The sequence below is a fragment of the Apus apus genome, chromosome 2 (assembly GCF_020740795.1).
Source record: "Apus apus isolate bApuApu2 chromosome 2, bApuApu2.pri.cur, whole genome shotgun sequence".
NCBI lineage: Eukaryota > Metazoa > Chordata > Aves > Apodiformes > Apodidae > Apus > Apus apus.
Window position 1 is genome coordinate 144,863,772 of NC_067283.1, and position 128,552 is coordinate 144,992,323.

The window sequence follows — 128,552 nt, forward strand, 5'->3', positions numbered from 1 at the left end:
CTGAGGGTCATCTGTGTCCTCTGCTGTGAATCTCTGAGGAGTAAGGACCCATGTATTTTAAGTTGCCATCACAAATAATGGACTCTAAGCTTGAAATCCATGATTGACTGCGCATGTCACATTTCATGCCAGTAAAAATATAAGCTCCAGCTTGGAAGGGTGAGCACACTTTTGGCTTCCCTGCCATTTGTATTTCAGTTTGCAGGCACCGCTTCTTTCACTGCATGTTGCTATTTTTCTCTTGAGAAAATTTCCAGAGCTCCCTGTGACTGGAGAAGAAACAGACTCTATTTACTGACATTTGTTCCAAGTTATAATGAGCAGAAAGACAACCCTTGTAGGCTCTAGAATTTCTCAGCTAGAAGCCTTCAGGGCTTCAGCCAGCACGCCCAAGCCCAAACACTGCCTTCTTTTTAAAAAGTTTGAATTATCCATTAAATATCACCATGTCCTGAAGAACGTCCATAGGACCTCTGCTTTCCTCTTTGGTCAAGGCTTGAGCTGGTGCCCTGTTAAACTCTGGGAGTCTTCTCCTTAGGATGCCACAGCTGTGTGTGCATTGCTTGCACAAGCATGGGTTAGTTCATGCCATGGTGAGGGGGAATTTGGTATCCCATTAATGGCTAATTCAGGTGCACGCTCCACTGCAAGGGAATCCCAGGGCTGGAATGTGGCCTGAAGCATACAGAGTCACCATGGACACAGCCTGAGTCATGAGGAGCCTTTCCATGCTTTTGCACAGGATGAACCCCAGGTTGACACCCTGGGGAGGAATCAGCCTCTCCCATCGTTTTCTGACCTGTGAACCTCAGTGCATGGCAGGGTTGTCTCCTCCAGCAGCTCATCTTTTTGCAGGTCTCAGAGGGCTGCCATCCTGCCAGGCAGCAGTGGACGACAGCCACGCACACCCCTGACCCTCTGGGATGCCTTCCCATGTCCCACTTGCCAACAGACCTCATGCCACAGGCAAAGTTTTCTTGACAGGAGCCATATTCTGCAGTGCTCAGGCTGTCTCTAAGACTAAGAACCCTACTCGGGGAACAGATAAACAGAACAATGTTTGAGCCTCTGGTACTCTTTAATGTCATTTTCAGGGAAATATATGTGTCATAACAACATAACACAGGCATAGTTCCCTTGCTTTCGATCTGCCTGGTGCCAGGGCCCACGTCATTTCAGCATCAAAACAGATCCAGCAAGTTTGTGGTAACTTTGCTCTCTCAAGAGCTGCCCCCTTGGTTTGTAGTTGTCCCATGTCTTCCAGCAGACTTCCTCACCCTTGTCAGGGGATGTCACGTACTCTTATGGTTAACGTCTAATTTTCACTGGAGGCCCTTGGGAATTGGGCCCTTATCTCCAAATACCGTGCACATCAAAACGGTTTAATCAACCCTATTAATTCCAGGGCTTGCTGCTGATCTGGATACCATATAGCACTTTCCCAGCACTAAAGATTTGTAGCCAAGTTTCACATTGGAGCAGCCTCCATGCAGTTTGGGCTCTGCTCCTCAGGGTTGGACACGTTCTCCTGCAGTCCCTCAGCTCTCACAGGGAGGTGTGTCAGGGCTGTGCTTTAAGTCTCAGATTGGTTTTGGCTGATTTGCCAGACCAAGAACATCTCATCAGCTTGAAATTTGGATTTGAGTGTCCTTGGTGTCACTTCCCGGTGCTCTGGGCAGTCACTACCACCTCCAAATGTGGGAGCAGGGTACCTACCAGGCACATCTGCACAGTTGTTTGGCCTGAGAAAGTTTCTGAGAGCAGAGAGAAACCTCGGTGACACACCAAAGCCAAAACAAAACTCAGGGGATGTCATTACAGCTGTGGCACTGGGGAGCCTGAGAAGGGGACATGCCTTTTCCCTTTTCCCAGCATACCTGCTTTAGGGAGGGGTGGTGGAACATGGTTTATTCATCAGAAGGCACAGCCTAACAAAGAGACAAACTTCAGAGGAGTCGACATGGGATGATTAGCTGTAGTAGGATGGTTTATAGACATCTTCTTCACCAGATGAAGAAGTGGACCAGATTCTGCCACCTTTTCCCACCTCCAGCAGTATTTTACCCCATGGCTCATCTTCAGCCTAAAGCCAAATGTCTCCAACAGCTGTGGGGAGGCCTCATGTTTAAAGCAGCCACGAGGCACCCACCTAATGTCTCAGGGCTGCTCGAGACGTGCTGCCCCTGGCTTTTCTCGGAAGGGTTCTTACGACATGAAAGGAGGGCAGGCAAACAAAGAGCCCCAGGGGCAGAAGTGACAAGCGGCAGCTGGAGCTGGCGGGTGACTTGCTGAGCGACAGAGCAGTTGGGCTCCTCGCTACGCTGCTACTATTTTGGAAACTTCAATAAACAGAAGAGGCCCGATCAATCTCTCAGTGCTCCAGCACAAACCCTGAGCAGCCTGAGACACCAGTTTCTCCATACGCACTCTACTTCATTTGCACCTCAGGCAAACTCATCAGAAATAGCCACTGAAAACATTATTAGCAGTCCACTAATTAGCAGGTCTCAACTCCTTTTGCTGGTGCAAGCTTGCATCGGGGAATTCATGCTCATTTGTGCCACGGAGAATATGACTGTTTAACTTCTGTGTGGGAGCTTTCAAGCAGCTGGAAAAAAAGTATGGATGTTTATATTTTTAAAAAGGGATTGTTTTTGCTGCTGTCAATTATTAATGGCTCTCAGGTCAGGCTAAGGAACAATGCCAGGGATAAATTACCCTGTATGCTATTCATACACGCTCTCCCCAATTGTTTCCTTCTCAACTGGAGGATTCACCTCACAGTGAACTCCTTGGCGTTTGGAAAAAAGGGACTGACAAAGCCATGAACTTGGAGTGCCCGTTTATTTATGCATCAACATCTTTCCTACTTTGTCAGGTGTGTTTAATCAAAAAGAAGCAGGAAATGCATTATAATTATAAACATATTACTGCACAAGAAAAAGGCTGCCGTTGGAAAGAATTGCATTGTTTGATAAACGGTTACAGTGAAAAAGCACAGGCCTAACCTACAAAGCTCTTTGCAAAGATCAAAGCAAAGCTGCCTGCCACCACGGGCTGCCTGTGCAGCAGGATCCAGCTCTGGGTTTGTAGCAAGGAAAGCAGAAGAAAGTGAAAAAGAAAATGCAGACTCTTACATTTTATTTTTTTTTTTTTAGCCTGAAACATTTCCCCTGGTATAAAAATGACTCAAACATTAAATATTTTCTCTTAAAATTAATAGAATTAGTGATGAACCCAGCTGAGAACACAATAATTAGGGCCTAGTCCAAAATCCCTTGCTGAAGCCCATGGAGACACATTGTCTCCAATGGGATCTGGCTCTGAATCCTGGTGAGCCAAAATCAAAGATGGAGTTACAGCATAACCCGGGGAGATCCTGGATCTCCTGCAGTCTTTCCATATGACTGTGCCCAAACTTGCAAGCATTTCTTAATCCCATGCACAGCTGAACCCGAATCAATAATCTGCTCCTGCTGCTGCTGTGAAAAGCAAAAGTCCTTCAGGGCTGTGAGACCAGAGCGCAGTAGGTAAGACACAGAAGGGGTTTATTGCCCTTCTCAGCACTGTGAGGCTGAGACACGGCCCTGCACTTAGCTAAAAAAAGCCCACAACAGACAAACTGGAAATTGTCCAGAAGAAAGCAACAAAAATGATCAGAGGTCTAGAAAACATTACTTATGAGGAAAGATTGAAAAGGCTGGGTTTGTTTAGTCTACAGAATTGGAAACATCCTAATAAACTTTAAAGATGTAGAAAATACACTGTATCAAAAAAGGTAATCGATTGTCCTTTGTCTTGGTGGGGATGGCAGAAGGTTCAGCAAAGAAGATTTAGGATAAATAGTATTAAAAGCTGTGAGGTCAATAATGTGCTCAAGTAGATTTCTTAGGGAGGGACTGGAGTGTCTCGTGAGATTTTGAATGTGCCTGCCATGAGGGACTGGGTAACGCCCTGTCCCATGGAGCTGGCTGTTTTCAGCCATGTGGTCCATGGTTTCCATCATCTAGTGACTTTCTCGGGGCACCCAGGAATGAAACCTTGGAGGTGATGTGCCTTCACAGCACTCCCTGGTTTGAAAAAAGTGGCCAGTGCTCAGCCCTTCTGAAAGTTGACCCTCAAATCAATGGCCTTTTCTTAAAACAGTCTTTCCCTTGGTGTCACTGGTTATTAAACAATGAGCAACAAATTCCCATCTCTTCATAGGGCTGTCATTATATTTGTGAAGTACCTTGCTGCTATCCCATGGAAGATCTAAAAGAGTGCTCAATATTAGGATGCTGAGACCTCTGGAAAAGCATGTGTTGACTCAGAAGGTGTTCCAGGTAGCAGTGGCCTTGCAGTCCCTGCTTCGTAAAGTCCCCTCCTTGACACTGAGAAAGAGGTACCTTGGCCAACCTTTGCTAGCAGTTCTTTCACCCATATTACCACTGGGTACGACAATTGCAAAGCATTTGGGATGGGACTAAGTATTCCTCTAGGTGGGCCAAGTGGTGGCCACCACCTGTTTAGAAAGGCAGCATCCCTTCTCCCCACAGCATCAGCCCTGGGGCTGCATATCCCTGCTTTGCAGCTGATTGTGCTTCTGCTTCCCTGTGACTGAGCTGCTCTGCCAGCCCTTGCCTGGCTCAGTAAGACTATCCTCTGGTTCCAACCCTTTTTGCAAAGGGCCCCAAAAGCTTTGGTCAGAGCTTGCATCAAAACCAATTGACCACAACACAAAAGTCTATTAGAAACCAGGCTTTGTGTTTACTGCCCAGCAAACCCAAATTCCTTGAATTACGGGCATGAGGAGTTTGTGAAGAGAGGGAGTGCAGGGCTGCAGCCAGAGCAGAGCTGGCCACAGCCCTTGCATCTCCAAGGACTTGGGGGTGACGTGAAGGTCCCCTGAGGGCCAGGGGAGGGATGCTGTGCTGAATGCTGCTGCAACTGTGCCTCTCCTCTGCACTCCCCATTCCTTGCCCAGCTACATCTGTGCAAGGTACTATTTGGTCTCCACATGAATGCTGAGAAAATGATTAGTTATATGAGACAGGAATTAAAAATCTGTTTGCTTCCAAGCATAAAGCAATGACTGTGGCAACGGTTTGCAAACATGGGGTTATGGCCCCAAGTCAGCTTTTTTTCCCTTGGTTCTGGGTACAGTCACGAGCCTGTCAGGAATCCGTGTCAGCTAAAATGCGTGGCAGCAGTTGGCGTCTCCTGGAGTTTTGGAGCTGAGTGGGGTCACAACAGGAAGGAGTTTGGGAAGGCGGCACTGCAGGGTTAGGAATAAACATCTCCCCAGGGCAGACTTTCCATAATTGGCCATGACAAGTCTTTCTCCAGAGAGCTGGAGCTGGCCTGTGAGGAAGCAGAATGAATCACTGCTCTGGTCCAATTTGGCAAGTGCGGTGATTTAGCCCTGCTTTGTACGAGGAGGAGATGATGAGATAGACTGGAAGACAGAGGAGAAATGTAGCCAAAGCTTCTGAGCTGGGAGATGAGTTTGGGTTCCCACTCATTTTTTGCAGGTTTACTCAGATCCTTAGAAGGAAACCCTGGCAAAAACCACTGGTACAAAAACAATTCCCTTTATCAACAATGCAGAGGGAACAATGGGGACTCCTGAACACAAAGCTCATACAAAAAATAATAAAGATTTTATTTTGTATTGTTAAAACAGCAGTTAATACACAATTCTTTCTTCCAGCCCCCCATTTAATTAACTATTTCTGTTACCCTTCTGCTCCCAGATACAGATTTATGGGTGGAAATAATAGAATCAAAGAATGATAGAATCATCAAGGTTAGAGAAGACCTTCCTGTTCAAATCCAACCATCCTACAACCCCTAACCACTAAACCATCTCCTGAAACACCACAACTACCTCTTTTTTGAGCATCTCCAGGGACGATGACTCCACCACCTCCCTGGGTAGCTTGTTCCAATGCTTCATCACTCTTTCTGTGAAGAAATCTGAACTTCCCCTGGAGCAGCTTGACCCCATTTCTGTTTGTCCTATCACTGGTCACCAAGGAGAAGAGGCCAACACCCACCTCACTACAATCTCCTTTCAGGTAGTTGTAGAGAGCAATGAGGTCTCCCCTCAGCCTCCTCTTCTCCAGGCTGAACAGCCCCAGCTCCTCATAAAACCTGATCTCCAGACCCCTAATCAGCCTCATTGCCCTTCTCTGCACCCTCTCCAGCACCTCAGTGTCCTTCCTGTACTGCGGTGCCCCAAAATGCACACAGTGCTTGAGGTGCAGCCTCACCAAGGCTGAGAAGTGGGGCAGGATCACCTCCCTGGTCCTGCTGGTCACACTATTCCTGATGCAGGCCAGGATGGTGTTGGCCTTCTTGGCCACCTGGGCACACTGCCCATCTTAGGGGTTGGAGCTGTGTCCTGCAATGTGGTGGTCACCATATGGCTGTGCAGCCTTCTGTGAAGAGGATGGTTGAGTGTGGTTTCCTCATGCCACCCTGTATCCTTGGAAAAGTCCTAGTTCCTTTCAAATATGAGGAAAAAGGGATGTTCTTCCTGCCATCCTTTCTCTGGATGATGGTAAGTACTGTATTTAAAGCTCCTTGCTATCTCAGCAATCTTACCAAGCCTGGTGACCTGACAGCAGTTCACAGCCTGTTCAGTATCTGATGATTAGTCCCCTCCCTTTAAAAATAGTGGCAGAACCCCACAAAAATATTGGTGGAGCCAGAGCTGCTTTGCCAAGTGGCAGACTTAGACTTGCTCTTCTTGGAAAGCTGGTTTCCTGTCACTGGCTTTCTCTCCTTGCTCTTTTCCAGTGGTTTGGAGAGAGGAGAAAGGGATTTTTTTTTTTCTTCCTAAATACCTCTTCTCTTTTACATCCCCTTTCCTCCATGTGTCGTCTCTGCTATTCCAGATTTCAGCAATTCCATCAGCCTAATGACTTCCTAACTAACCCCACTGCTGTCCCTGATGCAAAAGGAGAAACAACTTCCCTGCAAAACAATATCCCTTGGAAGATAAGATGCAGATAATTTTTATCTCCATCCCACCTCCAGCTCTTCAGAGAGCAGACAGATGGAACAGAAATCATCCCTGCACTGCAAAAGAGCAGTAGCTTAAAAAAGGCAAACGTGCATCTTGCCACAATGTGAGAGTTCAGATCAAAGCATCAGCCTTTTGCTAAGATTGCTAATTTGATGTTAAGAACATTAACATTCTATTTCTCATGAGATGACTGCCACAGCTAACACTACTGCTGTTGGGCTGGCTACAAGACTTAGGGCTTCCTACTCTAAATGCTCCCACCACTCAAAATGGAAAGCTTGGTCAGCATCAAGCAGCAAAGGCCGTGGCAGGCAGGTTACCCAGATCTTACTTTCCCTGGAGATATTAGCATTCCTATTCACTTTTCATTTTAAAGTCTGTACAAGGTCAAATCCTGCATCAAGTTCTTACCCAGCATCATTTTCCTTTGTCCTGCTGAGACTCTGGGTAAGCCCTCCTGGCTGGACTTAGCAGCAGCTCACGCAGTGTTGGTCAGGTGAACATGGCATGAGCACAAAGCTTGTGACCTTTCTGGCAGAGCTTTCAGGGAATGACTACTGCCACTGGTGCCTTCAAGGTCAGGAGTTTGTGGGACCCCACGAGCATACCCTGTGTACTCTTCGCAGAGCAAGGTGGGTCCTTTCTGAGAAGGAAAACACAAAACGCCCTGGGAAGCACTGAAGGTCGTTTAGAGAAGGTTAGAACAGGGGACACACTGGAGTGTAAGGCACCCATGGTCAAAAAGTTTGTGTGGCAATTTTCCCTTGGGTGTCCACGTGTCAGTCACTGGATCATAGCAGTCCAAGGAATCCAAGTCCTTGATAACATTGTCTGCAGTGAGACACCGTCCTCCTGTGACATACAGCTTGTTCTTGATGACAGTGGCCCCGTGGTGCATTCGTCTGTCCCTCATGTCAGCACATTTAACAAACTTGTTGCCTTTTGTATCATAAGCAATTATTCTCCGGGTGTACCCTAAAAGCAAAGCCAGAGGTGGAACAGACAGATGGGAATTAGAGCTTATGGCCAGCAGAAAGAATGATCATTTATTTCCTGCTAGTCTTCAAGAAAACCTATAATACTGCTACATAATTTGGCAGAATTAAGATATTTAAGCTGGGAAGTGATGGTGTGTTACAAGAATGCCTGTCTGTCTATCTTCCCTTCCTGTTTGTCACCACCCTGTCTCATAGCACCTTGGCAGCCAAGGCTTGATGAGCACCATAAAACACAGCAGATCAGACAAGCAACCTGTCAAACACAGTTGGAGCTTGCAGATTTCTGCAAGTGTCTTCAAACTTCCCAAGTGTTTTCACCTATCAGACTCCTAGAGATTCACTCAGAAATACAGAAAACAGTGGCACATGGGAAGGGAGCAACAAAGCCTTTAGGGGGTTGGAGTTGTAGCTGTCTACTGAATGGAGCTGGGTATTCAACAGTACCGTGCCACTCGTGCTTGCTCCACTCCCAGATCCCTCAGGTCTGTGCTGACCACCATGCCAGTGACCCAGTGGACAGCTCTTTCACTGAGGGGTGATGTAACCTTGCATCTGCTGAGAGGTAAGGTCTGGTACCAGGGCCATTGCCCTGGAGCAGTGGAGGTGTGGAAGCTTCATACCCAGCAGTACCTTTTCCATCTATCCCTGTAGGTAATCAAGAGTGCCCATGGCAAACAAACTGCTTTGGGCCATGTTTTGCAGGCTTGGAAGACACTTTCCCTAACAAAAATCACGGCCTGTCTAGTTTAGGCCAACACACTCCCCTTTGTTGTGATGTGACCATTCATACATTTTCCCTTAAATAATCTAGTCCATGCTTTCTCATGCCAACCCATGGTCAGTGAAGCTGCAGCAAGGACTGCAGAGTGCTAAATTAACATCAAAGTGCCACAGGCAGAGGCTGGTCCTCAGGTTGAAAAAGACATTGAGAAGTTTCCCCTCTTTGAGTGTTTCACACCCCTTTCAGGACATTTCAGTTACCCCTAAGAGGCATCTACAGGACCGATTGTCCTCTCTTAGCTCTGTAGTCCAACCACCCCAAAAAGCTATCCATAGCCTTGTGGTAACCATCCTCTTCACCCTTCCAAGAAGAGCAGTCAGGGAGGGCCAGGCTGTGAGTCAGCAGGGGAGGAGCAGGACCCCCATGACCTTGGCTTCCTCCCTTCTTCTGCAGAGCAATAACTTGCATTGGCTTTTCCCCAGTTTCCCCTCAATGCAGGTCCTACTAGTTGGAATAAGAAGATGCCTTGTTGAGAACTCGTCCCCACTTTTACTTACATGAGACCCTGTGAGAGGGTCTGCTTCTCTCCTTCCCAAGCTCCACATGCTTTTTGAGGGAGAACCCCAAGCAGGAAGGCAGTGAAATCCCACAGAAGCTGGGGAGGGGAAGGCAAGAGGGAGGGTGAAACAGGGTCCTTACCACCTACGATGATAATCTGGTCTCCAATCATGACAGCTGGTGCACAGACATTCTTCACCACTCTGGTCTCCATCCGAAACCATGTATTCCTGGAGACATGGTAAACCTGACAAATAAATAGAGATACAAACGCAGCTGTTTATGTTGCACTTTAACTGGCAATTGTAATTTCAGAGAAACTTATGGTTTTTATTTTGTCCTAATGAATACAATCCTCTGACTTGAACTGCTGGAAGTCTGAGAATTTACCCACTTTTTTTCCCTAATATGTCCCCTTGGAAAGCATTTTAGTTCTTAGCTTGTCTGCTCAGGACATGCTAGCACAGGCAGTAAGGCAGAATGTATCTGCCACATGCAAACTTCTTGGCTCTAAATCTTTGCAAGGCCATTAAATCACTGTAACTCCTGGATAATCCTGTCCCAAAATGACAGCCATTTGCTTTCATTTTCCAGTTATTCTGGGTATTCCTGCCTTAGCCTTAGCAATTTCCTGGGCTAAGAAACCTCAACTTCACCTAGCTCTGCTGGCAGCCACTGTGTTTGCCCAGCTATATTTGTGCTGGTGGCTGGTATGCACTTGGATTGGCAAAAGGACTTGTTGATGGAACTTAGAGTGATGTCTAAGTCATCAATTTATGTGAGAAAAAGAGCTGTTGCCAGATGATGATCATTCAGTCATCTGTATCTGGGCGACACAGACTTTTATGTCACGTCATCCGCTTCTTAATATAGCAAATAGCTCCATGACATCTCCCCACTAACTGATAAATACATTTCCTTCCCCCTGATAATCAAGTAGCTTTATCACCATAAAGCAGTATTGCTCAAGTGCTGGCTGTCATCATGGCCTTTAATGATCCTTCTTAGTTAAAACACCTGAACCAGTGAAAAACACTAATGAGGAAAGTAAGACTACACTATTGCTAAAGCATCTAATCAGATAAGAAAGGATTTAATGTATTTTTTCCTCCTAATAGAGTCGAACTGCTGAAAGCAGGCAGAGAGCCAGCAACATGTGGCAGGAGCCACGTTTTTAACATGGCTGTTTATACAAAATAACTGTCAGTTTAAGTCCTGGCCCTTTGATGAGTGAGAATCTAATTGCTCTAATGATTGCCAATCTCTGCTGTCACTGCAAGTGAGCAGATGCACAGATGAGACCTCAGCTCGGCCGCCCAGAGGAGAGCACGGATCTCGGTGGGATTGGCTACAGGCATGAAGCCAGGCCAGGGTGTCACCTACAGCAGCCTTGGTCCCAGTGCCCACCAGTGGCAGAGCTGACAGAAGCCCAAAGAAGTACCTCAGGACTTGTGCCTGAAAAATTTTCAAAGGGGAAAATGAAAGAGTTGCAATGCTCCTTGCAGACAAGGCTTCCCTGAATCCTTGTGTCATGTCATCCTGCCTTTTGCTGCAACTCACAATGAAGTTTTTTGGGGGGTTGATTGCCTCAGGAGGGTGATGAACTGCTGAATACCTTAGATGAAACTGTCTGTGGCAACAAGCAGGACTGACCATTACCTGGATCAGCCGGACAGGGTTTTGCATAACGTCTTCTCCCCCAAAGAGGTAGACCCTCTGATCTTTGGCAGCAACAGCAGGGTGAAGGACAGCAACAGGCATGTTTGCCATGCTCTCACAGGTGTTGTGGATGCTATCGTATCTTTCAACAGAATTCAGGATTTCATGGTTTTCACCAATTCCACCAAATGATAGAATATAATTTTTATAAGCCAAGCTTCTGTGGGAGTAACGTGGAACTAACATGTGCTCAACCAACCTCCACTGATTGAGTTTGAGGGAGTAAATGTAAATATTATCACTGACGGGGCTTTTCTTATTGCTGACAGGCATCCCACCGACCACATAGATGTTGCTGTGCAAGCTCACTGCAGAGGCTTTGTACAGGCGCACAGGAAGTTTGGCCAGGCTTAGCCATTGGTTTGTCTTGTCATCATAAAGCAAGACATCCCTTGTTGTCTGCTGGCTCTCCTTTCTGCCACCAATGATGATGAGGAACTCTTGGTTGGAGTACCTGCGAGGAACGTGCAGCATGGGCTTGATGTCAGGTGCATTGGTGCTGTACAAGGAAAACATTTGTCTCCAGGCTGACTCAAGGATGCTCCTGCAAGTGGGTGAGGACTGAACAAGGGAGTCACTGGCAATAAAGTGGAAGAGGAAAGTTGGATGGACATACTGAAGCCGGACTTTCTTGAACAACTCTTGGATGTAGACTTGCCTTGTCTGGAGGTCATGCCGGATCCACACCATCAATGTCTCAAAGACCTGCTCTTCCTCCCCACAGAGCTCGTCGTCCCCAAGGTAATCAATGAGCTCCAAGGGACAAAGGTTCTTCAGGTCTTCAGAAGAGGCCACCTCAGGAAAGCATTTCAAAGCCATAGCCTTGGCTTTCTTATTCAGGCTTTGGCAGTTCAAGAGTTTTGCCAGTCTGATCATGCTAAGACAGTTGTCAGGAGTCAGCTTGTCTTGGAGATAGGCAGAGCAGGCCTCAAACAGCTTAGAGTACTGCAGCATGGAGGCTGTCTCCAGCAGGCCCAGGACATTCTCGGTGGATATAAGAATCTCCCCTGTGTAAACGTAAAGGATAATCTGATCCAAAATCTCAGCATCCATGCCCTTCAGGATGACTTTAGGCTGGTGACTCTCTCTGAAGTCATTACAGAACATTGCCTTGAAGTATGGACTGCTGGAGGCCAGCACGTTTCGGTGGCAGGGGATTTCGAAGTCCCCGGAGCAGAGGGTAACATCAGTCAGCATCCCTCTCTGCCGCAGAGCATTCAGCTGCTTCAGCAGTTCAGAGGAGAATTCCTGGTCTGTGAAGAGAAACTCTTCAGTGGATCCCTCCTCCATAGCAAAATAGGAAAGAGATGAATTCTGGACTTGGCAGAAAAAAACCCAACAAATTCTTAGCAGCTTTTATTGAAATATCCAGCTCCAAGGGAACAAATCAGGACTTTGATGTTGCTCAAAATATCCATTCACTGTTATGCACAAAAACGGAACATGGGTTAAGCACAGTGGGAAAATAATAAAGAAGCTAAAAGGTCGCTTAAGACCCTTTAAAATTTTCATAAAGTTATCAGATAGGTTGCAGCTCTGAGGTCAGCACTGCCTACGACCCTGGCAAGAAGCAAAAGCACTGAAGTTATCTCACTGATTTGGGATGAGAGCTGGACGGCTGAAGCAAATGGTTTGTTCATTTTAATCACGCTGAATAAATGCGCTCAGACATTTATTCACTGTTTTAAAGTATTAGCAGTTTAGTAGCTTGCGCCTCTTTCCCCTAGAGTTAGTCACTCCCAAGGAATGCAAATCTGGCAGAGCTGAACTCTGCAGCAGGGGAAACCAAACCCTTGAGACTGGGAATCTGCATTAAAACGCTTATTTATTAACTCTGCTTAGCTGTGGTTTTGTTCGTTGGTTTTTTTTTTTTTTTTTAATGTTAATCAGACACACAATGACTAAATTAAGTGCCAGGCAGAACAATTTGATGAGCATCTATTGTCATGGCTGACTGCTCAACCTGCAGTGAAACAGGAGGGTAGAAATGTTTACCTTCTGTTGTCCTTTCCTGCAAGCACTTACTCTCTGCCGTTTATTCTCTGCTGAGATTTTCCATAGCTAGAGCCTGGAGCAAAAAAAAACACAACAAACAACCCAACACAACCCTATAAACCGACAGGACGTTTCTTTCAGTAGGTAAAGTGATTCATAGAGGGCGATTTCTGGCCGTGTTTGTTCTGAAGTCAGCGTAGCTGCTCCGGGGCGCGGTGGGCAGGGGCATTGTGTACATTCCAGATCTAAGAATAGGCGCAGGCCCGCTCCTATCGCCTGTGACGCTGCCGCCGCCTTTCTGCGATGACCTGCCCAGTACTGAGCATGCCCGAGTGGTGTTTTTCTGGCATATGTTTACATATAATAAATAGACACGGAGAGGAAAGTTCACTTATAAAAGTCCTGGCTGTCCGTTTGGAAACAGCGGCGAGACCCTGTCCTAAAGTGCCTGGGAACTCTAGAAGGCTGCAAACAGCCTGTGAGGCCCGGCGCTGGGTAGTGCCCTCTCACCGTGGTTTCAAGGAGAAAGAGGGAGAGAGAAGGGCTCCCAGGGACCCCGGTGGCATGGACCATGTCTCCACTTTATGGAGAGATCTGAGGAGCGTCTGACCGTTGCAGTCTCGTGGGAGATGCTGATGCACAGGGACCTCTGCTTTCAAGGGAGAACCCAGCTACCTCTGCCAAGCAGAGAGGGAAGGTCACTCTCGGAGCAGCTGCAGTTTATCTTTATGATGCTGCTTGATATTTCATACAGAAAATACCAGGTTGTGGCCTTCTGTGTAAGGACCTCTTTGAAACCCTTAGCAAAGAACTTCTCAAGCCAGTGGCTTGAGGCAGCTCAGAGTTATGGGTGGGACTGGAGCAAGTTACTGAAGTGAGTGCAGCAAGCTGGAAAACAGGGTCCCAGGGAGGCACTTAGCTCCCCAGGGTAGACACCTTGACAGTCTCTAACTGCAGAAGCCTGCACATCAACAAGGTGTCTGAGCTCCTTTTGCAGCCAGTGAGATCTAGTCCATACAACTGGGTCTGCCCATTTACTCAGGTAAGTACCACCTATGTTTGGGCAGGTGGACAGTCCTCCAGGCACTTCTGGGTCTCCAAGGGCGCTCAGGTGCCTCTGTCACAAGTAAGAGTCCATATTTAACACTCCCATGTAGGTATCTGCAATGATGAGCCTATATCCATTCCCTGCATCAGTTGAGCACATTGTGCCAGCAGAGGATCCTCCACAGCCCCAGCTAGCCCCCAGCTGGGGTCTCCAACAGGTTCAGTGTGATGTGTCCCATCTCTGTGCCAATTTTCTGGGTGTTTCAAGAAAAAAAAAGCATTGGTTTCCTGTGCCTGGGTAACTGGATCAGGCCCCTATGCTGAGACTCCTCCCTTTGTTCTGGGATGAGACTGAATCCAAAATGTCATTCCTAAGCATCGTCACCACAGGGAGACACAAGGTTAAAGCAAAACTCGTTCTCATATTTTCAAAGCCAAAGCTCACGGGTGAGTCATGTCTGCCTCTAGTCGCAGTGAGGCAGATGAGCAAAAATCGTTGGGAGCCACAGTGCCCTCATGTCAACTCCCGTGCCGCGCTGGTGGTTGCAGATCTCCATGTGTTCCAGTTCTCCATGTCTTCCTGCCCCCACGTCCCTGGCCCAGCAGACGGCAGGGATGGGGGCAGCCTGTTCCTCTAAAAACAGCAGCTTTGCATCACGGGTCGTGCCGTATGTGACCTTTCCCAGAGACTTTTCAGTGCAGCATAACAGCGTGGTGAAATGCCCAAAGGCGAGAGAAAACCCTGAAGGCCCAGCCCCATGCTGAAGAGAGGGTAGAGTTGGGCTGGCATGGCTTTTTGGGGGCTGTGGCATCTTCCCTTCTTGCACAATCCGTGTGGGTGTGTGCACACGTGTGTGTGAGCAGCCAGGCGAGGTGAGGGAGGGGAAGGGCAGCAGCCACTGGACTTGCCTCCTGCAGATGAATCACTTTGAGGGTAAACATGGCAACGTGCAGCTGCTCCCCTCTCCCCAGCTAAAGAGACGACCCAGAGGATAATGTTGGGGCACTGGGGAAAATGCACCCTCCCCTCCCTACTCCCCACCGTTGCTGCCTCACCAGCTGGCCATGATCTTGCTATAAATATTTAGAGTGGCATTAAAAGCCCAAAAGAGAATTTCTCTCTCCTCGTCCAGAGAACATTAGCTACCCAAACAAAACGCCCTCTCTCTGTATTTCTTGCTCTGTATGTATATGCTCTCGCTGCGGTCTGTTTTGATGATTGATGTAGCTTTATATCTCTGTCCTGGCTCTAACTCTTTGCTGCCTGTTTAGTTCTGCCTCTTCCTGGCAGTGGCTGTGGGTTATTTTTTTAACCCTCAAAGAAACAAACAGTGCAATCTGACTTCACTGATGTCACTGTTTTATGGGGTCGGGGAAGAGTAGGTGGGATGTTCTTCTGCTTCAGATGCTGATAAATGTGGCATTTATTCAGAAGATCCCAGGCTCGAGGGCTTTGCACAGTTATGCAAACTCCTGCTAACCCAGAGTACAGTGTGTGCTGTTTAAAGAGCTTATTGCTCTCGAGGGGGTTGCAGCTCCCTGCTGAGTCCCCACACAGGTCCCTGTCAATTCAGGGCCAAGGCTCCTGAGCCATGAAGGTCCAGCTGCCTGCGCTACAACTCGCTCTTCTTTCTTTCCCAGAGGTTGTGGTTTCAGACACATCTCCAACCAGATGTGCACACCAGTACTGCTTAGTTAGGACTTCCTTTATAAATAAACTAGAAATTATTTTTCTTCGTTCACCCCAGAACGGTACGTCCTGTACGGCCTCCACTGCTGCAGCATGAGCCCTGGTGAGAGGGAAGAGCTGTTTCCTCTGCAGGACAGTGTAGCTTTTCTGAGAAAGTCTGTTCCTGGAGGACTCCTTGAGGCAGGTTTCCTAGGTCGGTGTGCTATTGACCAAACCAGGCCTGAAAGGTCTTCACTGGGAGCACAGATGCTGCATTAACCATGGGGGTGGAAGGCTGCACAGGAGACTGGCTGGTCTGAACACCATTTGCAAATGGAAAAGTGAGCTGTGTGACCCAGCAGCACTGTGGGACATCATGCTGCTGGTCCCCCAAGGCCCTTGAGGGAGGTTGGAGCCATTTGGGGCTGTTAATAACAGGGAACCTCTGCAACTCCTGCTGTGTGAGCTCCATCCATGGCCAGTCTATGGAAAATGGAAATGTCCACCAAGGAATGACCACTTGGCTGCAATCCTCTACACTCACCCTGCTCCTCCTGCTCTCTCTCCTTAAGTGTTTGAGATTGCTCAGTTTCACAATTACGATGGTTGAACCTTTGATCTGACCTAGAGCAGCTCTTATGTTTTCAACTAATGGGATGATGAAATGTCTTATTATCATGCACTAAGCAACAGAGCAGAAAAGAGCTGTAATCTAATCAGCCAGTGGACAGGTGCACAGAGAAGCCTGGTGATGTCAGACAACTCCTAAAACTCACACATTGATCCTATTACAATTCAGGTGAAAATGAACAAATATGGATAACGAAAAATGACTATTCAAGGCAGAGACTTCACTGAGCTTATTCAGTGCTCTGTGTGTTGCCTCAGTGACTACCCACCCTCACAGTTATTAAGAGAGATCACCCCTTTCCCCAAATTTTCATGCTAATTTGCACAGGGGGACAAGAAAAAAAAAATCCTTATTACGGTTTTTATAAAAAGGCGAGAAGGAACAAAACCCAAAATTAAAATTCCGCATTGTAAAACCAGACAATTACAGTTAACCAGTTAATCAGATGTCATGAGTTGGAGAGGATGGGAAGATGGCCCAGGCAGCAGTGGTGGCTGGCTGGGGTGACAGCCTTCAGCCCTGGCTGGGAGAGCAGCCAGCACTGTCCAGGGGTGCTGTGTGCCCTGGCAGTGTGGAGCTTGGTGGGTGAGCCCTGACCAGAGTAAGGTGGGCACCCAACACTATTGTGCTTATTATAAGCTGGAGGGGAGAGAAATACAGGATTAAAAAGGAAGACTATTGTGTTTGGGAATTATGAGCTTTATATATTGCATATTTACACATGCATGTAAATGTATATAAAGAAATTTCTCCATTGAAAGAATGAAAATATGTTTATTTTTTTACATTAAGAATATGTTTATTAATACTAAGAGAGAGCATGGATAGAAGCCTGTCTACCCAACATGTATGTCTGTATCTCACCCAACTGATAACACAAGGAGATCTCGCTCCACATGTGTCTGGGCCAGACCTGGGAAGGAAATGTTTCCCCATACCCAGCAGCTGGTTTTGAATGCATCCTGACACTCCCCACTGAAGCAGCCTCCTTGAGCCCTGTCCATGCTCAGCAGAAGCCAGTGTGGATTCACTATTTTCTTCACTGGATTGGGAAAACAGCCCTTTGATCCTCTACCTCCCCAGTTCACTGAAGGCCACGAAACTTCCCAAGCTAGCAAGTAGCAAAGAAAACATTTAAAAGTAAACAGAATCCAGTGTGAATATGGGGAACTGATGGACAATCATATTACTTCAAGCAACAGAAATACAATGACTACTCCACACAGCACCGCCAGGTGTGGTCTCCTGCTCACAAACTACATAATTCTCCTAGAGTCATGGGAAGATTGGGTTAAGCCCCTGGGAGCTCACCTAGTGCAACCTTCTGCTCACAGCAGGACTAACCTCGGAGTTAGATCAGGTTGCTCGGGGACTTGTCCAATTGGATTTTTGAAATCTTGAAAGATGGAGATTTCATAACCTCTCTGGACAAACTTGTCCCTAGCCACTCTCCTGGTGAAGATTTTTTTCTGTAGCTTTGATAGGAATTTGTTGCAACTTGTGAATGCTGCCTCTTGTCCACAGAGAAGTCTGCTACCTACCTTCTGCTGCTACCAGTTGCCAGACATCTGGTCTTCCTATATTTTCAGTCGAGATGCCCGCACGATCCTTCTCTCTCTTTTCTCTGTAACTTTTGCATTACTCATTTCCTATTCAGCTGCTTAGCAAATGTGATTTGCATGCCCTGTCACCAGAGCTGCCACTCACACTGGTATGATACTTAATTCTGAGCTAAGGCTTAGTTTAAGACTTGATCAAATCTATGTTTGGTTCTGATTTTGTTGGCAAGGTAGCATACTAAATCTGTAGACGTTGGTCTTGAAATCGGGAATTGAATTTTGAACCCCTCACCTAAACTTTTGTTATAGAGGCATAGGGACAAGTTTTACTTTTATAGCACAGGAGACATGGAGCAACTTCCCAAGTGTCCCTGCCACCCCTGTGTGCACTGGGTGCAGATCGAGAGGTATAGCGTGTAATTCAATAATGACTTTGGCCCAGTATGTGTGGGTGTGAAGATGTGTGGGCTCCTGGCTTGGCTTCAGGCCAATCTCTAATTAAAGAGTGAAAGATTAAGATGAAAGCAATCACACTTCCTTCTTTAGTCAGAATGACCTACTAGTGTTAATTAAAACAGTCTTCAGGCAAAAAATAAATTTGGCTGCCAAAGTTACGCGCTTCACATTAAATAAGGACATAGCTGAGTTTAAAGTGTGCTGAGCTTCTAGAGGTTTCACAGAAACCACTCATCTAGCTCTGGGCACTCTTGTTGGAATATTTTGAAAAAAATCCTTTGCCTAAACCAGCTCCTTCATGTGCATTTCAGAGACTGGCTTTCTCTTCAAACTGCATCATTTAAGAATGGGTACCTGCCAGCTTATCTTGGACTGAACAGACAGTGTGACCTCTGGAGGATAAAATATCTCTAGGAACACTGGACACTTAAGTAGATTATTCACCTATCCTTCCTATAGTCTCTGATTACAAGAGCCTCATGGCAACAGCAGCAAGGTAACAGATCCTGCACTGCTCTGCTCTTTCTGGGTCTGAATGTTAAAATGCCTTTGATAAAGGCAAACCTGGAATCAGATGGTTCATTTCAGGTTCAGATCTGCCTCTGTTATTTTTACATTGCTAGAAATGTCACCAAAGGAGGATCAGGCCTGCAAAATGCTGGAACATCCTGTTACACCTGTGTGACACACACATGTAATTGTTCTTAAAAGCCCTTCATCTTTCCTATCTCTCCTTTATTTTTGGCCCATTGTTACAGACTGCAGCTAGATGGCCAGGTCCTATTGCTGTGACACTGATATGAGCAGGGAGAAACAGGGCACTGCTTCAGAAATACTATGTTCAGTGGGACTTAGATGCCACGAGCCATAACACCTCAGAGGATCTGGGTCTGAAAGACCCTTCCCCTTGCAGAGCAGTGCACTCTAAAGGGAGAAAGAGCCTAAAACAGAGCCCATCTTCTTGACCCAGCCTCTCCTCTCTCTTTTCTTACTTGTCAAGCATTGTCATGTTATTTTTCATCTACATCTGCTGTCATATAATTATAGGATTTTAGGGTTATTCAGGGAGGAAGGGACCTCTGGCAGCCTGCAGCCCAACCTCCTGTTCAAAGCAGAGTCAGCCATGAGATCAGACCAGGTTGCTCAGGTCTTTATCCAGTCGGATCTTGGAAGCCTCCAAGGATGGAGACTTTACAGCTCTCCTGAGGCCCACACCTACCTCTGTGGGAACAGCATTTCCCTGCTTGACAGGTACACCTCGTGAAGCCCTGTCTCTTCCCCAGATGTGCTCCTGCACCATGTCCTAGGAGGTGGTGTCAATGGGGACTGAAAGTCCTTATGTCCTTCATGGGATAATTTAGGAGGTGACTATGCTGAGAGAGCAACTCACAGACAGGGAAGTCACTCCAACCTCCTCACTGATAGCAGGATTTTAATCATGGCTTCACTGAAATAATTAATTGACAGCCCTCAGGTTGCTTAAAGAGCTGTAACAACGGGCTGAGAAGAAATTGCTACCCATTTCCTCTTGGCAGGACTGTAACGGCATGATATGGCACCCTTTGAGCTGGGGAAAGAAGAGGAATAATCTGGGTAAACCAGAACGAGAGCAAGGCAGACCATCTACTCAGAAGAAACAATGACAGAAGATTCCTCCACATACGCAAACACAAAGAGGTCAATTTAGATGTAGTTTTTTTAATGTGTCTTTATTGCTTAAGGACATTTGGCGAGATAGCCATAACATAAACCTCACGTCCAGCATTACTTGGCAACACATTTCCCAGCTGGAAAGAAAATAAATTGGATATTTTTTCTTTGTGCTAATGCCACATTTTTTGGATGCTATTTTGGAAACTAATCAAGAGGTGGCTGCTCAGCATGCCTCTTCATTCTTGATGGCTTTTTAGTGCAAAATAGCCAGCAGCAACTTTCTGAAGTCCCCAGAGGTATCAGATCGGACAGCTTCAGCTAACGACTTCTTGTACATTTGCTGGAACTTCTCCTTTATTGCTGGCAGGTCACTCTGAGGAGATACCAAGAGCCTCTTTAGAAGAGCTGGATGTGATTTGTTTAACATGCCCTGCTCCTACCAGGACCCCTGGGGTCTGATCCAAGGTCCACCGCACCCAGTGGGAGGAGGAGAGGAGAAAGCAGGAGGTCTAAAAGCCTTGGAGGACTTTCAGCTTAAAGTTTGGATTGGAGGTAAGCCCATGTCAGATGGTGTGGTGAGGGGACACTAGCTGTGAAGAGGGGTAAGGGCCTGTGTGGAGAGCTGTGCTGGGGTGGCTGGGGGCAACTCTGCCCCTCACTCAGTGCTGCTGTGCAGGCATGACCTCCGTGCTGGAGAAAGTTGCACAGGTTGCTGTGAGCTCCTGAGGCCAGTCCATGTGGCAAGCAGGGAAAGAGGCACTTCTGGGAGTATGGCTAAAAGAGAGTTTTGTTCCATCCACAGAAGTAATTTTCTGGTTACTACAGGGGTGAGAATTAAATGCCTCGTCTCTAGCTTTGCTGTGAAAAGGCACCCATGGCACAGTTCCGGTCTTTATCACTGGGGTTTTAAATGTTATCATTATTGGACTGTGGCTTAACAGTGAGACAACCCTGAAGCCTCATTTCTCACACTGCCAGTCTTTGAGAAATATGCTCTCCTTGTCCCTGTGAATGACTTCTGTGTCAAGACTGAAGCAGTCCTGAGGTTACAACGTCCACAGCTTAAATGGAAGGAAGACTTAAAGACTGTGTTTAAGATTTCAAATGTCTTGTGCAGTTTTGTTCTTTTTCAAATGACAATTATCTCCTTTGGCTCTTTGTTTTTCTTCCCTCCTCCCCACCTGTTTTTCCCAGCTGGAATCAGAGATAATTGGGAACATACATTTATAAGCAATTCTCAATTTAGGAAGTGCTGATTTATCATTGCTTAACTAGGAATTTACTTTTAACATCCCATCAGGGCCAGACTTCCTTGTGGGCTGGTTTTAACCAGGTACAGTTGATTCCACTTGAAATTTCCTGCATGCTTTCTGATTTAGTTCTTTTGAAAACAGAAATAGGTGCAATATCAAAATTAAAGTTGCCTGGGTACAAAAGCAGAGTGTGACCACTGGTGTCATTGGGCTGAAATGGGTTGACTGAGCACATGACCTGCCAGGACTCACTCCATACCCTCCACGTTTGTATTTCTCCCAGAGCTGATGAGAGGCATTGCAGGTTGCAGGGTGTCTTACCTCAGCCCTGGTCACAAGGATGCGAATCAAGGTGTCTTCATCAGTCCCAGCTCCTTTCATCGACTTGTGCAGAAGTGTAGCAAAATAACCTGGGCAGTCTTTGGCACAGCTGACTAGAGAAAACAGTGGGAGACTTCATTATACTTATATTTTTACACTTTGTGATATATCTTTAATGAGAAGGAAATAAATAAGCAAGAAATAAAGGCGACTCCTTAGGGTTTATGCTCAGACAGACATATGACCTGGTAGGGCTCTCATTCTGTGACTGGTCCCTACCCGTATGCAAGGAGAAGGCTTGGAGTCTGCACAGGGATGCATGCACACTCCCACACAGGGAAAGCATGTTACTCTGTGGGGTGATCAGCACTAAGTACTCTGCCATTCCACAGTGAAAATTACACAAATGAGAACAAGCATTTGCCCTTCTGGAGCTCCTATTGTCCATCTGTTCTTGGGATAACTGCTTACTCTGTAGTTCAAGGGAGCAAGATTTGGGAGAGTCCAGGCCCAGATGGATAAAAGCAATGGCAGTAAGTTAATCAGAGCCAGGGCACAGGTTTAAGTACCAGTCACAGTCATTCCAAGTGCTAAATTGCTGTTGAGGACCCTGTACATTTTTGTGGTGGCTGCCTAGGACACTTCCAACGATGCCCAGGCAGCCACTGGAAGTTATCATCAGCCATGTCCTCAGGGAAAGCTTGGAAATGGCCACCGTGTGTTAGAGGGCAAATAATTTAGCTGCATGGAGAGAAGCTGTGTCTACCAAATTCTATTTTTAAAGCCAAGGGGTCCAAATTGCTACTGAAACCTGGCTTTTCTTTTCCGGGCAGATACATCAGCTCAGTTTAGGGCTATCTCAATAGCTGCTGTCAGACTGTACACAGACCCCAAGAACCAATGTGAGATGATGGGAAGAACTAGAAAATAAAGCTTTTGACACTTTTTTTTTTTTTTTTTTTTTTTTTTTTTTTTTTTTACCAAGAGTGAGATAAGCCTTCTCCAGATCTCCAGATGTTTCACTTTTAATGGATTCTTCTATGTCCTTCCCACACACCTACAAGGACAACAAAAAAGAGCCATCAGAGCTGCTGTCTGTACATGTCATTCCACTATCATAAAACCAGCATCAGCTTTAGGATGCAATGGCAAAAGGCCAATTCAGATCCTACAGAGCTTTTCCAAGGGAGCAATTCAAGGGCAAATGAAGTCTTCCTTTGGTGTAAGTTCTCACAGATCCACTGGCACCAAGAGAAGAAGGTCTCTGCAGCCAGGTAAGGCACAACAGTTAAGAGCTGGACAACCTAAATCAAGCAGTCACATGTAACTGAGGGCTTCTAGGACAAAGCAGCTTCTTTTAGACCCCTAGCAAGGACAAACAGTTCAAGCTTTCTCTAACCCCTCTATCAAAGGCTCTGGATGGCTTCCACACAAATAAGATAATTTTTGGAGCTTTACCAGCTCTATGAAGTTTTGTTGCTTATTGTCTGGCTTCCCAGGGAAAATTTACAAGCACTGCAGTTGTTCCCAAGTTTTTGTCTGTAGGAAAGGCGAAAAACAGATTGCCACTTTAAAACCATTTATCTCAACTTGTGTGAATTTCATGATCTTCAAAGGCTTTTACCTCACTCTGTTTTGCCTATCAGGATGGCCCTGCATGGTTCAAGATCATAGTGGACTTTTAGATCAGAGCTAGGAGACCATGCGTACAAGAAGGCAAGGAAACCTTCTGAGGATCTAGGCTTAAGTTCTGGAAACTCCCAGCCTGGTTTAGATCTTACCCTATTTATCTTTCCAGCTGCAGAGAAGGGCTCTAATCTTGGCCCATGTCTACTTCAAGTACAGCCAGGCAGGATGTGGTGGATTGGTTTGGGCAACCTGATCTGGGCTTTAGGAAACAAAAATCCAAGGTAGCTTGGCTACGGGAGCATTTAACTGAACTCCCTGAATTTGGGCCACTGTGAGGGAGAGAGTATCAGTTAGTGACTGGGTTTGCTCTTCTGCCAGCAGCAAACCAAAACTTGGATAAAACTGCAAACATTTTTCCAACGTAAGGGTTCCTTGTAATGCTGACACTGAAATATGGCCTTGACAAGTTTGGTTTTTTTGTTGTTGTTTTTTTTCATCATCAGTGCCTGGGGTTACAGTCTTCTGGTGAACTCAGAGTCATCCTAGGGAAGTTCAGGACTGTGAACCAGAGCCTGGAGAGCGGACCCACTCCCAAGAATAAATGTCTCTTCTGAGCTTCCACCTCACTGCCAGGAGAAGGACCCTGGATCTCCCATTGCTTTGACTGTCACAGGTCATTTCCAGGTAAGAGGTCTCAGTGGAGGTGGGTTCCAGGACCAGGAATGAGTAAAATGTCCCTGGTGGGGAGAAGCACCATTATTCTTAGAGACAGAGGGAAGTGTGGCAAAGTACCTGCACGGGCTGCATGCTCAGTGCAGGCAGAAAGGAAGAGGCTGGAGATGTGCCTCTGCCCAGCCAATATGAGTGTGAGAAGCAGGGGCATCAGGAGGAGAGAGACCTTGTCAGGCTCTGCTTTGGAGAAGGAGAGGAAAAGACTAGAAAAAGCAAACCCCTGCTTCAGGGCAGGGGTTTGTGAAACTGTCCCTTTGCCAGTCCTCCTGCAGGGGTGGGAACATCTGCTGTCGTGTGGCTGTGGGAGGGAAAGAGCATCACAACATTTATTTGGCTGGATGTTGTGTGGATTATGAAGGGGGGATAGGGTCTTCACTGGCAGAAGATACAGATTTTATCCCCTATTTCCATGAGATCAGGATCCAGTTGTATAAAAACATTTTCCAATATTCTTAAAGCATTCAAGAAGTTTTAAAATGGCAAAGAAAGGATTGCCTGCTCTACATGTCATTGTAGGGTCTGCAAACTACATGTCAGGCCCATGAACCCACATTGCAGAAATGAATAACTCACCTTTTCATAAGCTTGAAAAGTAGCTCTCAGCTGACTATAGCTTCTCTTTGCTAAGACTGCATTGAAAGCCAACTCGTCTGTTCCCCAGCGGCCTTCTCCTGCCTTAAGATAGCATGTTATTTTTTTGAAGCACTTGTTCATTCACAGTAGAGACAAGACATCAGCCAGAGCCCCTGATGCACCAAGCTCCGGCCTGTGTCCCCCTTGTTTGCTCTCCTCACACTGTCATTGCCCTCATGCTTGGTGTGGTTAGTCACCCCCGAGGCAGCTCTTGCTGCACAAAGTGGTGCAATCGGGGACTTTTCTGCTCTGGCACTTACTTTATAGAGATCTGTGGCATCTTGCTCAGCGAGTTCTGCATTGACCTGTTGGGTCTCATCTCGGGTTGCCTACAGGAAAGGACATGACAGTAAAAAATAACAGAGGAAATACTGGTTGCATGTAGGAGGGAAGGCTGTCAGCTCGTGGTACTCACAAACGTTTTGGTTATAGTTTTGCTGCCATCTGCTGACAGCTAGTAATGGGGCATGGTGGCACGGGGTGGACAGTTTTGAATAGTCTGTTCAAGCTATAAATATTGGAGCTCTAATTCTGAAGAACCCCTTTTGCTTATTCAAATTACTTCATTATTATATTACATATACTAATTCCATTATTATAAGTAACAGCAAATACTTACTATGATTACATAGGGTATACAGGATAGAGAAAAAGAAATATCTCTATTAGGTCGATGCAAATGAGGAAAGCCCCCAGCCTTACCTGTAGCACAGTGACTAATATCTTCTCTAGATAGCCACTTGTGTCACTTTTAACGTCAGACTCTAGATCCCTATCAAAGACTGTGAGGAAAAAAAACACCAAACTGTGAGGATTCACCCTGTGTCAGAAGGGCTTTAAATGAAGGTGTTTGAAAGACAACACTACTTACGTCGTTTGTATGCCTCCTTTATGTTTACAATCTCCTGGGAAAATAAGCAAACAGGGAAATAAATAAATAAATAAATAAAATGAACAGATAAATAAATAAATAAATAAATAAAAACAAGGGGAAATTATTTATGAAAAAACCCAAACAAATAAATGAGCAAACAAAACCCTAGGTAGTCAGTACCATGCCTGTGTTGCTTGAGGTGTGACAGATGAGGAGGCAGGATGAGAAGCCAAATTCTGACTCCCTGCTCATGCTGGGACTCCCCACAGTGCAGACACTTCTCAAACCCAGCCCAGTTCAGAACAGCATTTTGAGGGATGCCTGACTCCTGCAGGAGTCCCTCTGGTTTCACTTGCCATTAGGCATAAGCTAAAGGGCTTTTTGAAGAGAATTGTGATCCTGTATCTGGCAGGAGCCACCTCAGGATGTCACAGCAGGGTCAAAATTGCCTTTAACAGGCACCTGGAGTTTTCTCTCTCATCAGTGCTGCCTCTGTGCCATCCATGGCACGTATAAGTAGGACCAAGGAGAAACTGACATTTTATTGCTCTTAACTTCTGAAAGACTTTCAGCCCTGGTGTGGCAACCTTACAGCTACAATTACTGACAACAGGCATTTGAGCCATGGAAGATGTTCTGATCCCTCCTCCTCCTCCCAGGGGACGGTCTTGGCGAGCTCTTTGCCCTGGTACCAAAGGAAGGTGAGGGATGATGTCCCAACCTTATTGTTCCTTGTGCAGAGGATCTCGATGAGCAGCGACTCGTCCGTCCCCGCGCCCTTCATCGCCTTGCGAAGCTCTCGGGCCTCGTACTCGCAGGGCAGGTCCAGCAGAGCCAGCACGGTCTTTTCAAAATTCCCACTCAGGTCTCCCTTCAGGACCTCTTCCAAGTCCTGCAGGGACAGTCAGAATGGTTAGGGCAAAAGCTGAGGTGGGATTGGAGGGGTTTTAACATTTATTTTGAGGAATTTCATCGTTACAAAGTTTCTTCTGCACCAAAAAGGCACAAAACCCATAAAGAAGCTTTTAAATACATAGACTTTTTTTTTTCCAAATAAATTCCCTAGACATTTTTATTTCATATTGAATGAAATTATTGTCCCATCTTTGAATACCAGCCCATATCACTCCAGTTTTGATTCTTACTTGCTTAAATCAATGCAAACTAGTGTTTTTAAAAGCTTAACAGGAGACTTTACTCTGAAACACAACACAGAAACTTCCCGCTTTGAAAGAGCTGCAAGAGAAGGGATCAAACTTACCAAACTTCTCTTCCAGTTTTTGGTTAAAATTGACTTATTTGAAAAAGCAACAATTTTCTATAGAATGCTCTGTGCTGAGCAATCAGCATTTTTTCCACCAAAAAAATGTATATGATATGATCTCCATGATATGATCTACTTAATTCAAAATTTAGTAGAGTCTTGAGAGCTCTCTAGTGTACATACACTGAGAAGGATGCCTGCTGATGATTTATGTGAAGCACCATCTGCAATTACCATTTCCTGTCGTACAGGAAGTACTTGACAAGTTCAGACCAACAGATGAGAAGCCCAGCTCTAAAGCTATTGTTCTTAAATATCCTCTTACACAATATAAAGTCAACACTCAATCTAGGAAGTCAGACTGACATGGGTGTTGGAGCAGTTTCAACACCATGAATGTTGCTTCCTCAAGCAGCAGGAGAGTGAAATGGTTGTCTCCTCCCTGAGAGATTCAGGCTGCCCAGGGGAGCCAGAAGGGTTGCTACGTGCTGAGGCAACCAGGATGTCTCCTCCAGAAATCAACAGCCCAGTGAGATTCCTCAGTTTTACAATGTGAATTCTCTTTCATCACTGGAAGAATTCAAGACTACATTATTAAACTCACCAAAAATATAATAATGTGAGATTGAATAGTTCCTCTGAATTTACATCTGGTCTGAGAGGGATTCTGACTTAAAATTTCCCTTTTACAGTAATTCTTTTTCCTGAATGTGCCGAAGATGAACATAAGCTGAAATATTTTTTATTTCAGTTATGAATTCTTTTCTAGCTCTCCCAACTTTGATTAAAATCCTCTGATATGATTAAGGCTGATTTCAGTAAGACTCTGAATCCTAAGATTAGGAATATAATTGGTATTTTAGGAGATAAAATCTGCTGAATCAGAAACTAACATGTTCTCCTTAAATCCTCTAGGTCCTTGATATTTTCAAAAGCAGAGGCCTGTAGGCTATATTTCTAGCAGGAATGTGGTTTGAAGCAGAGAGGCCATTTATTTTTAAATACCTTGTTAAACAGAGCCTTGTACTTCTGTTTTATCTGTTGCCTCTGCTCTGATGTTCGACTTGACAAAACTTCGATAATTTTCTTTTCATCAGTTCCTGAAAAAGAAGTTGTGCACAGGAATTATTTAAACAGGACTCCAGAGGAAAGAAAACATGATCTCTAAAGAGAAAAAAATTGTTAACATATATCCCCACTGGTGCCAACTTCAGGATTTGTAGCATCTAAGATTCCTTTGAGGATCTATTTAACTGTAGTCAGTTACAATAATCAGACCATCAAATAGAAGTCCACCAACTTGGACTGCTCATATTTTATCAGGGAAATTGAGTCATTGGTTTGAGAAAGTCAGACACTACTCCTAAAATCAGGGTTATACCAGTGCCCCTGCACGTTTTTGGTGGCAGTGCTTGTTTGAGTAGTCCCAAGGGTCAGCCATCAGGTCCAATTCATCAAGCATGTGAATGCTTGTGCTGGCACAGGCCAGGATAGGTGAGGATGTGTTTAAATCAGCTGCATTAACCCACAGCCTGAACATACAGCCTGCACAAAATAGGTTGTGATGTGTCCTAAGTGGAGTCAGGAAGAGGAGCGGGAACCAGCTTTCATGGTTTGAGTCTCTGCTGATGCTGTTTTGCTTGGCACCAGCTTAGAACTGAGGCAGGTCCAATTTTAGAGGGAAAAGCACACCTATATGACAATGTGAGGTTAAACTCTTGGTAGGACAGTCCTTTGGGGAAATGGCTTGAGAGGGCTCAGTTCATAGAACAAGAACAGTTCCTAAAATTCAGCACTTAACTGATTCTGAATGTCAGTGCTATACGAGGAAGAAATGCTTAAATACATGTTTACTGTGCAAATGCCTGGAGTGAACTTATTGCTCTCATGTGCCTGCTGCCTGGCTGCTCTTCCTCTGCTGGATATTGTCACCTCCATGGACCTGAAGATCCCATAAATTCTGTGCCTTCCTCATTTACACACAGCCAGCCAGCCACCTTACTTTAACCTACTTTAGAAGATGGTGGGAGCAAATACTTTTTGTTAAAAATAACCAATGCATCTCAAGGAGAATCATCATATACTCCTTCCAGCTGATGGAGCTGCAGTGGGCTCTGATGAGCTTATGGAGGTAGTCATGGTTTTGGTCCTTGAAGGCCTGGGAAAGGACATATAACCATGACCTTAATCTGACTTGACTAGCTGCACCCCATTACATATCAGCCTTGATAACTTGATGTTCCTATTGCAGAGAGCAAATGTCATGTTTATCCCAATCCCCTGGAGCCAAGCAACTATCCAATTCGATCTTACCAGTCTTTGAGGAATAAACTAGCTTCCCATTTATCTTAATCATATAAAACTTCACAGGTGTGCATGTTCTTTGAGTCAATAAGTGACAGAAAGCGTAGAGATTACCTGAAACTGGTTGAAACAGTTATTTTGCCCTAAGTTTAGGTATATGCTCTTTATAAGCTTGAATTGCCCTTTGTGTAAATAACAAGAGCTTTCTTACCTGCTCCTTTGCAGGCACTATGTAATTTCTTGGCATCTCGTTCTGCATCAAAACCATGATGATGGCGTTTATTGGTTGACTAGGAAAACGGAGACACAATAGATGATACATAGCAAAGAATTTTGCATTAGTTTCTCTGAATTACAGCAGTGAGGACTGAGTTCTTGCTTGATCTTTGTTCATACTACCTAAACCATGAAGTTCATGCTGGGCTTGGCTGAAATACAGGATCTAACACTAGGGCTACAAGAATGAATCCACAGTTGTCACCACATCACACATGGTGCTGATCCTGTATAACTTTGTTCTGCCAGTTCAGGCTTATTCAAATAATTTAAAGGTAAGAACTTCATCCTAAGCATCTTTATGCCAGCTCAAATATTTTTTGTTTGTACCACTTGGAACAATAAGCCAATATAAACACCTTATCAGATGCATACAGAACCATGCCCCACCTCTGCAGTACATTTGTAAGTAGCAGGAGTTACAATCCCAATCAGCTGAACAAAAACTGGTCCTACAAATCTTTCTTTTGTTGATGCATTCATGCAAACAAGATAATTGGAAATACATAATGTGAGAAAGCTGTTGGTTTTTTTTGTTGTTGTTGTGTTGTTTTTTTTTTTTAATTTTGGTAAAACAGTAAGTGTAGTTACCTTGAGCAAAATCTACTGGGGATAATAACTCAAAGTCCACAGCTGCAGAAGCACTTTACAGCCTGACATATCCATGCAAACAGAAACCAGCAATATGTTCAACCTCTCCAATACAACAAATCAGATCTTTTCAGTGCCTAAACTCTCAAAGAATACTATCAAATAGGTTATAGGCTCCTAAATCCGGTAGAACTGGATGCACACCTTGTACTTGAGGGTTCTAAATGTTCAAGTGCTTTGGCATTTCCATTCAAATACCAACACATGGAGCAGGCTATTTGCTTTGCAGGGCTGCCAGGCACTGGCACCACCACTGCTAATTAAGGGTTATGATACCCCAGGGCATGGCACTCTGCTCTCCACTAAATTAAGGGTTATGACACCCCTGGGAATGGCAGTCTTCTCTTAAGCTGTTCTGAAAATGCCACCATCCTGCTGAAGAGCAGAAGAGGCTAAATGGCTGATAAACCTCCTTGTCCTTGGGGACAGCACAGGGCAAAGATGATTCCTGAAAGATATTAAGCACAAGAACATTCTGCTTGTGGGATAAAGAGAATTCATCCATATGGCTGTGGGCCATGTACCCAACTGGCTAGAGAGCAAACTGTTTTACTTACAAGTATACATATAGCCAGGAAGTCTGTTTGTTGGTATTCTTCAAAAGTTTCATGTTGTGATCTATTAGCTCTGATGGAAGAGCTACAGCTCTGAATAAGGGAGTCTTCTGTCAAAAGACAAAGGGTATTTTCTGAAGGAGAAAACCCAAATCCAGTCCCTACACTGCTTTAGCAATGTATCTGTGTGACAGACTAAATACCATTTAGGTACCTGGCCTTTCTGATGCAGTTAGCAGCTAGGATACAACTTACTGCTAATGGCAGCTGCTGTGGTGCAGCCATCCCAATGACACTGAGAACTGGTTTTATAGAAATTAATAAGGTACAGTAACAAGGCAGTAACTTCTCTTGGTCTCTACAGCACAAAGTAACACTTCCATTGCCACATCATTATCACAAATATTGCTTGTAAACCTGTGCTGCACATACTCTTACACACATGTTTCTCTAAACCATTCAAATACGGTGGAAGTAGGTGCATATAAGTAATATTTTCTAGTGGGAGATTTTATTTAACAGTCTTCAAATGTCTAAGAAAACGTCAAAAAGGAAAGGAAAAAGCATGAAGTTAGACAACAGATGCACTGATCACTGTCTTTATCCAAAAATAATTACATTCACATTTTTCTATTATGATAGGATGTACGTGCTTCTCCTTTGATGGAATCATGTACAAAAGATACTCTTTGCACAACATGCCTGAAAATTAAGCAGCTCTAATTTCTTCCTTCTTTTCTGATTGCTCCACCCTCATCTTCATTCCTGTGAGAACAAAATTCACCTTCGTTCTTGTAATACAAAAAAAGCCCAAACAAACAAACAAAAAAACCCACACCAAAAAAACCCCCACCAACTAACCAGACTCGGTGGGTCATGAATTTGGAGGAACAGAATAATGGGATCCCACAATACAACAAATGTTTATTCTGGATATACAGCCCCAGGATGCAAATGATGCATGCACAATGGACCTCTTTACTGGACAGTCACACAGGCATGGTGTTGACACAAGTAGTGGTCCAGGTGCTCCTCAGCATGTGGTGGATTCAATGAGCATCATGCAATAGCATTCAGGAGGATGCTCTGCTGCCTGTTCCACTGAGTGTGCCCTACAGACAGCACTATGTGGTGCCAGTACAGTTTTCCCCTCTCCGTAATATCAGGCTTTGCAAAGTGTTTTCAACATTTCAGACAATATTTTAAGATAGGCCTGTCAGTATTGTCAGAGTTACCACTATGCTGGGTAATGTGCTCTTCATTACTTCCTGCATCTGTATCTGGAGCAATCCCAATGGACACTGTAAGCTGCAGAGGCTATCCCTGCTGTGCCACATGGAAAGCAGCTGTTTAAAGGAACAAGGTACACAGAATATTTGAAGAGAGTAAATGATGGTGACATAAAGCTATGATTATTTTGCTTTCTGTGTTAGGCAGCCAGTACTAAAGTTATTCTAGAGTCATAAAGAGTTGTTGAAGTAGCTAAAAAATCAGCAAAAAAGGACAATAATGCTGTTTAACATCTTTGTTGGAGACATGGACAGTGGGATTGAGTGTATCCTCAGCTAGTTTGCTGATGATCCCAAGCTGTGTGGTGTGGTTGACACCCTAGAGGAAAGGGATGCCATGCAGAGGGACCTTGACGGGCTTGAGAGGTGGGCCAGTGCCAACCTCGTGAAGTTCAACAAGGCCAAGTGCAGGGTCCTGTACCTGGGTTGGAGCAACCCCAGGCACAAATACAGGCTGGGGGAAGAATGGCTGGAGAGCAGTCCTGAGGAGAAGGACTTGGGGGTGGTAGTTGATGAGAAGCTCAGCATGAGCCACCAGTGTGTGCTGGAGCCCAGAGAGCCAGTTGTGTCCTGGGCTGCATCAAAAGAAGTGTGGCCAGCTGGGACAGGGAGGGGATTCTGCTCTGCTATTCTGCTCTGGTTGAGACCTCACCTGGAATACTCTGTACAGTTCTGGTGCCCTCAGCACAAGAACAATATAGACCTGTTGGAGAGGGTCCAGAGAAGGGCCACCAAGGTGATCCAAGGCCTGGAGCACCTCTGCTATGAAGACAGGCTGAGAGAGTTGGGGCTGTTCAGTCCAGAGAAGAAAAGGCTCCAGGGAGACCTTATAGCAGCTTCCAGTACTTGAAAGGGGCCTACAGGAAAGCTGGGGAGGGGCTTTTCATCAGAGAAGATAGTGATAGGACAAGGGGTAATGGTTTTAAACTGAGAGAGGGGAGATTTAGGTTAGATATTAGGAAGAAATTCTTCACTCTAAGGGTGGTGAGGAACTGGAATGGGTTGCCCAGGGAGGTTGTTGATGCCCCATCCCTGGAGGTTTTTAAGGCCAGGCTGGATGAGGTTTTGTGCAACCTGGTTTAGTGGTGGAGTTCCCTGCTCATGGCAGGGGGGTTGGAACTTCAAGATCGTTGTGGTCCCCTCCAACTTTAATGATTCTATGATTCTAGGGCACAAAACACAGGGAAAAGTGCTGAAATAACATTGTGGATTTACCAGGATCCATGCATCAACGTTTTGCTTTTCAAAGGAAAAAATAATGCAGAACAGAAGGAAAGACTGTCTAAAAATGATGTTCAGGCCACGTTTGTTTTAAGGCACTAGAGAAATCTATTGTGTCTAAGGCCTCCATCTTCAAATAAATCACTGTAAAACATTAATGATGTGCCTGGGAGATAGCATTCCTATGATATTGTGTGTGATACTAGCATCAGCTGTAGAGACAGGAAGTCTGATACAATGGGTGGGTGATTGTCAAGGCCAATTCTTGAGTCATCTGGAAAGCCCTGATAAAAATTCACTACCTGCTGTGTTCTTGCCTCGATCTTGCCCACTGATACAGCCTTCCCATGCAGGAGGGGGAGAGCTGTTTCAGAACTCTACTGCTTCCTACCCTGTGGATTTTGACAGATGGATTTTCCTGGAAGGGATAAATGGCAAAATAAATTGATGTTTCATACCATTTGTAACTTGTAGGTATTTTTAAAGAAATATGGGCAGAGTCACTTTAATGAAGTTTTTGTTTAAGAGTGAGTTGAAGGAGTCTGAAAATAGGAGTCTGAAATCTCAGGTAGACAGTTTGCATACAAATTTTGCAGCTGAATGCAGGATGTAAGGGAACTTTCACTTGTAATTTGGTCCAGCTCCATCTAATCTGTTATTTCATTTTCTTCTACATTTCTCTCCAATATTTCTATATTAATTAGTGTAACTGGAGTTCTGATGATAAGAAACTCTTTTCCCTTTCAGCCAACTGTATTCATGGCCTGTCTCCACTTGGTTTTCTGCTAACAATGCTCCTCAGCTTAAACTCACTCAAGCATATTTTATACATTGTTTTTCCATGCAATTTTGGCTAGAATTGACACAGATTTAGTTCTGTTAAACTGGATAGTTTGTAATTGATCTCACACTAGCACTTCTACCTTGTTGCAAAGCATATCAAGTAGTTTTTCCTACTGCAAATTATATTTGACTTGAAGGAGTTGTAAGATGAGTTTATAGTTGAAGATTGTCTGCAATCCTTAGGGAAGCATTTAGAGACTGGTCTTTGATATTTCTGCATGCAGAGCCCTTATGGTGCACAAATAAACTAACAAAAAGGTCAGCAAAACCAAGAAAGACATGGAAGGGAGAAATAAGAGCTCTGGTGGATTGAGGACATCAGTAGTTAGAAATGGTGGGACACTGCAATACATTGCAAACATATCTGAAGACAAAATCTATTATCTTCCTTGAGCTAAAGACATTAAGCTTGCAGTAGAGATAAAACACTCCTTGATCAGTAGACAAGAACAAAAGAAACACTATCATGAGTGTGCCAGGTAGCTTTCTGTATTGCAAAAGACACACAAGGTACCCTACCTGAAAACAGCAGATAATACAGCTGAGCAATCTCATCTATTTTTCTACTTCCATCATCTTAAGCAGATGCCATGATCGTGCTTGGGAACAGAGGCTGATAGAGGAATAACATCAAAACATCATAAGGGGTAGCAGCTCAGGATGCTGCTGACAGTGCTCACCCACTGCAGCTTTAATACAGATCGATGCTGATAATGTACATGGGGAAATGCAGATGATGACCCTTACAAGCAAATTACTAGGAAAAGCCAGCAGGGATGTGGCAGCTGAGCAGAGCAGTCGAGATGTGGGTCTAATAGCTATGGGCAGAGCTCTAAAAAGAGCTGGATGTCGAGTGCCTACCCCAGTCTTCATTTTTGCCAGGTCTATATTATGTGCTTTATTTAGTGGATGTCTAATTTCAAGCTTCTCTTTGGTTGCTGTTTTTGTTTTTCTTTGGCTTAACAGAAATAAAAATAAATCTCAAGACAGCAGCACACAGAAGGGGCAGACAGACCCAGCCATGCTCTTGAGTGGGGTCTGGAATAAAATTTAGGGCAATATTCTGTTATCTAAACATAGCTATCTGGTGCTGTTAGAGATGCCCTGGATCAAGCTGCCTGCTGCCTGTCAGAAATGTATGTTCTCCTGGGGGGCCTGCATCTGTCAACCCAGCGTGGGTGTCTCACATACCTGAGAGCATCTCCAGTGGTTACTGGAGGCAGGCAACAGAATCACACCACAGATAATTCACCATTTTTCTTATTCTTCACATATATTTAATTACGTTCACAAAAACACATTGGAGAAAGCTGGGGTTTTAAAATGAATGACATAAGACACTTCCATGTGCAACAATCTGAGTTTTTCCTTTCTACCAAAAAGGTGAGCACCAGAAAACCCTCTGCCTGGTTGCCCACTGATTGACATCTCCTGTCTGGCTGATTTTGGTTCTCCACTGCCTTCTGCAGCTGAAGCAGTTCCTGTGATGGGCACAGGCATCCCTGGTGTCTTTTTAAGAGTTGAGCTCATGCCTCAGTCTTTTGTTCAGGGGATTCCTAAGGCAGTCTCTCCCTTCTCAAGATTTTCAAGAAATGTAACAGGCACCTAAGAATAATTTTGAGACCTACAGCCTGCTGGTAAATTAATCTAAAAATTGTACAGTGGGTTAAAATATTTTTAGCTAGGGTAATAGATACCTGCATACTGCAGTGTCATAAATCCCCTTTCTTTAGGAAGTCAAGCACCAAACAGTCCATAATGTCCCAATGGTGAGCACAGGAATGCCAGAAAAACAGATGAGGCGAAATAATTGAAAACCAATCCCAGATAGGAAATTCTGGAACCTGTTGAGATTTCTCAGTGCTCACCATGCACGGTCAGTGAGTCACCAGTTCAAAGACCTTCAGGGAGCCTAATCTCCAACAAATGAACCAGTTGTCCTCCAGCTCAGCACTGCTAGAGCTGTCAGGACTGGTTTGGGCAGAGCTGATCTTGCTGTAGGCAATGGATAAGTGAGCTGACATCTCAAGGTGCCTTCCAATTCTGTATGATTTTCTGTATTTCTCTTTTGTGTGGAGAGGAAAGTTTATTTTCTCTGTCTACCAAGAAATGTCCCACACCATCTAGCCACCTTGTTATTATCATAAATGACAGAACTGAGGTGTTAATGTCATTAGTTAAACTGTGTCTAAAATAATACGATCACACAAGAGCTTTTGGCAAAATCAGCACCTACATGATTAATTTTTTATCAAGACACATATACTCAAGATTAATTATTTATCCTGGCAGAAGCCATTAATGAGCTTTAATGCAACTGGAACCCAAGGTTAACTAGACTAACAGTACTGGATATGGAAAAAAAAAAAAAGGCACGTTGTCTTAGATCTTGTGGTTTTAGTCTTCTAGTACATTATATATGGTCAAGATTAACATCCTGTTAGCAGAACAAACTCTGAACTCCCACACAAAGGGACAGTCTTAGTGACAAACAACCCCAATCTCATCAGTCATTTTCAAGCATTTCCGTGTGTTAAGAATAAAACACAAGAGCAAACATGGGAACAGGCTGCTGTATTTTGACTCTGATCTGCTTCCAACGACAAACTGAAAACATGACGCTAAGTATGTACTTGATCAATAGTCTTACTTACTGCCACAGACATTTCCAGTCTTAAATTTTTTTTTCAATATTTAATGCTACTTTAGGCCCCTTTGAACTGGAATTCAATTTTTGGATCATAGCAGAAGATATAAGCATAGCAGGAATAGTCAGGGCCTTCTGCTCCATATAAGTTGTATTACTCTTTTATAACATTGTCACCGTGTTTTAAACCTATGTGTTCTTAATAGAAAATATATCTGCTTGCTTCCAGCAGTTAGAAATGCAGCGGAGATTGGAATGAACATCAAGAGAGAGGAGGAAAAGCCATTTCAGTGGTAACATTCAACATGCTTGACACGTGACATACCTCCCTCACCCATGGCAAAGGGCCTGCAGACACGTATCACACATCTCAGAGCTGTGGGTTGGAGAGGTTTCGGAACTGGCAGGCAGAGGATTGCCCCTCTGCCGGGAGCCTCTGGCTTTGCTGTGGGATGTATGAGGGCCCTGGACAAGCTGGCAAAGGGTCCAGGGACCTGTGGCTGCTTTCTGTGGCAACAAGGCTGTAGGATGCCAGCACAGTCCTGTTCCCTGCTGTGTCTGCCAGTCTGGCATGGGGCTGCAAATACTCCTGGGGGATAAAAGGGTGATTTCCTCAGAAAGCTCCAGATCACCAAACAGAAAGGGTAGAAAAGCAGATCAAGCCCATTTCATTTCAGTGTATAGGTACTTCCATGAGAAAAACTTCCACATAACAGAGCTCTTTCATATAGTGGAGAACCAAAAGAAACAAAGAGCCATTATTGGTGGCAAGGTCAGGTCTCATCTAACCAGTAAAGACCTTTCATGGCTGAGGATATCTAGTCATTAGCAGATGGTGGTTTCATCATAGCCTATCATTCTTGCAACAGAGAAAGATCAAAGAATGGTTTGGGTTGGAACGGACCTTAAAGATCATCTAGCTCCAACCCTGCTGCCATGGGCAAGGACACCTCACACCAGATCAGGTTTCCCAAAGCCCCATCCAACCTGGCCTTGAACACTTCCAGGGAGGGGGCATCCACAACTTCCCCGGGCAACCTGTGCCAGTGTCTCACCACACTCACAGTGAAGACTTTATTCCTAATGTCTAACCTAAATCTGCTCTCCTGCAGTTTTAATCCATAACCCATTGTCCTCTCACTGCACACCCTTGTAAAAAGTCCCTCTCCATCTTTCCTGCAGCCCCTTCAGGTACTGGAAGGCCGCTATAAGGTCTCCCCAGAGCCTTCTCTTTTCCAGGCTGAACAGCCCCAACTCTCCCAGCCTGTCTTCATAGGAGAGGTGCTGCAGCCCTTGGATCATCTTCATGGCCCTCCTCTGGACTCTCTCCAAGAGCTTCATGTCCTTCTTATGTTGGGGGCTCCAGAACTGGACACAGTACTGCAGGTGGGGTCTCACAAGAGCCAAGTAAAGGGGGAGAATCACCTCCTTTGACCTGCTGTTGATGCAGCGCAGGACACGGTTGGCTTTCTCAGCTGCAAGCACATGTTGCTGGCTCATGTTGAGCTTCTTGTATACCATCACCCCCATGTCCTTCTCCTTCAGACTGTTTTTGATCCATTCTCCACCCAGCCTATATTTTTGCTTGGGATTGCCCCGACCCAGGTGCAGAACCTTGTGCTTGGCCTTGCTGAACTTCACGGGTGAGGATATCTAGTCGCTAGCAGATGGTGGGTTCACCATCTCCTATCATTCTTGAATCGGAGAAAGATCATAGAATGGCCTGGGTTTGTCTCTTCAAACCCAAATTCTTCACCCTCATAGTAAAGGATTTCCTCCTAATGTCTAATGTAAATCTCCCATCTTCCAGTTTTAAGCCATTATCCCTTGTCCTCTTGCTACATGCCTTTAAAGATGTTCTTCAGCAAGTTCTTCTTCAATGAAATTCAAATTGGGCTCAGTTATTCAGATAGGAATTTACTAGAAATGTAAAGGCTTTCAGCACACAGGTCAGAGTAGATGGGCACCAACATTTAAAAACAAACAGGAGTGAACAGCTGTGGCATGTTGGCTGTGGGGCAGTATCAGCAAGCACCATGGTTTGTGCTATGATAATGAAAAGGTGGGGTTGATAAACACCTTTTTTGTCGTATGGAAATTGGCAAGCACTGCTACCCCAAGGACTACGGGTGTCCTTTTGACCACAAGGTTTCTTCCTCTGCTGTTTTGCAAAGCATACCTGTCATTTTTGTTTGTTTGAGCGATTTTCTCAGTCAACCACAATATATAACTGGAAAATTGCCATCTGCCTCCTTGGCTGCTCGTAGAATGGTGTCGGTGTCTCCAAATGCCACCTGCCATCTGCCAGGCAGGCTGTCACTCCCCCAGATCCTTAACAGCTGTAGAACAGCAACATGCACTGTCAGGCTAACTTGTTGCTGACAGTTCGTTGCCATCAGGAACAAAACAATTTCTAGATAAATTCTATACAGGATAAAACAATAAGTATAAGTTATGTATTATTACTCAATAGCCTTTGCAATGACTCACGGACTCTTTCCAAATGAAGATGTGCAAATAACCTTATTTTCTACATCTGAGACTAAAACTGTAGAGACAACAAGATCCTAACAGAATTAGTCACATTATTACAAACTACATGCTACTATTACAAACAAGTAGCAACGGTGATGCTAATTGCTCTGACAAGTTATTTAAACTGCAACATTAAAATCATCTATCTCCTACAACGTCCCTGCTGTTTCTAAATATCTGTTACTATATAATCTCATAATAGTTTATGGCTAATTTTTTATCCACTCAATTTATTCATGCTTATCCCCATGACAAAGCAGCCATGTGGACCACAAGGGTTTTCCTTCCCTGATAGGCAAATTTTCAGTTGTTAGGGGATGTTTCCCAAGTCTGATTTGGCAAAGGTCACATGAAGAAATTACTGTCTTGCACTGCTCATGGGTGACAGGCCACCCATGGGCTTGTGCCTCTTTGTATAAGATTCCTGAATGACCTCTTTTACAGTGGAGCCATTCAAGCAATCTTTTCCACTCCTGAATTTCTCCTCCTGTGATAGCTGGTTGGATTTCCTTTACATTGATTCTGGCTAGTTCATCAACATAGTTATTCCATTTACTAGCCTCATCTTTTAAATTTGTTTAAATTAGTGAGAAGGTTATCCACCCCACATAAAAGTTAGGGTTCTCTTTAGCAATCTTCACTATTTGCTGCCTTTTCTCCTTATGCCAGACAGGCACCCTGTTAATTTCCCAGTTATTCTGTTCCCAGAAAGTAATCCACTCCACACAGCCCTTGAAGACTGCAAAGGAATCTGTGTAAATGTACAATGAAGAGAAAAAAAAATGTTTGGAGGGGGTGGTTTCATGGCTGAATTTTACATTGTCCGGTTTGAATGTGTCCATACCTTCCTGTGGTTGGTGGGACTTCTTAACACAGATTACATTTAAAATCTGTTAGCTAGCAGGGGACCATGCAGTGGGAATGCCAAAGTTGCAAAATGACAGCTTTTATTTCTAAAGGACTCAATTAATCTTTTAAAAACCAGACAACCTGGAGATGTGCCAGAGCACCTGGCTCTTGGATGGGGCTGGCAGAGGTGGCACAGGGCTAAGAAGGACCTGACTCACTTGGAGTGGCAGCTGAAGCTGAGGCTGGAAAGGATGCTAGAAATCTCCAGAGACACCAAGCCTGTCTTTAGGCACGAGTCATGCCTCACATCACTTCCTTTTAATACCTACCTAAAAAAGGCAAAAAAGGGGGCAAAGCTAGGGGAAATTTGGAATTCCAAGTCTGGAATAATACTCTGTTTTCCTGGGGATGCACTTGTCTACTTTTATTTTATTGACCGTTATGCCTGATTGGAAAATACTTTGTCTGCTGGGGCATTAGGGATAATGGTAACTAAAACAGTCGGAAACTGGCATGTTCTGGCTCTTTTTCAGCTGATATCAAATCTCTGACTTGCCTCTTGATACAGAGATAGCTCAAGGGTTCTTATGTCTTATTAAAATTTTCACACTTGTTACCTCAACTCAGATTTGTGATGAGTTCTGGTAAGTTTACATTGATGGAACTGAAGTAAATTCTTGCACGTGCCAGCATGAAAGCTATCATGGCTTAAGTATACCTACACAGGGCTGAAAGACATGGACACAGTAGGGACAGTTTACAAAAGCATGTAGAGATAGGACAAGTGTAATGGCTTTAAACTGGAAGAGGGGTGATTTAGGTTAGATATTAAGAAGAAATTCTTTAGTGTGAGGGTGGTGAGACACTGGCACAGGTTGCCCAGGGAAGTTGTGGATGCCCCAGCCCTGGAAATGTTCAAGGCCAGGTTGGATGGGGCTTTGGGAAACCTGGTGTAGTGGGAGGTGTCCCTGCCCATGCAGGGGGGGTTGGAGCTAGATGATCTTGAAAGTCCCTTCCAACCCAAACCATTCTGTGATCCTATGACAGTAAAAACAGAACTTGGTAGAATATATTAAAAATGTTGTATACAAAGAAGAGCATTAAGAGTCCAGCTATTTTGGAATTTTGTATATTTTAGTAAGACAGACTTGTTTGACTTGTTCACATCATGCAAAATATAAATGTAACCACCCTTTATACTTTGGCTGGGTAATTTTTTTTGCCACAGATGCATCTTAAATTTTTCATGGGCAGATGCTTGTTAACACCTACCATAGCCACACTCATGGGACAGCCTTAAAAGAAACAGCAAATATCCTGGCTAAAAGGGGACCATGGAAACGAAAATAATCTGCCACAGCTTTTCCCCAGTGTTGGGTGGCTGAATAAGAAGGTATTTCTGTCTTCTGCTGCATGTGGGCTTATGGCCAGGAGCTGAACAAGAACCAACTGTCAGTGAAAACTGGCCTGCGAGAGGAAGCAACAAATAGCAATTGTTGAGCTTTGTGATGAGATAATAAAATCACCCTGTGGTAATACTTGTAGTACAGAAACATTCCTACAAGGATAGAAATGTCCACAGGCAACAGAGGCCCTGCTCATGTTTGTGAGCTTATCCCCAAGAGGACTCCTCAGGCATGTTGTCCAGGTTATACTTCTTGACATTCAAGTTCTCAATCCATCTGGCCCATGACAACCTGCCACTCCCTTCCTACATTATAGAATCCTCCCTGGCAGGAGGTTTGGGCTGCTTCACATTGGGAAGATGAAACTCAAAGGTTTCCCAGAGAATGCCAAACAATGGTTTGAATTGAAAACAAAGAACTTGCCCACTCCCCAGATTAATTCAAGTCACAAACATCACAGAGAACAACCGAATAAAGAGTCTTCTTGGATTCTTGAGAGACAGAGGTTAAAACAGTTACACAATTTCACAAAAGTCAAAATCCATCTAACTTTTCAAACCATCATATCATCGAAGCACTGCTGTTATTCCCAAAGTGTCCCCAAAGCACCTTGCTTACAGAGCAGCTACCCAGATTTTCAGGTGGAGTGATTCTACTTGTGGTAATTTTGAAGACAGCAGAAATAGAGATAAGCTCAATGTAAGACTGCAAACAAAGAAAATAATTAGACACATTAAATCTCTAAAGATGTGCAGTCAAAAACTTTGATTGTAGAAAAAGGGACCAGATCAAGTTCAGAGAGCTAAAAGCATGTGGAAATATGCAGATTTGGAGCTGTAATGTTGCATCAGGTGCAGCTCTTAATTGAGAACTTGGTTTCTAATAAAAAGGTACACTTTAGAGCTGGTTGGAATTTTTTGTTTTCAGTAATATTTCTTTCTTATTTTTTTTTCAAATTAACATGTTCGGGAGATGTTAATTTTGATGAAAGTTCCTTTTTAAAATTAGACATTTTGATATAGCTGAAAAGTTCCATTTTAACATCCATGTAATGGAACCTTTTGTTTGAACAATGCTTAGCTTTCAGTGAGAGCTTTGTTTAATAATGACATTTTTAAAAGTGGTTTTAAAGCCTAAATCCATTTAACCAAATAAAATCCCTCAATTGACACAGATGATTAATTTGGTATTCCTCCCAGCAGAATCTGGGCTATTAAAAAAAAAAAAAGAAATCAGTTCTGAAATTTCAAATCAGACAAAATTTTGGGAAGATGCAATACTCAACAGAATGAAAAAAACCAAACCAATTTTACCCAGCTTCCTAGTGCCAGTCTTAACCATGGAAGAGGAGCTGCCTTTGTGCACTGCAGTGCATCCCAAAGCCACCATAAAGCACAGCAACATGTGCTGCAACACCACGGTGCCCCTTTCACTTTCATCCTTCATAAAAACAGTGCTTACTGGCTCATCTGCTGACAAACTGGTTGTCCCTATGGCTGGTTTCCGAATATCCTCTGTGAGTGTGTAAGACTTGCTCTGGAGGTTTAAAAAACACAATATGTAAGACACTCAGGAACCTATGGTTGCAAAACATGAGATTAGGAGAAAGAACGGACTGCAGCTGAAAAGCTCTGGTAAGAACATAGTATTTTCAGGCTGTTCTCTGATACAGATGCAGGCATTTCTCCAAGATTACCTGTAACTTCCTAGGGACTAATAGAATGATGGACATTCATAGCTGAGTCATGGGCAGAATCCTGGGATTCTCTTCTGACATGGGTTCACACCTCTTTCCATGAAAGCACAACTCTGGTGTACTGCACCTGCACCCAAGTACCTGGTCCAGCACGGAGCTTATACAACTGCTAAACCTGCCTGAGCTGCAGTGCTGCAATCTTTCTTGACATAGATGGACCTCAGCTGGCTAGTTTAAACCTAAATTGAATATGCTTGCTCTATACTGCCTTCAGTGAAGGGTTGTCCAGAGTCAGGACCCTCAGGGTTCATGCCAACCACTCTATGATGTGTGCTTGCGTGGATACACGGGGTTGGGTGGCAGGAACCTTCTTGGCCTTCTCACACAAATGGTTACTGGTTTGTTCTTTCCCCTTATGCAAGCAGCCAGGCCACAAAAGGATGGTGCAGAGATGAGACCATCCACCCTTCCACAGGGAGACAAAAAGCTCCTTCACTTAGTAGCTGGAGCTTTGTGCAAATGCTGTGGGCTCTCTTGCTCAGCCTGGCAAAGAATATGTCTTGGAGAGCTGGTCCAAAAGCAGCAGATGCTCAGCATCTCTCTCGGCCTTGCTGAAGTTGAATTGAAAAATATTAACGCAATAAAATCATGTAAATCTTAGAGAAAACAATGTAACATTAGCCTGTATCAGCAAACAGGCTGTCTTCCATTGATACATACTGTAAGACTGTAGGTTTTCATTTGCTGAGTAAATATTGCCTTTTATTCATTGGTTTTAAAAATTGAGGTGAAACCTCCCAACTTCTTCAGCACAAGCTACTTAAACTTCAGAAGCTCCGATCATTCAGAGCTACCACACAAACTTTTGACAATCAGGTGGTTTAGAGGTTAAATATCTTTATGCAGATTTAGATATTTATTACTGAACAACCAAATGTTAGCTAAAATTGTCTCAGTCAAAACTCATATGGCAATTTGATGTAGTAAATTCTGACACCTGAATTTAAATCAGGTCCTTCTGTGAGCACCACATTTCAAAATTACTCCTGTCTCTTCTATTCAGTGATAAACTCAGTCAAATTTTGAAAGTGTTGGCCTTTGGGACAGGAATTTTATCATACATCTTTGGGGAATTATTTAAGTGTTCAGAATGGTCCCACACAAATTTGCTTAGCTAACTAAAATTAGTTCTTGCATGATATCCTATGCATAATTTATTTTTCTCAAAATTAAAGGGCTGCTCTTTTTAACCAAGCCACAATGAGCATTAAAACACTGTGTGACAGAAATAGCTCCATTACTCATGTACTGCAATTAAGCTATGTTACCAACTACATCCAAGTTTCCCACTCACACTTACATTAGATTTTGATGTTAAATCATAATTTGCAGCTGTATGAATGTCATTTAAAGTGAAAATGGACAAAAGTAAAATTAGGAAATTGTTGCATTCTTGACAATGCAAATTAAGTAACTACTTACATGTGAACTGCCCATTTTTGCAGACCCTGAGTGTAGGAGATGCAACTCTTCTGCTCTTCAGTAGACAAGCATTCAGATAGAATAATCAACTTTTACTAGAGCAGCCAAATCTTACCCAACCCTGGGTTAATCTATAACTCCTGACATTATTTAAATTCTAGTCATTTCAAGGTGGGGTGTATTCATCATTACATGGTGGCTTTATTATCCCTACTATCTAACATCACATCCTGTTTGGTCATGGAACTGGCTGACTTCTCCAAGGAAAATCAGGATTTCACAATATAAACCTGGAGACTGTACATCCTCATTTATGTCATTGTTATCACAATGATTTAAAATATACAGCCATGGTAGTGCCCAACATGAGCTTTCCAGACATTTTAGAAGGAAGGATGCCTCCTCTGAGGAGTTTATCTCGGATCTTATGGGATTTAGAGGCATTTAATATGTCATTGAGGATCCTCAGCTCCTACAAAATACTTCAAACAGCATCTTACTGCTTTTATTTGGTTTACGTGGTGAGGTTTTGGTAGAGGGGGGGATCGCAGGAGTATCCTCTGTGGTAAGAGTTCAGGGATTGCCCCCATGCTGGACAAAGTCACTGCCAGCTGACTCCAAAATGGACCCACTGCAGGACAAAGCTGCAGTGACAGTGACAGTGGTGGTGCCTCTGTGATAACATATTTAAGAAAGGTTAAAAAAATACTGCACAGCTGCTGCGAGAGAGGAATGAGAAAAATGTGAGAGAAACAGCCCTGCAGACACAAGGTCAGTGAGGAAGGAGGGGGAGGAGGTGCTACAGGCACTACAGCTACAGAGATTTCTCTGCAGCCTTTGGAGAACACCATGGGGAAGCAGCTTGTAGCATTCCCCCTGCAACCCACGGAGGACCTCACACTGGAGCAGCTGCATGTGCCCTGAGGGGAGCTGCAGCCCATGGAGAGTCCATGCTGGAGCAGGCTGCTGGCAGGAACAGTGGCCCTGTGGAGAGGAGCCTATGCAGGAGCAGGACCTGTGATCCTGGGTGGGGACCCGTGCTGGAGCAGGGAAAGAATGGGAGGGGACGGAGCAGGAGAGACAAAGTATTATGGACTGACTGCAACTCCTATTCCCCTGTGCTGCTTGGCAGAGGAGGTAGAAAAGTTGGGAATGAAGGGGTGAAGTTAAGCCTGGGAAGAAGGGTGAGGAGAGGAAGGTATTTTTAGTCTTCTCTTTGTTTCTCACTATCCTGCTCTGTTTTTTACTGGTAATAAGTATATTCATTTCCCTAACTGTTTTGCCCATGACAGGAACTGGTGACCAGCCTCCCTATCTTTATTTCAAGCCATCAGGTTTTTTATCTTATTTTCTTCATCTGCCTATTTCAGGAGGGGAGTTATAAAGAGCAGCTTGGTGGGCACCTGGCAGCCATAGAAGATCCTGGTTTGGACCTCAAGTAGGACACTCAGAGAAAAACAAGACAAGAAAACAAGTACACTTGAATTTATAGCAGTTCACAGAATCATAGAATGGTTAAGGTTGGAAGGGACCTTAAAGATCAGGTTCCAACATCCCTGCTATGAGCAGGTCACCTCACACTAGACCAGGCTGCACAAGCCTCATCCAACCTGGCCTTGAACACCTCCAGGGAGGGGGCTTCCACAACCTCCCTGGGCAACCTATTCCAGCACCTTACTACCCTGATGGTGAAGAATTTCCTCCTGAAGTCTAACTTAAATCTTCTCTTTTTCAGTTTAAAACCACTAAGCCTTGTCCTGTCACTGCCCTCTTTGGTGAAAAGCCCCTCCCCAGCTTTCCTGTAGCCCCTTCAGGTACTGGAAGACCAAGATGATCTAAATAAGCAAAAGAAAATCACTGTGTTACCAAAAGCATGGTAAGAAATTCTAGGTTTAAAACGGTTTGATAGTACTTTCCTGCAAAGACCTTGCTATCATTTAAACACACTTAAAACTCAATGATCAGCTTTGATTATGGTGTTCAAACACAAGTGATGTAAAAAGCAAATGTGAGTGTAAAGAGTTTCATCCAGAATTCCATGCTTTGTGGTAACATACTGTCTGAAAGGCATCTTCAAAGCCTTTACTGAGCTGGGAACTACCCACTTCTTTCACAATATTTTTGGGAATAAAGCCATCCCAAATGACACTAAAAGAAATACTACAGTTGGAGAGAATCTTGTCAGGTTGGAGGGCACTCCTCAGCTCTAATGTGGTAATCCTATTGCATCTATTGGTTGTGAGTGAAACATGGCAGCCCAGAAGGTTCAACTCATTAAGGATTTAAAACAGCAGATTGAGTCATATTGTATCGTGCTGTGCATGCAAATGGTCTATCTGAACATGCAAATCAGCAGGAATACCATGTGCTACTCCCACTGATCAATTCAGTTGACTTAGTTTAGGTACTGGGAGTTTAAAAGTTATCATCATGAACAAAACCTAAGGATTGTATGGTACTTCTCAGCTTTGTGACTGAGTCCCTGCAGAAGACCTGAGGACCATACTCCTGTGGATGACACACCCCAGGCAATGAGATAGGGGCATCTCTTGGTATCTAGTGAATGGAGTCTGCCTGCACCTATTTCTTCCTTGTTTTGCCAGCAGGATGGAAGACTGAGGGATGGGTATTATGCCATGGCAAGATCAAGCAAACTGGATGCAGAGGACAAGAAGGCACTAGGGGCTTATCAAAAGGGTGCCTATGAACATTCTCCTCTGAAAGCTGGAGTGGAGAGAATACAAAAAGGTGAAAAGGAAATATTATCCCAGGTAAGAAACATAACTGTTGATTGACAACACTGCTAGTCTGGAGATTACTGCTGGTGACCACCAAGTGAGTTTTTGCTCTACAGGTAACCACAAAATTGGTGAAAGCTGACAGGACTTGACTGAGGCTAAATGGAAGAGACAATTAAAATCTTCATTCTAATGAAGAAAAATAAAAAGGGACCAAAGTGGTAACAAGTAAGAACAAAGTGAGGCTGAGCTTTGTGCTTTTTGCAGAGGATATTTGTGGTAGCAGTGTGCTGGGCAGTGGAGTGGTGCTTTGTTTGTCTGCAAGAAGCAGCAGAACTTTCCCTGGAGAACCTGGATTTCTGTGTGAAAGAGAAACATGGCTTGTGGATTACATCAGAGTCAACAGAATTAATGTCTTCACCAACCATGACTGCAGCATTGGTATGAGCCATGAAACAGCTCTCGCCATGTTAGCAGTGCCTGGGATTCCTGTGCAGCTCTGCTGATCCCTGGTGAACCTGTGGGAGACAGAGAATTTGCAGTAAGTAAAGGCAACCATGAGAATTCAGAACAGTATCTGGAGATTTACCCAGACCAGACAAAAAGAGCAGTGAGTTGACTGGAGACTGATAAGGCTCTATCAGGGACTAGAAGATTTTCAGACAGTTTTATCAAGATATTGACAAACAGGGATAAGCTGGAGGCAGGTCTTAAGGTTTCTAATGTTCACTTTGGAGAGGAATTTAAGGGGTTGAAACCTGGAGTGGAAGTCCTAAATAAACCATTCAGCCCACCAAAAAAAACTCAGCAGGATAAAATGGGATAAATCTGTTAATTGCTGCAGCTGCCTGAAGAGTCGGCTGGAGAAATGGTAACCTGTGCAACATCCTACACATTCATCCCAAGGAACAGAGCTGAGTGGGAATGGATGTGATATCCATAATATCCTAAGGTGGGGAAAAAGAATCAGTGGCCCTCACTGTATTTCACATACACGATTTAAACCAGCGACCTCAACTGAAGGTGCAGGAGTTCAGTGTTTTATCCTTGGCCTTCATTTAGAAAGTGAATTTGAATCACAAATTAGTCTGCAAATGTTCAAGCTCATTAATAAACACAGCACAATTTTGTTGTATAGTACCCTTTCTCATAAAAAATAAAATCCCATTAAAAACCAGTACTAATCACAGTTCTGCTCAGTTATTCTGCCTCTCTGAATGTCTATCCCACATCAACAGTTTCTTTCTAATTGTCTTGGTTTGTCTTCACTTTTGCTAGTGCTGAAAAGCCTCAGGCAGCTGGTGGGAATATAGTGGAATACTACAAACATCACTTATTCAGAGCACCTGAATTTTTACCTTGGGGATTCTTCTATCTGTGTCTTACTGAGAGTGTTCTTCAGGTGCTAGTGATTTACCTCAGAACCATCCAAGAAAAAAACTGCCCTGCCCAATTGAGAGGCGTGACTAATTGCTGATATCAAAAGCAAACAGACAGTACCAGCCAAAGACCCACACCATCTGGTTTATGTGGCAGTTTGCAAAGCAAAAGGGTTTCTTATTAATGTCTTTTCATAGCTTATTTATAAACCATTGTAGGGTGTGACAGAGAAAGGCTGGGATTAAAAGAATTAAGGATGAGGTCAAGTTGGCAGGCTGTGACCCTGTTCCTGGGCTGAATCCTGCCAGTGATATGAGCCTTATCTGAGACTCTGGAGATGGTGTGAACTGCTCATCACCTCTTCAGCTGCAAAGATCTCTGACTGCTGGCACTGTGGGCCAAGGCCACAGGCTGAGACTTTGTGTCTCACAGAACTGGGATCCTGAAGACACCAGTGATGCTGAAGAAGGAGAACAGGGTCTGTAGTTCTCTGGTGACCAATTCAACAGTAACAGAGCACTGAGTTTCTACTGCTCCTGGTCCCTTACCGCTCTGTCTCCACCCCTCCAATGTTATTACCAAGCATGCAGGATAACAGCCTTAAAAAGTAAATAGCATAAGTGATCACGGGCTTCCTTGCTTTGTTTATTCTACTCATATATCCAATCACTCACTAAAATGCTGTGCAGCGTTCAAAATACGGAGTCCTTCCCCATCTGTTGCTGACAAATAATAAGAAGGTGCTTCTGTGTGGAAAGCTGGCACAGCGTTTGGTCCTGGCAACCCTTTAAATGACTCACAAAACCCTAGCTCCTAAGACAAGGTGTGTGTGTGTGTGTGGAGGGGTCATCCTGCTGCCGTTTTACTTGTAGCAGCTTCCTGGATGCGAGTCCCGCCGTGTGCACAGCCCAGGCTGCCGCGGCTGTTCAGCTCGGCAAGGTGGCTGTCCCCGCGCTCTGCAAACCCCGCACGCTCGCCGTAACCCCGGGCCGCGATCTTGCTCATGCCGTGAAGTGCCTGTTTGCTCTGAGCAGCCACCTGGCGTTCACCCAGCTGCGCGGGGAGCTGCGCCGGGCCGCCGGCACCAGCTCCCGACTGGTGCGGGAGCGCGGCGGTGCGGGAGCCCGGCGGTGCGGGAACGCAGCTCCCGCAGGCACCGCCCGTCCCGTCCCGTCCCGTCCCGTCCCGTCCCGTCCCGTCCCGTCCCGTCCCGTCCCGTCCCGTCCCGTCCCGTCCCGTCCCGTCCCGTCCCGTCCCGTCCCGTCCCGTCCCGGGGCGCTGTGCCCGCCCATCGGAACCGACGTGTGCGGGCGCTTCCGGGGCCGAACCGCGGAAGCGGCGGCGGGCGAGGGCAGGGCGGCCCCGGGGCGGGGGTTCCTCCCGGCGGGCGGGCTGCTCCGCCATGAACATCGACGTGGAGTTCCACATCCGACACAACTACCCCTGGGCTCGGCTGCCGGCCAGCGTCAAGCAGGTGCCGGCGGGGGGACGGGCCCCCCGAGCTAGCCGGGTGCCGGCGCGGGGAAGCGGAAAGCGGGAGGGCCGCGGGCGGCGTGCGGGGAGACGAGGGGGGCTCGGCCCTGCCTGGCCGCGGGGAGAGGGGGCTGTGGGCAGGGTGCGGGGGCTGCGTGGGAGGAGGAGGAGGAGGAGGCGTGCGAGGGGTTGCACGGCCCCTGTGGGGAGAGGAGGGATGTGTGTGTGTGTGGGTAGGAGGCGGCGGGAGGGAGGTGTGGGGTGTGTAGGTGAGGAGCGGGGGTGCTCGGGGTGTTCCGGGCTGTCCCTGCGAGCAGAGGGGGCGGCCCCGGGGCGGGTGCAGGATCCGCTGCGGCGGGTTCCCCGGGCGGCCGTGCGGGGTGCGAGCCGAACCGGGTGTCGGTCGTGGGGGGGGTGTTTGCGCAGCCCTGCCTGTCGGCAGCCATGGAGCTGCGGCAGCCAGCGGCTCCCGGAAAAGAAGACCTCATGAAATTTTGATTTGCTGGGTTTGATAGGCCCCTGACAGCAGAGGGGGCGTGTAGTGTCCGGTCAAGATGTGCTTCTCTCCCGAGCCTTAGGATGCTTGAAAGCAGATGCTGAAAAACAATTCCTGCTTTTACACAAAGGAAGCGTGGAGAGGAGGAGTGTTGACTGCAGGTCCTGAGTAACTTGATTCTTTGAGATTTCAGGAGCTGTAAGAGGGGCGTGAATTGTGATTTCTTTTTCCTGTTACACAGCTGTTGGCTGTGTGATTCAGGATAGAAGATGTACCAGTGTTTAATGCATTATTTTCTCCAGTGTAACTTCTGAAATACTGTTTTGTTTGCTTTAGTGTTAGAATATTCCCTAATATTTTTGTACTTTGAACAAATACTTGGATCCTTTGGCTACAGTTAATCAATTGTGGACCCTGTACCTACTTCTACAGTATGTGTTCAAGGATCTTTTTTTTTTTGCTTTTTAAATATAAGCATCATTGAAGGAACCTGAAGAGGGGGAAAAAAACCCAAACAGACTGCTTGTTGCAGATGCAGAGTAGAAGAATAATATGAATAACATTAGGGGATAGTTTTTTTTGAGCAAAGACATTTAAAGCATCAGTTGAAGTTCTCTTTTTATCTTCTTTCATGACTGTCAAGTAATGTCCTGTGCTTAGGCCTTAATCTTGTGACCTAAGATCACTTGATTGCCTTACTTGTGTGAAGCTTCTACAACTTGAGATGTTTCATTGTGTATGTTTTGCTTTATAAGCTTCTTAGGTGCAGCAGTTGAAGCTTCATGTGTCACTTGTCATACTTGATTTGTGCTATACCAGTTCTGGGTCATTCTCCAAGGCTGCAAGATGCCAAGTCCTTGGTAAAATGCTCGTAAAACCTTTGATTTTAGAATTAGATGCTCCCTTTTTTATCAAAATAGTACTAGGAGAAAGAGTAGTTAAATATTATTGCTTAAAGCTGCATCCTGTATAGATGCAATTAAACTTAAATTTGACTAAAGGTGCTTTTGACCTTGTGCAGAGACTGGAGATACTACCACTGTATTGAACTGAGGGACTCCCTGAGTAATAACTGCCTGCCTGTTGTAAGTTGTTTTGCAGTAGTGTAAATAGAAGGGGTTTTGTGCCTGTCAGCTAAAAGGTTTTTATGTTTTTAAGGGTCTTGGAAACTCTCAGAGGGAATATGAAAGGCAGGTCGTGCTCTACAGCATCCGCAATCAGTTACGGTACCGGAATAACTTAGGTGAGTAAAGAAGCTAAGTAACTTCTAGTTGCTTCCTGATTGTACTGTGGGGAAGCTTGTCTTTACTGTAAATCTGCAAGCACTAGTCCTGTTCAAAGGCCCTCTCCTTCCCCAAGATAAGTCTTGATTTTTAAGTCTGTTTGGCAGCTTTTCTAGCAAGGTACTCTTTAAGTACTGCACTGGCAAGTGGAACTAAACTTCTGTAGTTATGGGTAAGTTTTAATAGTTACACCTCCCTTTCCCAAGAAATCAAGACTAGTTAACAGAGGATTTGACTCATAAAAGAAAGCCTGTCACTAGTTGAGATTCAGTGGCCACAACTCACATGAGCTGTTGGCTATGACTTGTTTGCAGAGTTTGAATCTATTTTGTTTTGGCTGCATCTGTTAATCTTTCCAAATTAGATAATAGTTTTATTAATTAAAAGATAATTTTCTACAGCTTTCATGAGTTCTATCTCAACAGGGCACTTTCTGGTCACCTGTAAAATTAATCTGCTCTCTTCTAATGTCATCTTTAAAGGCTCTGAGCATACTTGTATCATATGTAGAAATCCCTGGATGCTGAATGCCCTGCACCACTCCTTTCTTTTGTTTTTAGTTTTCTGATAATTGCCATTTTACTATTTTTAATCCTTTTCTTGTAACAGTTTTTTTTAAAAAATGACTTCATAGAACAGTGTAACTTCTGTTTTCCTCTCCTTGTAGTTAAGCATGTCAAGAAGGACGAGCGTAGATATTATGAGGATCTGTTAAAATACAGTCGAGATCATCTCATGTTGTACCCTTATCACTTGTCTGACATCATGGTAAAAGGGCTGAGAGTAACACCATTTTCGTATTACACGGGCATAATGGAGGTGAGTACAAAGCTATGGTGCGAATGTTGTGTCCTGTCCTAGAGATGTTGGTGATGGCCCCATAATCCACATGTGGAAGTGTCATGGAGCTTGTTCGCTTTGGGGTGGGTTGTGCTGACATGTAAGGGAACAGTATGGAGACTTCCTGGAGAACTGCTTGTACCTGCAGTTATTTTCCCTTCTTCCCCCATAAGCTGTTCAAAAGCTGGACTTGGTCATGTGGAACAGGGGTGGGACTCACTTTGGGGCCAGTCTTGCCCTTTTGGTGTTTGAAGTTGTGGCTCTTCACTTCCAACTGTGAAATAAATAGTTTCTTCTGTTAGATTAACAAAGATAATTCCCATTTTTGAAAAGCAGAACATTTGAGCAGTTATTTTCTTTTTTTGTTCTAAAGGACACTTAAACATATTAGAAGCTCTTTCAAAAGCTTGAAGCAGATAATTTTCTGTGAGAACAAAGATGGTTCTGTTTTCTGTCAGCACTCTGGCAATGTTCTTTTGTTTTCATTGGATATCAGAAGGGCTTTTTTTATTTTGTGTATAGTGATAGTGTTCTGTTATTACTGTTAGAAACTGTGCTGGATTTCTTGTGAAGACAGATACAGGATTTTATCCCTATTATTCTCTCAATGGGCATCCTTTGTAGTAAAGCTTAAACAAGTCTTTTTTTAAAGTATTTAACTTACTGTGTAATGATTAGTCAAGTAATTGGCAAGTTTGATAAAGTAACTGACTTTCATAGATTTTTTTAATTTCACTTTGCTCTTAAAAAGGCAGAATTTTGGATGTGCTTCTCTGAAATTACTACTTAATTGTTTCAAGTAAGTTTTCTTGTCTTTTTAAGGATATAATGAACAGTGAAAAAAGCTATGATTCATTACCCAACTTCACTGCTGCTGACTGTAAGTATTATCTAGTTGTGCTACTGCTTTCAGTGAGTTGGAAATAAGGAACTTCTGAAAACAGTGTTGTGGGGTATCTCTTTGCTTGAACATAAGAGTGTGAATGAAGGTGTAGATGCATTTAAATACTGTTAAAAAGGAGCATGTGCTCTCCATACAGAGTTCTGTCCATATGGTCAGTGCTGGAATTGAGGCTAGTTTGAGTACAAATAGGAATGGTGCAGCTTCTGTCCTTGCCTTTTATTACATTCCTGTTTGCTTGGACTTCTGGATGGAAAGTCTTACTGGATGTTGTGCATCAACAAGCTGAGCTGCTCATCCTTTCCTACTATGTTTTGTGGCATGTATTGGGCAGAAAGTTTTAGGAAGACTCTGAAAGGCTGTTGACACTCCTGTGAATTACTGTGAGTGTGGATTGAGGGGTGATGTACCAGAAAAGAGAGAGAAGAGAATCTGGCATCTTATGACACTTCTGGATGTGCCAGATGTTTTGTCCTGCTTTCTATTAGCCTGTTGTGGGTGTGGGATGGGGAGATTAGGAAGGCAAAAATGTTGAACCAGGTGGAGGAGAACAAAGTAAGAGCAATAGCCTACTGATAAGTCTTACAGAGGAAAATGCAAACTCCTGGCAGAGAGAGGCTGTTAATCAAACCTGCTACTGAGAAGTTATTTATAGCTAAAGACTTCTTCACCTTTGGCATGAATTTATGTACTTCTTTTTAAGGATGGTTTGTAGTCAGTGAAGGAGCAGCCTGCAGCTTTTGAAAGCAGCCCCATGGAGAGGGACCTTGGGGTCATGGTAGACAACAAGTTATCCATGGGATAGCCATGTGCCCTTGTGGCCAAGAAAGCCAGTAGTATCATGGGATGCATTAAGAAGAGTGTCTCCAGCAGGTCAAGGGAGGTTCTTCTCCCCCTCTACTCTGCCCTAGTAAGACCCCATCTGGAGTATTGTGTCCAGTTCTGGGCTCCCCAGTTCAAGAGGGACAGGGCTATAGTGGAAAGAGTCCAAAGGAGGTCTACAAGGATGATTAAGGGACTGGAACATCTGTCACATGAGGACAGGCTAAGAGACCTGGGGCTGTTTAGTCTTGAGAAGAGAAGAATAAGAGGAGACCTTAATCTGAAGGATGGATGTTAAGAATGGGCCAGTCACTTTTCAGTGGTGCCCTGTGAGAGGGGAAGGGGAAATGGCACCAAGTTACAACACAGGAAGTTCCACCTCAACATGAGGAAAAACTTATTTACTGTGAGGGCGATAGAGCCCTGGAACAGGCTGCCCAGAGAGGTTGTGGAGTCTCCTTCTCTGGAGACTTTCAAGACCCGTCTGGATGTGTTCCTGTGTGATCTGCCCCAGGTGTTCCTGCTGCAGCAGGGGTGTTGGACTTGATCTTCAGAGGTCACTTCCAGCTGGAAGTGAAAACAGCTTGAGTTTTTTGTTTGCTTTTTTTTTCCTAAAGAATATGGTCAGTTAACTGTACTAATTTGCCTCTACCTAAGTGTTCTCACTGGGGAAACAGATAAGGAAAAACTTTTTTCCTCAGCATCATGTAGCTTGTCGGGAATCTGATGTTACTCAGGACTATGAGGAGAGGAAGGTCTTCCCTATTTTTTCCTACCCACCCCACCCCCAGCAGTTGTGTTTCTTTAGCAGCAGCTACATGTCATTGACTGCAGTATAATTAAGTTAAGCATTTTTATTAACATTGTATCCTGAAAACTACTGTCAAATTAGAAAGTTGGATGTAAAACAGACAGAATATTAATTAAAACTACTGAGTTTCCAGTATCTGTTCGTAGTTCCTTAATGGTTGAAGGCTAGAGATTATAGAATTAAATTTTGATTCAGTTTTAAGTTTGGAGAATGTCTGGAGAGCAGTCCTGAGGAGAAGGACTTGGGGGTGGTAGTAGATGAGAAGCTCAACACGAGCCACCAGTGTGTGCTGGAGCCCAGAGAGCCAGTTGTGTCCTGGGCTGCATCAAAAGAAGTGTGGCCAGCTGGGACAGGGAGGGGATTCTGCTCTGCTATTCTGCTCTGGTGAGACCCCACCTGGAATACTCTGTACAGTTCTGGTGCCCTCAGCACAAGAACAATATAGACCTCTTGGAGAGGGTCCAGAGAAGGGCCACCAAGATGATCCAAGGCCTGGAGCACCTCTGCTATGAAGATAGGCTGAGAGAGTTGGGGCTGTTCAGCCTGGAGAAGAGAAAGCTCCTTAGAGCAGCTTCCAGTACTTTAAAGGGGCTACAGGAAAGCTGGGGAGGGGCTTTTCATCAGAGAAGATAGTGATAGGACAAGAGGTAATGGTTTTAAAGTGAGAGAGGGGAGATTTAGGTTAGATATTGGGAAGAAATTCTTCACTCTAAGGGTGGTGAGGAACTGTAATGGGTTGCCCAGGGAGGTTGTTGATGCCCCATCCCTGGAGGTTTTTAAGGCCAGGTTGAAAGAGGTTTTGTGCGACCTGGGCTAGTGGTGGGGTTCCCTGCTCATGGCAGAGGGGCTGGAACTTGAAGATCTTTAAGGTCCCTTCCAACCTTAATGATTCTATGATTAACTCAACGATATCTTAATCATCTTTCTTAGAGGTTTTTTTGTGCTTTTCTGCTCTAACTCTTATTTGAGCTTTCTAATCCAGTGCATGGTGCGGGATGCACTAGGAGAAAGAAGAAATATTGAGCAAAATCTGGTACAACTTTAGTTCTGTTAATTTGAACCGTAGTTAATACCTGTTAATGGGAGTGTAGGAAAGAAGAGAGTTGGATTATTCCCTGCTACTCCGTGATTTGAAAGACGGGATATGTTGTTGGTGTTGTTGTTTTTAAGCCTGTACAGAGTAAATGAATGGGGATGGATTCTGGTTTTCACATATGGATCTCTGTTAAATTCAGTTAAAACTGAATTTAGCTCTTAAAACAATCCTTTTATTATGGGAAGAAATAGTAATTAAAATATTACTATGGAAGTAAGTCTGATGCTTTGAAGAATATTTTATATATCTTCAGCTTATACCTATCTTAATAGAAAGAAAATCTTACTTATTTTTCAGGTCTAAGACTTCTTGGTATAGGAAGAAACCAATATATAGATCTAATGAACCAATGTAGGTCTTCAAAAGTAAGTTTGTCTTTAATTTCCTCTCCCTTTCTCCCCACCTGCCCATATTATTGTATAAGAAATGTTAAATGGAATAATTTAATGGATCTGTTTAGTTTAATAGTATGTCTAATTGAATGTGACCTAGTGTATTGCTAATTATATGGTGTTTTCTGAAGGGAATAAAGAGCTTTTTAATTTTAAATCAAAGTATTCTGAAGAAAAAGATAGAGTGCTATGTCTTTTTTTTTTTTTTCTCCAAACATTTATTTCCAGAGTTATATCTACTCTATGACACCAGAAAATTATTATCTCCTGGCCAGTATAAACATGGAACAATGGTTCTCATAGAATTATTCTATGTTTCTATAAGTGCAATTGAGGTCAGAGTTCATTCTGAGGCACTCGTCCAGCTAGGTGTAAATTTTTGTAGTGTGTGTTTTTTTCTGAGACAAGGGTAGTGATTCTGAACAGACATCCTTGCTTGTCAACAGCACACATGGAAAACATTGTAATGACTGTTAGTAAAAGTATGACTTTTATTTGGAACAGTTCTTTTCTTCCTTCAGAAAATGCATAATTGTTCTTGCAGTAGCTTCACAGTGCTCCTTCAGCCAAAAGTGTGTTTACCAAAATATGAAGTTGATAGATTGAACCAGAAAGTAATGGCTATACTGTGGAAGAGAAGCTTTTTAGATTTATAGTAAAACAGTACCCTCCAGTTTTTCTTTCTTGGACTGTACTTTTTTAACATCATGCTTCTTGGGGTACTTTGTCCTTTGAAGTAAAAAAGAAATGCTCCTAAGATGTTTTTCTAAGATTGTTTGACTTCTTTAAAATAGCCCTTTTTTGTACTTTGCTGTGCTCTCTTACTTGCTTGCATTAAAAAATGCCATAAATAGCTTAGATTTGGACTTGTGTTTGAATAGTGTGATTTTTTTAAATTAGTGACACATGCAATAAGGGTTTATGTGAATATTTAGCAATATCAGATGTAAATAATTTTTTCCTTTCCATTTTTATGTGATGGAGAGAAATGTGTTTTTTATTAACAAGCATGTGCTTTTACTAAGGGACAAGGCTAATAGTATTTGTGTGTAACCAGTCTGTGAACAGAATGTATTTAAAGAAGGATGTTTATAAAAATCAGCTTTATATAAAGGTAAATTTCTGTCTGCACCTGTGAAGTGCTCTTTTTTACAATCTCAAATGGACTGTACCACTGCAGAAATTTTTCAGAAGGAAAACTGCTCATGATCTGTTACCCATGAAGCCTGTGGAGATTGCTATAGAAGCTTGGTGGGTTGTGCAGTCTGGCTACATCACTGAGGATGACATCAAGGTAATTTAGTATGGGTTGCATCTCTAATTTTGGCTGAATGCTGATGGTACCTGAAAATGGTGGCTTCCCTTTTGTGTAGGGAAGGGAATATGCAGTGTTGAGGTGGTTTTGTGTCAGCCAGTCTGTGGTAACTAATGTGTGTGTTTGGTAGGGAACAAGCAATAAAATATGCTTTCTCAAATTTCATGGTGAAGCCTTGACAGCTCAGTTTTGACTGAACCTTCACCTGCAGTAAAATTAGAATCAGAATGTCGTGGACTTTATTTTATATATATAGTAATTGTTGCTGCTCTTTGTGTGTATTTTTTTTTTCATTGTTTGCACATGAAAAACTTGTGAGCTGACTTAGAAGAGAATAGACTGTTTCAGTTGGAAGGCACCTACAACAACCATGTAGTCCAACTGCCTCACCATTTCAGGGGAGACCAAGTTATTAATTGGACTGATTAAAATAAGAATGTTATTGAGGTTATTGTCCAAATACCTCTTAGACACTGAAACGCTTGTTGCATCAAACACCTCTCTAGGAAGCTAGTTCCAATGTTTGAGCACCTGGTTCCTAGTGTCCAGTCTAAACCTCTCCTGGCACAGCTTTAAACCATTCCCACATGTCTTGTCACTGATACCAGGGAGAAGAGCTTAGCACCTCCCTCCTTCCTTCCCTTCCTCAGGAAGCTGTAGAAAGCAATGAGGTTGCCCCTCACCCTCCTTTTCTTCAAACTAGACAAACCCAAAGTCCTTTGCTGCTCCCTCTGGACACATTCAAGGACTCTTACATATTTCTTGTATTGTGGAGCCCAGAACTGCACACAGTACTCGAGGTGAGACCTCATCAGCACTGAATACAGCAGGATGATCGCTTTTTGACTGGCTGTTGATGCTGTGTTGATGCCCCCAGGATGGGGTTTGTCCTGCTAGGGCACACAGCTGATCCAGACCAAGCCTGCTGCCCACCAGCACCCCCAGATCCCTTTCTGCAGTGCTGCTTTCCAGCCACTCCTCTCCCAGACTGTGCTAGTGTCTGACATTACTCTGTGCTATGTGCAGAATCCAGCATTTTGGCTTGTTATGTTTTATCCTATTGATGATTGCACAAGACTCTAATCTGTCTAAATTGCTCTGCAAGGCCTCTTGTCCTTCAAGAGGGTCAACAGCACCTCCCAGTTTGATATTATCAACAAACTTGCTAATGGTGCATTTGACTCCTGCCTCCAGGTCCTTGATATGTATCTTGAACAGGACCTGCCCTAGAACTGAACCCTGAGGAGCACTGCAGGTGACCAGCTGCCAGCCAGATGTTGACTTAATTCTACTTCTAGTCTCAGTTTCTTTTTATAGTCAGCTAGTAATTTGATCTGGATTTAATTCCTTCTCTGGAAGACTAATGTGTTGGGTTTTTTTTTGCCTAGATATGTACTACTTCAGAGAAGTCTGCTATTGATAAGATAATTGACTCAGGTCCTCAGCTTGCTGGTTCATTAGACTTCAATGTAGTTCACAGTAAGTGTTTAAAGGATGTTCCTTTTCTATTTATACACCTTGCTCAGTAAATTCTGAGATTAGGAATAAAAGGAGAGTGTAAGATGAAGTGTAAAACAAGATGGAAAATAGAGCTTGTACACACCACAGTCTGAATCTTGTAAATGATTCAGCAGTGAGCCATTGACAGCTGTTGCTCTGTTACTGTTTGATTCAACTAATTCTTAAATTAGAAACTGTCAGTAAAAATTGTAGGGGAGGTAGATGAGGAGAAACAAATAAAAAATGCCAGAGCTGGTAATCCTTGGTGGTAACACTTCACTCCTTGCTTTTCAAAGAAGAGTTTTTGTAATACTGTATTTTGTAATTTTGTGTTGTACTGTGAAAAAGAGGCCTGAATCTAAGAGGCTGTTGTGTTTCTCAGGTCTGCAACTGTTAATAGAAGATGGTGTGTATGTGTCTCCCTGTTTCAGTGTAACAAGTATTAGATATAAACAAATCATATTAGTCAAGGGAGTACAGCGTCACTGACAAACTAATCCTTGAGAGGCTGATCTGTGAATGCTTGGCTTACTACAAGCCATGGAATCTGTGCACTGTATTTTTGTTAAGAAATTGAGGCAGGATTCCACTGCTTGTTACTGAAGCAGAACAAAATTAAAACAAATATGAGGTATGTGAAATTCAAGCTCTGGAGTGGACCTGAAACAGTATAGAACTTAAAAAAATTTTGATTCAGAAAGCACTTAATAATCTTTCTGTATAGATGGCCTGATATTAGAGGAACGTGAGGTACCTTTCTAACTGCTCTACTGCGGGCATTTTATTTAAGATCTGATTGGGATAGTAATTTTACTATCTGTGCCATAGATTTATGCCTACAGACACACTGCAGCTGGTCTGAGCTCTGTTTATGTGGGAAGCATTCTGACAGTTTTGCTTTTACATGTCTCATAACACTCCAGCTGAGGGCTGTTGGTACACTTCCTGCTGTCATGAACATGATGTGGATGGAGTGATATTGGGCAAAGGAACCACTGACAATATATTATCCTTATTTTATACTGTATAATTTAGCTTTATGCTTTACTATCAGTGCTGCTGTTACAACCTCAGACTCTAAAGATAACAAGGCTGGAATGTTTTGCCTTTCCTTAAAAAACTCCCTAGCTTACCTACTCTGCAGAACTCAGTTGAGATGCTTAGTGCTTAAAATGGTCTTATGTGGGGCAAGTGTCTTTTAAAATCTACTATATTATTTTCCTTATTGTATGCAGTGTCCCTCTGTATCTGCTGTAGCTTGCCTGATGCCTTGTGCTGAAGTGTCCTAGAATTTATTTTTGCTATATAAAAAGACTTTCTGTGAACATGTGTGGGAAGGACATGTGAGGACCATCAGAACACTTGTGATTTAGTTTGTAACCTTGCTACAAAGTATGCAAGTTCAGCCTGATCTAGGGCAAAACCAAAATGTAGCTAGCATCCTCAGCTGACAAAACTAATTCAGGATTAAAAAAAACCCTCATCTTGTCAGTACAGTGATGATGTTGAGAACTAAGTTAACATTTAGGGAGGGACACACTGGTCTTTGTCAAATGTAGCTGCTTCAATCTGTCATCATTCTGCAGTGCTCAATTGTCTGGAAAGTACTTGTAGAGCTCCAAGTGTACTGCATCAGACTGCAAATAAAGAGCTCTAGTTTAGAGTGACACATTTAATGTTAGATATAGTTTATTGATCCATGGCATTGCAGAGTACTGTTCACTGTGAAGACTATTAGGAAAACTTCTGATTCTGAGTTGGCTGATGAGGAGGTCTACTTTGTAGTATTAGTTGTCTGGAAAATGCTCTTTTAATAAAATTATGTGCTTTTATTTATGAAGGCTTGTATAACAAAGGATTTATTTACCTTGATGTACCAATATCTGATGACAGCTGTATAGCAGGTAAGTAAATATTTAATGGTATTAGGCTTATGTTTTCTTGGTTTCATTTTCATTATGCTGTAGTTGTCTGCCTTGGAAGCTGCTTGTCTGCATGCATGAGTTTACTTAAACAAAACGTTTGAGATATGTATTTTTTCCTGATTAAATGATTTTAACTCTATTAAAACATTATTTTTATTGTCTATAGGATTTATTTAAACTTGAATTCTTTGGTTATTTTTCTAGATGTATTTAGATAAGAATCATAGAATCACAGAATGGTGGGTGTTGGGAGGGACCTTTGGAGATCATCTAGTCCAGCCCCCCTGCTAAAGCAGGTTCACCTAGAGCAGGTGATCACATCCAGACAGGTTTTGAATGTTTCTAAAGGAGGATACAACCTCTCTGGGCAGCCTGTTCCAGTGCTCTGTTACCCTCAAAGTAAAGAAGTTTTCCCCATGTTCAGATGGATCTTCCTGTGTTCCAGTTTGTGCCAGTTGTTCCTTGTCCTGTCGCTGGGCACCACTGAAAAGAGTCTGGCCCCATAATCTTGAAATCTGCTATTTAGATACTGATAAGCATTGATGAGATCCCCTCTCGGTCTTCTTCAGGCTAAACAGACCCAGGTCTCTCAGCCTTTCCTCCTAAGAGAGATGCTCCAGTACCTTAATCTTTCTTGTGGCCCTCTGCTTGACTCTCTCTAGTAGTTCTTTGTCTGTCTTGAACCAAGGAGCCCAGAACTGGACACAATACTCCAGATATGACCTCAGTAAGGCAGAGGAAAGGGGGAGGATGACCTCCTTGGACTGGCTGGTCATACTCTTTTTACTGCACCCCAGGATGCTGTTGACCTCTTTAGCCAGTGAGATTCTTTCCAAGAGTCCTGACTAAGTACCCTCCCATGTATCTGTAATGAAAAGGAAGAATAGCATAGAGAAACATAGTTGCCTTAACTGAAGGACATGGGTCTTTTACTCCTGTTTTCTAGACAGATGCAACTTTTGATATCTGTTCCATCCTTCACAGTCTTGTACATCGGTTGTAGTCGTGTGTGTCTGGGGACTATGTAGGAGCTTAAACTAGCACAGCATGTGACTGCCCTTTGAACAGCTCATTATGCAGTGCTAGGTCTCGGGGGTTCTGAATTCGGTCTCATCTGCAAAGACATAAATTGTTTGGAGCCTGAAGTAGCTGTCACTGCTGTAGTAGAGATTAGTTAAGAGAAAGACCTCTAAATACAAGAGAGTTACTGCTTAGATAATAGCTTTGGGAGTCTTCTCTGGAGTGTGGGGGTGAGTTGGGTTCTTTGTGTCCCACTCCAGTCAGAGCCATGATTTAATCTGCATCCACATGGCAAAATCATTTAATGGGCTGGATGACTGGAAATTACCTGGAATGGATGAGCTGGAGACTGCAAGGCTCTGATGTGAGGTAGAGTGGCTTTAGTTTTGGTAAGAGAACACATTGACAACCATTACTTTTCATAAGGAGTTGGGAGAATTTTAAATACCAGGTATACTATGTTTTGCTCTTTGTGACTAGGAAATCCTCAAAATTACAGGTGCCATGGAAACCAAATAAGTGTAAATTTATTTTTCTGATTTTTATGCACTTTCAGTTTAATAAAGTTATCAAATTGTAATTTTTAAAGTAATTCTTCTTTTTAGTGCCACCACTTGAAGGTTTTGTGATGAACAGAGTGCAAGGTGATTACTTTGAAACACTCCTGTATAAGATATTTGTTTCAATAGATGAACACACTAATGTGGCAGAGGTAAGTAAAACTTTCCCCATATGAGGAAGTTAGGAAGACTGGAAAGGGTCCAAAGCACACTGCTGAAAATACTTAAGGCAGAGATATGGATCAACAGCAAGTGATTTTAATTAGAGGTGTTGCCAGGCTTAAGATCCAGCCTGTTTCTTTTATCTTGAATGTAACTTTTCTAGTGCTTCAGGCTTGAAGGAATATCTTCAATTCAGTGGAACAATTCCATCAGCTGGAATCAGTTTCTACAGGGGTGACTAATGTAGACTGTGACATGAGCGAGAACAGAAACAGAGTCTGTTTTGCTAGTGTGAAATAAAATAATTTATTTTTCTTTGACAGTGAAAACATGCAGGGTGTTGGCTTAATGTAGGAATGTAACTTTGACATAACCATTTATAATTTTAATGAAAAATGTTTTGATAAGGTCTAGTCTTAAAACCTGGTGAAAAAGCACCTGAAAAATACCCATTAATTATATCCAGGGTTTGTTTTCCTCTTTGTCTTCTGGTATACATGATTAACCTAGAAATTGCACAGTGGAAGATAGCCTCATATTACTTTTGCATGCTTTCAAGAGGGACAATTTTGAGACTTCATCCCCTTTTTTCATCACTTTCAACAAAGTTACTTCTGCCAGTACAGTCTGGGTTTAAAAATAAAGAAAAATGATAAAGATGCAGAAGTCCACAAGTGGTGACTTACACTGCATTGTTAATACCGATTCTTCTTTCTTTCCTTTTTGTTCTAGCTTGCAAACGTCCTAGAGATTGACTTATCTTTAGTTAAGGTATGTGTGTATAATGCATCTGTTGCACTCGATGTGGAAAGTTCACTGCCCTGCGACCTGGTTTCATATAACAGTGTTATTGTGTGTGTGTGTGTTTCCTCAGAATGCCGTGTCCATGTATTGTCGGTTAGGCTTTGCCCATAAAAAAGGCCAAGTAATAAACCTGGATAATCTTCATCCATCGTGGAAGAATGTTCCATCAGTGAACAGACTGAAGTAAGTGTCTCCATTCTTTCACAAGGCTTATTTCCCTCATTGAAGAGAAAGCTAGAACCAAAATCTGATTATAAAGCTATTGGTTGCTTGCTTTGACTTGTGCAACAACAAGTCTCACAGTGTATACAATGACAAGAATGCTCAGTCCTCTTTCTAAACTGGGGATAAGGGGTGATAGTTTAACCTGTAAGTCCAATGTGCTACTTCTGTTGCTATTACTTTGTGCTGGTTTATTGACCCTTAAAAGCCTAGTTGTTCACTTTTGAAGCAGACAAGTGTACATTAGTACATTAGATTTAAACTCCTGAGGCCAGAAGTATCAGCTGTTACTGTGCTAGTACAGAGACAGTGTCTCTTGGCACGGCTGTCAGTGAGTATGTAGTTAAAGTTTGCTTGCTTGCTGTCAGGTACCACTGCAGTTCTGTTATTGATACTCTTACCTATGTCTATATCAAACCCTGGGGAATGTTAATACTAGTCAACAAAGGGTTCTCCAAGTTGGAATGTCATGTTGCACCGATTAAGAATTGTTAGGCATTAAGCCATTTAAAATGAGTGCTGTGCTTGAATTTTTTTAATGCTATTTCAGACTGTGAGAACAAAGTGAATTAGTTTTTTTCCACTGGGTTCTTCTTCAGTGGTGGTGGTTTGGGTTTCCAGATCTCTTTTAAAATCTGGTATTTTCAGCTGCCCAAATGAACTCCTGTGCTGAAGCTAAAGCTGGACTTTGAGGGACATGAAGCTTGACTGCTTTAGGGCTTGGAAGTATTGAAAGGCATGTACTGGGTGTGCCTATGCATGTGCTACTAGCACTGGAAGGCAGAGATAATTCTCTGGTGCTACAGTGACCGATAGATGTGGATTTTAATTCACATTAATAGGAGTACTTTGGACCCTCAAAAGATGCTGCTTTCATGGGACAGTGGGGAAAACAGAAGTCCTATACAGGAAGCTGGGTCATCAGCCACAGATACAGATACCAACAGTCAAGATGATCCAGGTTAGCACTAACAGTAAATTTTAATAAATTAGGAATTACCGATGGTGTTTCTAGACTGCCACAGCCTCTCAAGGGGTCTAGAAACAAGTAAACCACAAATTGTGTGTATCCTTTTTTCATATGGAATATACAGCGGGGGAGGTCATGTCTATTTCTTGGTGAAAAATTCTTCAGCTAAAAAGCTCTTTTCTGAAGGTGGGGCTGATCTGTATCATAGATATAAATTGATCTGAGTTAAGTCAATCAGTGGTATTGTAGTGATAAGGGAATTCTGCTCTCGGTTTGGAAATAATGTTTTTTTTTCTTTTTTGTGTAATAAATTTGACTTAAACTTGATTATTTTAGTTTTAAATAAAACAAATGGGTTTATCTGCTTTCTTTTTGTTCTCTATTAGCTGAAACAGCCAGTGTGAGCAGCCTGAATCTGTCTAGTGGACACACAAAGCGTATTGCCTTCCTCTTTGATTCTACTCTCACTGCTTTTTTAATGATGGGAAATCTTTCACCAGTAAGTCAAAATTGTTCAATGTATTATGCAAGAATGAATACGTAGAGTTTTAAAATACTTTGACTTCAGTGTAATACAGCTGTGATTATGTAAAAAAAATCCTGTATTGTTTGTAATTAAGAAGTGTTTTTACTTAATGAAACTTTCACCTGCCCATTCCATTCAGAACTAAGACAGTTTTGTTTTGTGGTTCCAGAACTTGAAAAGTCATGCAGTCACTATGTTTGAAGTTGGGAAACTGTCAGATGAGAGTCTTGACAGCTTCTTGGTGGAGTTGGAAAAGGTAATCTGTTACATGTTTGACCAAGTGCATTTTCAGCACTGGCAATGTTAAAGGGAAGGGGCCAACCCCTCCTTTTTTCATTGTGTAAAACTGTTTATTTAGCAACACAATGATAAGAGCAAACACCTCATCCTACCAAAGCAAAGTGGTTCAGTTAAAATGATTCATACCAAATTTGTACCTCAACTGACTTTCAGGGGCACAGAAGAGACTGGTGGGCAAAGTGAATTCATGAGCTACGTTTCCCTGAGTCTGTGTGTACACACACCTGCGTTAGGGCTTGTTCAATGAAAATCACTTTCCTTTCAGTAAGGGGTTAATATTTCTCCAAGTCTGCACATCATTTTTCTAGGAAAACCTGACTGTTGTGTGCTGCAAGGTTTACCCCATCTACCTTTTAAAGGTAATTCCAGAAGGACAACTGTAGACTTATGTAGGAGAACTGCTGTTGATTGCTGTATTGTTTTATACCAGTCAGGATGACTGGACTTCTAAATCCTTTTACCGAAAGACTGAGTCGTGGTTCTTCTGATTTATAGATGTTGTCTTGTGTACTTTTTGACTGCTTGATGTGGCCAAAACTCACTTTTCATTTAAAAGTTGCTGCTGCAACCTTTGCATATAAGCTGCAAGCTTGTTCCTCAATTAAAAAGCTTAAAAATGCTAATTTTTTAATCTTCCTTTTTGTATAACTGAGGCTTTTGGGAACAGCCTGCCACTTGCATGCATTTATTTTGTTTCTTGTTCAGGTTCAAAGCACAGGTGAGGGGGAAGCACAGCGGTACTTCGATCATGCGCTTACACTGAGGAACACGATACTGTTTTTGCGGCATAATAAAGACCTAGGGGCACAAGCTGTACAACCTGATCAACCAAATAATGGTACTGTGAACGTCTGAGGACATCCTTCTGAGTTTATTTACTTACCTGCTATGGACTCAACTTTCTGATTAATCTGCTGTTTCAGAAACCAATCCGTATCCTGCATGTTTAACTGTTTTCAAGGCAAAACATCACTTTTCCATCACCCTTTTTCATAACCCTTCAAGCCTGCATTACTGTGTTTGCCTGTTGAATGACAAATTTTGTTGCCAAGGCTTGGACTTCAATCTATTGCTTTAGGTGTTATGATGGCAAGACAAGCTGAATTTGTCTAACAGATGGGTTTCAAATCATGTGCTTCTGTAGGCGATAATATATCATTGTTTATTCAGAGGTGTTCTGTCAAAGAAGCATTTTTCAAGTCATGAAGGGGAGTGTATTCTTCTAGTGGGGTTAGAGTTTGTTGGCTTTTTTGTTTTGTGTTTGGTTTTTTTACTTATTTGTTTGTTTTGTTTTTTTTATTCTTACCCAACTTCCTGAGCACCTTGAATCAGTCAGTTGGTGAGGAGCAAGCTGTAGTTCTGTGTCAGACAACCTTGTATGGCTAGAATTGCTAAAATTATGTACAGATTTAGTAAAATTCATCCCAATAATATGAAACTTAGTTGTGGAAAATACTGTATTCATTGCTAGGCAGGGGAGGATGGAAGATCTTAAGTAATTTTGCATTGTATGTTCCATCTGAAGTAATAATTTAAAAATCTTACATTTTCAACATAGGTTTTCCCTTGGACCTCTTACGATGTGAGAGTTTGCTCGGCTTGGATCCAGCTACCTGCAGCAGAGTTCTCAATAAAAATTATACTCTGCTGGTTTCCATGGCACCACTCACCAATGAAATTCGACCTATTAGCAGCTGTACACCCCAGGTGAAAAAATATTTGAGTTTCCCCTCTTAGTATCTGGAGATATAATATCTTAATATCTTTGTTTTGGATGCATCTGTTAGATGTCCCTTTTAAAGTGACTCAGTTATTGGCACGTAGAGTAGTGTTGCAGTTAATCTAAAAACAAGTGTTTATTGAGGACAAATTTGAAAACTAAATTTATTAAGTTTGTTTAATTTATTAATAATTTACCTGGTCAAGTAGAGTAAGTGACAGATTTTATTATTGAATTTATATTCATAGAAAATAACTTGCTATCCCCTTTCTGTGAAGAGTCCTGGATAAGGTCCTAGTACATCATCGGTAGTAGAGTAATACAATTGAACTCCTGTGATGTAAAACTAGATTTGTATTCCTTTAAAACTGTTGATTCTTAAATGATACCTATAATAGTTGAAATAATAAGTTCTTTCTAATTTCTTGGATAATCTCTCTTCAGCATATTGGACCTGCAATACCAGAAGTCAGTTCGGTTTGGTTCAAACTCTATATTTACCACATCACTGGACATGGACCACCCTCTCTGTTGCTCTCTAAAGGAACACGTCTTCGGAAGCTTCCAGACATTTTTCAGGTAGTATATACATGGATTTATTCTCCTTCCAAATGTTTAGAAGATATGCTGTACACTATTTAGCAGCAACAGTTGAAGTCGGAGGTACTAATTCATTGTTGATGATGTGCCTTTTCTGAAAGCAAGTTTTATGTGTTTTCTTTCTAAGTTCTGAGAAAAGAATGCTACTTATGTTTATCTTTTTGTCCTGGTGTGACTCCAGTGTATTTGATGCCAGTCCTTTCAATTTTATTGTAAAATGTGCCTGGTTTACAAGATGGCTGAGATGATCACTTCCAGTTTGTCCACTGCAGAAATCTGTGATGGAGACTTTGAAGTTCTAGGATGTAATCCTCCCTGCAGTTTAAATGACAGAATAATTTAAGGAAGGTTGCAGTAGGTTGGACAACAGTTATTCCTAGCCCAGTAGCCCATCCCTAACTGTGGCTGGAAGCAGGAGGGATAAACACAAAATGTTTTCAGAGCTTTCCAGCCCTCCCCATGTTCTGGTCTGGAACTTCCTGAGCCGTATGTGACTTCGTGTATATATAGAGATTGTGTTTTACGTTCTTGTCTCTGCAGTGATCTTTTGCTTTCACAGAATCACTTAGGTTGGGAAAGACCTTCAAGATCATAGAGTCCAACCATCAACCCTACTCTACCAAGTCCAGCACTAAGCCGTGACCCCCAGTGCCACATCTAGAGGACTTTCAGACACATCCAGGGATGATGACTCAACCACCTCCCTGGGCAGTCTGTTCCAATGCCTGACAACCCTTTCAGAGAAAAAGTTCTTCTTAATGTCTAGTCTAAACCTCCCCTGGAGCAGTTTGAGGCCATTCCCTCTTGTTTTATCACCAGTTACTTGTGAGAAGAGACCCTTGCCTACCTCTTCGCAACATTCTTTGAGGTAGTTGTAGAGAGTGATGAGGTCTTCCCTCAGCCTCCTTTTTGTCAAGATTTCCCCAAATTCCTTTTAGCCTTGAAGCCCCCTAACTTTTAGCATCCATACAGTGCTTTGGCAAGTAGTCCCACAAAACAGTGCAGGTGATCAACTCATGCCTGAAAAACTTCAGATGTTGCCTTTCTCCCATTCTGTCTCTGAGATGCTAATAAGGACAAGTACCCCAGGTGTTCTCTACTAGGCAAACATAGCTGGAAGTGGCCATGTCAACTTCTACACTTGCCTGAACCAAAAATTGTTCTATCTGTTGACTTTGATTTGAAATGTCACAGACACTTAGCAGTGTTTGGATCTTGCTGCTCACGATGGAATTTGTAAAATAATACTGTTCAAATCTATACTTGCAGAGAGACCTCTACAGTTTTCATATTGTTGTGAATAGATACTTGAGGAGCTAAATGTATTTGAATGGCATGGAGACAATCAGAGAGTTTATTCTTAGGTGTACCTGAATCAGCAGTCATTTCTGGCTCTAGGATTTGCAGATGTATTTTCCATCCCTCAAACCTCTTTCATGTATCCTTTCCAATTTCCAAAAATTATTGATACTTCTAAGTCTTACTTTAGGATAACATAGAATTAAGTAAATCAAGGCTTCTAGGGCAGAAGGCATTTTCTAAGGCCATTGGTGTTGAGCTTGTTTTAGCTCGTCTTTAGCTAAAACTACCACTAAATGTATGGATTGTGAACTTTTATTAGTCAAAAGCATTCAGTTTGGTAGCCTTGAAAGACTTCAATACTGCTTGAATCTCAAAGTGTGCTGGTAGGTCAGGTTTTCTGGTGCTAAATGATTTCATGTGCTGCACTATCACAAACTTAGTGGAATTCTTTTATCTGCATGCATATGTGAATGCTTCTCTCCTGACACAGTTTTGCAATGTCATTTTCTGTGGACGCTGTCAAGACATTTCTGTAAATCTTACAAAGATGCAAGGGAATTAAATCTTAAAAGCTGACCAGGAAATCCTTATTAGTCAGTGTTCTTGTCTTCCTGTCTTTTCCCTTTGGATAGGTATTTTTGGGGGTTGATGTGTGTTTGTTCTCTTTTGTTGGTGTTAGCTTATATTTTGCTTTTAAATTTTTGTGGGGTTGTTTTCATCTCCTGTTTGCTAGCAGGCTGCTGTGCTAGCCATATAGTTCTACAGGAACTGGTGATAGATGTCTCCTGTTCAAAATAGCATTGTAACTTTGAGGTTGGCAAACTTCTTTTTTCAATGATGTCCAGTGATAGGACAAGGGGCAATGGATGCAAACTGAAACAGGGGAGGTTCCATGTGAATATCAGGAAGAACTTCTTTCCTGTGAGAGTGACAGAGCACTGGAACAGGCTGCCCAGAGAGGTTGTGGAGTCTCCTTCACTGGAGACATTCAAAACCTGCCTGGACACGTTCCTGTGTGATGTGCTCTGGGTGATCCTGCTGTGGCAGGGGGGTTGGACTAGATGGTCTTTCAAGGTCCCTTCCATCCTCTAAGATTCTGTGATTCTGGCTTTACCAGGAGTATGAACATGGGTGATCCTTGGTACAAAGTATCACACTGTGGAGTTGCAGTTACCTGTCATAACTTTCTAAGTGTAACAATATGCTAATGTCTAACTCTAGTATTTCACTTTATGTGCTTGGGTAGTCCATTACAACTGTGAATACTTTTAATTTCTCTCTTCTAGGGTTATGATCGCTTATTAATAACATCTTGGGGTCATGACCCAGGAGTAGTTCCTACTTCAAATGTGCTCACAATGTTGAATGATGCTTTGACACATTCTGCTGTTCTAATTCAGGTATGGAGTGCTCTGTGTAAATGATGAGAACATGCAGAATTTTTTTACTTAAGCTGTTATGTGATAAAGTTGAGATTAACAGTGTGGGAGAGCTACACTTTTGCCAAGACCTGAAAATGTGTCTAACATCTGTAGCTAGTGCTGCTGTGATTCAGTGGTGGTGAAGACACTGGTTTTGAACTGAACACATATCATGTATACGTTATGGTATGATGGGTGGATATAATAGAGGTTTGTTAGCTGACAATGAGAGTGGATTTATTAGAGAGTTGGAGATAAAGGGAATTGGAAAGTAAAAGAAAAACCCACAAGCTTCTTACACAGTAGTGGTAGAAGGTAGCTGGGAGTATGAACTGTTTCTCAAGAATTGCACGTTGTTGGAGTGCTTGGTATTCAGCTTTTACAGTAAATTATAGCAAAACATCACAAACAGCAGAAATAGAATGGTTTTGTATACTTGGGAGATGTAAAATATCTTCCTGTTCTGTTTCATAATTTAATCTGAACTCTCTGAATTAATAATTCAAATAAATAGATGTTTAATATTGTAACAAACATAAAAGTACCTGTTTTCAAAGGCTCACTTGTAACAGCCTTGACTGCTCAAAAATGTTCTGAACTTAAGAGAGCAAAATCCATTTTGCTCCAGAAGTGCTCAGTGATTATGAAATCTGTTTATAACTAATAGTTGGAGAGAAAAATTGCTCCTCTTCACTAAAGTTTAACTTCACTTTGTTTTCAGGGGAAGGATGGAGTGTTTTATTTAATTATTTCAACTAAGCAAGAACTTTAACAATCTGCTTATTTGTTTTGTCAGCTTGACTGGTACCCCTTAAAAGGGAGCACAAGTAGGACTAGGCTAAGCTGTTGAATATTTTCTGTTCCTAATTTAATTTCTTGATGTTCAGGGACATGGCATGCATGGAATGGGAGAGACAATGCACATACCCTTCCCATTTGATGAAGCTGAGCAGCAGGGAGGTAACTGACTGTCTTTAATGGAATCTACACCACCATATTTAATTGTGTTGCACATCAACTTGTGCAGTAAGGTTGCAATAATCCTTTTAATACAAATTTCCTGTACTTATGAGTCAAGTTAGATGAGAAAATGGAAAATATGTTTAAATGGTTAACAAATCTGTTCTGAGCTTAAATATATGGTTTTCTCCTTTCTGCCTCCTCTGTCCTAATTAGAATGTGTTTTCTTTTCTCCTAGCACAGATGTAAAGAAGCAGCTTCCACAAACACCACCAAATCTTTCTTTATGCATACTTGATTATTAACTTGCATATTGATTAACTGCATAAATCTTCTGTGTATTCTGTTCAGCGTCTCTTGACTATAAGACAGGTGACAACTGAACAAATTCATCTTGATTAGTAGCACTAGGAAATATTGTGGAGATTTTTTTCCCCAGAAAGAGCTTTGCTAGTAAAATCTCCTGTTCCTTCAAAGTCTGCTTAGCTAACTGATTTTTGAAAGGCAGGAATTAACATATTCTGAAATACTCCTCAATTATTAGGATGCAAACTTTGCGTAGTTGAGGCCATGGCCTTCCCAAGTGAGAGCTGTCATAAATGTATGAATTTCCAGATGTGAAATCTGAAACTATTTAAGCTGCCACTTAGAAAAACCAGGGCCAACTAAAAGTAAAGCTAACTTCTTACTTTGTTTTTTTACTAGGTTCAAAATGTTACTTCTCTATTTGCTGTCTCTGGGAAGTCTGTTTTCTTCCAACTTCATGAAAAATCCTGAAAAGCAGAATCTCTAAGATCTAGCATTAACCACTCAGCGTTGATCACTCCTTGTTAACCTCTAATACTTGAGAATTTCAGATACATGGAACATGTATCTTGTATTGAATTTGCCATAGAAGACTCTGGCATTGAAAGGGCTGGACATAAAATTCCTAGCTGAACCTTGCCATCTCTGCTGTCTATATATGTCTGTCTGTCTTTGAGAGAGATATCATATTCCCTTTACATTTGTCTTTCTCCTTAGCTTTTTACTGTACTATAAAATACCAGTTAGTGCTTGTTGTGGGAAGATAACTTATGTGTTATCACAGATCTACCTTTGTGATAACTGAAATGGGAGCAGTACAAGAGAGAAAAATCCAGATTAAAAAACCACTTTAGAAAAGCCTAGGAATTAACAACATGGCAATGGAGGAGGCTTCTTAAAAAGTAAAGTGTAATATGTATTCTTTTCTACTAGACTTCTCTCGTGTGAACATGGGCATTCACACGGCTTTAAAAATACTGAGGAACAAGGTAGATTTGCAGCATTTTTGTGGCTATGTCACTATGTTGAATCCCTCAAGTCAGCACACGAGCAGAAAACTGAGCGACGCTTCTGATGGAAGAGGTTAGTTACCAATAATTGTCCCTTTTGACTGTGTTCCCTTAATTTCACATACAACCACTTTAGCAAAGGTGAATAGAGGGTTGAATCCATAGAACTGTAGCTCTACAAAATACTGCTCAGCAGAGATAGGAACCCATTTTGAGTGTAAATATATTGGCAGTAGGCTTATGTACTAATTCTTCTTTGTGACTAGCTCAGAAATAATGAATACAGACTAAAAAAATCACTGGACTAGAATAGCCAACAGAAAAAAATAATCAAAATATTAAAAGTAAATTGTGTAATTTTTATATGCCAGAATTTAATCTATCCTAAGTGTGTTGAGGATCCCTAGGTGACTCTTTGGTCCTAAAATGAATCAGGCCTATGCTTCTCCATATCCCTTCCTCCATTTTTATAGCTGTATGGTCTTTATTAAAAACTTGTGTCATATTCCCTATATCAAGTGGTAACTCAACTTATATTCATCTACATGTTTACCTAAGAATTGCTTTGCCTTTAGGAGATGCTGAACTAGCATCAGGTTCTGATGTAAATGGGAGCACAGAATCATTTGAGATGGTAATAGAAGAAACCTCAATGGATTCTGCAGTCAAGCAAAGCCTTGAAGGTAAAAGCATAACAGATGGCTTGTACTAAATGTTTTAAGTCCACTGAGATCTTGTTTTTAAGGATCTAAACACATTGTTTTATTATTGTCTGGAACAAGTGCAATGCTAACTGTTCTTCCTTAAAATTCAGATTTCCTTAAGTCTTTCACCAGTTTATTAGATGAACTGCCTTAAAAGTATGAACTATCCAATGGATCCTGACCTGAGATGCCTGATTTTGGGATCAATATTATTGTGTTGTCTTTTCTTAAAGTCTGTCTCTTGTTTTTCTTTATATAGTACCCACAACAGAACTGGAATGGGTTCCCCTGGAATTATGCTTTGGCATTCCACTCTTCAGCTCTGAGTTGAATCAGAAAGTCTGCAAAAAAATTGCCACTCATGGATTATGTAGAAAAGAGAGGTGGGCTATAATTTATCAGCTACAAGATTAAGAGGTTGTATCTGTTATGTCCAGATCTTCTGCAAAAATGATGCCTACAATTAAATAAGAGCAAAACAGAGCTAAGTCATAGAGTACCTAATTCTAGTGTGAGAGGTAGTTGCTTTTTGGCTCATGGATACCAGCTGTAATGTACAAGCTGGTAGTCCATAGTTGTGGTAAGTTTTTATAGTTTCTGCAAGATGAAATGGAATTCTTTATAGCAATCTGTCTATGAACAGATCAGGAAAAAATATTGTGTGCCTTCCTGCTCATTCCCCTTTCCTAGCCTAGCACAGGCTTTTTTTGCTCCTGCTAACCTTTCTGGGGTGGGGAAGCATACTGATAATGCCTTGATGTAAAACACATTTAGTTCCTGTGGAAATTTACTTTAATATTGGTATCTTATTGGCTAAGTTTAGTAACAGCTTATGATCAAGTGATCTTCTCTTTTTACTGTAGCTTTACTTTATGAAATGTTGCTCTTTCAACAATAGTTTTTTTGTTTGTTTGTTTGGATTTTACATTTTTTGGGATTTTTTTAACAAAAAGTAAGGCTGCTTAAAGGTTTGAACTTAGTAATTGATATGCTTTTAACAGTGTGTCACTAAGTTCCTTCATAAGGCATGTTACCAGACTGTCCGAGATAAAAATGAGGCATGAAGAAGTCCACTGTATTATGTCTTATGTGAACCAGCATTTTTCAATTGCAATAGTTTCACCTGAGTGCAGTGTAAATGGTAGGGACAACAGCATTTAGCTGACTTGACTTGAGCAGATGAGTCGAGTCAAGCACTTCTTCACTGATGAGAATATTATCAAGCTTTCTTTGTGAAAGCCTGTAACTTTGTCACATGTTGTTTGGTACTATTAGAGTTACTTGTGAGCAAGTTACTATGCTGGTAATTCACTAGTAAAAATTTGCACAGCTTTGATATAGCTGCTTCTTTTTTCTTTTTGACAGCCTTCAAAAACTCTTGCATTCCAGTAGAAAGCTGTCACTTCAGGTCCTTAATTTTGTTCATTCATTCCAGGTAAGGAGCAGTAATTCAGATGTAAATAATTCTGTATGGTCTTTCATCTTTTTGCTCTCCAACTTGCTATTCTTGGGTGTATGGTAGCATACATGGTTTGTTCTACTTATTTTTGCTTTAAATGGTGACTGTATTAAGAGCACTGTCAACCTCAGATTCTACAGGTGACAAAAAGTGAGTGACTTCCCTATCCGGTTTGTAGTCTCATTTAATTACAAAACCTGAGATATAAGTATTACATCTTGTGTGTAGTTAGTTTCATTTATTTTTTATGGGACCTGCATAGCAAAATTGTTCTTCATTCCTCCTGTTGTAGCACTGCCTACTTGGCTGGCTACTTGGTTGCTTCTTAGATATGTTAAGTGGATTCACTGCAAATCATGGATATACTAATATTTTGACATTTTATCTGTACCTCCTGTCAAATCTGTCTATTTAGGAAAAAATGAAATGCATTAACACCTTTGTTCATTCTGGTTTTACTTTCATAATGGTTTGGTATTGAATGGATTAAAATAACACATTTCAGAAATACTAAGTGTATTTGCAGGTTAGATTACCCTGTCATAATCTACCTGTTAAATCCTTCATTGTTTGTCTTTGTTTTAAGACACTTTTTTTTCCAATTTGCTTTTAGGAAGGTATTTCAACACTGGATCAGCTCCATGATGCTGGTTCTTCAAGTTCACCTCTGCAGCCTCTTTCTTCAGATATGGGTGTTCCACTTCCTGCCAAGAATCTCATGTTCAAAGAAGGTGTATTATCTGAATGGAACGGATGGTCCCCTTGCTCAGTTTTTTTCAACCACACCTAAAGAGCAGGTCAAAGAGGGATCCTCATGCATTGATCACTAAATGCCTTTCTTCTTTTATGGTTAATTCCTAGTGCCAACCACTAAGAAGTGTACTGCTGCTGCAGCATAACTCGTGTAAAAGTAGTGTTACAAAAATGTGTTGTGTTGCAGTATTGGGGAAGTGCTTAAACCGTCTAGAACTTGTGACTAATTACTGCATATCTTGCTGCAACAGAGAGCATTTTAGCTGTCAGCACAGTTTTTATCTTGAGACAATCTTTCTTTTGTAACTAAACACTTCCTTTCTAGGCTTTCTGATGATTGTTAAATTTCTATCCTGTCACCACAAAATTGCAATAGTAGTTTTCTATGTTCGTTACTCAGACATAAATCCTGTTTAGTTTTGTACTGTATTACTGAGATTCTTTCTGTATAAAGGTAAGAGATTTGGCTCTTCTGAAAACTCAGTGATACCAACTGTTAAAAAAAAAAAGTATCATGGTGATATGGGGCATTAAGAATTGTTGAATTCTGTAGTTCAGCTTAACACTGGGGCCTTGACAAATCAATACAATGGAAAGGGATTTGATGCTTTCAGGAGGTTGAGTTGGTGCAGACTTGAAGGCCTGCTGGTGGCTTAAGGCTGTGGGAGAACTGATGTTGTAATTTCAGTTTAAGGTAGATAACTAGATCTGTCCTGTTGATTAATGTTTGAAAGAACAGAACTCTTGGGTTTTTCATTTGACAGTCATTAGCAAAGGAAGATGACAGCAGATGATGTGTAGGCAGAGATTTCGGAAGTTCATTTCCTTGAACCATTAGTTGCTGATAATGACAAACATTAACAGTCAGCTCTTTAATCTAAAATCATGTTCTGGCTTTATCTGTAGGAGATGATTTTGTGGCATGATTTCACTTTGTTTATATGGGGCATTAACAACTTCCTGCCAGCTTAAAAATGTCTGTCCCATTTAGCACACAAGGAGAATGAGAGATGTAAAATATTAAGACTTTTGACCCAACTGTTTGAAGTATTTTGCCAACTCCCTTCTTTACTGGAACTGCCTTGTTTTAAATGGTCATAATTAAAGATGAGACTTACCTACCCTGTCATTACTACCCTACAATACATAGTGGACCGAGAGGCTGTGGCATAGATTGTGCTGGACAACAGCAAGAAGAAAAATGGCAACATTTGTTTTTTTATCCAGATCTGTGTGGCTGTAAGACTAAAACATGGCAGAAGTTTGTAAAGCACAAACATACTGTGGTAGGATAATGCAGTGGCTTCAGCTACAACTGTGAAAATTCCATTTTTCTTTTTTTCCTCTTTGCTTTATATACATTCCTAAGCTGTACAGGACTTGCACTCTGAGAAAACAATAGGAATCTAGTACTTCAGTTTGCTCAGTGCTGCTTCCTTACATCTATTTTGTTTTTTTTATTTTATCAACAGCAGCTGTACTTAGTATTCTGCATATATTACAGAACTAGATTATCCATATAAAGTTGATAATATACATTACAGTGACTTTTGTACTGGATGTGTATACTCTCCATAGCGTGTTGTTTGTTTTTTTTTTTTTTTTTAAGTTGCCTTATTTACTTCAACAGAAGTTAAAGAGGAATTGGATGTCAATCTGCTAGATATGGCAGAGGAAACGTTTACTGTGGGAATTACGTGGAGATTGAGCCAATATCTAGCACTGTAGAGGAACTAAGCATTAGGCAATGGCTTTCTTTTTCAATACTATAGATGTTACTTCAAGTGCTACATTGAGCTGTAGGGGAGGAGCTAGCTTGGTGTACTGTATTGAATTTTACCATGTACTATAGTGCAAGTTGTATGGAAGTTTGAAAATGGATGAAAATTTCTTGTTCTCGCTGCATTTCTTCAGTGTTACTAAGTGAAGGATGCCCTTTGTTATTAGGTTGTCTAAAGTTTCTAAATAAAAGTAGTCTGTCCAGAGTTTAATATCCATAAATCTTGCAGTTAATGGTGAGAATTACAGATACGTTGCAGTTTTTTAGAACTCAAGGCACTCCGGGTGCTTCAACACTAGGAACTTAAATGTTCAAGTCTGGATATATGAGATTTACTGAGTAGATTGCAACCAAAGAAGTCTATAGAACACCTGAAACTTGACTAGAGCTCCAGTGCTTGGCATGGTCCAGAGGCTTTACTCAAAGTACTTTTTTTTCAAATGTGGGGTAAAAGTAAGATCTCAAAGATCTTCATACCAAAAGATTCTATTTTATATTGTATTGCAAATAAAGACAAATTAAATACATTTATTTTCTTCAGGTAGTTTTCTTGACAGTGGGGAAAAATCACGTGTGACACATTGTAAAGCTGTTTTAAGTTTCTATCTTCGAGACCTTTATTTTGCAGAAGAGAGTTTGGCTCCGTGCTCTGGCGCAACCCAAGTAGTATTCATTCTAGATGGATGCACCTGAAGATGTTCAGGAGCCAACTAGAAAGTGTGCTGTGTTTGTTTTCAGGTTTTTTTTGATCATGACTTACTAGTTCACAGTTCTTTTTTTCTATCCTTGTTATCAAATGTTCCGTTCTCGTTCAGTGTTCAAAGTGGTTTGTATTTTGAAGGTTTTCAAGTATGGCTGTAACCGAATACAGTTGCACTCTTCTGGTGGGACATTGTTAATATTATACATTGAATTGTACAAAGTCTGTGTTCAATTAAATTATTGGCACTTGTAAAAATTGTTTACAAATAAACTGTGGTGTAGGTCAAACCATGTGCAGAATCCTTCACACGCAGTAGTTTTCTTCTTGGGCACAGCTCTAAAATGTCACTCTTGTCACTGTAGTGCTCAAGACTACAAAATGTCATCGAAGTATCTTTTTCCCCTACGCATGCAATTCTACAGAGATGCCATTTTATCAATGGAAACTTCTTGATTTTGCTCTTCTCTCTGCCATATGCTTAACCCCTTAGGAGAAGGGAAAGCACAAAAGGATGATGTATGCTCTGTCTCCTCATCAGCCACAATCTAAACCTGTAGTGTTAAATACTGAGTATTTGGAGGCACTTGTGGTGTCTTGTCTGTTTTCTTTGGCTAAAGACATTTTTGACTGGGAACTTGGAAGAAATGAAACAAAAACTGTAATTTGTTTGTTTTTTAAAGTAATCCAGGTCCGGGATTCATTTTAGCACTTAGCTGCGTCTTGACTGTTACTGCAATAAAAAGAAATACAGACCTAGATGGTGAGAGAAAGCTAATAACTTCCTTCTTGGATTTAAACCTTCCTTTATTCTATGTCAGATGTTCTTGTTTGTATGTAAATATATATATATATATATTCTTTTCCCCACCCCAAGGCCTTTTGTTCCACTTGAACACTCCAAATGCAGGCCTCTAGTGTTGTCATTGTGATAGACCTTAAGGCTCCTTTTGGACCATAGTGTCTGGTTTTAGCACTTGAAGCTAACACTAATCCTCCCATCTCCTGTAACAAACCCAAGTTTTTTGCTGCTTTAAGAAGGCTTTGAGTGACTGATACCAAGATCACTTGCTTAGGAACTACTTGCTACAAGATGCCTTTTGGAAATGGGCCTTCTGGTGAGCTGGGACTGGGCAAACTTTAGGAATTGGGCTGGGCTTGGAGATGTGAAGTAGTTCTGGGACTGCCCTGATGTACTCAGCTCATGGTTCCATCTTGTACACCCAGAGATGAAAGATGTTGCATGATGTGCTCAGGTCATGCAACTTGAATTCCTGCCTTCAGTAACACGGGCTTCAGGGATGCAGGTAAGTCCTTGTATCCTGGATTCTTTTGGGAAGTGATTCTGTCCAGCTTCACAGAAGTGGATCAAAAAGTATCACTGTGTGAACAGGATGAGGCAGGCATTAGCTTAGACAGCTTTAGTGAATACTGATGTTGGATTCCTGCAAATCAGCAGAAACCTATTTTGTTTAATCATTGTTTCTTTACATTATGGGTTTATGTCTTGTATGTCTGACCTCCCCGTCTCCATACTTTGCTTTTCTTCTACCCTCCCAACCACCCAAAAAACCTACTCAAGTTCAAGCAGAACTATGGCAGAACTTCGAAATATGTGCATGGATTGAGGTTTCTGGACACACAAATGTCTTGCCCTGTAGGTGTCAGCACTTCTCTTCTTACTGTCTTGTCTTCCAGCAACAAGCAGTATCAGGAGAAAACAGTGTATTTGTGTTGTGGTTCTTTATTAAAAGTATTCAAGTGGATGTTCTTTGCTAGTCAACACTACTGAAGTAAGGCAGATTTATGTGATTAGCAGGCAGAGCTCTCCTTCCTGCATAGAGGCCTCAGAAAATAGACTGTTAAACTGTTACTTGCAGAATGTCACATCTGTCTATAAAACTAAATAATAGGGCTAAGCCTTTGGCAAATATTGATACAATGAACAACATTCATCAGTTGTAATGAGCTTGTTGATTCCATAAGCATTACTATATATGATAGTGTCTCTTTGGTTAAGCATTAGCTCCTAGTTGGCCAAGTTCTGGCTTTTGGATCAGAGCCAGGAACCTCTGAGAGAAGGATGGGGTGTAAGACTTTGTTATGTGCAACTGGTTGACATCCATGTTTGTTTGTTTGCTGTAAACCCAACAAGGGCAGACTTACTGTAACTCAGGCTTCCTGGAGGACTCAAATCCAGCTCTGGAAAGATGGTTCAGCACCGAGTAATTATGTGGGACTCGAGTGTCTGAGCAAGCTGGGGAATCTTGGTATGAGACACCTTGAAAACAAGAGGAGGAACATATTTTTGGCCTGATTCTTTAGATAAGATTTTTTTTAATAATCATGATTGGAGGAGTGGAAGAGTGAGTTTGAAATGTTGTTTTAATACCTTCATAGAAAATCACCATGGAGCATACTCTTTCTTGGACCTGGCATTCCCTCAAGTGCCTGGCAAGTCTGACAGTGCTAGTATAGCCATTTGATTCAGAAATAAATTGGGATTTGTATGTGGAAGAGAGCTGAAGCTTGGTTTTGTACTCCTCCTTGCGCTGCATTGAGCATGGCTAGCCGTTTGTTTAGGCTGTCTTATTTCTAACCTTGTGAATTACCAGAGGGAACTCTTCCTTGGCACTTACTTCCAAGGCAGTCTGACATAGAATTATTTAGCTGAATTTTCATACAGCAGTTTCCAGAGCATTAATTTATCTGGCTAACAAATCTGATGATGTTGGCTTATATTCTTCAGTGGACCAACATGTCCTGCCCTCTTCTTAGAGAGCTGTTTTTTGCAGCTATGCAGAACATGTCCTGAGGGGACTGAATAGAAGTTGAAGGTTTATCCATGATAACACATGTGATAATGAATCAAAAGGGGGAGAGAAATACTGTGTTTTCATTTCTAGTCTTCAGAGAGGATGCATCTCAAGTCCATTATTAAAAAAGATAGCAGGATGTATAATTGAAGTGCTCTGTGTGTTTGTCTTCAGGCTAGCTGAAGGTGCCGTGGGCTGTGAGTGCAGCAAGATGAAATAAAACAGAGCCAGTTCCTCTGGACAGGAAGGTCTGGAGATTATCTTTTGACTTGAATTAATAATTGAAATAAATGAATTTGTCAATGTTAAGCCTCCAGACAGAGTGGGTGGAGCCAGCAGCTCTTGGGGGTGTTGCTGGGCTTATTTTCAGTGAGGTGAGTTGAGCAAAGCCCTGTCCAAAGCCAGGTCAATCAGCTTGTGCCAAAGGAGACACGTGTGTGAAGCTGCACACTTTGTGTTAACTTGCACTGTAGACCAGCAAAATTAGAACTGGTTGGGAACTTTTTACAAGCAGTCCTGAATAGAAAGTGCTGATTTGATGAAAGGGAACTTCAGGGGCCTGAGATGCCTGCGTGTGTGTTGGACCCTTTTTCCCCTGCAGCAAAGATACCTGCAGGGACTCAATCCCTGCTCTGAACCTTCATTACTCTGAAGTCATATGCTCTTTTTTGCTGTAACTAGTGTAATTCCTATAAAAACCTGCATATTGTGGAAATAAACTCTGTAGCCCACTATTAGACCTGTAAATAATCAGCATACCATGTAGAAGAATTGCTTATAGTCCTTGTTCTAAGTTGGGCAGAACAGCTGCTTCATTTGTCAAGGAAAAAGTCTAGATGCTGCTTCTTTAGGATGCAGAACAAATGATTATATTTTTCATAAACTGATTTTTAACTCCCAGCAATTGGTACCACTATCCTACTGATACTGGGAAAATACCAGTTTATGCCTGGCAGGGTTTTAATAGGATGCAAACAGCAGGCAGGGCTTCTCCAATCCAATAGAGAGCAGTCTTGCATTAAAAAAGAATGAGAGACTAATCTACTGCAGAGAAGTGTTGCTGTGTCTGCTCCTTCTAGGCCAGGAGTGAGACCAGCTACCCAGAAGCACTTGTTTTTAGAAAAATGTACTTTATTTTTTCTGAACAGGCCCTCTCTCCTCCCATCCCTATTCCTAACTGAATCTCCATCTGCAAAGAGTGGATGAGCTTGTTGTAGAGGTGTTAAGTTTCTGACTGCAGGTCCTGGCTTGGCTTCTTACTTTTACTTCATCTTTGCAAGTGCTTTCAGGGCAGAAGTGGCTCCTCACTGTGTGCTGGTGTGGTGCCTGCAGCAGTGGTCCCTAGCTGTCCACCACAGACCCCAGAAAGTACAGGAGTCACAGCCCCACCTGGCTGATTGCCTTTTCTCAAGATGATGAGTTTGTGCTGTTGGAACAGCCCCAGGGGCCATGCTCTGTGTCTGCTTGCTGCACTCAGTGTGCATACGCACCCATGCTGCAAAGACTATCACTTCCTTTGTGCTTAAAAGGAACCCCTAGACCACTTCAGCAGTGCAGCCCAAGCAGATGTCCCTGAAAGCAGTTTCATCCCTGTGTCCTACCCCAGTGGTCCATTCCATGTTAGCAAAACAAAGGTGGATGCCCTGCTGCTCTGGCAGGGGAGTGGGTGTTGGCTGGTTGCTTGCAGACCTAAGCTGATGACACGGTGTGAGAGATTATAGAATCACAGAATAGAATAATAGAATCATCCTGGTTGGAAGGGACCTGGAGGATCATCAAGCCCAACCATAAACTAAATCCCCCCATCATAACCTAATTTACCTGTTCAGTGCTTAAATCATGTCGCTAAGCACTATATGTTTCTTTTAAATACTTCCAGGGATGGTGACTCCACCACCTCCCTGGGCAGCCTGTTTCACTGTCCAACCACCCTTCTGGTAAAGAAATTCTTTCTAATATCCAGTCTAAACCTCCCCTGGTGCAGCTTCAGGCTGTTTCCTCTGGTCCTGTCATTATTCACTTGAGAGAGGAGACCAACTCCCAGCTTCCTACAACCTCCTTTCAGGTAGTTGTAGAGGGCAATGAGGTCTCTCCTCAGGCTCCTCTTCTCCAAGCAAAACAATCCCAGTTCCGTCAGCCTCTCCTCACAGGGCTTATTCTCTTATTTCACCAGCTTGGTAGCTCTCCTCTCCAGCAACTTGACATCCTTCTTGTAGCAAGTTGCCCAGAACTGCACGCAGTACTTGAGGTGTGTTCTCACCAGTGCTGAGTGCAAGGGCACGATCACCTCCCTGCTCCTGCTGGTCACACTATTTCTGATGCAGGCCAGGATGCTGTTGGGCTTCTTGGCCACCTGGGCACACTGCTGGCTCGTGTTAAGTCAGCTGTCAACCAGCACCCTCAGGTCCTTATGTCACTTGTTGACAGGTGTCCCTGGGCTTCAGGTTATGCTTCAGTTTTTTGTGGGCTAGCAGTCAGACATAGGTAACATTTTGTGGGAGAAAGGAAGGAGAGGAATAAATTATTCTAAGTGTGTAGGTCTTTGTAGACCTTAAGAAACAACAACCAAAAAATAGTATTCTGAACAGTTTTCCATTTGCTTGAGTACAGAAGATCTCAGGTGGATTTCATAAAATATTTAGATGATTGATTGAGTTGATTTGTTTAAATGCCATGTGTTCTGTCACTGAGGAAAGCTGCCATGACAGAAGAAAATCTCCCCTTCTGACATCAATTCGTCTGTGCTGAGATCAATTAGCAGTGCTGGTGAGGTGATTCAAGGGAAGGAGTCTGACCCTGGGGTACCTCTGGGCTCTTAGCAGGGCTGTGAAGGAAGAGCAGTAGAAATAGATGGCATCATGAAACTGAGTGGACTCACAGGAATGTTGCTGTTGCTGCTGCATTTCTATGTTGGAGCTGTTGGGCCAGGATTGCTTTAGCAGGTCTATTTTCTGCATTTCCTCTGGCCCTGCTGTCAAACCTGTGACTTGTTCCATGTCACTCTTCCAGCACACAGTGGCTCTTGGGAAAGGGTTTTTCACCACAACAGAGCTGTGCTGTGTCTGCCGAAGCTCCTGCCCTTACCTCACTGGACACATCTGCTTCCCACAGCACCTTCACCTTCCTGGCTGAGAAGGGATGGAGATGAAATGCATCCCAAACTGCTCCTGAACATCTCAAGGTCCTGTTGTCTCAGTTGGCTTCAGAAAAGTGTGTGCAGGGACCCAGGGTTGGGAGGAATAGCTGGGTCAGTGGCAGCTGTGCCCACTGGGTGTTTAAGAACCAGCAGAGGGCTCTGGTAGAGCTGTACTCTCTTTGTATGAGAAAAATAAAGACTGATGTTGGCAGAAGCCTTGCAAGGTGTTAGAGGAGATGGAGGGTTATGAGTGATGAAATAACACAGCAAGCTTGTTGTTTTTTTTTAAGGCCGTGGAATCCTTTTAACTGTGATGTTTTTGTGCCACTGAAATAAATCTTTCCAATCATAATCAGTATAAAGTTTAATTTTTTTACAGCAGGAAATTTGAATGGCATCTTGGGAAGAGGGTAATTACACTTTAAAGCAGAGTCATCATTTGGGAGTAGGGTTATTTTTAAGCTGGGATTAGGTGCCCTCATGAAGGAGTTACACTGGTATACCTGAGGTGCCTTATTACTCTGCTGGAGTATTGGTTGCCCCTTCCTCTGTACTTATATGGTCTTACAGGTTTAATCTATTTCAAGTTTGCTTTGTTCTACATTATGGTCCCCAAGGTCTAAAAATAGGAGCTAGTTTAATAAGCTTCAAACTGTCAGTCAAGCTGTACTTGCACATCGAGGGAAAAATGACAGAAAACCTTTGAGTGCTTCAAAGAAGTCAATAGATTAATCTACCTGTCAAATAAGTGTTTGTTTTTTGGGTTGCTTTTTGTTTGTTTGTTTGTTTTTAAAATTGTCATATATGTGTGATAATGACTAACTATTGTCCTGGGCCAGGCTTAGCTTGACAAAAAACCAACCAAACAAAAAAAAACAACAACAAACAACAAAGGTTTTGCAGAACTGGGCTCCAACCTCCAAACTAGTTTTGAATTTGCAGATAAATGTATTGACAGATGGAACAGCCCTTTTCTGCCTCCTATCCCCTGTTCCTTGGTGAGTTTCTGCCCCGGGGAGCTTTGCAGAGGTTGGACAGAGCAGTTTGGCACAGCAAGCATCACCATGCAGAGACTGGTTCAGCCTGGCTGATTTCAACCTGCTTTAATGGATTATTAAGGAGGTGGCTCCAGCTCCTGAGCTCACCTGGTTTTAAGTCAAAGCAGTGGTGTGGCTGAAATGGTGGCCAGCTTGGGCTTGGTGGCAGTGGCTTCGTGGATGATGCCACCATGGGTGGCTGCTGTGCTAGAGATGTGTTTGGACTTTTTGTTCCTTTTCCTTAATTTTTTTATAGTCTTTTATTTTAAAAAGTGTTTAAAAGAGGAGAGGAGGGGATGGCCTATGACACTGAAGTGCCCCTGGATGTCACTTCCCACTTGGGAATATTTCATGCAGGGCTTTGGCTTTTTGTGGCAGGTCCAATGAGCCAGTTTGCTGTCTTCCCATCTCAGACACCTGACACATGCATACAGCAGTGGGATAAAAAGATTTCCTCTTGGGTTTCATAGAAATCCTAGCAGAAATTGTAAATCCACATTTGGAGAATTGTTCCTATGTCTTTAAAACGTCCACTGTGAGGATATACACCTCTTGTCTCCTTGCCATGATACCATAGCCAGATACCTAATGGTCCCGTGACTCACAGACCAGTCCCAAGAAAGTGTTTTGTTGAATTATCTGGGTCTGTAGAGCAATCACATCCTCAAGTCATTGTACCCTGCAAAATTAGAAAAATTGCATTTGGGAAGCACCATGCACTTCTTTTCTGATGTTTTACTGGCGCTTTGTACGGGGGTGAATTAGCTTCATTTGCTGCCTTACTGGTTTGTAGAACAATGAAAGTGTTATCCCTGGCACAGATTTAGCTTTTTGTGTGGCAGGTGCAGGGGGAGCTCTGGTGCTGCCTTTGGAACTGTCCTGCTTTGGAGCAACTGTGGGAAGTGGTCAAAAGCAAATTTCTTTGCAGCAGATGAGTTTGAAAAAGGTGTGGAAATTGGTGCTGGTTATTTTCAGGAGAGAAGGTGTTATCACCAAAAGTACCATGAAATTTGTTTCAGTCTTTCTAAAGAAGATCTGCCAAGATTGAGGGGGTATAATCCACATGGGTGTAAAAAGGAGAGAATATGACCCTGGACAGCTTGTATGTGTGTGAAGCTTCTCCCTGATGCCCCTGAGACCTTGCAATGATTGGTTTTATTTCAGCAGACTTAGGTGCTTCAGGAACAGGCAATGAATGTCCTTCCCTTGGAGGGACACTTCTGCATGTCGTCAGGGTGTCAGATCTGGCTCTCGGGTGAGAGGCAGAGCTGAGCCCCGTGTCTGTAGCCTGGGGTTAAACTGGCTGGAGGAGCTCAACTTCTGACTTTAACCCTGCTGCTGGTTCCTGCCAGGTCTTTGCAAATTGCTTCTCTGCCTCTTTCCTTGTCTGTGAAGTGCAAATACAAAAACATCACCAGCCTCGCTGCCATCACCTCTGCAAAACCTCTCACAGAGGAGGGAGGTGCTGTTGGAGTGTTGATGGAGGGAGCTCAGCTCAATTAGCTGCCTGCTTGCTTTCCTGGGGCTGCTTCAGCATGGCTGGGTGCTTGGGCCAGCTGTACCGAGCTCCCTTCTGCCAGGGTAAATTTGCAGCAAAACTTGTTGCTTAAATCAGGCTTATCTTAGGGCTTTGTGGTTTCCCCAGCAGGTTCAGGTTCCTTCCTTCAAAGGACTTCAGCCAGGCAGCATGGAGGGAGGCTGGGCTGGAAGGCTCAGCAGCATGCCTGAGCAGCCTGACCAGTCTAGTACACCTGACATGAAGCTCATCAGGGTGGGCTGGGGTGTTAAGGACATCTCCAGCCTGAGGACAACAGGCAGGTGACTGACACGATCTTGCCTCCTGTTGCTTGGCTGCTTTTTTATTGCCTGACTCCAACAAACCATCACAGTCTTGTGGAAGTAACAAACATTGCCTTTTGCAGGTGCTTTCTCATGTTGCCAGCTACAAGCTACACTGCATTTTAATGGGCACTTTCCAGTTATGATTGTGGAAGGTGGTGCAGAGGTCTGGGTGCTTGAGACAGTTCATTGTTGTGTGTCCCTGTTTTGCTAACCATGAGCTACAGTGGCTGAAAGAAAAGAACTGGAGAATGGTTAACTTCAGATATTTAGAAATGGAACAGTTTTGGTGACACTGAAGAGGACAGGTTTATTGGCTGTCCTTGGGATGCCTTCAGTCCTGCAGGTACAGAGCTGCAGGAGGAATCACCTATAGCTGTCTGTGTCTAACCCTGATCTAGATGCTGACATTTTTTTTTAGGTAATGAACACAGTCACCACTATCCCAGTAAGCTTTCTTGTCTCCTTCTCCAAACAGATCGAAGGTTCCATGTAATGATGAATCCATCACGCTAATTACAGGTGTGGGGAAAGCTTAGCCCCGTCTGCCAACAACTCCTCTGCATTGCTGAGGCATGGGTCAGGCTTGGGAAGAGTTTCTTCCTGCTACAGATCTGTATTTAATAACAATAGCAGTTTTAGGCTTTATTATTACAACAGTGCAGGAATCCTCCATTAATCCATATTGTGTTGCTGTCTGTGTGTCACACGTGGGCTTGAGGCTTCGGGGCTCAGCTGCCTATAGATGGGTGATGTGGGGAGTGGGCTCAGGGCTGAGGCTGCAGGCTATTTTTTTGGGGGGTGGGAAAGACTGTTTCAATCTAATGAAAAGAAATGAAGGTGGTCTGAGGTATGGGATGTCTTATTAGTACTTAAAGTTAGAGCTCCTAGCTCAGAAAATTACAATCATGCTGTGTATCCAGGCATTTTGCTGCAGGCTTATCTTTGCCCTGAGTGCAACAGAGGAGAATGTCTGTGGCTCCATGTGCCATTTTATTTGTAAATAAAAATAGGTAGACTACCAGGGACTTTGCTATAAGCAGTATAATAAAATATATAACAAAATGTTTAATAATAATAATAAGCTACTTTCCCCTGAAGGCTGAATTTCCAAGGCATTGTAACAATGTCAGAAAGGTCTTGCAGCACCATGATGTTTGCGTAGTACCTGCAGAGCACAATGTTGATGCTCTAGAAGTAATGGAGACCTCTTGCCCTCGACTTACTTTCAAAGGATTTTCACCAGTCAGTGGGTAACTCTAGGTTTGCTTTATTGACAACTCGGAGTAGGGCCATCACCTCAGTGAGTGGCAAAAGACTCACATTCTTAGGCTGCTATATACTCTCAACGTAACCTTATATAATTGGACTTCTTAAAGGTCTTGGTGTTTCTCCCATGAATTCTCAGTTCCTTAACTCTACTTCAATCTTCAGATGTCCAGATTCAGTTGATCTTTACCCGTGTCTCATTTCAGTTCCTCTTCAGAAGTCACAAACCACTGGTGCATGGGCTTGCTGGGACAGGATCTGGTCACCTCAATCAGTTATCTTCTTCATCAATCACCCTTAAAATTGGCACTTTGGGTTATACTATTAACCTGTGTCTTGATCCTTAACTTTTAACAAATGTCTACTCTAAGTTAATCCCTTATTTCTTATTGATGATTATGTCTTAAGTTTATAGCATAAAACTGGTTTTTCTATTGATTCAGCTGGACTGGTTTTTAAACCAGCCATGGTAAGGGCTATACAAAGGACAATAAAACACAGCTTGCAAGTCTAACATTATTCTACACCACCTGCATTCTATTAATCATAAATACAACATCTTATTTTGTGATTATTAACAGACCTGAAATTCTAAAAAGGGGTTATTTTCCTTTACACTTACCCCTTCCCTGCGTTGCTGGGTTAGGGCTTGAGTCAGCAGGTCAAATGTGTGAGATGCCCCAAGAGGTGTTCCAGCTTTGCACTTCCTCCATACTAGGCTGTATCTAAAAAGCACCAAGCTTTGAAGGAATGAATTTGCTGTAGATTTGCAAACTTGACTGAACATAAAATTGCCCAGAAAACTACCGGAACGTTGTTCTGCATCCTTCTTAGCAGGAATAGCCCCATCTTTGCTGTGAAGAGCTCTACAAAACATTGCCTGCCTCTGCTGAAACTTAGACGTTTCTGGATAATTTTGTCTGAAGCTGGTAGGGAAGTTGTGTATGTATCTGTGTACACAGATGTGCTCCTTTCTTCTGTACCCTCTTTCCTTGCTCTCAAATGAGTCCCCTGTCAAATGCTTCTGGAGAAAATACTGTCAGTCTGGTGAGTCTGTACCTGTCAAATACAGAAAAGCCTCCTACCTTATCACCCTGTCAGAGACCCTCCTAGGGGGAACCACATCAGCCCTTTCTGTCAGATGCTATTAAGAGACAGATTTTAAATATATAAATTCATAGCAAAAATTCGTCTTTGTTCCCCTAGTAAGTTGGTTAAAATTCCTACACTGAAGAGCAGAGAAGAAATCAGGGGTGTTAATGAATAGCTTGAAGCTAATTAAAATAGAAAGCTGTTATTCCTGTGAGAACAGCCTGACTTTCTGTGCTAGATGCTGCCTCATTTTGGGGCAGATGATACCAGATTCTCATGAAGTGACTAAAATTGTGCAAATTTCTCATTGTTTCACATGCTATCGAAGATGCAGTGCTCCAGCTGCATGTATCCAGCCATCGTGAGTCTTTCCAACTTAATTTTCTCATATTTTATAATTATTTTTTTTAAGTTGAGGGATTTTTTCCTTTGATTGTAGAATCAGTGGTTTATGCTGAGATCATGGGCCAGGACCAAGCTGTCTAAAAAATGAACACGATAATCAAACACAATCACATGCCTCCATCAGGAAACCCTGAAGCTGTTTTTGTCTGCAGCACCAATTATGTAGCAAGGCAACTTTCTGAATCTGTGTTGCTTTCAGCAATAAGAAATGGTTATTTTTATCAAAAAAGGCAGAGACAATAAACCACCAAGTAACAGTCCAGATTTGTCTTCTCTTAGTTTCCAAGGACAAAAATTATTTAAATTCAATTATTTGACTTTTGCAGGGGTTGCTAACCTTATCCATCCCACTTTCTCAACTTCTGCAAATTTTTTGGAGACTTTCAACAGTCAAGTAAAGTTATTCTGTCATCAATTTATGATGGTTCAGCCCAGTGCAGCAAAACACACAAGTGGGCATTTTGCTGAGTGTGACTGTCATGGCATGAAACATGGGACCATGCATGGTTTGAAGGCCAAATACATGACTCCTCATCTTGCTAGGTTTAAGTTTTCATGCCGGCATCACCAAGCACAGGTGACTCTTACCTCTTTTAGTTGCATTCAGTGAAGCTACAATCCATGGCACAGCCTGTTCTTGGTCACGCTGGTGGTGGAATGCAGACATCTCAGGCAAACACAAGCACCTCTGGCAAATGCAGGTGGAAGATGCAGTGTCCACTGAGTGGGACATTCTGCTCTGACAGAGCAATAAGTAACTACAGAGGAAGCAGTAAGGTTGTCAGAAATGCACTGGGTTTTGTGGTTGTCCAAGACTCATGCATGATGTTGCCTCTGGATCAGGTGGAAAATTTACCCTTGTCCACATTGTAGTGGTAAAAAAGAGCAGACCTGTGTAATTCCTGAAAAATGGAGTTGAGATGTCTAAATTTCATAATGCAGAAAGAAAAAAGTGAAAAGATGCAAAGGAGTCTCTGTGACATTTTTAACATATCAGGTCTGGGAGATGCTCTTTGAGCTTATAAATAGATATGACTGAAAGCACTCAGGAGGGCAGCAAGGAGCTTTCTGAAACTGAGCTGAGGTTCACCTCAGCTCAGTTCACCAGGTTGAACAGCACTGGGAGTGCTCAAAGTGTAAAGTGGGTCTGAAACACTCATTTGAATATGTGACTGAGGATGCCGGATTCATGAACAGTAGTTTATTGGTGCAATTTTAAAGTTTATCATAGTCTCCACAGACTTCATCTGAGCTTCATGGCATTTTGCTGTCATATTTGATATTTGCCTGTTATAGAATCATAGAATGGTTAAGATTGGAAGGGACTTGAAAGATCATCAGGTTCCAACCTCCCTGCCCCACACTAGACCAGGCTGCACAAGCCTCATCCAACCTGGCCTTGAACACCTCCAGAGAGGGAGCTTCCACAACCTCCCTGGGCAACCTGTGCCAGTGCCTTACTACCCTCATGGTGAAGAATTTCCTCTTGATGTCTAACCTAAATCTCCTCTTTTTCCTTTTAAAACTGTTACCCCTTGTCCTATCACTGCCCTCTCTGATGAAAAGCCCCTCCCCAGCTTTCCTGTAGCCCCTTCAGGTACTGGAAGGCACTATAAGGTCTCCCTGGAGCCTTCTCCAGGCTGAACAGCCCCAATTGTCTCAGAGTGTAGTTTACTGTAAATATTTAACTTCACAGTGTGATTTTGTGAACTGGCTGCCCTGGACTCAAGTTCATACTTTCATCAGACACTCTAATGGCAAACTAAGGGGAATTAAAACCCAAACAAAATATATGAAGCACAGTCCTAACAACTTATATCTTCAAAACCTATTAGACTGTTGCAAACAAAGGGATTTAGTGTGGCTTGTTTGTTGATTTTATACACAAGAATGTTAACTGGTATTATCTGCCTTAGCAGCCTCTGGATGGAGTTGCAATTTGAGAATGAGAACAGTAATACAGAAGGGATCAGAGGATTTAGTATTTGCCTGCAAAAAGGGTAATATTTAAGTGACTGTCTTCCCCATGGTGTTTAATCTCTGCCTGACACCTGCTGCCTGTAGACCTTTGGCTCTGATAATGGTGCCGTTCTCTGCAAAGTATTAAAGAGCTATGCAGGGTGTTGGCATTTCTGCAAAGAGATTCAAGTTAACTGCTCAGAAGAGGTTGAAAATTCACTGAGTTAGACTCTGTAAGAGCTGTTTCTAGTTTTACAGATCATTTGAGCATAACACTCACTTTTTCCAGAAAAAAGAACTACCTGAGATAAAAATGTTATTTGATTTTTTTTTTCTTGTTCAAAATACAAAAACTGCATTACTCTTGATATTTTTAAGTCAGACACAAAACTTTTAAACTTTTAGAAATTTATTGGGTTGCAGTTGCAAAATGGGCCAGCAGCTTGCTTATGTAGTTGAAGCAGATATTCAGTGCTGAAAACGTTGAAAAGTGTTTGGGAACCCAAGTTACAGTTGAAGGTCTGTTGGCAGTAGTGATAATATTATATTCTGTTCCACCGAGTGCTGAGGTGAGAGAGGCTGTTTTCAGCATGGAGGATTGCTGAAATATGTTTACCTGCCTGAATGTCATGTCTAGAGCACTGATGTGGGAAAGAAAAACCTGCTGTGACAGCTCTGTGAAGCCCTGCTCATGGCTTGTGCTGAGCTGTGGCAGCACTAGACTCTTGCCCACCAGGGACATCAGGCCTGGGAAATGGTGATTAAAACATTGCCACTCAGGTCTGTCTGACATAGGGTATTTCAGGTCCAACGTAGTCATGGCTGGAGAGGAAAGCACACAGCCCTGTTTGTGTCCTGAATTGCACCTGCAGGCAGAAGCAAGGTGTGGGAGGTGACAGGGTGTCTGGCAGGGGATGGAGAGGGCAGCTGGCAGGGTTTCCAGCAGAGACAGGACTGTTCTTTTGCTTGCCCTGTCCAAGCAGGGACTCAGACTATAAGAAATAATATCCTGCTTTGTATTCCTCCCAGGAGGACTGTGCACTGCTCCCATCTCTTTCAGCTCTGTCCCAACCTGTGTGTGCTGCAAACTGCAGGGCAATGAGCAGTGAGCCTGGGATGCTGCCTGCCAGGGGCAAAGCTGAGGAGGAACCAACTTCTCTCCTGAGTTTTGGAGTAAAATAAACAAATTAGCCAAGATATGTGTGACCTATTGCTGGTCTTACGTGTGAGATGCCCTTTGGATGTTTTTAGTGGGAGATGATTTTCTCATGTGAGAAAAAAGCCATGGATGAGACAGCATCACATACCTGTATTCTCTAGTCTGTGTTTTAATTGTGCTTCCTCTCTTCATGATTCCTTGCTATGGGAATTGCAGCTGAAAAGGTTTTGTAAGAGAAATACAGCTGAAACAGTCTGTGCCTACAAGTATTAGATGTTTCATTTCAGAGTGCCAGGAGCCCTTCGTTAGAAATAAAAATCACTGAAAGGTCTTCCTCTGATCATACTTCATTTATTCTGAAAGAGACACAAATTCACTTCAGCCTGTTGTCTCAAAATCTGAAAGCTGGGGTAGTTTTTACATCTGCATGGCAGGCTACAGAGGAGGAGATTCAGCTGCTGTGCTGTGCCCATCTCCTGCTGTGCCCCACACCTCTTGCAGGGGTGTTCCATGGGCTCTGCTTTGGTCAGCTCTTCCTTGGAATGAACACAGACAGCAGAAAAAAAAAAAAAAAAAGTTATCTTTTTAACTGCTGCTTAGATTTATCTAGAGAATTCACCCTGACCTGATTAAAAATTTGCAAACCATTCTGCAGTTCTTTGCAAGGAGTTGGATGGTGAGAGATTCATGCCTGCACTGAACCCTAATTTGGTTTTATCACTCTCTTCAGAGAATGCAGAGAAAGTGTATTCTAAAGAAACTGAGTTAATTGTTTTCAACAGAAGGCACCAAAAAAACCCCTAATCTGAAAACTGTTGAGGCAATTTTGTCTAAGAAAGGAACAGAAATGCTCACAATAATATCAAAGTGCTTATTTACAGGGAGATGTTACAGTTTATGATCATCCCTGAAAGAATCATCAAAATATTTTTAAAAAATGCTGTCTGAAGTGTCATCTCATTTCCTTCCTGATGTAAACAAGCCAGTAAAACTGAAGACCAGAGCTGAGACACTCTGTTTGAATGACACATTTTGGACAAATAGTTTACCTGTTGAAAAAAATACAATATTTGCTGATTTAATATAAATATATTCCATTATGAGATATATTGCCTACACTTAAATTTGAAAGATTAAAAAAAAAAAAGAAAAAGAAAAAAGAAGGTAAAATAGGGGATTTAGTCAATGCCAAACTAATCAAAGTTATATTCAGTGAATTATAGGATCATAGAATGATTTGAGTGGGAAGGGGCCTTTAAAGATCATCTAGTTCTAGCCCCCTTTGTGGGCAGGGACACCTTCCACTATAGTCCTCCCTTCACCAGCAGAACTGATCTGGTCCTTTCCTTTCTGTTGGTGACACAAAGTGTGGACAGCTGTGAGGCCATGGAATGTTCCTTGGGGCTGTTGCATCTGATGGAGATTGGTGCTGGCTGCTCCTCAGGGGAAACTCCTGCCACTTCTAGAGGTGCAATAGTCCTGCACGGATCTGTAGAGGTTGCTGCTTTCAGCATCTTTTAAGGGAAGAGGAACTGCATTAAATTTGCCGGGCAAATTTCCTCTTCTCCAAACTCTTTTGGTTCAAATGCTACTGTGGGAGCACTCTTGTGGGAAGGCAGGGAGGGATGCTTTGACAGGGCTGCTGCTATGTCCCATCCCACTGGCACCCCCAAGGTGTCTGTGCCTGACGGAGCAGCAGCCACAAACCACCATCAGCCACTGTGAGCAGGTTGAGGAGGAAAAGTGCTGAAGGGAGATTGCAACCATCCATGTCAACAGGTATTTCTGCTGTAAATGTAGATGAGAAGGGCAAAAAGATTTTAAATCTAGGTAATCACTCTGATTTCTATTTTCTGCCAAGCAGCAGTGCTGTGTCTACGTATCATCTGGCTGATACCTGGTACAATGATACTTTGGAATAAGGAGTAAAGACCTTGATGAAAACAGGACAGAAGTGAAGGGATTTCCTACTGCAGTGGTCCCTACCACTCTCTGAAGACTGACTCATTAATCATATCAATTTTTTATATATCATTGTGATAGCTGACTAATTCCTTTTATTTTAGAGGAAAAGAGTGGAGATCTGGTTCATCACACTGAATTGAAGAAGTGTTTATTCCTAATTGTGCTGAATGCAAGATTGCTGAAAGACTCCAAAGCTCATGTGGTAACCACAATAGCAAGTTCACCAGGAGCAACCCAGGTAAAGTGATCTGTAACAATAAAAGAGGCAAAATGCCTCTGAATGCACCAGGTTAGTTACAAAAAGAGCTTGCAAATTCCTGTGTCTGAAGTTTCAAATACAGCTGTGTTTGCACAGCATAGCTTGAAATAGTTCTTTGGCAAAGAGTAAATGTATTTCTAAAATACCGTGTCCTGCTTTCTGGCAAATATTTGATTAAATGTTGTTGGGAATGTGCCCTGGTATGTTGTTGTTGACACTGAGGATTTATCATTGCAAGTTAGAGGACAAAATGGTTTGATGTTTCCAAAGATGCAGTGCAGGAAATCTACATCTGTCTCTAGTGCTGGTTGCAGGAGCAGTTTATCCCACTGTCAGCCAAAATGAGGATTTTAGTCCTGTGGTTTACTTGAATCGGGGTGAAAAACGCACAAATGTTCCTTCACTTGATGCTGCAGACACTGCAGTACAACGAGGCAGGTAATGTAAGTACAGCTTCAGCCTCTCTGACCTGTGTCAGTAGGGACCCTTGCAGGTCTGCATTCTTCAGGTGACTGCTGACAAGATTCAAGGCTGAGTTTGTCATAAATCCACAAGAGCTTTTAAGAACACAGGAGACCAGGTAACACTGGTTTTCAACCAAACATGTTCCCTCTGTTCTGCTGAGGAGATCGCTCCTGGTTTTTCTTCTTTTGGAGGTAGAAAGGCTGCAGTCATTCTGGAGAAAGAGATGTGGACAGGCAATTGTTTGAGGTCTCCCAAGACATGGATCTGCTTTATGGGAGCAGTAAGCAGTTAAATAAATCAGGAGAACTGATAGTGAAGATGCCCTTAACAGGCAGCCCAACAGGGCATAAAGCGCAATGAGAAAAGTCTGGCATCCTGGGAATTGCCATCAGAAAAAAAATAAATGGCTGTATCTTTCTTGCAGGCAAACTGGTTTTGGAAGCAACTGATCAAAAACAAAGTAGACAACACTGGCACCACCCCTCAAAGCCTTCCAGGGTGTATTAGCTCTGTGTTGAGGACCTGCCTGCCTGTTGGAGTGCTCTGCTGGCCTACCTGCCTTCCCGAGCTGCTCCAGGGCTGGGCTGCCTGTGGGGTGACCTAGCACCTGAGGGGCAGGGCTGGCAGAGATCCGAGGGCTTTTGGTTTGTATTTTGCTCTATTTGGAGAACATGTTTGTCTGCTCAGCCTGGACTCAGCCCAGCTGAGGGTAGTGAGCCTGTGGCCACTGGAGCTGCAGGTGGTCCAGTGTGGGGAGCTGCCCTGGCTGCCCCATGAATATACTACTATTGATGTGAAGCAGAAGAACAAGCTCAGGAGAGACTGAGGCTCATGTTTCCTTTCTCTTTTAATTTTTTCCTAAATTCGTTGTATCACCATTAGTGCATCCAGGCAGGATGCACAAGGCTCACCTCCCAGCTGGGTTTCTATCAGAGAACAACCTGACCTGGCATTTCCCACATTTTTATAGAAATACCTTAGCAGGTGTTGAGCCTCCAGACTTCATTGTGGAAAGCTTCAATTGCTGCACAGGCACTTTGGGAGAAATGCCTAGAGTTTTTTGGAAAGAAATGTCATTTCAACTTAGTAATTGGCTTCATCCAGCCCTAGTGAAGTGGGTTTTTGGCTCCTGAATATGTAAATCATGGTCCAAGATACAGTGAGTGCTCAGAGCTCACTTTGTGTTCCTAAAGCTGCAGTTGAGTTTCTGTAGCTGTGGTGGAAGTGGATCTCTAAGAAACGGTATGGGAGCTCTGCTGCTGTGGCTTCTGGGGGGGGAAGGGGAGAGTGGGTGGGCTCCAGGTTCTGCTTGCAAATGATTCTTGTGCTTGGGATAAAAGAGATTAAGAGACAAAGGATTTTGGTTTTGCAGAAAAGTATCAAGCTTTCTTCCCTCGAATGCTCTTCTGTGTTTGTTTGAAAGCATAGTGACAGTTAGATAAGCTTTGTTAAATCTTTCATGAAACACATTAGCTGTGAAGAAGGCAGAGGAGTTAAAGTGTTTCCCCTGCAGACTTTCTTGCTGAGACTCCAACAAATACTGAGGTCTGCAAACCTGTGATTCCTACATGCAGTTGCTTATTTTTGCACACAGAAATTGCTGTGAGTGGCTGTTGCACTAGAAATCTTGCAGATACTGAATTTTCTTCTATTCTGTCTGAAGTAATTTTTGCCTCATCTAATTCCATCTGAAGTCTGTTTTCTCCAGTTTTCCAAATGGGGGATTTTTATTTTGTGCAAACATAATAGTTTTTAAGTTCACTTGTTTGTTGTTTGTTTGTTTGTTTTCCCTGGAGGATCAGCTCATTATTTTTAAAGATCTGTGCACAGAAGGGGAGTGGTAGGCTTCTGAGGATGGCTACACATTTCCTAGATAATCCCATCTCCTGAATATAAGTGGTCTGATAAACTACCCCTGGATATGAAACCCTTTATGAGAGCAATCCAGGTCTGTATTTTAAAGAGGTTTTGGAAAAGACAAAGACTGTACATGCTCAAATGCTGAATTAAGTTATATCACAGGTGACTCAGAGCTGCATTTCCAATTTCAGTCATCATCACCATACTGCTTGGGTTTGTCTTGTACTAATTAAATTTTAATGTCTCACATTTGCATTAGTATCTTTTTTATTACATTAATATCTAAACTCAAATTGAAAAGTCTGGCTAGAAGCCTACACATTACCCTCCACAAAACTAAGGTTAATGTTTTGAAAAAAAAAGATTTAAATGCACATTTAGGGAGATAACTGACACAAAACTTCTGTCTTCTTACTTATATCACTAGACGTCTGTTTTATCTGGCTTTCAAGTCCCCAGTGCAGTAGATTTTTGCTGCTTAAAATAAAGCTATTTCTTTGCAGGCCAACAAATGTCCTTCTATATGAAGAAGACAAGAGCATGGCTTCTGTGCTTCACTAACCTGTGCTAATGCTCTGAGGCGGTGGGTTGTTTCCCTGTTGATCCTGGCAGTGTTGATGTGTTCAATAATTAGACATCTCTGCTGTGGCTTTTGGCAGTTCAGAATAGCAACTACTATCACTGCCTTCATTTTATGCAGAAGAACTGACATGAAGCACGGGAGCGTTTTGTGCACCTCCTTGTTTAACAAGGGTTATAATTCACTCAGTGTGTGTTTGGTGTGGAAAGACAATTTGATGGAGGCATATTTCCTCCCATTTACAGATCAAACCCTCCTAATAAGCAGTGAGTCAAATCACAGGGAGCTTAGGGAGATGCTTCATGTCTCATACACTTTTCCTAGATAGCAGGTGCTTTCAGGCAGCAGCTACATTTTCCCATCTATCTGATGGTCTGGACAGAGCTCAATGAAGTGTTGGCTTTAACATCTCAGAGTATTATAAAAAGAACATAGAAATGGCTTGTATAAAAAGAGTAATCTCCTTTTACCTTTGCCTTTTGTGGTTGCTGTGTTTTTCGTATAGTTTGAGGCAGTGACTGGAATGGACATGTCAAACTTGGGCTGTGAAACCAATTCACCCTTTAGTCAGACTGTGTATGTGGTGTTTGGAGGGGTGGAGTGGTGTGTGCCATTACAAGCTCCCTTCAGCCCTTGGTTTGAGTTTAAAACTCTGGATTAAAAACTCAGGGCCAAAATGTTATTGTACTTTCTGTGCACTCTCTGTAGGGAAAAGATGCTGCCACAAAGAGCTTGGACCCCTGTTTCAGCCAGCCCTGTGCATGTGGCAAAAGGTCACCACCATAAAACACAAGAACAAAACTGTTCAGAGTGAGAATGAACAGGATTATGGTCATTATGGTTGTCTCTATTAAGCATCGGGGTGTTTGGGTCAGGGTCCCTTGGGGCAGGTTTTGGGTTCTGCAAAGCAAAGGGGCAGTCTCTGCTCTACCTTTGTCCCATCATTTGCAGAACAGAGCCTGGGCTGACTGTCCCTTGCTGGCATCTCTGAGGGCTTTGGTGGTGATCTCCCGTGGGTACATGCCGGTGCTTCAGATGATTAATTTTGCACTGCTACCTTCTGTGACTCAGTATGGAGCTGTGGGTTGCCTCAGTTGTTCTCTAAAGTGGGAGCTGAGCGGTCTGGGTGCAATCTGTGTGACCTTCCTGACCTCCTGTTTTCTTGAGCTCTCTTTTTTTTTTTTTTTTTTTAGTAAAATAAAGTTCATTCTTCCAGCTTGCTATTTTGTAAAACAGTTTTATAAGTGAGTAGTAATATCAAAGTGATATATAAAGTGAAGCCAATGAAGAGAAGACATGGCACACTGTGTTTTTATATGTCAGAGCACTTATTGAAGCAAACCCTAAGTTTGCTCAGGTTTTTAAACTTTTTTGGGACCTGAACTATCTCTCTGCATAGGTCTGAATGAGCCCTAAGGTAGTGCCACCCAAATTTTTTGTGGGGAGTGATCACTTGCTAAAAGAGACACTCACAAGCACTTAGCTGTTACTGAGGCTGTTCAGGGAGATGTAAAATACTTATGTTTGGGCAACAGCATCTTTCTGAGGAAGAGATTTGAGTGGCCAGGGGAATGGGTTTAAAGTGCAAACATGGGCCTGGGAGGTTCCTACTGGACCAAGGCTGGTGAGATCCACAAAGGACTCTGCTGGGTGATGTTAGCCAGCCTTGCATCTCCTCCATGTCCTGACAAGGGAAAGGAGTCCGTGGAGCCAGAGAAACCACACTCCTGGCCTTGCATATTCTGACCCGAAGTTGCATCTGAATTCATGACTGTTTGAATACAAATTTGCTAAAAACATAAGGAAAATTGTCATAGCTGTGGTACTGAAATAACAAGATGTAGCTGCATGTTTGACATTGACTCAAACTGGTCTGAGCACACAGTGTACCAGGGTGTTGACACACAAACCTACCTGGCAGAAAGTTATGCTATAGTCCACTTCTGTATTTGTACCTGGCCTGCCATTTGATAAGTGTGACAAAGGCTGCACCACGTAACGATTTCAGCAGCTGACAATCAGAAGGAAGCCAAGAACTGAAGAACAGCCATTGCAAGGGGCAAAACTGAGTCCCATTGACAGAACTGTAGATGGGACTTTGCATTCCCTCTCCTTCCCCTTCTCCATGCTAAGCCTGGATAATTTGCAGCTATGGAGTCAAATTCTCTGATCTCTTAGGACTGATTTACATGTTATGTGGGAGCATTAAAACCAGAAACCACGCAGGGGTGCAGTGCCCCAACAGGTAAGACTTGGAGTTGTTCCTTGATTTTTCAGCCTGTAGGTTTTGCTGCACTTGTGGATGTTTTTCTCTGCAGACAAAGCACATTAGAAACTAAGGGGAATATTTATGGAAAAGCTGGGATCCTCAGGTGATTTTCTTCCTCTAGTTCAGACTATTTAAAAAAACTCCAATAAAACAACACTTGAAAGAAGAATACAATACCTTGCAAAATTTTTGATGATAAAATCATGATAAAATCAAGATAAACCTGGTCATGGAAATACGTGTGAAAATTTTCTAGCATTGGTCCTGTCAGAGAAATGACCTTGTGTCCTACCCACTAGGAAAAATTCCTTCCAGCTTGCTGCTTTACTATTGGAAAATGCAACATTTTCCCATCATTTTCTTTAACTGAATTGGGCTACCACTGACTGAGTAGGTTGCAAGTTCTAATGAGAGCTGAACACCATCTGGGTGGCCTAAGTTTGGGACAAGTTATCAGATGGTCAGAAGTGCTGCTGTGGACATTGTTGAAGATGTTTGCCTTGTGCAAAGTGTGTGTAACCATTTGGAAAGCTTATTTGGTTAAAATTCATTCCTGAATCAGCTGAATGAAAAGTTGCCCACTCAGAGGCAGTATTGATGTTTTGTAGCCCAGCTCAGCTGCAGAGTCAGTCCATGAAGCAGAGAGCTGCTCACTGTGGGAGTCTCTGCCTGCCTAAAAAATCAAATGAGGGGGAGACTGGCACCTTGTATTGGCAAGTGTGATCACACCTGGTAACAGAATCACGGTGTAGTCATGGTTGGAAAGGACCTCTGAGATCACAGAGTCCAACAAAACCAACCAAACAAAACCACAAGAAAAACAAAACAACAACCCCACTCCACCCCCAAACCATAAAACTCTACAAAACCACACTCCCAAAACCCCCACAACACACATCCTACAATCTCAGCCACTACAGCATGCCCTGAAGTTCCTCATCTACATGTTTCTTGAATACATCTAAGGGTGGTTACTCAGCCACCTCCCTGGGCAGCCTGTTCCAGTGCCTGACCACTCTTCCAGTAAAGAAATTCTTCCTAATATCCAGTATAAACCTTCCCTGGCACAACTTCAGGCCATTTCCTCTTGTCCTCTCATTATTCACTTGAGAGAAAAGGCCAACACCCACCTCCCCACAACCTCCTTTCAGGTAGTTGTAGAGGGCAATGTGGTCTCCCCTCAGCCTTTTCTTTTCCAAATTAAACATCTCCAGTTCCCTCAGCTGCTCCGTGTATGATTTGTTCTCCAGACCCTGCACCATCTTGGTTGCTCTCCTCTGGACACCCTCCAGCACCTCAATGTCCTTCTTGTAGTGAGGGGCCCAGAGCTGCACACAGGACTCAAGGTGTGGCCTCACCAGTGCTGAGTACAGGGGCACTATCACCTCCCTACTCCTGCTGGCCATGCTATAGACAGGTCTTCATCAGAAGTCTTGGGGGTTATTTTAGGGGCTTTGAATTACCATGTTTTGGGGACAGGGAGTTTTAGGGACTGTAGGACCTAAGCTGGAGGCTGAAGAGGCTGTCTGCATCTGGCCTTGTGTGGTATTTTGGTTTCTGGAGCTGGTCTGCAATGCAATTAGGGCTTCAGGAAGAGAGGCTGCTGCCTATTCATGCTGTGACCTCCTGTTTAAGACCTGCGTTTGGCTCTGAAGCAAAGCCACATGAAGACATCACCATTCATTCAGGTTTGATACATCAGGGAAGAAAATTAAATGAGGAGATAATATAAAATCTGCTTTACCAATGATCCCACAGGTGTTGTGAAGGCGAAGCAGTGCAGAGCAAACACGTGGGGCGATTCCAAATCGATTAGCAGCGGGTGTGCTTAGCAGCCCCATGTCCATTATGGAAATTTGTAGGCAGCTGCCCATAAATTGATAAAAATGTATGCTCCAAGCAGGGCTCATGAAGCTGAGGCTGGAACAGTAACAGGAGAGCTGTGCAAGACACTCACACTAAGCAGTCTCCGTAACTCTACACACAGGGAAAAAAAGACGAGGCTGGGAAAATCACATTTTCTGGCAAACATGGAGAAGGGATTGCTTCACAAATGCTGATAGAATGAACTAAGTCTGTTTAATGCAGAAATTATGAAAAAGGACAAAAATAACTGGTTATAATCAGTCTGACTCACAGCAAAATCAAAAGTGTTTTATAGGTATAGCTGTCCATGCCTTACCCAGCCTATGCTATGGAATAAGGTCTAAAGAAGTGAAGAAGCACGTGGTGCATTGCTTAGCTGCAACAAGTACCTGACCATGCAGAAGAGAAGGAAGTATACTAATAATTATATGGGCAATATCAACTTTAAAGCAACTTGTTTGTAGAAAATTAGGTTCAGGGGCAACAGAGGAAGGGTAACAGAGGAAGATAATAGAGTGAATTGGTTGGACTCGGTGATCCCAAGGGTCTTTTCCAACCTGAGTAGTTCTATGATTCTATGAATTTTGGAAAGGAATACTACTGTGGGCAATCCTGTGTAAAGTTTCAAAACACAAAACACTTCCTCATGCATATGACCAAGCATCTGAGGCTTGGAAGCTTGCCTAGAGCTGGGATTTGTATTAGGGACACTTCGGAGAAAATTCTGTATAAACTTTTTTCTGTTGAAATGAAAAAGCAAAACAGGCAGCTGCTGTTATATGAGCATAAAAATGTAAAGAAGAAAAGAAAATAAAAATTATAAAAATAAAAAAGCCCCTAAGATTTCAGATTAAATTTAAATGAATAAACTTGTAATGGATTAAGTAAACCAACCTAGCATGTCTATATGGGACACAGAATACCTATACAGGTCACAGAAATGAGTGGAATGCACCTTACTCAAAAGGAGGAGCAGCAATATGTTTTATTGAAGTAGAATAATGATTTGACAGAGTTGGTGTTTTAGATCACTTAGAGAACCACTGTCAGATCTGTTAGCTGAAGTGGTTTTAATATGATGTTACAGAAATGTGACTTAAGAAAGTTCAATGGCAAGACTCACTCTATTAATTACTGCATGGAAGGAACATGCAAAGGAGAATTGAGCTACACTCAAGTTAAAATGATTCACACAGAGATTAAAAGGGCAAGGGAGACCCTCTTGTTGATCCAGCAGGTTCAGAATGGACACCCTTGCTTTCTGAACTCCTCAGAGAGGAGTCTAGGTGAGGCTGGATCCAGACCTAGTCCCAGACTTGGTCAATGGTTTATATCTAAGGATCATATGTGCAAAGTTCATGTCATGGTTCACTAGCATCAGTTCAGCCTGCAATCAAGGTTACCAAGGCAAAGTCAAAGTTATCACACTCCAGAGTTACATGTGGTATTGGTCACTTACCAAAGATTTGCTGTTGGTAAAAGGTCTCTGTGCCTCCAGCAGCAACCTTGAGGGGTGCCCCAACTCCAGGGGAGATCACCACCATGCAGCTGTGCTGCCTATCAGGGAGTGCTCAAAGAAGGCCCACCTAAGCTGTCACATCCATGGAATGAAGTGCTTGGCTCATATGTAAAGAACATGCAATGGGAAAGGTATGCATGAGACTCCCAGTACCCACAACTTTCTTTGTTCCTTGATAAATAAGGCTTGGAAAAGCCACCGGGTATTCATGTATGGATCTATGACCGGTGTTTCAAGCTCAGATGTATCAATGCTCACTGTGTCACTCTTCTTTCTGGGTTTTCATTGATAGACAGATAGAAACCAGGAGAGTTCACAGCCCAGCCATGACTCAGGCCTTCATGGAGCCTGTATGAAACTGTTGCTGGTTTTAAGAGGCTGAGTGCATCTCTCACAGATGCCAATAAGGGCAGTTGCTAAAATAATTTTCTTTCCCTCCTCTAGTGCAACACAGCTGAGGAAGAAAGAAAACTGGCTTTATAATGAATTTAACTTGAAACGGTTTATTGAGAATTTTATCAGAGAGGGAAACCAAAACCTGCATGCATGGAAAGCTGTAAGAATGTAAATGAGGAGGATAAATTTATTTAATTCACACGGGAGAAATCTGGCAATGTAAATCCCAGTCTCTCCATACTGTAAGTAAAAGTGAGAAAGGGATGCCTGTGGAGCAGAGACATCTCTTTGTATGATACCTTCAAACCAGTGGGAAGTGCTCATGTAGCAGCAGTGGGGCATCCAGGCACAAGCCTTTGTGAGCTACATTTGATTTTGTTAGGTAAAACTAGATGAAGGACGTTGTTGAAGCTTTGTCTGTGGAGCAGGTGGGTAAGATGGCAGTGACCACACTGCAGGGAAAGTCAGTCTTGTGCATCATCACGGGATAATCTTCCTACTTGGTGCCAAAATCAAACATTCAAGATCTCTTGGGTGGTGTTAGCTAATATGATATGGAGTCTTGCATTTGTAGCAAGACTACTGTGGTCTGATGGTTTGAGCTTGATGGGAGTATGTGAAGAGGAGCTACTCCCTTCATGGTGTTTGTTACTAGATATGTCTTCCTGTTATTCCAGTAAGTGCAATCTCAGTACCACAGGACTGGGAAGGACTATTGGGTCTTTTATTCCACTTTCTTTCCTGGGCCACAGCTGCAAATTTTAAACCCAAACCTGCCAGGAGAGCTCAGGTCAATGACCTGACAGACCTGGTCAATGTCCACACCTCCATGAGCTCTCTAGAAATGTGTTAGGTCAGACACGCTCTCAAAATGTTTCTTTACCTCCGTGGTCCAAGAGGTCCCAAATGGCTAATTCACATGTGAACATGTAGTCTGCAGACATGATAAGAGAAATAAAATGAAAGAGAGCCTCTATGTCTGCAAAAGTGACAGTATTCTGGAGACCAATACTGTGTGTGCCTTCAGCACAATTACAATTACTCCTGCTGTAAAGGCCATCATGTGGTAGATGGGTTTGAGTGACAGAAGATACTAGTGCTGTAGGACTTACAGCATGGGCTGCAGAGATAACAGATGTTTGCCATGTTTTTTTTCCTGGTGCTTAAGCACAGCAAGTCAGAGGGGGGAAAAATACAGCATTTAAGGCTGTAATGTTCACAATTCAGAAATGTGCCCTAAGTAATATTATGACTGCATAGCACCCATGTCCATGGGTGTTCAGCATCCAGGCCTGCAAGGTGCTAAGCACCAACTGTCCTACTGCAATCACTGGGAACAGGCCTTGCCAAGCAGTCCCATGTGCTCCAGTCCATAGATTTCACAGTGGTACAGCTCTTCTCCTTGATTCTGTTGTAACTTGTGCTGGAATGTGGTGCTCAGAGTGACTCCTCTTAAACCCCTGGTGATGGTGGAAGCTGAAGGTTTCCTCACACTCAGAAAGGCAGAAAAGCTACAGGGGTTCAGAGAGAATGGCTTTGATAATACAAAGGATAAGGAACAGCTGAGAACAACACAGTTCCATGAGCTTTTTAAGAGAAAAAGAGATGAAGGAGGGCATGGTAAAGGACTATAAAACAGAGTGGCCTGGAGACGACATCATGTTCACTGCCTCTTCCAACACAAGAACTCCAGGCCAACCTATTGCACTAAAAGACAGTGTCAAAACAAACAACAAAAAAATGTTGGGTTTAGGCAAGATTTAGGCATCAGGTTTAGGCAAACGGTGGAGCAGGCGACATTGAGGAACTGTGGTTGCTAGAGGTGAAGTGCTTTGCTCCTCCTTCTCTCCCCTCCCAAATCAGCTGCTGTAGGTGAATAAAATCCTGCTCTTGGGGAACTTGACTCCCTTCTTGCCACCATTTCCCAGTAGATTTTCCCCTTGCCTACTATGTCTCCTACCTAGTTCAGTGGAAAGTAGCAGGGCTGCATCCTCACCTCCCTTTCTCTGGGAGGCTTGGACCTCTGGGAGTCCTCATGCTTGAACAATTCTGGTACCGGGTTTCCCTGGAGAGAGTGGCCCAGACTTATGCTTTGCTCAGGCTGTGGCAGGGCAGAGATGGCCTGCAGCCTCCGTGGTGTGCTCCAGAGTCCACACCATCTTCACTTAGGCAGCATAAGGTGTTGTCTGTGTGCCTTGGGGGTTCCTGTTCAGGAAGCAGCGAGAAAGGGGACATCAAAATGTTATAGCAGGTTGTAGTTAACTTACACGAGAACTCCTCTTTCTTTTCAGTGCTTTTATAGCAGCTGTGCACAGTGTCTCTTCCAATCCTTTTGCATCAATAATCATCTTTCAGGACTGAATTTATTCATGAAAACCCAGCAATTTTCTCTGAGAAGTCTGAACTGCTAGAGAAGCAAAAAATTCTGTTAAAAAACCTTTACTTTAAAATCTATTAGATTTGAGAACCTTGTCCCCTGTGATCTGAGTGGAGTAAATTTATCCTGAATTTGGTCTGGTAAATCAACAGTCCTTGGTTCTGAGCTAAGTAGCAACAGCTGAACTGCATCATCTGCTCAACACTGTATTTATATATCTTATGTAAAATGCTTCTACAGAAAGACACTCTGAACAAGTGTTTCCTGGTCATCTTTGCTATTCAACTTTTGATTTTAAAGGACCTGTTGTATCCCACCCATGTGTCTTTTCCAAGCATCGTGTCCTAGTTTTTGTGACTGTAACTTGTCTGGAAGCTACTCCATGCTCTTGGTCACCTCAGTCACTCTTCTCTGTCCCCTGCCAATTTCTACTGTCTTCTTTGGGAGGACTGCACAAAATTTAAAGCCAGGTGTATAGAGTGGCATAACACTTTTTGTCACAAAATGAAGAAATGATGGATGCTTCATGCACAAAAAGGGCTTCTTAAACATGACCACTGCATAAATCTCATTGTGATGAAAACCCCAAGTGAATTTTCACAATAAACCACTCCAGTTGTCTGTCTTTCCATTTTCCTTCCGAAGTGTGTGATAACCTCTGCCAGCTTTGCATCTGCCCAGGTGGAATGTTTTCCTCCTTGCCTGTTTTTCCATTTCTGTCCAGCAATGTGCTTTACCCAGACTGTGCTTCTCCTCAGCATTTAAAGGATCTACATTACGATGCTCAAACCCTCTCTTGCAAGCATGAGGGCACTGTTCAAACTAATAATGATAAGCTGGCCACACCTTTTGACTACTCTCATCCAAACTGCCTAAACAAGTCACTTTATCAGAGGCTGAGGATATATTAGTGGGTAAACATCTATAAGTCACAGTGGTTTCTAAAAGTCACCTGGCTGGGAAGCAGGAAAGTACCTGGGCTCACGCAATTCCTCAGCCAGGGAGCTCTGCAAGCAGCATTGCATCCCTGGAGGGGACAGAGATCCTAACAGGAGGTCAGACAGACCTGCTTCTGCTTTTTTTTCCTGCTACAGAAACACGCAGCATTTTCTATATTTAATCTTCAAGTAGCAATTTTGACAAAAATGTTCAGGTGTTGTTCTTGAGTTATTAGTGTCAACTGACACCAAACTAAATCCTGCTGTTGGAGGGCAGCAGGAACCCCACTGTGGACTTCCATTAGAGTCAATAATTATTGGCTATTTATACAATAAATTTCTATTAATGTTGTAAAAATACCCTGCCATTTCTATGAGTATGCATTAACCCTAAGACACCAGCAGAGTGAAGGCCTGGTATTGACACACTTTTCCTCTTCCTTTTCTCCCTGCAGACACCAGACCATCACCACAGTCATTGCTTTTCAGCTCACAGTTAGTATTTTGCAGCCTCCTCTGCCCTGGGGTCTTCAGGTAGATCAGACAGACCTGGTTGAACTCCTGGACAGGTCCTCTCCAGGGCAAGTGTCCCTCATTTTACTTTCTTTTATTTCCCTTCCAAACTTCAGCGAACCAAATCAAATTACTGTCAGTAATTCTGAGCATGTGTCTCTACACAGAGATTAATGCGGTTGAATTTGTCCACTTTAAAAGTTAATTCAGATTACCTCCCTTGGGCCTCCTGTGCAGTAAAGCTTTCAGTGGCCTCTCGCAGAGCCAGGAGACTGGCTTCTTCCAGGGAATTAGAGAAATTCAAATAGCTAAGTGGAAATTAATGTCACTTAATCACAATCACAAAAGCCCTTTTCTAGTTGATGCATCTCAGCACAGCTCTGCTTGCCTCCTCTGGACAGACACATTAGGAAACACCCTGGAGTGGTGAATCCAGGGCAGCTGGACCCTGGTGGATGTCTGGTGCCATGTGAGATTATTCTCCCTCCTTAAAATAGGTCATCCTAAATGTGAAGCAAGCGACATCAGTTCTTTAATGTAATGAGCAGTGGTGGCTATCATATCCACTGGGCTCCAGAAGAATGCCCCAAGTAATTACAAAGTGAAAGAGCTCAGCACTGTGAAAGTCAAAGTCCTTCAAATGTGACAGGTGGACTAACAATAGTTTGGAATGACTTTCAAAAAAACCACAAAACACATTTCCATCTTTTGTTGACTTCAAATCAGTTTTCAGAATTCAGCCCTACAGCTTTACCTACCAAAAATGAGTGTGTCACACTCAGTTCCCCCAATCTGCTGTACCACATGCAAAATGGGACCTGTATAAGCACAGACATCTACTGCCATCAGAGGTGTGAGGGAACTCAGACACTCTCATGTGCTGGCAAGTATAGCACAGGATCCATAGGACACCCACACAGTTCTGGAGCAGTGAAGGGAGATCAAACAGGATGCCCTTAGCATCACTGATGGCACTGATTGTCCCTTTTGGGGCACAATAGCTCTCTTTGCACCCCTTTTTCTGAGTCTGGGTCCTCTCCTGTCTCCAGTTGTTGTCCCGATGAGCATCCACCTAGATTTACTTAAAGTCCCACCTCAGACAGCTGCTAGAACTACTTTTTCAGGATAAACTTATGTTTAGGTGAAGGAAGGAAGAAACAGCTCTTCTGGTACTTTCATAGGCCTCACAGGGAACCTTTCAATCTAGAACAAGTACTTCTGATTGTGGTTTCATCAACAGCTGAGCCAAGCTCATGGCTCCATCATCCCTCTTCTCCTTTCTCCTGCTCCGCACTGTGACATGTCTCTCTCTCTCTTCCTCCTGGCTCCAGACTCCCTGGTTCCTCCTGCAAGATAGTTCCAGATTGTCCGTTTGTGTCTGGTAGATTAGTGAGTTAAACTGGCTCAGAGCAATGTTGCTACAGTCAGTGTCAGCATCAGGAACATGGCTGAGAGCAGAAGAGGGTAAGGGAGAGAAGATTGGTATGGGGGAGTGATGTCCCCATCCCTTTTCAGCTGCAGTGAGATGTTAAAGTGGCTCAGATCATTACATGAAACCCAACCAATAATTATAAGTGTCTGAACTAGATGGTACAAGCATATCTTAACACCTAGAACATCTGTGCTGACTAGTCAAGTGCTAAACCAGCCATAAACCCTAAACCAAACCAAAATAAAATCCTAACAAATATTGATGCCCTTTACACTGTCCCTCTGACACAACCTATTTGTAACCAAGATGGAGAGCAGTTTCTGTTAGGAAAGACCCAAATTAACCTTCCTGATGTAAGACCTTCCTCCTGCCAAGAGATTAGACTCTTTTCTTCCCTGTTTGCTTCTCAACACAACTTTTCAGCAACACTTGGACACAGATTGCAAAGCTACTGAACTGTGTAGCAACATGACTGTGTATGCAGTGTAGTGCTCACTGAGCCAGGCCTCCTTTTCTGGTGCTAATTGTATTAATTGCAGCAGTTTGCTTATCTTCTTGTGTCAGTGGCATTTTTTAATACATAAAACAGGTTTACTTTTGCAGAGCTGTGAAGCCCAGTGAAGCATGTTTATATTGTTTAAGTAAGAGATTAAATGATCAGCTGGTTAACACTCTGTATTTGGCTAGCAGGTTGATGTTTGGTTAGTTTAATTAGGTTAAGCAAGACATTGCCTAAAATATGCCTATGCTTTGTCCTAGAGTTTACATTTGTGTTGCCCCAAGGACTAATGGAAATGCTGCATTGCTGGAACACAGTAAATCATAATTTGCTGTATGAGTAATTTGAAAATTTTATACTATGCTTACAAATGCCCCAGGGAAACAAGGAAGAGAATTCATCCCCACATTACAGTTCAGAGAGGGTGTGTGACTTATGTGGCCACAGCAACATCAGCTTCACTACAGGGAGCAGATTTAATCCTCAACCCATGCTGTAACTCCTCATATACCCACACACACCATTATCAGTATCAGGATATAGGGTTGTAGGGTAGGACCACGGGATAAATGAGGCTGGAAGGGCCCTTGACCAGTTTCTAGTCCAATCTCCTGCTCTGAGCAGTGTCAGCCATGAAAGCAGACCAGGTTCCTCAGGACTCTGTCCACAAAGGTATTGAAAACCTGCAAGGACAGAGGTGGTACAACCTCACGGAGCAGCTCGTCCTAATGCTGGACTGTCCTCATCTTGAAAAAAGGTTTTTGTATATGCAAGACATACAGGGAGCAGTGCCTCTGCACTATGGAGGGAGCTAAACTCCTGCACTTTCCATTCCACCAGTCTCTAATATCTTGGCCAAACTCCCGTTGATCTCATTGGGATAATGGTGCACAAGGGAGAGTCAGGAAGGAGGGTCTGTGCATGTGAAGAAGGAGTAGAAATTGCATTAGTGCAGCAAATATCTGACCTGCATGAAGCACACCCCGTTTTGGCATTGTGGCACCCCAGAACATCAGGCTTTTGTTTTTTTGGAGCTGTTCTATGAGCCAAAATACTGCCTGAGTCATAAGCTGGTTCCACCTGACCACAGCAGCAGGCAGAACCCACTCCTGGCAGGAGAAGGGAAAAAGGTCTCTGTAAAGGAGCACTATGAGCCAAAACCAGAGTTTTGCCAGGCTTCACTAAGCAGCTAACTAGAATTGTACACATCAGTGCTTTGGGAAACCTTATCTAGAATAAGAGTCATGAATATAATTAAGTGTTCAAACAGCCTCACCCTACTGTGCCGGATATCTTGGTGGGTTAATCGTAAACAGAGGCAGAATCCCTATGACAGCCAGGAGGAGTGGTGTGTCTTGCAGGTGCTGGATGAGTTGCTGAAGGCCACTTTGACACCAAACAACGGGAAAGCATAGGAGATGGAGGAAAAAAAGCCAAGGTAATGCTTCTTCTATATATTTTTAAAATTTTTATTTATTTATTTATTTATTTATTTATTTATTTATTTATTTATTTATTTATTTTAAAAGTGAAAATATCAAGACATTTAGCAGTGAGCAAAGTGAGGTTTGGAAATACTTTGACTTCTAATCTTAGAATGCTTTGGGTTGGAAGGGACCTTAGAGATCATCTACTTCCAAGCCCCCTGCATGGGCAAGGACACCTCCCACTAGCCCAGGTAGCTCCAAGCCCCATCCAGCCTGGCCTTGAACACTTCCAGGAACAGGGCAGCCACAGCTTCTCTGGACAACCTGTGCCTGGACAACCCTCACAGTTGGAGGGGACCTCAAAGATTCAGCCTTTCTGGGCAGTAACATAGTTTAGATGAGATGGTCCAGCACCCCATCAAGCTGAGTCTTAAAGCACCCAGTGTTGGGAAAACCACCACTTCCCTGGGGAGATTATTCCCTTCAGACAAACCAGCAGGGCAGCAGCCAAGGGCTGGACCCACCAAGCTGAGGTGACTTCAGCCACCTCCCTGGGAACCCCTCTGCCCCTCAGAGGCCACCGTGCCCCTTCCCCTCAGCCCATAGCCTGCACCCTGTGAGGCTGCTGGCCTGCAGCTGTGTTGTGCGCAGCACAGGAGGGAAACCCACCTGGCCAGGCAGCTTTGGGCTGAGACAGGCAGCTGGTTGTTAGGAAACCCACTCAACAGGCACAAAGGAAGGAGGAGGCCACCCCTTGGCAGGTTCTGAGTGGCTGCAAGAAGCATCCGACTATGCTGCCAGTGCTTTGGAGGAGGGTTTGTGTTTCTCTGTAAGCACTCAGGGAATTGTAATCTCTCCTTTTTCTGCCCTGTGCTATGGATTATCTTGTGAATCAATGCTGAGGGAAAAGCAGAGGGACAATCCCCTGAGAAGTTCCCTGGGAAGCATTTTGTTCTTATCAGCCTTGTGCCTAATGGCACAGCCTGGTCTTTGTGTGTGAGGATGTAGTGACCAGCTGCAAGGGCTCTGGGGCTATGGATTTTTGAGCTGGATCATGATGGTGTTTGGCATCTTGGGGCTCCGTTGTTCAGTGCAAGAGCCTGATCTCTTCTGACTTGGTTGGCTGTGTCCAAGCATGGGATTTGGATGCCCTCACTGCCTGCCACCTGGCTGAAGCCAGCACATGCCCAGCTCCCCTGTGTAAAAGTCCCTGGCACGTGAAAACCTAGAGAGTCTGTATTTAGAACTCTGAGTATTGGCCCATTGCTCAGTATTCCCTGAATTCATAGCAAGCCATGAGTTCTGGATGCAATTTTTGCTTGCAGGGAAAGGCAAAATCCAGCTTGAGAGTGGCATGACCTGTCTGTGCAGAAGTAGCTCCTGGTACTAAGCCTGTAAACACAGTAGGAAGCTTCCTGCTGCCAGTTTTGCACCTAGCTAAAACGTGATGGTTTATGAGGCCTAGAACTGCTCTCCACTAAGAAACAAACAAAAAAATCTGTGCTACGTTTAAGTATTTTCAGTAAGTACCTCCAGAACAGTTTTTGCCTCAAGGATGCATAAAATGCAGCCTTCTTCCTCTGCCTCATGAGATGCCTTGTGTCTTCTTTCCTGGCATTTTCATGGGTCAGGGCACTGGAGAGGAAGCCTGTGGCTCCAGTAGGTAGCCTGGGAAGTTTGAAAAAGCAAGGTCCTGGTGTCACTCTCTGTGAATGGAGAAAGCTGCCCTGGAAGAAGAAAATGTCTTCCAATCCCCCATCTGGGATCTTCTGTCACAAACAGCAACTTGCTGCATACACAGTGGCAGTGAAGCACTGGGACATCCCCTGCCAATGGTGAAACTGCTGCTCTTTAGATCAAGTAATTCCTCTTCTTAATCAATCCTTGTTACTTTTTTTATTGATAATTTTATTCATTTTATTGCCTTCTTATTGTTTATTATGGAGCTACTGTAAAAACTTTGGGAGGCCAGCATCCAGGTCTTGCTCCTAAAGCTGCTAATGGTATCACTGAATAACTTCACCTGACTAAAATGAACTGCACGGTTACAAAATGTGACTGACAGTGAGGCCTTTGGATGGGACTTGGAAAACATGCATTGACTCCTGTGAGTAACACCAGCTTTGGGTCCTGACTGCAATGCACACAAGCTGCTCATGCCTCAGGGAAGGTTTGTTGAATTGATTCTGCTGCAGGTTTTTCCCACTGCCCCTTTCTGTTATATTTATTTTACTATTACCAGTGTTTACTTCTGCCTTAGACTCTATTACAAGCCCATCAAACAGACACTTTCAATAGAGGCCAGACCTGTAGGCATCTGCATTCCTGCAGGGAGCTTGCTACTCTCAAGGCACAACTCAGCCTTTTTACCCTCAAAGGATGCCCATAATGACTGGACAGGGCTTTGAAGCGGCACCACCAAGTGGCACTTGAGAACTAAAGCACTGGTGGCATAGAGAGGCTTTGCAATGTCACTTCTCCACCAGGGCAGGATGATGGATAATCTCCCTTTGGAGTGTGGAGATTTGCTGACTCCATCATGAGCAGGTTGGAACTCACACAGCTGCCTCCCCTTCACTGACCCAGAGAAATGCTGACATCAAGTTCCTTGTGTAGAGCCCAGAGGCAGAACTGATCATGTTCATGAGAACAGGAGCTATGCTCCGTGTGGCCGTCAGTGCAAGGGTAGGGAAACCCTTACATTTGGGCTTCTCAAGTGAAATCCCTGGATTTTACAAAAAACCTCCAAACCCCACAATTTTTATTTTTTTTTTTCACCCCCTCATCAAAACACTCTACACAATCTCTCTGAATTTGAAATCTGAATTTCATTAAGTAAGTCTGATTGATCTTTTTTGTTGGTGGTTTTACACCCGCTTGCTCAGGCTTTGCCACATGGGGGTGGAATCAATCTGAACGAATGTAGATGTCTCAAGTGTCTCCCTCTCCTCCCAGATGATGGGGAGAAATGAACACTTCTGGTGCCTGATTCATTTGGATGCATTTGACATCTACTTGATTTGGACTACCTGGGATGACTGGCTGGGATGTAGCAGCCTAGCTCTAGGTGTCTGAAGTTAGGTGAGATGAATCTGTCACTGGCTTCTAGATGTGTGACAACAGGTCAAATAAACTCCATGTTGTGACTTTATGGAGTATTAATGTATTTATCCTCTCATGCTTTCTGATCAAAGTGCTAGCTGGGTGGCTGAGCTGGATCCAGCTGGTGTGAGTGAGGAAACTGTCAGAGGCACATTGCTGGTTGACACTAACTGAGCACGTGGACAAGACTTCTTTTTCCATGTTAACCCGTATTTCCTACTTTATTTTCATGTGAAAGTTCCCCTGAAAGTCTTGTTTTCTGTTTGTTTAGTTTTGGGTTTTTTTGGGGTTTTCATTTGTTTGGTTGCTTTGGCTTTTAAAATTATTTTTATTATTTTGTTTGTTTGGTTTTACAATTTTTTTAAGCTGCATCTTTGCAAATATCAAAATTGAAGCAAGGTGTATTTTTCCTGCTATCTCTTTACTCTTACTGCCTCCTGAGGGGATGAAGTGGATTTTCTGTTTTTACAGAATTACTGAAGAACGCAATTTTTTTCTGTGACAATGGATGTCTTAAAATTTTGTGTTTCTGGTGGTGCAGGCTGGAGCTGGGCTAAAAGCCTGGAAGAACCTGCACTTGCAGATGGAGGGAGAGGTGTGCACACTGTGCCTGACCGGCAGTAACTCTTGGGCTTCTGTAAGAAAACAGGAGATAATTGGATTAAATTTAGCCTGCAACAACAGACATTTATGTTAAGGGAACTTACTTGGCATTTCCTCCATTCAATGATCTGTACTGATAAAAGGTGACTCAGTTGTGTCTGAAACCTGTTCTCATCAGCTGTGTCTCTTCCAAGCTGTAGCTCAGGCTTTGGCTACCTCTGAAATGTTCCTTTAGCCAACTCTGTCAGGAACTCTTTCAGCCCTGGCAGAAGCAGCTGAGGAAGTCATGTCCCTTACAATGGACTCCTGGTATGGAAAACTACCAGTCTTTGGTGTGTCCCTGCTGAAAGCAAAGGGGTTCAAAAGTCTGCTGCACATTGTGGTGTCCTCCAAGAGATGTTGCAGGATGGTCTCTCCACCAAGACCAAATGGCTGTGCTGCCTCTCCCAGAGTGTCTCACACTGTTCCTGCTAATGTTTGTTCACACTGAGGTTTGTCAGGGACAGGGGATTATAGAAGATAAAGAAGACACTTGCTGTGGTGCATTGCTGTGACAAAAACAATTAATCCTTTCTAAAACCAAAACCCACTTTCATTTCTTACATTTTTCACGTTTTAACTTTGTCCCAATAATCCTGCTTCTTGGGTGTATAGGCACTACTTACAGTCTGACCTCTGTAGGGCTTTGAGCAACCTCTGCTTTGAGGAAAGGCTGAGAGAGTTGTGATTGTTCAGCCTGGAGAAGAGGAGGCTCCAGGGAGACCTTATTGCTACTTTTCAGCATATAAAGGACACTTACAAGAAAGACAGAAAAAGACCAAGGCCTGTAGTGACAGAACAAGAGGTAATGGTGAGACATTAGAACAAGTTGCTGAGTGAAGCTGTGGATGCCCCATTATTGGGATTGGACAAAGCCAAGATGGAAGGGAATTTGAGCAACCTGATATAGGGAGAGATGTCCCTGCCCATGGGCTAGGTGATTTGCAGACATCCCTTTCAAACCAAACTGATCCATGCTTCTGTGGTTTTATCGATAGAATCATAGAATGGTTAAAGTTGGAAAGGACCTCAAAGATCATCAGGTTCCAACCTCCCTGCCATGAGCAGGGACACCTCACACTAGACCAGGTTGCACAAAACTTCATCCAACCTGGCCTTAAACACCTCCAGGGAGGGGCCATCAACAGCCGCCCTGGGCAACCTATTCCAGTGCCTTACTGCCCTCATAGTGAGGAATTTCTTCCTAATATCTAACCTAAATCTCCCCTCTCTCAGCTTAAAACCATTACCTCTTGTCCTATCACTATCTTCTCTGATGAAAAGCCCCTCCCCAGCTTTCCTGTAGGCCCCTGTCAAGTACTGGAAGGAGCTATAAGGTCTCCCTGGAGCCTTCTCTTCTCCAGGCTGAATAGCCCCAACTCTCTCAGCCTGTCTTCATAGCAGAGGTGCTCCAGGTCTTGGATCACCTTGGTGGCCCTGCTCTGGATTCTTTCCAACAGGTCTATATCTTTCTGTGCTGAGGGCACCAGAACTGTACACAGCACTCCAGGTGGGGTCTCACCAGAGCAGAGTAGAGGGGCAGAATCCCCTCCCTGTCCCAGCTGGCCACACTTCTTTTGATGCAGCCCAGGACACAACTGGCTCTCTGGGCTCCAGCACACACTGGTGGCTCATGTTGAGCTTCTCATCTACTACCACCCCCAAGTCCTTCTCCTCAGGACTGCTCTCCAGACATTTTCCCCCCAGCCTGTATTTGTGCCTGGGGTTGTGCTGACCCAGGTGCAGGACCCTGCACTTGGCCTTGTTGAACTTCATGAGGTTGGCACTGGCCCACCTCTCCAGCCTGTCAAGGTCCCTCTGGATGATGTTCCTTCCCTCTAGGGTGTCAACTACTCCATAATTATTTCTCTGCACATTTGTATAGAAGAGGCATATTAATAATTCCTCCAACAACTTTTTGCATTAAAAAAAAAATATTCTTTATTTAATATCTCTTTCCTTTTCTTCTTTATTAAATAGTCTCAGTAAAATATGAGTAGAATTTAAAGCACAAGCATTGCAGGCCTGATCCTTCACAAGGAGGTTAATTCCAAATTTTTATATGGAGACAGGCTTCTCACCATACTATGTGGGCAGTTTTTTTGACCAGCCATTTCCACCTCTGATGCTAACAATGCTTGTGACAATTTCTGGAGCTTGGCTGCTTCCAAACACCTTGAGAAATACATGACTAATTGAAAGTGTTTGGTTTGACCAAGTGTGCTTGTTATTGACAAAATGTGACTCATACTCCAGAACAGCAAACTTCTTAGAATTGTACCCTGTGAGGGCAGGATGGTCTCAGGGACACTGATGAGGAGCAAACATTGAGGCATAAAGGTGTCTATTTTAGGCACTACTAGTGCTCTAGTCATTTTATACAGCCTTTGTTTGAACTGCTTCCCTCCAACTCCAGTAAAATAAAGGAGCAGTATGGATGAATGATGTCATATGGATGGCTATGACAAAACGGGAGAGAAGAGATGTTTGTCTGGGAAACATTCAGGCCCTCTCACATGCAAGACACAGCTGACTTTGAATCAAAGGGTGACTTTGTGGAAAGTCTGCCCTGGTTGCAGACTTTAGTTTTACAACTGCTGAGTGATAGCAGTCCCATGTCCTGCTTAGAGCCCTTGGAAGCTTCTTCAGATTTGGCTTGGGGAATAACATAATGCTGTACAAATAATTGTTGAAGGTGATACTGTTTTTTCCTCTCTCTCGTGACTAGTTCAGGACTGGAGAAGAAAGGAGTTTAATTGACGTGGCAGGGTACATGCCACCTGAAGTGAAAATCAAATTACCCTGCAATGATTGCTCTCTGAACTTTAACTGTACCAGCTACTTCATCAAATGCTCAGTTTAAACTTGACATCTATAGAAAGGCTGAAGGCAGCATCTGCTTTTCTGGCTTTTGAAAGATTGAAGTCTGCTGTGAAGACGACTCCCTAAAATCATACTGAAGATTAATTGGAGAGTTGTACAGAACAGGAGGTTATTCTGGAATATGACTGCTAAGCCCTAGCATCTCACAGCCCCACTGAGTCAGTAATACATGAATCTTTAGCACTTGAAGAGAAATGTTTCCTGTTTCTAGAAATGTCAGAAATACCTGTTATGAGCCTCTTCATCTAGGAGCATCTTTTGTGTTGTTCAGTGACTGTCTTGTTGCTTATTCCGACTGGGACTGCAGTAGGCACAATAAGAACAGATTCATGATGGAAACATAAATTTAAAGAGATCCAGTGATGGTGATGTAGGATTACAAGGACATAGGGAGTGAAAAAGTGTTGTCAGCACATGGACCATGCAAAAATCATTACTTTAATCTCATACATACACAGCTGTAAGTAGAGAATTGTATTATGTGCCCAAGAATTGACAGCAGCTTTTGGCAAAACTCTGGGAGGGCAGTCACTATCCCTTATCCTCCGGATCTACCCATCACGGTCCTTGCAGGCTGGACCTTTGTACTTGCCTTGGTAAGGTGAGCTAGAGCCTTTCTGAGGCTGGAATAAAAAAAAGGCTTTGCCAGGTGGAGTGGCTTTGTGCTGAGAAACTTTTGTTTATGGAAGTCAACCTGCTCAGCCTCCTGAATGGTCTTCAGACTTCCTACCTACTGGTGGACAATGTCACCATGTGTGTGATGAGCTCAGATGCCAAGCACTTTACACAGCAAATAGTCTGGTTTTATTCCTGTGCCAGAAAGGATTAATGTCTGATAATAGATCCCTGCTGAACAGCCAGCAGTTGTGTTCCAGTGCAAATAGAAGCATCTTTACAAATGTCACTGCTCAATTGATATTCAGAAAACATTTTACATCATCACTGGAGAGTGATGAACCAGCCAGCAGTTTGGGGATCATGTTGGGGGTCTGTAGTTTTGGGCCATGAGTCCTGACAACTGTACTGAGCAGAAGGTAGAGCCTCGTTTCCCATCAGAGCACAGGAGAGCTCACAGCACCTGTGGGACTGACACGGTTTTGTACAAAACAGAGCAGCCCTAAGGACGTTTCATATCCATGGCCCAGCATTTTGGTCACAACATGATAGGCTTGGGGCAGAGTGGCTGGAAAGCTGCCTGCTGGAAAACAACCTGGGAGTGCTGATTGACAGCAGCTTAACATGAGCCAGCAGTGTGCCCAGGTGGCCAAGAAGGAACTTTGTGCTGCCTGAGCCATGCTGCAGAGCCTGCTGGATAACCAGGTAGATGGGAAGGGAAACAGGGGAGCAGAGTCCTGCTTGGCTGCCTTGAGACAAAGTTGGGATGACAACTGAAGGCTCCCATGTGCCACCCCCTCCGCATTTCAGTATGTTTTTATCTTCCAAAAATAAAACATCCAGTAAAGCAAGTACAAAATAGATGAGTATGTCGTCCCAAAGCTGAGGTCCCACTAGGTAGGGCACTGAATTTAATTCTTTGCTTCCACAAAGCATTTATTTTATTTTTCAAATCTAAAATCCTTTCCTTTACACCAAAGCATCTACCAGTTCAATATTCAGTAAAAAATGCACTCCCTGAGGATAACCCAATGGCATTGCCCTGAGCCAGCAAGGATGCTCAGTGAATGGCAGGTCTGGGCACTCCATCCATGGCTGACTGCTCCACAACATGCTCACCAAAGCTGCAGAAGGCATTGGGAAAATACCTGTGCTATGGTCCTGTACAGATGCTTCCATATCTGCACTTGTTTTGACACACAATGAGCTCTGAGGCATCACTTAAATAATCCTGCTTTTTGTACTAGGTTCTATCAAAACTCCTCAGTTTCAGCTGGATCATTAGCTGGAAGCCTCTCAATAGTTTTTGACACAGGGATTCTTCCCTTACAAATTACAGTAATTCCATTTCTAGGGCCACCCAGTCACTGGGATAACACAAATTTATACCTGCTGAGGAGATGACCTGTTTAAGCTTCTCAGTTTTTCTAAGCAAGTATCAGTTTCTCTCAAATATGGTTGTTCCAACTCTTTGAGGACTCCCCAGCAGCAGATGATTTGTGGTTCATGTTCTCTGACATACTACAACAAGAATCTACTCCTGTTCATAGCTGCTTGCATTTGGCAGCAACATGCCTAGGTTGGGACAATTTAGAATCATAGAATAGTTGGGTTGGAAGGGACCTTTAATGGTAACCTGGTCCAACCCTCTATAATGAGCAGGGAGATCTTCAACTACATCAGGTTGCTCAGAGCCTTGTCCAACTTGATCTTGAATGTTTCCAGGGATGGAGCTTCTACCACCTCTCTGGGCAACCTGTTCCAGCGGCTCAGTCCAGATCCCACTGAGCAAAAGGCACCAGGTCCCTCAGGGTTTCAAAGATGATTGAGAACAATATCTTGTACCCATCAGAGAAACCTAAAAGAAAACACGTGGATTGCTAAGTGCCTGGGGTAGTTGAGAGGAACTATTTTGTTCAAGCCTTAGATGGATACATGTCTATAAACTGTAGTTTCTATTAGAGTGCTTCTCAAACAACACTTAAGACTCCCGATGCTCTTCCCATGAGACAGGTAAATGTTTTAAATCCATTATCTTAGCAGACCACCCAGAGCTTTGTGACTTTATGGATGTGGCAGGAGTAAGGCTGGAAATACACTTTATATCTTGTCTTTCTTCTTATCCCTTTTGTTCTGCTAGAGACCTGGTTTAGGCCAGGACCGGTCTGGTTTTTATGAGAGAAGAGGGGCTGAGTCATTTTTTGAATGTATTGACTATTGAAACCCTCCCCTTGTGTAAGCTTTCTGTTCCTTTACACTCCTAATTGTCCTATGACTTGGTGCTGGGCACAGCCCCCACCTTGGTTTATCAGGCAGCTCAGAAAACACCCGCTTTGTAAATACAAGGGAGTTTTCTGTTTGGCCTCAGATTCATAAAAGCAAAAGCCCAACACTTTCTGTCCAGCTGCTCCTGTGGCACAGAGCAATTCTTTGAGCAGAGGGATTAACACCACAGCTAGAACCAGCTCCCTTTATTTTACACAGACTGATCTCAATAATTCACCTGTATCTTCTATGTAGCAAGCATGACTTTTTCAGTGATTAATAATAAATAACAAGAGTAATTCCTGTGACAAAACTCTGTTGTACCAGGTGCTCTGCAAACATGGACTGATTTCAGTGTAGTGTAGGCACGGACACAGAGTCTGCTTCTGGCAGGCAACTGAACTCTCCTTACAAAAGCTGAGAGCTTCCCTGACAGGCTGTGAGGCACCTACACTACCTGGATCCAAACCAGGTGCTTTCCTAAGTGCACAAACCTTCCCATAAGACCTGAAAGAAGCCAACAAGCATCCCCTTTCCTCAGCTGGAAGCAGTGGCTCTACACTGAGAACCCAATTAGTACCTCAGTAGTAAAAGCTGAGGCAACCTCTTAGCAGCTGCGCTGCCTTATGCAGGCTTTTTTAAGAGGAGCTTTAATGATGAAAAAGGTGGATGTAAACTCATACACTTCTCCTCAGTCCATGTGCCTTTGACAGGAGTTGGCATAGAGGGCAAGTCCCACTGTTTGAGAAATAAGGGGTGTAACGGCAAGGGAACACTGAGCAGGTAGCATCTTCAGTTCTTATTGCTGGGAAGAACCATGCTCCAGCTGTGACTTCTGCTTGTGTCTTCCAAAGTTTACATTTCTGGAGATGAGCAAAGCTGGTCAGCCACTGGTGGGTGCTCAGAGTGCTCAGGACTGTCTCTCCCTGACAGCATTCCTCCTGCAAAGCTGCCAGCTCAGCTTGTTCAGATGCAAATTGCAGGGCAAGGTAGTGAAATAATTCTGTATTGGTAATGAATAATTCCTTCCTCCCTTCCTCTCTTCCTCCCTTCTTTCCTTCCTGAAAAGCACCCCCAGAAAAAAGCCAGAATAAGAACTTTGTTAAGCTGAATGAAAGGTGAATGAAAAAAAGCATTTCATTTTCTGCTGCAGTGGAGAAAAAGGGATTCTGCACATGCTTATTCAAAGATATAGGATAGTATGAGATACCTGATTTCATTACCATTTCTCCTCCTAGCATAGCTTTTCTCTATTGCTCAATGCAAACAAGAGTATGATTGGTGCTGGTGAGGGCAGGACAGCTTCTAGACAGCAAGGCTGGAAGCTTATACCTTGTTGAACCAAGGTAGAGGAAATAAGCCTGATGTCTCCCAAAAGTCACCCAAAAGAAAAGAAAGGATGCAAAATTTTGAACCTGGCTGATCATTTGGGTTGAGCTGCCTAATGTTACTTAATTTCTCTGCTGCATTTCTTGCTCCAGTAAAGCTACTGATGCCTCATGTGCTCTGTGTACCTTCATCACAGCAGGGAACTTAAGTATGCATCTTGGGAAGAATGTACCTCCCCACTCAGCTGGGGTTGAAATACTTTATTACAATGTGCCTTTAAGAGCTGGTAATCTTAAAGAGCCTCATGGGAATAGACCATCCTCTGTACAGGTCAGTTCCCATCAGACTAGGTTGAGAACAGTGTGAAAATGGTCTTGTGGGAAATGCAGAACAAAAGGGGTCCCATGTCTCTGTAACCTGTTCGCAGCAAGGACAGGAGAGTGTCCAAGAGGAAACATCAAGGAAGTAGCTGTACAGGCAAAACTGGAGGCAACAGTTGTGAATATTGTGGAAGTTTACTAGCTAAAATTTGAGTATATTAAGCCTTTTAACCTGGGAGGTGGGAGGAGCAGAAGGAGAAACCACAATGCAATATGAGTGGGGAAAAGTGAGAAAACAGAGGAAAAAGAATCATATTCTTATTAGATATAACTGAGCGTAAATGCTTGAAGACTTAAAACAGGCCAGTTTTTCCAGAGAATGGTTTCAGAGCCTGGAATCTAAAACTTTTCAAGGTGTCTTGGTGGGTGTGAAAATCTCCGTGTTCTTTTAGCTGGGATCTGTCACTCGAGGGCAGCGTGTGGCTCCTGGGCATGGTCCTGCAGGTCTCTGCAGAGCAGGAGGAGTTAATGTTTGCACAGGGATAAGTCTATCCTTGTTCAGTGTTTGCCATCTTGACTAACCAGGCACCACATTTGCTACCAACAAGCAGCAAACTTAAATGCAGTATTAAATGCAAATATGAGCTTGGAGAGCCTGCTCACAGTGTAAAAGGCAGTGACTAGAAGAAAACCAGCAGGATGGAGCCCTCAGCAGCGACACCTCAGACACACAGGTATGTCTAATACCCTCAGGGAATTCTTCCAAGGTTTGAGTTAAATTCAGCTAATTATAGTCAAAGACTTCTTCTTGAAGGAAAGGAATATAAACAAGTCCTTTAATGCTTGTTTAACTGTTTCTGGCAGACATGATTATTATTGCTGGTATTTATCTATTCCCTACTGCCTTGTGCTTTCTTTAATCATTCCTGCTTGCACAAAGTCAAGGGCAGACTTTCTGAGACTTTCTGGTCATGGCTCAACCTCCCTGTAGAGGGAGGAAATGACTCTAAGAGGTGCAGGAAGAAGAGAAAAGAATTTCTTGCATGTAATAACTGCATTCTTTATTTTGTAGACATATTAGTATTTAGTAGCTCCATTACCCAGCTCTTGTACATTGACACCAGAAAAATCATTGAATATGACCACTCATTTATGCCTGTTCAGGATGTGGCTTCTTTGCTGTCATGACTCCTGATGTATAAGGATGCTAAATGTGTCATAAAAAAAAGTAATTGCTTTTCTGCAGAAGGGGCAGAATTTGAAAGAGGCTGCATGTGCCTGGGCAAATGACCAGTGCTTGCAGAAGTCTCATGCTGTGGCACTAAAGCCTCTGAAGCCTTCTCAGAGCTTTGGAGTTTAAGAAAATTTGTGGCAGAACTGAGCCCAATCCAAAAAATCAATTAGAGGTTGTTCAGAATGTGTTTGCATACAGCTGATATTTCTTCTTACAGATCATCTTCTAGTCCTTCTGCATATAACAGCTTATAGGGAAATAATATTTTTTTAATTAGAATGCTAAAAACATGGAAGCAACTGGGTAAAACCACAACAGCTCCTTCACCTCACCTCCTGCTTCCCAAGAGGGGCCAAGGATGGATACTTGGGAAAAGTGTGAAACAGGTATGAGTAAGTGATCCTGCCCGTAGCAGTTTCATGCAGTTAGGAAGTTTGAGCTGGATGGTTACTAGATCCTCTGGCCACAGATTCCATAAATTTACCTGAAATCACTTTGAATTCTTAGCTCTCAACAACCTGCCTTGCAAAGTGTCTTAGGTTATATGTGTCTCACTAAATAACCCTTCTGCTCATTTGTATTAAACTTGTTGCCTGATAATGTCATCGAGTGCTCCTGTTTTGTGCCCTGGGGACTGAAACCGAGAAGTTCCTTTTCTGTTCTTCTCTCCATGTCACTCATTGTTTTATAGCTCATTTCCAAACACCACTTCAGCTGCAGTTAGGCAATACAGTAAATCCAGCTTTCTCTCAAGAACGTGGTGATCATATGAGGCTGTGCTAATTGGGGATGAACTTGCCTTCCTGTTCAAGTGTGTTCAAAGAATGGATTAGTTTTTTCACTATCAGGCTTTATGCCTGATTAGCTATAATCCTGGCAAAAACTTGAGTTGTGTGCTTTGATCATTCTGAGATAAATGTGATAGTGAACACATAACTGCTTCAAATCCAACATAACCACCAGGTGACACCCCCCCCCCCCCCTCCTCATGCACAGATCTGGTATTTATGATGAAGAAACCACCAGAGCATGAGAAATACTCTAAGAGGTCAAATCCAGTATCTGTCTGGCATGATGCTCTGTCTGAAGGTGATATTCAGGGAGAGCACTTAAGCCTGGCCACTTTCTGTGGTCCATTCCCACCAGCATCCAGAACATTTATATGATGTCATTAATGGCTACATTCCTGTCTGGTCCTTTTGGTGTTTTTAGACCTGTTTAATCAAGTGCATCTTCATTTTAGTGTTGTGGGCTTTGCTGAATAACAAGCAGCTCTGCTTTCACACTATTAATGAGCTTAAATTTATAAACTTTTATCCTATTTCCATTTAGTCTTCCCTTCTCCAAATGAAGAGTTCAAGCTGCTTCAGTCTCTCATCAGGTGGCTTCTCCCACCCTTTTCTGTGCCTCCTTTAACCCTGTTTTCTTTCTTGAGATATGGAGACCAGAGCTGCACACAGTACTTGAGATGTCAACCTGAATTATTCTGTGGTCCTGTCTTAATGATCTCATGTGGGTTGACCAATTCTTTGGAGGCTAAATGACACCCACTGGCTTCTTCCGAATATCCATCCTGATGATACCTAGCACTGTGTTGGCTTTTTTTGACCAATACTGCACACTGAGCTGCTGGCTTGAGAGACCATCAGTGATGACTCTGGAACCATCTCCTCAAGTTTGATTGCCAGTTAGGAGTTCAGAACTTCTCAGGTGTGCTTGATTATTCTTACTGCAGTGCACTACTTTCAAAACAGTCTATCAGCTCCTTTCCAGGCTGAAAAGGCTCTGCCAAGAGCCATTACCTTCCTCTGATCATACCAGTGTTTCCTTCACATTGCTAAGTTTTGTGCTCTTTTCAAGAGAATCCAATTGGAGCAGCAAGCAGTAGCCAAAATGCAGTAATTTAGTGACACATAATGATCCCTATCATCATTTTATCTCATTTCCTACCCTTTCCAATGGCTGATTTAAGTTCTTGACTGCTGGAGTTCAACGGACTGAAGTTTTATAGAGAATTACCCTCAAAGACAGCAGAATTTCTTAAGTTGTAATAGCTAACTTAGAGCCTATTATTGAACATACAGCTTTAGTTTAGAGCTAACACTGACCACTGTATCATCACCTTGCAATTTAGTTTTGCTATTGCTGATGATAAATTATTTAGACAAGTGTCACATAGATGTCACTTTGGGGGTAAAGGGAATCTCATTACTAAATCAGGAGAAGGGGTATATTGTCACGATATACTGTAAGAAGCAACTCTGCTCTGGCAAATGAAATAAATGAAATAAATAAACAAGAAAAAAAAAAAATCTTTAACTTCTGTAATCCTGAGAAAAGAAGGCATGAATTTGGTACGATATTAACCATTCATTAAGACTTTTCTTGCTTTCCATATGACCAAGTACACAGAAGCTATTTTATTCAGCCTCTTTGATAATTAAATGTAATGCAATAACTTTCTTCCCTGGGACTTCAGTTATTATCACAAATGACATACTAGTTTTAAAAAATGTTTCTGAATTAACTGATTATGCTTGCATTCTATTGTTCGATTGATTAGGCTTTTTATTTTAAAGCTCCATCTTTTTGTTTTGATTATGTTTTACTCTTTGAGATGAGTGGTTTAAATTATAAGATAATTTTATTTTCCTTTCAATTTCCTAGACTAGTACATATCGTGGAAGTGATAAAATGAGCTAAGAGTCTGTCTTACACTTTTGCATTTAAAAAGGAAATAGAAAATAATTCTATCACCTAGAGAATTATCTTATTTTTGCTTGTGTTTATTTGATGAGAATTAGAACTAATTGTATGGAGATAACTATTCATCTGATGCAATTCTGGTTGATCGGCTGCAAAACTCTTTGGAAAATTATATTTTGGTGAAATTGGAAGAATTTAAGGAGCTGCAAAAACCCTCTCAAACCACCTTACAAAATGCAAATAACAAAATTGCAAAGATACAGACCCACCAAACATTTCTTTTCAGTCACATGTGAGAAGGCTGAAGGGTGTTTTTCCTCTTTCTTCAGTTTCTAACACTTTCTCAGTCGAGGCAGTCACTGCACCCACTGCTTTACAGTCCTTAGGCAATGCAGCTGGCTCAGGTTGGAGTTTCACAAGCCTTTGATGATCCCTGAACTAAATAATTTTGGTGGTTTAAAAAAGTTTACTAAGACTGCAGATTCCAGGGAGCAAGGACTTTGGGAGGAAAAGCAGAGCAGCTGCTCCAATAAGGATCTTCTGCCGCCAGGAGCACACTGGCAGCTCACTCTCCCTATCCCCATGAGAACTTCTGAATGGTCTGGGGAGACGTACTGGAGAAAACAGGGTTTCTTTCTGTATCTGCCCTCTGTGTTTCCAAAGCTCCTAAACTCCCACCTTCCTGGTTTCTTTCTTCTGTGTACACCAGGAGCAGTTCACATACCAGGACTAGGAAAGGACATCCCAAGGCACATGGCTGTGGAAATCAACCTTGACAAGCATCTTGGTCTAATGCAGGACAAGTCCAAGACTGGCTTTTGGTTGAATAACAAATAATTTTCCTCTTCAAGCTACAAACTTTTGCATGTAAATAGTTCAGGTTGTTCTTCTGACTTGGTAATCAATGCAGAAGTAAGTGATTTCTGCCATCCTCCAGGAGATATCTAGAATGAGTCAGGTCTGTACCCTGGAAGTCCCTGCTTGTCTCTGAATGGTGCATGACCATTTCTGCACCAAGAAATTGTTCTGCTCATACACCAGTTCTCTGAGCACATGGACTTCTGGAAGGATTTTGCTGGAAGAAGAAACTAAGTTAAACTTGGAAAAACTCCAAGGAGATTCAGCATTTAGTAAGATCATTTGTACTCTTTGCTGTCAATTCTGAAGTGGTGAGGTTTTTTGTTGTTTTGGTGTTTTTTTTTGCCAGCTTTTCTTTAAAATTAGACTGCAAATTGCAATTATTTGATATCTAAGAGAACATTATGCAATGAAGAAGTGGTCATGAAGCCTCTGTAATGATAGGATGGCTGAAATGAAAAAGAAAGGGCATGAAAGGATTTTTTGAAAGCTAATAAGCTGGAAAACTGGAAGCTGATAAAACTGGCTGAGAGTTGAATACAGTTTGTGAGTCTTTTTCAAGGAGGATGAAAATTAATTCAGAGACCCAGTGAACCTACCACTAGTAATGGGAAATGAACCCTCGTATTTACAGATTTGTGGTACAAATCTGAGACAGTCTAGTGTAATCAAATGCAGTGGTATGGTTGGTGCCCCACTCTTATTTGCTATTTCTATAATGGAAGCTTCAATGAAACAAGGACCCACATTGTCACTGTGCATATGCAAAAGAGAAAAAGTTGTCCTCACCCTA

The 128,552-nt window shown here is 42.9% G+C and overlaps 3 protein-coding genes across 5 annotated transcripts; 1 reads left to right on the forward strand and 2 right to left on the reverse strand.

Moving 5' to 3' along the window:
* Positions 1 to 2,534: 2,534 nt before the first annotated feature.
* Positions 2,535 to 13,160, reverse strand: KLHL38 (kelch like family member 38). 3 transcript variants are annotated; one of them, XM_051610807.1, is made up of 4 exons: positions 13,004 to 13,160; positions 10,949 to 12,429; positions 9,431 to 9,536; positions 2,535 to 2,608 (listed from the first exon to the last, which is right to left on the reverse strand). In XM_051610807.1, the coding sequence occupies exons 2-4, from the start codon at positions 12,296 to 12,298 to the stop codon at positions 2,601 to 2,603; spliced, it is 1,464 nt and encodes a 487-aa protein (XP_051466767.1). In that variant the 5' UTR covers positions 12,299 to 12,429; positions 13,004 to 13,160; the 3' UTR covers positions 2,535 to 2,600. The 3 variants fall into 3 exon arrangements, with proteins under 3 accessions (XP_051466767.1, XP_051466766.1, XP_051466765.1); XM_051610806.1 differs by lacking the exon at positions 2,535 to 2,608 and adding an exon at positions 5,621 to 7,987 and having other exon boundaries at positions 10,949 to 12,322; XM_051610805.1 differs by lacking the exon at positions 2,535 to 2,608 and adding an exon at positions 5,621 to 7,987.
* Positions 13,161 to 20,070: 6,910 nt separating this feature from the next.
* On the reverse strand, positions 20,071 to 44,540 carry ANXA13 (annexin A13). Its single transcript, XM_051610809.1, has 11 exons — positions 44,478 to 44,540; positions 29,240 to 29,318; positions 27,730 to 27,824; positions 26,182 to 26,352; positions 25,458 to 25,491; positions 25,289 to 25,368; positions 24,847 to 24,915; positions 24,527 to 24,628; positions 22,574 to 22,649; positions 21,593 to 21,705; positions 20,071 to 20,391 (listed from the first exon to the last, which is right to left on the reverse strand). Exons 1-11 carry the CDS (start codon positions 44,490 to 44,492, stop codon positions 20,272 to 20,274), a joined length of 954 nt encoding a protein of 317 aa, XP_051466769.1. The 5' UTR covers positions 44,493 to 44,540; the 3' UTR covers positions 20,071 to 20,271.
* A 5,388-nt stretch (positions 44,541 to 49,928) lies between these two features.
* On the forward strand, positions 49,929 to 79,018 carry FAM91A1 (family with sequence similarity 91 member A1). The gene is made up of 24 exons (XM_051610804.1): positions 49,929 to 50,069; positions 51,723 to 51,807; positions 52,515 to 52,666; positions 53,510 to 53,567; positions 56,615 to 56,682; positions 57,890 to 58,003; positions 59,413 to 59,503; positions 61,366 to 61,428; positions 63,075 to 63,181; positions 63,924 to 63,962; positions 64,066 to 64,178; positions 65,060 to 65,178; positions 65,574 to 65,686; positions 65,883 to 65,969; positions 66,719 to 66,851; positions 67,572 to 67,720; positions 68,178 to 68,312; positions 70,922 to 71,035; positions 71,944 to 72,016; positions 73,256 to 73,405; positions 73,908 to 74,015; positions 74,296 to 74,419; positions 75,402 to 75,471; positions 76,109 to 79,018. Exons 1-24 carry the CDS (start codon positions 49,998 to 50,000, stop codon positions 76,283 to 76,285), a joined length of 2,514 nt encoding a protein of 837 aa, XP_051466764.1. The 5' UTR covers positions 49,929 to 49,997; the 3' UTR covers positions 76,286 to 79,018.
* The last annotated feature ends 49,534 nt before the right edge of the window (positions 79,019 to 128,552 follow it).

Coding starts and splice junctions, on each gene's coding strand:
- KLHL38 (XM_051610806.1), bottom strand. CDS start 12,298: ATGGAGGAGGGATCCACTGAAGAGTTTCTCTTCACAGACCAGGAATTC. Junction 9,537..10,948: donor ACCCTGTCCGGCTGATCCAG/GTAATGGTCAGT, acceptor TTTATTTGTCAG/GTTTACCATGTCTCCAGGAA. Junction 7,988..9,430: donor CCAGATTATCATCGTAGGTG/GTAAGGACCCTG, acceptor CTTTGCTTTTAG/GGTACACCCGGAGAATAATT.
- ANXA13 (XM_051610809.1), bottom strand. Junction 22,650..24,526: donor CTTTTCAAGCTTATGAAAAG/GTGAGTTATTCA, acceptor TTGTCCTTGTAG/GTGTGTGGGAAGGACATAGA. Junction 20,392..21,592: donor TCCTTGTGACCAGGGCTGAG/GTAAGACACCCT, acceptor GTATCTCCTCAG/AGTGACCTGCCAGCAATAAA.
- FAM91A1 (XM_051610804.1), top strand. CDS start 49,998: ATGAACATCGACGTGGAGTTCCACATCCGACACAACTACCCCTGGGCT. Junction 63,963..64,065: donor TTGACTTATCTTTAGTTAAG/GTATGTGTGTAT, acceptor GTGTTTCCTCAG/AATGCCGTGTCCATGTATTG. Junction 66,852..67,571: donor ACCTGATCAACCAAATAATG/GTACTGTGAACG, acceptor TTTTCAACATAG/GTTTTCCCTTGGACCTCTTA.